Source organism: Malus domestica, chromosome 13 (genome assembly GCF_042453785.1).
Source record: "Malus domestica chromosome 13, GDT2T_hap1".
NCBI lineage: Eukaryota > Viridiplantae > Streptophyta > Magnoliopsida > Rosales > Rosaceae > Malus > Malus domestica.
The window spans coordinates 22,112,230-22,235,602 of NC_091673.1; the positions used below are offsets into that span (position 1 = coordinate 22,112,230).

General features: G+C 38.7%; 9 protein-coding genes, 2 long non-coding RNA genes and 1 pseudogene across 13 annotated transcripts; 3 read left to right on the forward strand and 9 right to left on the reverse strand.

The window, feature by feature from the left end:
* Positions 1–1,567: 1,567 nt before the first annotated feature.
* Positions 1,568–7,220, forward strand: LOC114820521 (protein PAM71-homolog, chloroplastic-like). The gene is made up of 10 exons (XM_070811048.1): positions 1,568–1,951; positions 2,659–2,812; positions 2,908–3,091; positions 3,424–3,471; positions 4,522–4,618; positions 5,750–5,913; positions 6,030–6,095; positions 6,414–6,464; positions 6,557–6,661; positions 6,758–7,220. The coding sequence occupies exons 1-10, from the start codon at positions 1,846–1,848 to the stop codon at positions 6,821–6,823; spliced, it is 1,041 nt and encodes a 346-aa protein (XP_070667149.1). The 5' UTR covers positions 1,568–1,845; the 3' UTR covers positions 6,824–7,220.
* A 225-nt stretch (positions 7,221–7,445) lies between these two features.
* Positions 7,446–11,436, reverse strand: LOC103416454 (beta-glucuronosyltransferase GlcAT14A-like). The gene is made up of 4 exons (XM_070811047.1): positions 10,501–11,436; positions 10,306–10,381; positions 10,079–10,194; positions 7,446–8,205 (listed from the first exon to the last, which is right to left on the reverse strand). Exons 1-4 carry the CDS (start codon positions 11,192–11,194, stop codon positions 7,691–7,693), a joined length of 1,401 nt encoding a protein of 466 aa, XP_070667148.1. The 5' UTR covers positions 11,195–11,436; the 3' UTR covers positions 7,446–7,690.
* Positions 11,437–39,111: 27,675 nt separating this feature from the next.
* Positions 39,112–46,264, reverse strand: LOC139190669 (uncharacterized). Its single transcript, XR_011575011.1, has 2 exons — positions 45,932–46,264; positions 39,112–40,137 (listed from the first exon to the last, which is right to left on the reverse strand). It is a non-coding gene; the product is annotated as an uncharacterized lncRNA (long non-coding RNA).
* Positions 46,265–54,443: 8,179 nt separating this feature from the next.
* On the forward strand, positions 54,444–56,291 carry LOC103443859 (hydroxyethylthiazole kinase). Of its 2 annotated transcripts, XM_029091680.2 has the most exons (3): positions 54,444–55,046; positions 55,625–56,039; positions 56,137–56,291. In XM_029091680.2, the coding sequence occupies exons 1-2, from the start codon at positions 54,582–54,584 to the stop codon at positions 56,015–56,017; spliced, it is 858 nt and encodes a 285-aa protein (XP_028947513.1). In that variant the 5' UTR covers positions 54,444–54,581; the 3' UTR covers positions 56,018–56,039; positions 56,137–56,291. The 2 variants fall into 2 exon arrangements, with proteins under 2 accessions (XP_028947513.1, XP_008380979.1); XM_008382757.4 differs by having other exon boundaries at positions 55,625–56,291.
* A 1,156-nt stretch (positions 56,292–57,447) lies between these two features.
* LOC103443858 (dirigent protein 18-like) lies at positions 57,448–58,460 on the reverse strand. Its single transcript, XM_008382756.4, has one exon. The coding sequence runs from the start codon at positions 58,382–58,384 to the stop codon at positions 57,626–57,628; it is 759 nt and encodes a 252-aa protein (XP_008380978.3). The 5' UTR covers positions 58,385–58,460; the 3' UTR covers positions 57,448–57,625.
* Positions 58,461–70,508: 12,048 nt separating this feature from the next.
* Positions 70,509–74,670, forward strand: LOC114820410 (uncharacterized). Its single transcript, XM_070811356.1, has 8 exons — positions 70,509–70,676; positions 71,226–71,251; positions 71,367–71,961; positions 72,008–72,132; positions 72,308–72,516; positions 72,619–73,311; positions 73,567–73,881; positions 74,408–74,670. The coding sequence occupies exons 1-8, from the start codon at positions 70,509–70,511 to the stop codon at positions 74,668–74,670; spliced, it is 2,394 nt and encodes a 797-aa protein (XP_070667457.1).
* Positions 74,671–84,285: 9,615 nt separating this feature from the next.
* On the reverse strand, positions 84,286–85,304 carry LOC114820626 (dirigent protein 18-like). Its single transcript, XM_029091642.2, has one exon. It carries the CDS (start codon positions 85,170–85,172, stop codon positions 84,435–84,437), a length of 738 nt encoding a protein of 245 aa, XP_028947475.2. The 5' UTR covers positions 85,173–85,304; the 3' UTR covers positions 84,286–84,434.
* A 1,033-nt stretch (positions 85,305–86,337) lies between these two features.
* Positions 86,338–87,232, reverse strand: LOC139190703 (uncharacterized). 2 transcript variants are annotated; one of them, XR_011575049.1, is made up of 3 exons: positions 86,951–87,232; positions 86,780–86,852; positions 86,338–86,675 (listed from the first exon to the last, which is right to left on the reverse strand). It is a non-coding gene; the product is annotated as an uncharacterized lncRNA (long non-coding RNA). The 2 variants fall into 2 exon arrangements; XR_011575048.1 differs by having other exon boundaries at positions 86,780–87,232.
* A 5,097-nt stretch (positions 87,233–92,329) lies between these two features.
* Positions 92,330–93,322, reverse strand: LOC103443862 (dirigent protein 18-like). Its single transcript, XM_029090917.2, has one exon. It carries the CDS (start codon positions 93,253–93,255, stop codon positions 92,497–92,499), a length of 759 nt encoding a protein of 252 aa, XP_028946750.2. The 5' UTR covers positions 93,256–93,322; the 3' UTR covers positions 92,330–92,496.
* Positions 93,323–102,361: 9,039 nt separating this feature from the next.
* On the reverse strand, positions 102,362–103,213 carry LOC103404884 (dirigent protein 18-like; annotated as a pseudogene).
* A 645-nt stretch (positions 103,214–103,858) lies between these two features.
* Positions 103,859–108,476, reverse strand: LOC103404885 (uncharacterized). Its single transcript, XM_029091539.2, has 13 exons — positions 108,368–108,476; positions 107,685–107,899; positions 107,326–107,402; positions 106,927–107,086; positions 106,514–106,538; positions 106,129–106,218; positions 105,594–105,765; positions 105,391–105,464; positions 105,057–105,126; positions 104,780–104,851; positions 104,442–104,575; positions 104,270–104,343; positions 103,859–104,155 (listed from the first exon to the last, which is right to left on the reverse strand). The coding sequence occupies exons 2-13, from the start codon at positions 107,896–107,898 to the stop codon at positions 104,064–104,066; spliced, it is 1,254 nt and encodes a 417-aa protein (XP_028947372.2). The 5' UTR covers position 107,899; positions 108,368–108,476; the 3' UTR covers positions 103,859–104,063.
* A 9,503-nt stretch (positions 108,477–117,979) lies between these two features.
* On the reverse strand, positions 117,980–118,354 carry LOC139190867 (uncharacterized protein At5g48480-like). The gene has a single exon (XM_070811357.1). The coding sequence runs from the start codon at positions 118,352–118,354 to the stop codon at positions 117,980–117,982; it is 375 nt and encodes a 124-aa protein (XP_070667458.1).
* Between the last annotated feature and the right edge of the window lie 5,019 nt (positions 118,355–123,373).

Sequence of the window (123,373 nt, forward strand, 5' to 3'; positions counted from 1 at the left end):
TGCTACAAGTGCTTTTAGCAAAAAAAAAAAAAAAAGATGGGGGGGGGGGGGGGCGGGGTGGGTATAAGATTGTCAATATGAATGTTTCGTTAATTGATATTGTTCACTGACCTCAAACTGCACATGAGGAGCCAAAATCTAGTTACGAGCAGAAAAATTTGATTTGATTTCCAAACATTTAGGAAGCCCCGTCAAGGATGACTTGATGAGTGAAAAATGGAAATAAATGTAAGGTTTGTTTCGCTAATTAAACTTGATAATAAAAAATTGTAATTTTCTAACCACCGAGGCGTGACAATTTCTTATACGATTCGTTAACCTGACACGAAATGACACAAAAATAATGAGTTTGTGTCAACCTGTTAATGAGTCGAATTGTTATCGAGTAACCTGTTAAGTACCTGTTAACGTGTTGGTGGTTATCGGATTATCCGTTAAAAACCCAATAAGACATAGTTGTCAGATATAAACTTTAGGCATGACAATTTCTTGTATGACCCTGAACTCGACACGACCCATTAACGAATCGAGTCGTTATTTAGAACTTGTTGTCTTAACAGGTTTGACACAACAAGACCTGTTAAAATAACGTGTATAATACGAAAACGACATGAACATGACAAACATGACCTATTTGTCAGACCTATACTCACCTATCGAGAGAGTTAGAAGTAGGTTTTGAACTCAAAAACCCTAGAACCTAAGAGTAAATAATTTTACAAAAATGCTACTCGTACCACCTATTTGTAACATTATTGTGACATCCCACATCGCCCAGGGGAGTGGATCTTGTAAGCCTTATATGTATATTCCCATCTCTACCTAGCACGAGGCATTTTGGGAGCTCACTGGCTTCGGGTTCCGTAGGAACTCCAAAGTTAAGCGAGTTCGGGAGAGAGCATTCCCAATAGTGGTGACCCACTGGGAAATTCTCGTGTGAGTTCCCAGAAACAAAACCGTGAGGGCTTATATGCATATTCCCATCCCTTCCTAGCACGAGGTCTTTTGGGAGCTCACTAGTTTTAGGTTCTGTAGGAACTCCGAATTTAAGCGAGTTCGAGTAAGAGCATTCTCAGGATGGGTTCTCGTGTGAGTTCCCAGAAACAAAACCGTGAGGGCGTGGTTGGGGCTCAAAGTGGACAATATCGTGCTACGGCGGAGTTGAGTCTGGGATGTCGTGGAGGCTCGGGCCGGGATGTGACAATTATTCTCTCTAAAAAGATGAGATCCAAATAATTTGATGGACCTTATTTCTATTAAAAATTTAATATATATAATTGTACAAATAAATTATAAGTATATCATTACTCATAATTTTAACTCCAAGTAAATTTTGCTCGGTCTACTATGACCTAGGGTTGGAGAAATTTTTAGTTATGACGGAAACACAAGTGATACATCAAGTGTTTGTATGTAAGTGATGAGATATTTTATTTTTTAAGTTATTAACATTTTAATACACATATCATACCATTTATATAATAACATATATGTGACGGTTACATTGAAAAATCTCTCCTGACTGCGGCTGGGGGCTACGAGTACCAACTATAGCCAATCTATGGTCGTGTGGAGTTCACGTTAGAAAGCTTCCATTTTATCCCTCTATAAGACACACGTGGCGGGCTATAAAAGCCCCACTCTCATAACTGAAATTGGTCGAGAACTTGCTTTCTCAGCTGAATCAATCCTACCTTGTACTTTGCCAAATCCCAAAACCCAACTCAGAAAATATTGCTCGTTCTTTTGGTTTGATCTGAGCACTTGCAGCCTTGCACAGAAAAAAGAAGATGGAAAAACTGTAGAAAAAACACTCCCAGAAGGAAAGAAAGAAAGAAAGAAAGAATGCAGGGATTGGGATTGGGGATTCTTCATACGCCATTGGCATTCCATCCAAGCAAGAAGCTGACAACTCTTCCAAGCTGTCACGCCCTTTCCACAAAACCCTCATGTAAGTTCTTATCGTTTTTTTATTTTTTATTTTTTGCTCCCTTGAAATCACTACTTCAATTTTCAAGTTTTAACCTTTACTCTCTAACTGTAATTCAAAGATGAACTTGTTGCATATTGCTTAATTGGCTTTGGGATTATATTTGTTTTTGTATACAATTTGGTTAATTGCTAGTTTTGTTGGTTGGATGTTGGGTTATCATGCTTCTGATAATTTAAAGTCAATTACAAGATTCATTGCCTATCTGGGTTGACCTTGTACTTGTAGATTGACCCTTGTGAAAGGTTTGCAATCCGGGTTGAGAAAATCATAGTAATTCTCACAGTTTTGTGTAGAATTAGAGCGTGCGTGGAAGTCGGTTCAGGGTGCCAGTTTCTTCAGTTAGTGGTGGTAGGACATGAATTGCTTCTGTTAAGATGAAATGAAATATGTAACTCTCCCATAGGTTATTTGCAAGTTGCTGCTTTTTCATTACTAAAGTGGATCGGGGTGCATACAGCATACCTAGTAACAAATTATGTGACTGGTTCGAAATGGTTGAAGTACTACATTGTTCTTTTGCTTCACTCTGTCTGGTTTCTGAGGTGGTGATTTTTGCAACAACTCTGGAGGCTACACTGTTTACCTTTCTTATGTGATCCATGAAGTTCAATCTTTTGTGTGCTTATAGCTTGCTCTGAGTAATACACTGGCTGACTTATTTATAGTAAGGTGTAGACAGATATCGAGGTCCGCCAGCAGAAAAGTACAAGTCCAAGCATCTAATGTTAGTATCGGATCTGGAGGCTATGAAGACAGTGAGGAAAACAAGAACAAGAAAATCTTTCCCAGTGATGCACCCAATAACGGTTCATCTGAAATGTGAGTTATAGTCCATGGAGTAGATTCCTTCGAATCATTGGATGTTAAACTGCTAACGTCACCTGAGCCATACTTTATATTTCATGATTTGGCAGTGAGAAGCCTCCAGTTCAAATCCCTTATCCTCTCTCCGTGGGTCTTGTGCTGCTTGGGTGTGCCTTAGTTTTTGCTCTCATTGCATTTGTGAAGGGAGGACCTTCAACACTTTTAGCGGCAATCGCAAAATCAGGCTTTACAGCTGCATTTTCTCTAATATTTGTTTCTGAAATTGGTGACAAGGTAACTAATTTTTCGCCTCGGCTTCTCTATTTTAGTTATTTTGAGGAAGTCTCTTTAAATTTAACTAGAACCTATTTTGATATATCAAATCCCTTGTCCTCTTTAGGTTCAATAGTTTCTATTTTGTTATTTTAAGGAAGTCTATTTTGATTATTGTGTTGGCTGAGATTGGATATACCATCATGACAGGTCAAACAAGTCAAACTATTGAACCTAAAACCTATGTCATAATTCTAGTTTCCAATACACGAACTCTCTGTAATTTTTTCTCATTGTGTGTGCTACAAGAATTGAAAGTGGACCTAAAGTTATACTTTCTGTCCATTGACCAGACATTCTTTATTGCTGCACTCCTGGCCATGCAATATGACAAGGCACTGGTATGATTCTTTCTAACTCATCTGAAGTTTCACTATGTATCCATTGAGATTGATTGCACTCTTTCTTCGGTTATTCTGCCAATCTTTACAGATGCGCATACGTACATGTAGTATTTGTTGAATGAGTTTGTATGCCTAGTGACATATGAATATATTCTAATATATGAACAAACCCTTGATTTCTACTATGGAAACAAAATGCGGTGGTTCTCCTCGCAACAGAAGATTTTTTATTTTCTGCTTTTCTTCCCCTAATATGTTACGGAGAAGGGCATTGTGCTTCGAAGTCATCTATGTACATCTAAGTTGTTTTCAACCTGGTGCTGCCTTTATTTTGGAATGAAACCAGAAACAATGTTTCGCTCATTAGTTTGCTCTAGTCGAGCTAATGGTATTTTGCACCATCTATCGAGCTTAAACACAGTTAGGATAAAATAAATCTTGGAATATTCTGAAGTAATTCAAGTATATTAACTCCGATACATAGACAAGTACTTAGAAGAAAGAAGAGTTTTTGAAATGAGTTGAAAAGCGGAGCAAACGGAGGAGGAGTTGGCTTGTTTGTAGCATAGAGCTTTGCTCTTCGTCTTCCGGGCCTTTAATAATGAATTCTGAAAAAATGCTTTGACGTCTACATCAAGCAATTGTGGAGTGCTACTGGTCGGTGCTTTCTTCTTGTATTATGGGAAAGGCGCACTTAATTCCAACAACCTATTAAGTTGATATCTAAATTGGTTCAAGCATTATGTTACCCTCCCTATTCACTCTAGATTGTTACATTGTTAGGAGATGAAAAATTCTTGAAAACTTATCACAATATCCTTTTGTTCATTTTGTGATCTGTAATCACCTGTTGATATCTTGAACATGAGTTTCGAGTTCCATTGTTGCATTGGATCTCTGTTTATGATCTTCACTGCCCTTAATACAAAACAATCGAAGTATCATTGTGGGAACAACTTAATTAAATGGTGTTGGTTAGATTGCAAATGCTAGTTTGCTCTTCAGTTTTAATTGAAGAATACTCGGTTTCTTGCTTAAATTGAACAGGTTCTGTTGGGTTCAACCGGTGCTCTTACACTTATGACAGTCCTGTCTGTCATTATTGGGCGAATATTTAACTCGGTCCCTGCTCAATTCCAGACAAGTAAGTTGTAATTCTTGGCATTTTTCATCCAGAACATATTTTCTTGACAAGTAAGTTTCCGAATGTTAGTTATGTAGGACATTTATCTTTGATATGTATCCAGTGAAAGGATGTTAATGTACTGCTATCAGCAGATCAGTTAGATATTCACTGCTAATCAGCTTCCCAATCAACATTTTTATAAAGATAAAGGTATAGTCTAAATGACTTCCCTCCCCCATCCTAAGGTCCCTAATCAACATTGTTAATGGCATTTACCAACTTTATCATTGTTTTCAAATACAATGCTAGCTGGTTTGTTGTCTATGTTGCATTGCGTGCAACGTATCTTGTTCTCTACTTGCTTGTCTTAGTTGAGAATGTCTACCAGATAGCCTAAAAAGATCTTAAACAAAGACACATTATTCTTGTGACTCAATTTTGATCTACTCAGAAATGATCTCGAGTTCAACCATGCCGACCTTTTGGGGACTCTCCTAGTGGTATTGGGGTTCTTTCTAGTATTTGTTGGTACTTGGTATACGTAAACAGGAGGATTACATGTGTTCAGGTGCTCATAGGAAATGTAATACTCTACACATATACTTATTTATGGCTTTCTCTTGGGTAAAATCACAAACTCAATATAAATGAAGTTTGAACAGAAAATGATGTCAGAGTGCTAAAATTTCAAGGAAAAAAAGGGTGTAATTTTGTAAATAGACTAAATGGACATCATCTTCATCGACTTTGATATCAATAAATCCTAGTTCTCGCCCATAATTCTAACTGAAACCCGCCACGTCAGAGAAACCAAATTCCAAATTACCCATAGATGCCGCTGCTGCATTAAAGCCAGTGTTAAATCATCAAAGGTGCCTATAGATTTTATGTACCGAACTTGAATTTTTAGATAAAGCTCTCTCCTCTTTTGATGAATGAATTATTATGAATTTGTATGCGCTTGGATGGTAAGAGATGGATGATTAGTCATACATTTCCATTCTGAACTCCTTCCGTAGTTGGGTATTTCCAGTGTGTGTCAACAAGTTAAACTATACTTGTGCTTGATGTTTTAATATTATACAAATCTAAACTCTATTTTACATTCAGTCTCCTCATTGTTTTATTATTTCGTGGTCATGCCAACAGCCTTGCCAATTGGAGAATATGCTGCCGTAACTCTTCTGCTATTCTTTGGTCTCAAATCAATAAAAGATGCATGGGACCTGCCATCCAGTGATGTTAAAAGTGGTGATAAAAGCAGCCCTGAGCTTGATGAATACACTGAAGCCGAGGAGCTTGTGAAAGAGAAGGTAGTCTAGTTATTCACAAGTTTACATGTATCAGGCTTTGTGCGGTCGTATATTTTTCCAAGTCCATTTTAGGCTGTTCTGTTCTTATTCATTCTTATTGTTTTGTACTTTCTCAGGTGTCAAAGCGGCTCACTAATCCATTTGAAATTGTCTGGAAATCATTCACCCTCGTATTTGTTGCCGTAAGCATATTTCCCTTATCTGCAGCAACATCAAATGTCTGCTTAGCTATCAAGTTTCCCAGACATGTCAGACATCATGGAAATCTTTGTTCTCCAACATTGTTGTGATCTTTAACTTTTAACCGCATATCAATGCGAATGGCAGTGCCTTCATATGCAATAAAATGGCAGAAGTTCCCTTGTACTAAAAGGAAACTTATGTCTACTGAACGAACAGTTGTGGCAGTCCCAATTTTTATACTAAAAGGAAACTGTAGTTATTTCCAGCTGTTTCATAACAAAAGATTTCAAACCTGACTATATTGGTTTTGCTTCTAGGAATGGGGAGATCGCTCAATGCTCGCCACAATCGCTCTTGGTGCTGCACAGGTTCAACCTTGTTTAGTTTCATAAAAGCATAAATCTTTCTTCCATGTTCAACTGGATCTTGATGATAGTTTCCTCTAACACTTCTTGAATAGTCTCCATGGGGTGTGGCAAGTGGAGCCACTGCTGGACACGTACTTGCGACATCTATCGCTGTTCTAGGAGGTGCATTTCTCGCCAATTACATTTCCGAAAAACTGGTAAGAACCACAACTTTCCCGTGATATTAATAAATTTGAAAGCTTGCGGTTTGATGCCGTGTCACAATACTGCAAACTAACCGTATTTTCAATCAGGTTGGATACGTGGGAGGTGGGTTGTTTCTAGTTTTTGCGGTAGCCACATTTTTCGGAGTTTTCTGAAAGTTCTTGCTAGCTCAGGAGAGGGAGAGAGAGAGAGAGAGAGAGAGATATATATATATATATATATATATATATCAGTGCATTGAGAAAACATCGCTGCACGTGTGGCGGCCGAGGAGTAGTAATCGGAGAGATATAGAAGAGCTGAGGATGTGCTAGTGGAGTACATGCATTGCTGGTAGCCTTGTAGGGAACTTTATTCGTATCTGAAAGGTTTGTAATGAAATGTTTAGAAGTTTGGCAGGGGACAGGGGGCAGTGGCAGATGTTCTTTCATCTGCTCAGTGGCTTCTCGGGATGCTTTGTACTACATAATATAACGGTCCTCCAATTCCAGTGAACGCCATTGTTAGAAATTGAACGACAAAATTAACGGTCTTAATCACTTTTTAATCGCAGCTGTTGTCCCAGTGCTAGCTATGTTACAGATGCTGTTAATGTTTCGTAGTAGTGTTTTACGGTGAGTTAAGTGTGCTTATGTTTAGTGACAGCAAGTTAAGGGTACTAAAAACACTTTTTAGTGGTTTCTCGAGAAAGTGCCTAACATATGCTTCTTCAAGAAGCACTTCCAAGTTCTTTTTCAGAAGCAATTGACTTCCAACAAAGAATGTAATCAAGAGAGGTAAAAAGAAACACAAACTACTTTCCTTGTAGAGGGTGGAGGCAAGACATCACTTGTACAACAGGACAACTTGGTCAACTCTTAGCACAATGACTTGTAATTCATTTTACAACACAGTATAAACGAGCCTAGTGTCGCTAAAAATAATCAGCCCGTAGCAGTACTCTTCCAAAATTTTCAAATGTTGAAGGGCTGGGTAGCTTACATTATCTGTTTCTCCGTCTCTCGTGGGATTGAGGATCCATGTCACTCGTCTATGCATTGATGAGACAGGAATGTGCCATTTGAGAGCAATCTGACTAAAAGTCTCTCAAGTATTCTTGCTCGTGGACTAGGCCTCAAAATATCAGCATCCCCCCACACTGAACATGTGTCATTTGCAAACCCACCTAAACACCAGCCTCCAGGAACAACTTTTCCTCGTCTGCGTTTTAAAATTTCTCTGTCCACTCGGTCAAGGATTGGATCGTCTAACTGAAGTCCAGTGGCAAAGGCAGCTCCATGCTGAATCATAGCATCATAACCAGTGGAACTGATTGGCTGGGGCTTCTCTCTAGGGGGTGTGTCGGAATTAGCATATACCAAGTTGTGGTTTATGATAGTCTTATTGAACTGCTGGGAGTTGCAAAGAATGGTGGGGAAGTAATTCGAAAGAGCAGAAGGTGTGTTTGAGAAGTACATCAACAAAGTCCTTGGCAGGTTTTCAATACCAACAACACAAAATTCAATGAAATTACGACTTAGAATCGTAAAAGAAGAACCTGCAGAAAAAATCATAGCAGTTAGTTTGACAAATTTTTTCATTTGTACTAGAATAAAGTGCTCCTACTTGGTTTCCAAACGATCCCTAGCGCATACAGAAAAGAGAGAAGGGTAGCTTTTACATAACAGCGGTAAGAAAACAGTTACGAGTGAATTATCATAACAGTTTATATCTCCAAAGTAATAGTGTTTTCAGGATAGCTTACAGGCATCGCGGGAGCAATAACTGGCACGTATCACTTTTTCCATGGTCTCAGTCCTCCAAAAGCCTTTAGAAGTTACAAGTTAATAAATGGAAAAGAGTAGTCATTGCCGTATAGGCAATTACTCTTGAATCTATCCACAAGTTCAGCCCAGGTATAAACATGATATTAACTTCTATACACTGTCTCTTTGTGACAACTCAACAGTTAACTTTAAGGATCTTGCATATTTACACCATCAAGATTTTTTAAGTAGCTCCTATGTTGCATACTAGAATGATACGGGTCAACTCTTTCTTGCACCAAAGATCTTGCCATTTCCAAAGAAACTGGAGTTACATCTCTTTTCCATTTCCATTCAAGAGTTCTTATGTGTTTCCACGCCCCTTCGAGACCCCGAAAAATGGACGACTTCCTTTTCTTAGGAACACATACAAGATTCGTCACTACAAAAAGGATAATGGTAAGGAGGGTACAAGGTTAGCCTATGAGCGGCGGGACAAGATGCGAAACTTTAGTGAGGAAGAGGCTCAAAGATCTTGAAAAAAGAACGAGTGAGGACGTGTCCAAACCCGGAAGGGCTGCTCTAACCAACTAAGCTAATAGGGGTGTGAAAGATACAGTTACTCATGATTTTTTTTTAATGTGAAAATAAATGTAGAGATGTTTGTGTTCATATGTGTATGTGAAAGAGAGAGACCTGGTGTCTAATTGGAGAGGAATAGTGTATAGCATTTGATGGGGATGAAAAAGAGAATCGCTAGCTCTATGTTTGTTGATAACAAGGGGGAAATCGAGTTCTTCCTTATATATTTTGGCAGTTGACGCTATGGATTGGAAACCAACTCTATGTTTGTTGGTAACCAGTAATCAAATTTTTGTTCTGAACTTAAAGATAAAGCACCAAGTTGTTTACTTAAGTTGGGAACTCAAACTCACTTTGTAGGAGTGGCAATTGCAGGGCTTAAACTAGGTCCTCTCCGTTCATCTCAAGGCTCTCCACCACCAAAGGAAAAACCACTAGATTGCTGTTCAAGAATTGGTTCTTTCATTGCCAACATTAGTTTTATCCTAAACCACCAAAACATAGGTCTACAACATATCCCCTCAACATTCTTTACACAAATGACAGTGGGTAAGCAAACTGGAAGGATGTTTCCTTTAGGATTTGTTCCTATCTCAAGTAATGCAAGTGGAACCGACAAACCATTTAGGCTCAAGGGAATGTTTGCCTTAATCCAATAAATGCTTGAAGAGCCCCATCCTCCAAAAAACGACATTGTGCTAAAACTATTAATTACTTAAGTCAACCAACATTAACTGACATGACCGGCCATGTTTAACTACCATTAGGATACCTGAGAATCCAGTAGTGGGACTGCTGATATAGCCTAATCATACAATTATACAAGCTCCCACCACTTTAAAATTATAACACTAACTGATGGGAGTACAGTAGATGGATAAATCTCAGTTAACTTTTGCAAGGCTAACCTAGATAGATTATTGATATTCATTCAGTTCCTAACCAACACATTGTATGCAATTGTAGCTCACACTAACTTACAGGCAATCGTTCTTTCCACATTACACTTTCCACTCTAATAAGTCAAATACAGGACTGAAATTAGGCAAAAATTAGTCAACAAAAAGAATAAAAGAAATGTACCTGTGAACAACCGGTAAGCATTAGGCAACACCCTTTTCTGTGTAGCATAAAACATGTCAGTTTTCTCCGAAAGATAAAGCCCCGGGTCAACAATTATCGGTCTCAATCTCCTAGACCTGTAGCACCAAATAAATACAAACCTCACACTCATTCACAGCATCCACCACAAAACTCGAGTAACGATAACATAAAACTCGAAATCAATAAACCAAGGAAAATGTTCGTACTCTCTCCAGCCGATATAACTTGAATGGTTCACAAAGTTTAGATCTTTCGGCAGGAATGACATAATGTGAAGAAGATCTGCAGAAGCCAGAAAAACCAATATAGAAAACCATACAAAAAAAATCAAAATTTACGAACAAAACACCAGAACTGTGAATTGAAATCCAATTAATGCCACGAATTGAAAGCATCCGAACCATCTTGTGTGATTAGTGGGTAATCACGAACACTGAGGCTGATAAACCAATCCCAATTGGGCGAAAGACGCAGCAGTATCGAGGCGCCATGGAGCGTAAAGGAGATAGCAGAAGAGCCAGTTGGGTACACAAAATCGGCATTACCAATGACATGGACATTCTGGGCAGCTCTGAAAATGGGCAGTGATTGGACTCTGAGAGCCAACTTTTCCCTCTCGGAATCGGAGGCAGAGCGGTCGAGGTGGAGGAGATACTGGTTTCTGGGGTGGTAGGCGGCGTGGAGAAGTCTCAGGATCCGACCCAAGTCCCCTTTTGACCCGGATAAGAGGTAGGCGATGGAGGGAGGCGTGGGATCTGAGGAGTTGTTGTCGTGGTAGATGATGCGGTGGGCTTGCTGGTTGGGAAAGAGAAATGGGTCGGGTCGATAATGGCGGGAGGCAGCGGAGGAGGAGAATGACGAGGAGGAGGAGGAGGAGGAGAGGAAGAGGAGGAGGGCGAAAATGGAAAAGACGATGATGATTGAGAGGAGGGCTTTGGGGTCTTTGATTGAGAGGATGGGAATGGCAGCGGAGGAGGTGGTGGTGGGTGTGGAGGAGAGAAATGGAGACGGTGTTTGTGGTGGTGGCGATGGGGTAGAGTTTTGCATTGCTAGGTACTCTGAGAGTGAGGTGGATGGAGGACGATCCGATGACATTGAGGACGATCCTTTGGTGTCACGTGGTTCTCAAGTTCACTTGATTTGATTCTCACTGCCCACCAACTCTGCTTTTCTTTTTCCTTCTGATTTTACCTTCTCGTCCCCTTCTTTGTCTCCTTTAATTTTTTTTTGGAAAACGATACAAAACATCCTAGAAAACTTTCATTAAATAATTTCAAAAATAGCAAGATTGCTCTTCAAAGCCTTCAAACAGAAAAGAATAAAGGTATTCCAACTTCTAACATTCAGCAGAGTTCGCATGCATTTATCAATGACGCACGGTTTTATATATTCCTAAAAATTCTATATCTTGTTTTTCTAATGCTATTTTATTTGGGAAGTGTTATTGGCACTCAAAAAATCTCATTATACACTCCTCACAAGTGTATTTTTCTTTATAAATATGAAAAGTTTGAAGTGTAGAATGAGAATTTTGGAGTGCGAATAATCATTCCCTTTTATTTTTGCTAATCACAATTCCATTATTAATAAATTCTTGTAAAGCTATCTCTAAGTGCTTTTCATGTTCATTTCTATTTTTACTATGTACTAAACTATCATCTATATAAACACTACAAAAATTATCATATTTTTTTTTAAATTTGATCCATCTTTCTTTGAAAGATCGATGGTGCATTTTTAAGTTCAAATGGCATAACAAGCCACTCAAAATGTCCTTCTGGACAAGTAAAAGTTGTCCACTCAATTAATTCTTCTGCTAATCGTATTTGCCAAAATTCTAATTTACAATCAAATTTACTAAAATATTTACTCTCTTGAATTTTATTTATAAGTTCATCCTTATTTGGCAACTTATAACTATCTTCATATGTATTATCGTTTAATCTCTTATAATTGTAAACTATTCTAGCCTTACCTATCTTTAGCTCTGAATGTTTTCTCACAACGAATGCTGATGATTTATGTCTAGACTTGGAGGGTCTAATTACTTTTAAATTTAACAACTCTTTTATTTACTGCTTAAACTCTTGTTTATCTAATAAACTACAAGGCATATCAACTGTCTTAATGGTTAAATCTGGATTAATTATATCTAATTTTGCTAATCTTTTATTTTTACTCCATTATAACTATGGGTCTTCTCCTATGATTCTAGTTTGTTCTGCTAATTGTAATAATTCTTCTAAACTCTTTGGTATATCTAACTGTAATATTTCTATACGGGTTCCTTCTTCTAAAATTGGATATTCATATTCAAATATTTCTTCATCAAACTCTTCTATATTATTATGCTCATCATTTTCTTTTGAGTTTTCTAAATAATGACTATCTTGGCCATTAGACTCTTCTATACTTATGCTTTTGTATGCTTCTACAATATTACTTTGATCAGTTATTGTAATGCCTCTCTTGAAAAATGTTATCTTAGGATTCATCAATAAAAAACCTTGCAAATTTTTCAAAAAATTTAAACCTAAAATGAATGAGTATGATCCTACTGGTGAAACAAATGTTAATGGTAAATTAAATTGTTGTTTTTCTACTTTGATAGACTCATTATTAATACAATGTGTTAAAGAAACTGGTATCTCATCAAACTGTGTTATTCTCATTGGTTTTGCTAATTTTTGTCTATATTTTTCTGACACTAACTCTTCTTTTATGACACTCTTTGTACTTCATGTATCTATCATAGATGTTGTTTGTATTTTGTGTTCCTTTGCTATTTTTATTTCACAATTTATGGTAATTAAAGAATTATTTTTTTGCTTTTTTATACTATAAACAATATTTCAGTACTTTCTTATAATTCTGCTGAATTAATTTCTAATAACCTATTACTATAACACTTTTCACACAATATTGAATATGTATTATAATATTTATTTGCAACTAACTTGCTACACTTATAACATTTTTCTGGCCAACCTAAATTTGTATATTTATACTCTTTTTCATGTTCTTCTATTAATGCACACATATATTCTTCTAAATCACTATTTGAACTACTTGAATCTTCTGAATCTGAATATATCATATTTATACTTTCTATACTATAAATACTCTCATTATCACTTAAATAATCTAGATTATATATTAACTATATATCCTCATCTTCTTCTAACTTAAACAACTTTATCAAATGTACTTTATCTCTCGATTGTTTTCCTAATTTTGGACGTTTAAGTCTAATATGTCCAACTTCTCCACACAAATAACATTTACAACTACTCTTATCTTTTGGTGCTTTATATTTTCTAATCCAAGGTCTGCCACTTCTTTTCCTAAATTATTTTGGAATATATTTTCTCTTCCCATATGTTTTTGAAGGTCATATGCTAAAATTCTTATGTTGTTTGTATAGTTTATATGACTTATATTTCTTTTTGTATATTTTTTTATGCTTATTTTTCTTATGACAACCATATTGTTGTGGTAAATCTATATTTTTACAGCTCATATAAAATTACTGCCTAATTTGTCTATTAGCTTTTATTTGACTACACTCTTGTCTAAGTATATCATATACATGTTGAATTCTAGGTCCTATTACAATATCATTTTTCTTTGATGCTTTTGCCATTCATTTCAAATCTTTTCTCCTATCACTAATTCTAACTGTTCTTCCTAAATATTTAAAGAAATATGTAGTATACTCAGCTATATAGTGTAAATCACAAATTTGTAATTGTTCTAAATTTCTAATTGCTCTTATTTGTTCTTGCTCGCTTCTGCCATCTAACCTATCATGATCTAAAAAAATTTGTTTAATCAAAGTAACAAAACCATCAATATTAAAATGTGTTTTAGCTACCTAATGTTGTTCTGGATTTTGAACTTTCCATAACTGGAAATAATTAAAAACTAAACCATCTAAAGTATGCTCAAAATAATCTAATATATTTTGTAAATGACTAAAATCTAACATTAATATTGCATGTACGCAACCTTTTTCCCATCTCTCAATTGTTCTTTCCCAATCTTGTGGATGTACATTATCTAAGTTTAATATATTACCTACTAAATTAATTTGTCTTAATCCTCTTAAACATGGAATCCTATTTTTTCAATATGGTTTCATCATACTTTCTTCTATGTAATCTACTCCTGCTTGTTCATTATATTGTTCATTCGTTCGTTTTAAAAATTGTTGATCAGTTCTACTTGTGTATACTGGATATTTTACTCCTGATGTACTACTTTCTTCTACTGGTTTATATTCTACTTTCAATTCTAATAAATTATTATATTCTTTTGATCATAAAATATGTTCTACTCATATTTCTAAAATTAATTTTTTCATCTCTTCATATGAAATTCTATATAGTCCTAAATCATATGTCTTATATTTTTCTAAATATTGTTCTTCATCTAAATTATCAATATCTTCTATAAGTTTATCTACAATATGATAAAAAAAATATTCAACTAAATTAATAACTATATTATCAAAAGCCATATGAATACTCTCATTTTCGATCTCACTCTCGTCCTCTTCTATATTTTCTAGTTACTTGTAATTACTAAACCTGTTTATACCATATTTAGGGTCTCGTATTTAGATCTCGTACAAATACTCAGGGGACTTAAATGTAATTATGTGATAAAGGAATGGGCAAATATGTAATAAGTGAGGAGTCTTTATTCTATAAAAGGACCCACACCCTCACAATTAGAGAATGCCATTTTCGGAGCCTTCTCATCCCTCTCACATCTCCTCTCATGACAGAGGTTCTCTCCCTCACCTCTCAGATAAATACATATTCAGTGTGGACGGAGCCTAAACCTTGGGGTGAACCACGATACATCTTGTATTATTTACATTTCATGCAGATTCACTGTTGGATTTACGTTGTACCAAGACCTCCGGTTTTGTGCTTACATTATGTACCATATATTGGGCCTCAACTAGGCCTCATGAAAAATACATAGGGGACTTAGCCCATTATTTATGTATTAAGGAGCGAGCCCTTATTCTATAAAAGGGACTTCCTCACTTTCATTAGAGAGCACCCATTATTCATGTACTGAGGAGCGAGCCCTTATTTTATAAAAGGGACTCCCTCACCTTCATTAGAAAGCAATGCCGCCAGCTTAGCAACCGCCTCGCCGCGAGCATCACTTATAGTCCATTACTTATGTATTAAGGAGCAAGCCCTTATTCTATAAAAGGGACTCCCTCACCTTCATTAGAGAGCAACGCCGCTAGCTGAGCAACCGCCTCGCCACGAGCATCACTCCTAACCCATCACTTATGTATTGAGGAGCGAGCCCTTATTCTATAAAAGGGACTCCCTCACCACCATTAGAGAGCATCACCGCCTATTGAGCAACCGGCTCGCCGCGAGCATCAACTCCAACCCATAATTTATGTATTGAGGAGGGAGCCCTTATTCTATAAAAGGGACCCCCTCACCTTCAACGACACAAGCCGAGCCAACCAATGCAACATAAGCTACAAGCCGAGCAGCCTCGTAGCATGTGTTACTTCTAGTTGAGCATCATTTCAGATTGAGCACCGCCTTATATCGAACATCAGTTTAAGACGACATCTAGTTACTTCGGCCCACACATAGACTAAATTTCAAGTCTCCAGCTAAAAGACTCTCGTGACTGAAGACTTGGAGGACTACTGTTTATACCATATTTAGGGCCTCGTATTTATATCTCGTACAAATACTCTGGGGACTTAAATGTAATTATGTGATAAAGGAAGGGACAAATATGTAATAAGTAAGGAATCCTTATTCTATAAAATGACCGCTCACCCTTACAATTAGAGAAGGCCATTTCCGGAGCCTTCTCACCCCTCTCACATCTCCTATCACGACAGAGGTTCTCTCCCTCACATCTCAGATAAATACATATTCAGTGTAGACGTAGCCCAAACCTTGGGGTGAACCACGATACATATTGTGTTATTTACATTTCATGCAGATTCACGGTCGGATTTACGTTGTACCAAGACCTCCGGTTTTGTGCATCAACATTTGGCGCCGTCTGTGGGAATCGACACAAAAAATCATGTCGGTTCTCTTTCATTTTTTTTCCAACCACCGTGGATCTGTAGAAACCCAAACCTAGAGCACAAACATCTTAACGCTTTTAACAAGATACCTCATCCCAGCAAATCAAATGACTCCCCTCTTTCCTCTATGTCACGGGAAACCTCACTAAATGCGTGACAAAAGAGAGAGAGAGAGGTCAGGCGAAAAAGAGTGGTGGGTTTTGGCCCAGATGCAGGTTCCGAATCTCTATACAAGCTCCCAAGTTTCGATTCAGTTGATGACTTTCTGCATAAGGTGGTTACAGTTAGAGGTAAGCTAAGTTGATGATTAGCGGCCTGTTGAGGCTGCTGTTGCTACCTTCGTTCCAGTCGTGCAACACGATTCTTGCGGCAGCACCAATATTACCCCAGCAACTAGCTCACAACAGCCGAAACCTGAATCCCACCTTAGGATCCGACCCGAAAATTGACGGAACCCCAACCTTCTTCGAATTCCCTTCGTTGATCGATCGAACCATGACTCGAGCTCACTGACTCGGTCGTTCAGGCTCTGCAGGAATAGCTTACCCCCGAGCCTCTTCTCATTCGCTGAATCATCCCATACGAAAGACGTTGGACTCAACAGCTCCAGCCGTCTCGGAGTGAGAACCCGACAGAGCAGAGATAGTAGAGATAGCAGAGCCATGGAAGCGTTGACGAAGAATGAGCTGACAGTGGCGGTGGGGTTTGTTATCTTCACAGTCGTGATTTCTGGCGTCGGAGCCTAGACCGGTGAAATCCACGGCAGAGTTGATGTCTGTGGAGACTCCGTCATCGAACCCGAAGATCATGTTCTAGAAGGTGCTGAGTGCCATCTTGGGGGTGGTAGCTCAGGCGTTAAGTTCACTTATAATCACCCCAATGGCTTTTCTATCATCGGCGGTGTCACTGCTGGAATTTCAGGGTTCACTGGCCTCACCGGATTTATTTTTTACTTTTTTTATCATGACCGTCATTTCAGTTGGACTCATTGCCAAGACGGGGTTTACAGTTTATTCATACTTTGATAGTTGGAGCCAGATTAGACTCAAATGCTTTCTGGGTAGGCTTTCGTCATTCGTGCTTTTCTGGACAGTCGCATATGACATTGTGCATATATTCTGAGGGATTATCTGCTACGTCTCGAATGTGGTGAGAACGTGCTCAAGCCAGGCCCCCATACTCAAGAAATCAGAGGCGCATTGGAAAAAGAAAAAAGCAAAAGTAAGAAAAAGAAAAAGGCGGAGGACCAGAGATAATTGCGGGGGACTCGTGGACCATGCAGAAAAGAAGAAAAGGAAAAGTAGAAAGGAAAAGAAAAAGTAAAAGCAAAAGCTTCTACAGCCATCTGCCATACCCACCTTATGTAGTAGTATTTTTTAATGATGTAATTTATTTTTCTTATCTTTCGGAGACATCTGTATAAACCCCATCAGAGGGTAATATGTATAAACCCTATCAGAGGGTAGTTAAAAAAAAAACTGCAAAGCCCAAAATAAATGGGCTGGAATTTTGTGTGGAGAGCGAAGGCCCATAAGCCTAAAAAAGCACCAACCAGGTCATCAAAAGTACGCCCAGTACTCCACAATTATTCAGCAACCCACCGCTATTACCACCAACCAGGTCATCAAAAGTACGCCCAGTACTCCAAAATTATTCGACAACCTGCCGCCAAGGTCTTAAATGCCGATAATATCGGTGATATTTCGCCGATATTATTCGTTTTTCGTGTTACCGATATTTTAGTTTTTATCCAATTAGTTTTCGTCAAAATATCGCGATATTATCGATAATATCACGAAATTTTGGATCTGTGCAAATCAGAGAAGAACGTCAGAGCTTCTACAGCTCCGGCCAACTGTAAAAGAGCACCCTAGACTCCGATCTAGGTATCAAAATGAAATAGAAGACGAGAGGAATGCTTTTATAACTTCCATTTTCCGTGAAACGGTCGGAGGTGTTCGAAAAGTTCGTCGACACCCACGGCCTCGCCGAAGATGGGTGTGCCTATTCCCGAGCCAATTTCATCCCAAAAACCTTGCAAAAACATGAGATAGAACTTCAATTTCACATCTAAGCTTCGATCTAGAACAGAAAGAGGTAAACCCGAAGCTTACCTAACCGGAGGAATTCAAGAAACTCGCCGGAAGGTTCCTGCGTTCGCTGAGTTACAGAGACGAGAAGGAGAGGGAGAAAGACGAGGTGGGTGTCTTCCTAAAGCAGGTGCGATGGTGTGCATGTGTGTATGTGGATCTCAATGCAGAGAGAAAGGAGAGAGATGAGAGTTTCAAGAGAGAGACGGCGCCGACAAGGCGGAAGACGCGGATAAGGAGGAAGGCGAGGGAGGAGCAGAAGGCCATGTGGGAGAAGGATCGAGAGACTGAGGTTTCTGTGCATGTGTGTGGGAGAAGGGAGAAGAGGGATCGAGAGATCTCTGTGTGTGTATGTGGGAGAATGGAGAAGGGAGAGAAGAGAGAAGGATCGAGAGAGAGAGAGAGACATTAAGGTCTCTGTGTGTCTGCGTGTGTGATGTTTGTGTGCGTGTGTTGTGTGCGTGTATGGTGGCGTGTCTCTATGTGTGTGTGTGTGTGTGGTTCCTATCAGGAGTCAGGAACTTGCTGACAACTTTTACAATTACTTTTGATAATTTCAGACCCTGGACAAAAATAGTGGTGATTTCATTGAAAATAATCTAAATAATTCAAAACCCAGACAACTTTTACAATTATAACTTGTACAATTTCAAACCATGAATGGTGGTTTCATTCAAAACCGTATGCCACTGTGATATTCTTTCACATTCTCAGAGGTGGAGTATCAGATCATCACACATTTTTTGACCCTTCGAAAATTAAAACCTCTATTACACCTTTTCGTTTCTTCTTCTTCCCTTACCCCTTTCAGAGCCATTCCAGAGTTTCAACACAAAGGGTTCCATATTTAAGGTAAGTTTACAAACTTATACTTATATTATTGTAATTTATACAACAACAAAAAAATTTGTGTGGAATCGTATGTTAATTTTTTTAAGTAATTTATACTTGCATGTTAATTTTTTTAAGTAATTAAGTAATGTTAACAATTACATGTTAATTTTTTTAAGTAATTGAGTAATGTTGTATAATTATTCCCTAGGATAATTTTAATATGTTTAATGTTATTTATTATTTTATTAATATTAGGTTTTATTATCAAATTGGATTATTATTCATTAATATTAGGTTTTTTTATTATCAAATTGGATTATTATTAAATTGGATTATTATCAAATTGGATTATTATTCATTAGAATCATTACTATGTTAAATATTAGGATTATTTTTTTATCAAATTGGATTATTATTCATTAATATTAGGTTTTATTATTCCATATTATTTTTATAATTACTTAAATTTTTACAAGCATTTTCTTTACTTCGTATTTAATTCTTTTGTATAATAACTTTATTACTTAGGTTCTCTTATATAACCATCATCACTACTATATTTTTTGGCCAAAAAAAAATTGTCTAATTTTCATGAAAAATAAATATAGGTACATTTAAGATGTCCAATGGAGTTACTAAACGTGATCCAACTTGGGAACATGGAGACCCAATAGACGAAAACAAACATGGCACAATTTGCAAATATTGTGATCGGGTAATGAAGAGTGGCAGAGTGACACTACTTAAATACCATCTTAGTGGATTAGATCCAGCAAAAAATGTCCAACGATGCGATAATGTCCCCCAGAAGTGAAGGCATTCATCACCACATTATTAAAAAATAAAAAACAGCATAAGGAAAAGATAACACATGGAATGGAAAATATTTGAGCTGGGCTACGAGGAGAAGTCATTGGCCAAGCGGTTGACAGTGATGATGATGACGATGAGGACGAATGTGATGATGACATGGGACCTGAAGAACGATGCAGTTTGAAACAAGCATTACGTGCCTCTAAATAGTCAGCATGGGAAAGAGAACACTTTCATAAAATTCCTAATAAAGCACAAGGTTCCGGGACAAGTGGTGGTGCACAAATGAGACGGGAAGACAATGTTAGAGAATCACAACCAACACCACCAATAGCCTCAAGCTTATATAAGTCATCCAAAGCACGTCAAAAGAGTGTTTGGAGTTATTTCACTGGAGGTAATGTGAAGGAGGGAATGGGGCGTCTAATTAGCAAGTTCTTTATCTATGAAAATGTCCCTGCTGAGAAGGCATCATCACATCATTTCAAAAATATGGTAATGGGATGTCAACAGGCCGGTGTTGGAGTACAACCTCCCACTCCCTATGAGGTAAGAAACAAATATTTGGATATGGAGTATAAAGACATTTGCGAGTATGTTAACAAGTTGAGGTCAAAGTGGGAAACTAATGGTTGCACAATCATGTGTGACGGATGGACTGGCCCAACCAGATTGTCTATCATAAACTTCATGGTATACTCCAAGGGAAAGACAATTTTTTTGAAGTCTGTTGATACTTCAGACCATATAAAGAACTACAAGTATATTTACAAATTATTAAGAGATGTAATCATGGAGGTGGGAGAGCATAATGTTGTCCAAGTCGTGACCGACAACGGTTCTGCATTTGTCAAAGCTGGAAAAAAGTTAATGAAGCATCATAGTGTGTTTTGGACATCATGTGCAGCACATTGTATTAATCTCATGTTTGAGGCAATGGGGAAAAGAGAGAATGTTGCTACTGTGGTAAAAAAAAGCTAGAACGATCACAAATTATATTTACAATCACGGTTGGTTGTTGGCAAAAATGCGTGAATTTTGCAAAGGAGAAATTATTCGTCCAGCTACCACTCGATTCGCCACAAACTATATTGCATTAGACAGCCTACTTAAGAAGAAAGCAGGGTTGAAGCAACTATTCACTAGTGACGATTGGGCCAACCACAATTTGAGCCGCTCAAATGCAGGTCGTATGGTGGAAAGTATAGTGCTTGATCATGCTTTTTGGACTCAATCAAAACATGTGTGCCAAGTGTTTGAACCTCTTTACAAAGTTTTATGGATCGTTGACACAGAAGTGTATCCTACTATGGGGGCAATATATGAGTTGATGTGTGTAATGAAGGATGAATTGGAAAGAAAACATGGTGCAAGGTGGGTCATAAAGATAATTGAAGACCGATGGTATAAAACATTATATCACTATTTGCATGCAGTAGGTATAAATTATGTCATAATTTGCAATTCATTTCTTTAGTTGCATAAGTATTATTTCTCTTATTAGAGTATGTGTTTCTTTGAACAACATATTATTTGAATCCTCGATACCAATACAGACCCGGTGTTGGAGATGATGGTACCCTTATACGTACTGTACATAATGTATACTCTAAATTAGACCCTGCATCACCAGCAGTTGGCCAATTTGGAAATGAGGTACATAATTACTTAAATTATAATAATTACTTTGTTGGATTAAACTATTGTTGGATTAAACTAACACGATTTATTGAATTCAGCTAACATGGTTTAAAGATGCAAGAAGAAAATTTGGAGAACCAACATCAGTTGTTGCTCGAACAAAAATGTCTCCTAGTGAGTGTAAACATATTTCACTATCAGTTTATAATAGAATTTGTTGGAGTTATTAGGCTTATCAACATTGTTTTTCATTGTAGCTGAATGGTGGATCATGTATTGGACTGATGCACCAACAGTGAGAAAGTTAGCAATCAAAGTATTATCATAAACAACTTCCTTATCTGCTTGTGAAAGAAATTGGAGCACATTTGCACTCATACACATAAAGCAAAGAAATAGGTTGGCTCATAGTAGGTTGAAAAAACTAGTTTATTGCTACTACAAAATGAAGCTTCAAATTTGAGATAAGGAAGCAGAAATAGATCATGTCGACTGTGGTGACCCACTAGATGTGTTTGATATTGTTGCTAAAGATGATGATACAGAGGGTAACCAACTTTATCAATGGATTAGACCTCTTCATTTAGATGATGATAAAGGCAACCCAGCTCCTAGAGTTGCTGAAGAAGCACGTAATGAAGGGATAAATGTAGAAAGAGTATTAGAGGAGAATGTGGGATCTAGCAGCGCTGACTCTTTGGAAGAACTATTGCGCCCAAGACTAAGAAACACTGAAATTCCACCTTCTTCCAATCCTACACAACCACAACATCGTGCTGATACTAATGATAGCTCTAGTACAAGATCAGGAGACTCAACTACCACCGGAGGTGGGAATGATGAAGATATGGAGGAGCAGAAGGTAGTGGTGGTGAATATAGAAACTATGTTGGACCACCTCCCGGATTTATGAGCCCCTTCACTGGTGAGGCAAACTTCACGCATGCAACACAGGATGAGGACCATGGCAGTAGGCAGGTAGGACCAGGAATTAGTGCCATAGGGAAGGACTATACTCATAGAGAAAGAGGCAAGGGGATTTTGTCAAGTCAAGAATATGACTCGTTATCTATAACTTCGGACTCTGTTGGAGTGGGAAGTAGTAACTATGGTTATACTCATAACCAATCATTTCCTTACCATTCATATCCCATTCATGTTGGGATGGAATCGAGCGACTCATGGAAACAATCCGAGACTCTTCAAATGATTTTGCTTATGGACAACGTCAACCAATCTCGGATCCATATGGGTGGCATGTTAACAATTACATGCAAAACTATTTTGGGGATTTATCATTTGATGACTACTCTTCATAATACACTCACTCTACACATAGAGATGATGAAGATAGTGAAAAATTTGAACCTCATAGGAACTCTATGTGGTACTAAGTCACTCATGTATCTTACCATGCAATGTATAAAGTGTAAAATATTGTACTAATTCATTATATATAAATGATTATGGTGTGTTTAAACTTCTTTCTTTAATTACTACCAAGGAAGAAAATATCGGTAATATCGGAAATATCGGTAGTCCGAAAACACGGAAATATCGATGGAAATATCGGTAAAATATCGATATCGATAAAAATTACATGGAAACCACGGAAATTATAAGAAAAACTTGGAAATTTTTATTGAAACTTTGTAGGATGTTTATTTAGTCAATTATCTATTAGTTTATCACAAAAAATTGGAAATAAATGCATTGCATGATGGATTTAACATTATCAAGTTGATTATATAACGAGCTGACAAACATTGTGAGTGTAGAAAATATGTAGTAATTAATGAAAGAAGTCTAAACACACCATAATCATTTATATATAATGAATTAGTACAATATTTGGAGGTTTTATTTAGGATATTAAAAAAAAAGGAAAGGGAAGTGAATAAAATGATGAAGAATAATGTACCGAATTTGACACTTTAAATTTCTTACAGATAAGCATGCATTTAGGCGTTGAAGTTCCAAATTATAGTATATCAATTAACGATTGAAAATCAATACATTGAATAAGACTAAACTTTAATTTGGATGCCGATTATGTTTTTTCAAGTTTATATAAAGTAAAAGAATTGAATTTTGGAAGTCAGGAGTGTGTCAATTGTTTTATAATTCGTCCGAATACATATATCAAGTTGCTACTCAATGTAATTTGAAAGTATATCTAGTGCAAGGACTTATCTTTTTTTGTTGATAAGCAAAGGGTTTGTAGCTTTTTTTGCTAAGCAGTAGAACATATTATGTTTGTTTAATCTTTAGCATTTGATGGTTGTCCACAAATATAGGATAGAAGGCCCCAAATTAGATCTGGCTCTTACCTAGTTGGAGTCACAAGTTCACATGTACCAGCCCTTGAGACAAAACGTTTTGGTTTTCCGGCCAAACCACGTCGAGTTGGCCGGCGTGTAAGGCATCAATCTCTTCGTCTCGTCGAGTAGTACAACTTTCCTTTTTGTTTCACTCAATTTCGTTGAGTATTGAAAAAGTTATACTCATTTGAATCTTACCCAGTTTCCGGCGACCTCAGTGGCTTTCGAGGCAATTTCCGGCCAACCCACAATGATTCAGACGTCGTGTGAGGTACCATTCTCTTCGTCTCTTCTAGGGCTACAACTTTCCTTTTTGTTTCACTCAATTTCGTTGCGTATTGAAAAAGTTATACTCATTTGAATCTTACCCAGTTTCCGGCGACCTCAGTGGCTTTCGAGGAAATTTTCGGCCAAACCATGGTGAGTTGGCCGGGATGCAAGGTATCAATCTTTTCGTCTTGTTGAGTAGTACAACTTTCCTTTTTGTTTCACTCAATTTCGTTGAGTATTGAAAAAGTTATACTCATTTGAATCTTACCCAGTTTCTGGCGACCTCAGTGACTTTCGAGGAATTTTCCGGCCAAACCACGACAATTCAGACATAGTGTGAGATACCATTCTCTTCGTATCTTCGAGGGCTACAACTTTCGTTTTTGTCTTGCTTGATTTTGTTGAGTTTTGACAAAGTTATGGTCGTTTAAAGTGGGTGTGGATTTTCAGCCGAAATTCCTATTTTCTTCCTTGGTTGAGTCCCACATCGCCCAGCGAGGGCAGTGAGCAAGCCAAGAACGCCTATAAAAGGCACATTCACATGCTGAGTAAAGCATGGTTTGGTTGGCCTTTGGGCTTTGATCAAGTTTAGTATGTGTTGAGATATCTCAACATTTTAAAGTATTTTTTAATATTATATTACGATATTATCGATAATTTTAAAAATATCGCGATATTATCGATAATATCGCGATATTTTGATGAAAATTATTTGGATAGTTAAAAAAATTTCGGAACTAAAAAAAAACGATAATATCGGCGAAATATCGCCGATATTATCGATTTTTTCTTCCTTGATTACTACATATATTCTACACTCACAATGTTTGCCAGCTCGCTATATAATCAACTTAAATCAATTAAATCCATCATGCAATGCATTTCCTTCCAATTTTTTGTGATAAACTAATAGATAATTGACTAAATAAACATCCTGCAAAGTTTCAATAAAAATTTCCAAGTTTTTCTTACAATTTCCGTGGTTTCCATATTATTTTTATCGATATCGATAATATCCCGATATTTCCATCGATATTTCCGTGTTTTTGGACTACCGATATTTCCGATATCATCGATATTTAATACCTTGCCTACCGCTATTGCCACCAACCAGGTGGTAAAATGTACAACCCGTACTCTAATATCATTTGGCAACTAGCCATTCATGCCACCAACCAGGTGATCAAAAGTATGCTCAGTACTCCAAATTATACATGAGCATTACTCATGTCATTCATACATAAACATTCATGAGCATCACTCATGACAATCATACATAAACATTCATGACCATCATTCATGTCAACATTCATGAGCATCACTCATGTTAACATTCATGAGCATCACTCATGACAACATCCATAATCATCACTCATGTCAATCAACATAAACACTCATGTCAATCAGCTTTAAAAACTTCATTTACAGAGCTCTAGCCTCAAAAGCGTCATTTACAGAGCTTTAGCTTCAAAGCTTCACTTGCAAAGCTTCACCTACAAAGCTTCAGTGCAGGGTATACAAATACCGCCTCCGAACAACTGCCACTTCGGCCCATACATGGATTCAATTTAAAGTCTCCAGCCAACAAACTCTATTGACCGAAGACTTGGGGGACTACATTATGTACCATATATTGGGCCTCAACTAGGCCTCATGAAAAATACTTGGGGGACTTAGCCCATTATTTATGTATTAAGGAGCGAGCTCTTATTCTATAAAAGGGACTCCCTCACTTTCATTACAGAGCACCCATTATTAATGTACTGAGGAGCGAGCCCTTATTTTATAAAAGAGACTCCCTCACCTTCATTAGAGAGCAACGCCGCCAGCTGAGCAATCGCATCGCCGCGAGCATCACTCCAAACCCATCACTTATGTATTGAGGAGCGAGCCCTTATTCTATAAAAGGGACTTCCTCACCACTATTAGAGAGCATCGCCACCTACTGAGCAACCGCCTCGCCGCGAGCATCAACTCCAGCCCATCATTTATGTATTGAGGAGCGAGCCCTTATTCTATAAAAAGGACCCCTTCACCTTCAACGCCACAAGCCGAGCCAACCAATGCAACATAAACCACGAGCTGAGTAGCCTCACAGCATGTGTTACTTTTAGTTGAGCATCATTTCAGATTGAGCACCGCCTCATATCGAACATCAGTTCAAGACGACATCTAGTTACTTCGACCCACACATGGACTGAATTTCAAGTCTCCAGCCAAAAGACTCTCTTGACTGAAGACTTGGGGGATTACTGTTTATACCATATTTAGGGCCTCGTATTTAGATCTCGTACAAATACTCGGGGGACTTAAATGTAATTATGTGATAAAGGAAGAGGCAAATATGTAATAAGTGAGGAGTCCTTATTCTATAAAAGGACCCCTCACCCTCACAATTAGAGAAGACCATTTCCAGAGCCTTCTCACCCCTCTCACATCTCATTTCATGATAGAGGTTCTCTCCCTCACCTCTTAGTTAAATACATATTCAGTGTGGACGTAGCCTAAACCTTGGGGTGAACCACGATACATCTTGTGTTATTTACATTTCATGCAAATTCACGGTTGGATTTACATTGTACCAAGACCTCTGGTTTTGTGCATCAACATTTACAGATCCACGGTTGTTGGAAAAAAATGAAAGAGAACCGACATGATTTTTTGTGTCGATTCCCACAGACGGCGCCAAATGTTGATGCACAAAACCGGAGGTCTTGGTACAACGTAAATCCGACCGTGAATCTGCATGAAATGTAAATAACACAAAATGTATCGTGATTCACCTCAAGGTTTGGGCTACGTCCACACTGAATATGTATTTATCTGAGAGGTGAGGGAGATAACCTCTGTCATGAGAGGAAATGTGAGAGGGGTGAGAAGGCTTCGGAAATGGCCTTTTCTAATTGTGAGGGTGAGAAGGCTCCGGAAAGGGCTCGTTCATACCCATCACTTATGTATTGAGGAGCGAACCCTTATTCTATAAAAAGGACTCCCTCACCACCATTAGAGAGCATCGCCGCCTACTGAGCAACCGACTCGCCGTGAGCATCAACTCTAGCCCATCATTTATGTATTGAGGAGCGAGCCCTTATTCTATAAAAGGGACCCCCTCATCTTCAAGCGCCACAAGCCGAGACAACCAAGGGAACATAAGCCACAAGCCGAACAGCCTTGCAACATGTGCTACTTATAGTTGAGCATCATTTCACTTTGAGCACCACCTCGCATCAAGTACCAGTTCAAGATGACATCTAGTTACTTCGACCCACACATGGACTGAATTTCAAGTCTCCAGCCAAAAGACTATCTTGACTGAAGACTTGGGGGACTACTGTTTATACCATATTTAGGGCCTCGTATTTAGATCTCGTACAAATACTCGGGGGACTTAAATATAATTATGTGATAAAGAAATTGTCAAATATGTAAAAAGTGAGGAGTCCTTATTCTATAAAAGGACCCATCACCCTCACAATTGGATGAGGCCAATTCCTAGGCCTTCTCACCCCTCTCAAAGCTCTAACTCTCAGAGCCCTCTCTCCCTCAGATAAATACATATCAGTGTGGACGTAGCCCAAACCTAGGGGTGAACCACGATACATCTTTTGTTATTTACATTTCTTGCAGATTCACGGTCGGATTTACGTTGTTCTAAGATCTCCGGTTTTGTGCATCAACATTTTGGCGCCGTTTGTGGGAAACGATATGAAAAGTTATGTCGGCTCTCTTTCATTTTTTTCACCTCCGCCGTGAATCTGTAGAAACTTGGGATCAAAATCTACGCTCATTCCGCATCACCATTGAAATTAACCCAGTTCATCAAGTTCCAATTCTCACCTGTTTCTGTGAGGTTCATAAAAAGAGAAGATGTGGAAGCAAATCTCTCAGAGCTTAAAAGAAAAGTGGACTCATCATTGCAAATCTCTACTCGTGAGATCATACAGGGCTCCCTGTCGCCGTGCCTTGACAGAGCCTACATTTTATTAATCCCCGAACCCGCAGCGCGTGGGCCCTACCACCTGATACTTCACTCTGTTAGGATCTCTGGAAGCCGGGTGATACTCTGCCGCAGATACGTCAACACCGGTGCTCTGTGCACCGTTAAGCGCGTTACAGAGCTCAATTCTTCCCAACGTCTTCTCCGGCTTCAACAGCCTCACTCGACCCGACGAGGTCAGATCTTCGAAGCCACTAACGCATTTTGGTGCCAGAGAAAATTGGTAAGGATGAGCTTGGGATGTAGGATTTAAAATACGTTCTCGACCCGATGAGACCGCCGCACAACCAAAACCCCAAGAACCCACATTAGCAGAGCCGTCGATTGCACCACCAAAGTTAGGCCTAATTCTGAAGCTCGTGCTCTTCTTCTCAGTCCCATACTTTTACCTCCTCTTCTATCATTACAAGAGATTTCCCTAAAGATTTTGTGTCAGAGCTTAAGAATTACTCACATTCATAAAGAAAGGATCAAAGTTGGAGTGGGAAGAATGCTGGAGGCAGAGCTCTGTGGTTCTCAAATTCTATCGCCTTTTCGCGAAGAAAGTGGGGATGAGGAACTTTCAGTTTTTCCCAGGCACACAAAGGTTATTGTCGCTGGAAACAATAGAACCCAAGTCTATTTTGGTGGGTCTTCAAGGCGTGGTCAAGAAAGCTGATGGACTTGGGGGTTGGCACTAGCTGAGTTTTGGGTAAGGAGCAAACTTGTAAAATTGAGAGAAAGCAGGTCACCACGTGGTGCAGCCGGAGCCGCTGATGGTTCCGAGATCTGGGAGCTTGAGGCTACCCAAGGCGCTATCGCCGCTGAAGAGGGGTTCAGAGATTCGAACTGGATTTCAACATTAAACCCTCCAGCTTTTCCAAACCTGCCCCATTTTGTTTTGTATTAAAAAATCCCTTGAAATATGTGAAGGCAGAAGATAAGTTTTTTTTTTCCTTTTTCTTTTTCTTTATTATTGATGATATGATGACTGTCTGCCATCTGCCAGCCAAAGAAAGAAAAACAAGGATGGAAGAAATAAACAACCAAGAAACTGGAGTCCAAATCCGAAAAGAAGGATTCCAACACTTCGTCCCTCCAGAAAAAGCTTCAAGATTCGGTCTTGTCCAACAAAAAGAAATGCCCTTGTACAACGCAAAAGAAAAGAAAAAAAAGAAAAGGGAGACCACCAGTAAAGCTACAGGAAAAGAAACAAAAGCAGAAAAGAAAAGAGAAAGCAAAAGCAATGAATAAACACCCCACCGGAATGATGTGATTTACTTTTCTGGTTTTTGTATGATGTAATTTATTTTTCTTATCTTTTAGAGACATATGTATAAACCCCATCAGAGGGTAAAAAAAAAAAAAAACGGCAAAGCCCAAAATAAATGAGCTAGAATGTTGTGTAGAGGGTGAAGGCCCATAAGCCCAAAATAGCTCCAACCAGGCGATCAAAAGTACGCCCAATACTCCACAATTATTCGATAACCTGCCGCTATTACCACCAACCAGGTGATCAAAAGTACGCTCAATACTCCAAAATTATTCGGCAACCTGCTGCTATTACCACCAACCAGGTGATGAAATGTACGACCCGTACTCTAATATCATTTGGCAATTAGCCATTCATGCCACCAACCAGGTGATGAAATGTACAACCCGTACTCTCCTTCATGCCACCAACCAGGTGATGAAAAGTACGTCCAGTACTCCAAATTATACATGAGCATTACTCATGTCATTCATACATAAACATTCATGAGCATCACTCATGATAATCATACATAAACATTCATGAGCATCATTCATGTCAACATTCATGAGCATCACTCATGTTAACATTCATGAGCATCACTCATGACAACATCCATGAGCATCACTCATGTCAGTCAACATAAACATTCATGAGCATCACTCATGTCAATCAGCTTCAAAAAGCTTCATTTACAGAGCTCTAGCTTCAAAAGCTTCATTTATAGAGCTCTAGCTTCAAAAGCTTCATTTACAAAAGCTCCAGCTTCGAAAGCTTCATTTACAGAGCTCTAGCTTTAAAGCTTCACTTGCAAAGCTTCACCTACCAAGCTTCAGTGCAGGGTATACAAATATCGCCTCCGAACAACCGCCACTTCGGCCCATACATGGATTCAATTTGAAGTCTCCAGCCAACAGACTCTATTGACCGAAAACTTAGGGGACTACATTATGTACCATATATTGGGCCTCAACTGGGCCGTATGAAAAATACTTGGGGGACTTAGCCCATTATTTATGTATTAAGGAGCGAGCCCTTATTCTATAAAAGTGACTCATTCACTTTCATTAGAGAGCACCCATTATTCATGTACTAAGGAGCGAGCCCTTATTTTATAAAAGGGACTCCCTCACCTTCATTGGAGAGCAACGCCGCCAGCTAAGTAACCGCCTCGCCGTGAACATCACTCCTAACCCATTACTTATGTATTGAGGAGCGAGCCCTTATTCTATAAAAGGGACTCCCTCACCTTCATTAGAGAGCAACCGCCTCGCCGCAAGTATCATTCCTAACCCATCACTTATGTATTGAGGAGCGAACCCTTATTCTATAAAAGGGACTCTCTCACCACCATTAGAGAGCATCGCCGCCTACTGAGCAACCGCCTCGCCGCGAGCATCAACTCTAGCCCATCATTTATGTATTAAGGAGCGAGCCCTTATTCTATAAAAGGGACCCCCTCATCTTCAAGCGCCACAAGACGAGCCAACCAAGGCAACATAAGCCACAAGCTGAGCAACCTCGCAACATGTGCTACTTATAGTTGAGCATCATTTCACTTTGAGTACCACCTCGTATCAAGTACCAGTTCAAGACGACATCTAGTTACTTCGGCCCACACATGGACTGAATTTCAAGTCTCAAGCCAAAAGACTCTTTTGACTGAAGACTTAGGGGACTACTGTTTATACCATATTTAGGGCCTCGTATTTAGATCTTGTACAAATACTAGGGGGACTTAAATGTAATTATGTGATAAAGGAATGGGCAAATATGTAATAAGTGAGGAGTCCTTATTCTATAAAAGGACCCCTCACCCTTACAATTAGAGGAGGCCAATTCCTAGGTCTTCTCACCCCTCTCAAAGCTCTCACTCTCAGAGCTCTCTCTCCCTTAGATAAATACATATCAGTGTGGACGTAGCCCAAACCTTGGGGTGAACCACGATACATCTTGTGATATTTACATTTCTTGCAGATTCACGGTCGGATTTACGTTGTTCCAAGACCTCCAGTTTTGTGCATCAACAAAACCTAATTGTTGCTTTACCTGTACTAGTTTCATACATTTGTACTCTATCTGGTTGTCTATTTTTTGCTACTTGTAAATTAGGTAATGTCCACTGAGTTCCTTCTAAAAAGCTATTATCTACGGGTTTTGCTTTTGTCATATTTACATGATTACTACCAAATGTTTGAACTAAATTTTGAAATTCTAAATTAAACTTATGATTATATTTATCAGACACTTTCCAATATACATTAAGCTAATACACAAATTTTTATACTCTCCTTTTGTTTATACCATATTTAGGGCCTCGTATAAATACTCGGGGGACCTAAATGTAATTATGCAATAAAGAAAGGGGCAAATATGTAATAAGTGATGAGTCCTTATTCTATAAAAGGACCCCTCATCCTCACAATTGGAAGAGGCTCATTCTCACCCTCAGAGGCCAACTCTCAGGCCATCACTCCCCTCTCAAATCCTTTCTCATATTCAGAGGTTCTCTTCCTCACCTCTCAGATAAATACATAATCAGTGTGGACGTGGCCCAAACCTTGGGATGAACCACGATACATCTTATGTTATTTACATTTCATGCAAATTCACGGTCGGATTTATGTTGTTCCGAGAACTCCGGTTTTGTGCATCAACACCTTTCATATTATAATTTTTTGTTCTTATGCTCACTTTAATATATTTACTAAATTCGTTTATTGTCATAACATAATTTGGAATACATCCTATAACTGCTAAGTTTGAACTTAAGTCTACTTCAGCTGTTGCTATTGCTGCTTGATGGTGATTATCTCATCTATCATCATATATGTATACTAAAGTTTTTGTGCATACTTGTGCTCTGGTTAATCCTGCTATTTCAATTAATATTGTTCCTATGTGAATCTGACTGAAATGTGATTTTATCAAATGGATAACTACTTCTTTACTAAGTAAATTAAGTGTACCTTCTTTATCAATGTAACTAACTTTGTGTTGACTGATGCTACTTACAATTCTACTTCTATTTTCAAATAAACCTAATTGGTACAAATTATATTTATTTTTCTGTGTTTTCTCAAATCATCTTCTAATAAATTCTTATGCTTCCTCTTCATTTGGGTAAATATCTTCGGCTCTAACTATTACTTTTCCTTTTCTCCTAAGGAGTTCCATTTTCTATATGATTATTAGTACTTAAAGTTAAATTTTCTAATTTTTCTAACAAAGATAGTGGAAGTAATGAAGATGCGTTATGTAAAACTTAGTTTATTTATGCTATTTGTTCTTCAACTTGATCTAATTTTTCAGCCAAACTTAAAACTAATTGAATAATTAAATTATTTTGCCTAATGGGAATATTACTACTAGCTACTTGTGTTGAAAAATCTATTAAACCTACTAATTCTTTATCTAACTTACTAATATCTTTCAAAGCTTGGATATATTTTCTGCTGGTTCTAGAATTGGTCATTAAACTAATAATCTATCTATTTTATTATGCAACTTATCTACTTGTATACTCAACTCTTTTTGAACTTCTAATTTTAACTACTCAACTATTTCTAATGATCTAAGTTCTACTTGCTTAGGCTTACTATCTATGAGGTCAATAAGCTCTTTTATCTCTCTTTTGCTAGGAAACATTTGAATATTTTTATTATTATCTTCTAACTGAGATGTAATATAATTTAAATTTTGTCTAATTGTTTTATGGAATTTTTCTGAAAATGCTCTAACAACTGATTCAACAAATGATTATACTTATTATTTTCTAATTTTATAGTTTCCGCTTGACTAATAATAAGATCTACAATAATATGGGCTTTTGGATTGTCTTAACTATGCAAAATATGATTATGTTTTCTCAATAGAAAATAACAAACTAAACTATTCTAATCTAAGGTTATTTTTCTTTTTTTGAGGTTCACTAATTTCTAAATTAAGGTAATCTATTATAAACTACAATCTACCTTTCTCTAAAGTTACTGCTAACTGGTTTCTTAGAAACTCTCTTTCTTCTCTCATGGTCTCTAAAACTTGATCTATTGCTCTTTTTGCTTCTAAAACTCTATGTTGCACTTCTATGTTATTATATTTATAAATAAATGAACGATGTTCAAGATAACTAAGATAAAACTTTTACCTCTTTAGAGTCTTGCTAATTCTTTTGGATATATACGCTAATCTTCTCTTTATGCTAGTTATAGTCGGGTGTCTAGAACAATAAATACCTGGTGGTTGTGGTTAACAAGGTCTACAAGGACACTAATATCTATTATTCATGCAAAATAAAAGGGTGTGATATCAGTTGTGTTAATGACTTCCGTCCGTAAGGTACTTTACTATTGTAATTATACTATTAAAATGCTAAACTTGGCTCTGATAACAAATTTGATAAGCAAGTCCGGTTAAATAGTCAGATGATAATTATAATAACTAGACTTAAAACCTTCCACATGGAACTCGACATATTTCAGTATGACGGTCACTCACAATGCAGGTATAAGGCCTTAACGGTTGAACTCAGAGGTACGAAGAACTCAAAGGTACCATGTTTAATGTTCAGTTATTTGTATGGCAAACATTCAACTATAACAGAGTGCTCGAACAAAGTATGATCATAAGTTTAGCAGGTTAATAATATAACTACAATAGTGTTTCTCTATTTTGAACTAGAAGTCTAATTTAACAAAACTAAAAAAAAAAAAAACTTACATAAAACCGTGCGTCATTTCTAAGCTTATCACGTTAGTGTCTAGTGAGAGTGCTTGGAATTCGTTTAGACACCAAAAAGTTAACCAAATCAGTATACCAAGGTTCACTTACCGTAATGAACATCAATTGTTCATCAGGAAACGTTTTAGCAATGGGTAGGGACTCCTCATTATGCATCATACGGCTTAGGTGGTCAGCCACCACGTTTTCACTTCCCTTTTTGTCTCGAATCTCAATGTCGAACTCTTGGAGAAGCAATATCCATCGAATTAGCCTTGGCTTGGCCTCATTTTTGCTGAGCAAATATTTTAAAGCTGCATGATCAATGAAAACAATTACTTTAGTACCAATTAAATATGATCGAAATTTATCTAAAGCAAAGACAACGGCGAGAAGTTCTTTTTCCGTTGTGGAATAGTTTAATTGGGCATCATTCAACGTCCGTGACGTATAGTAGATGACATGCGGCCTCTTATCCTTCCTTTGTCCTAAAACAGCCCCTAAAGCATAATCGGATGCGTCACACATGAGCTCAAAAGGAAGGCTCCAATCCGGTGGAACAATAATGGGAGCCATGGTCAGCAACTCCTTGAGTTGTTTGAAGGATGTCGTGCACTCCTTATTGAAGTCAAACGCCACATCTTTTTTAAGGAGACGGCAAAAAGGTTGGGAAACCTTTGAGAAATCTTTGATAAATCTCCGATAGAAACCTGCATGTCCAAGAAAAGAACGAACCTCTCTAACCAAAGTAGGAGAGGGTAAGTGACGTACAAGATCGATCTTTGATTTATCAACCTCCATTCATTTCTCAGAGATGATATATCCTAAAACTATGCCTTGTTTAACCATGAAATAACATTTTTCCCAATTGAGAACAAGGTTAGTTTCAACACATCGTTTTAAGATCAAACTGAGATTATGCAAACAACCATCAAATGAATCACCAAAAACGCTGAAATCATCCATAAAAACTTCAATAATTTTCTCAACATAATCAGAAAATATGCTCATCATGCATCTTTGAAATGTGGCAGGTGCATTACATAAACCAAATGGCATGCGATGATAAGCAAATGTACCAAAGGGGCATGTGAAAGTGGTTTTTTCTTGGTCCTCGGGTGTTATGACAATTTGATTATAACCAGAATAACCATCAATTCCTTTTATGTCGGCCAATGTCCACCCAATTGCTGTTTTGTACTCCCTTAGCACCCTTACCAACTTGTCCTCCTCTTGTATCGTGAGTGTGCTTGAGATAATGGCGGGCAATGTCTCATCATCGCCCAAGAAAATGTACTTTAAATGGCTTGGCAATGGCTTAAGTTCAAGTGTAGGTGGCTGCACAACTGAAGGAAGTAACTTATTAACCAAAACTGAAATGGAAATTGGGTCCACAAAATTCCCAGATTGTAGTGGCAATGATTCGAGGGCAGCCACCATCTCCATCTCGTCTTTATTAGGGGGTACGGCAAGGGAAAAATCATTCATGTCGTGGGGGTGCATGGTTATTGCTTCATTGTTTCGAATGTCCATTCCTCGTGCAATGACCAATTCAAGTGCATCGTCATTCAATTGTTCAAAATGGTCCTGCGCCAAAGAAGCAAATACATCAATAGAAAAACATGAGTGATCTTCACTAGGATACTTGATAGAATCAGAAAGATTGAAATTGATAACTTCCCCATCAAACTCCATCGTCAAAGTTCCATTAAACACATTAATCTTAGTACGGGCAGTTTTCATGAATGGCCGTCCAAGGAGGATGGGTAATGTAGGGGAGTGGTCCAACTCATCCATTTCAAGCACGTAGAAATCCGCCGAAAAGATTAAGTGATTGACCTACACTAAAACATCTTCCAAAACTCCCTTTGGATATGCATTAGATCTATCGGCCAATTGTATAATCACACCATCCTTTTTCAATTCGCCTAAGTGCATAGATGCATAGATTGAATAAGGCATGACATTTATAGATGCACCTAAGTCTAACATGGCAGATTCAAAACGAGTATTCCCAATTACACAAGGAATGGTAAAACTACCCGGATCCTTGCATTTAGTGGGCAGTTTACGCTATAAAACAGCTGAGACATTTTCACTTACCTTGACAACCTCCTTGCTTGAAATTCTCTTCCTAGTTGTGCAAAGTTCTTTCAAAAACTTGGCATACCTTGGAACTTGCTTAATTGCATCCAAAAGTGGTATATTGACTTGAACTTTTCTAAACGTTTCCAAAATATCCTTTTCAGCCTCCTCCTTCTTTGATTGCATAAACCTGCGAGGAAAGGGTACATTTGAAGGAACAACGTTAGAATTAATCAAAATTGGAACTTCCTTACCTTTGTTGGCCGAATTGGATGGTTTAGGAGCTTTTGGGGCTTGCGGCAAAAATGTTTCCACCCTTGCCATGGGGGTGCTTTGCTCATCCTCTTCAATTATCAACTCTTCAACCTCGTTGGAACGTGAATTGGACGGTTGGGGATCAGATCCAACTTGTTTTCCACTTCGCAAACTCATGGCTTTTACAGATTCGAATCCTCTATTCGGGTTGACAACGGTCGAACTAGGCAACTTACCTTACTCTCTGAATTGTCCTACAAACTCCTCAATCTGCCCAATTTGCGTTTCCATTTGGTCCACCCTTTTGTCTTGGTTTTGCATTGCTTTGGCTTGATTTTCTTGCCCTTGAGACAAATTGGTGAGTAACTTAAGAAGTGTGTCATTATCTAAAGATGTACCTGAGGTGTTTTGGGCAGGTTGTTGTGGGGCTTGTGTTGGGGCATATTGCTTGGTATAGAAGCTCGGAGGTTGCTGCCTAAAGCCTCTTTGTTGTTGGGGTTGTTGGGGCTCCCTCCACTTGAAATTTGGATGGTTTCTCCAACCTAGATTGTATGTATTAGAATATCGATCGTTCCTTGGCTGGTTGTGGCCTTGAAATTCAATTGCATTAGTGTTTTCCCATCCACCATTTTCAATCAATTGAGGGCACTTTTCAAAGGCATGTCCTTGGATAGAACGCACACCACATACACTTGGTTCTTTCATCCTCATTTCTTCGGCCATCTGAGACACAATGGAAGTAAGATTAGCTAACTGCGATTGAATGTCGGATGTGGAACTTACCTCATTCACTTGTTGCCATGAGGTGTCCCTTTGACCAACGCCTTCATATTGTTGAGCATTCAATGCTCGGTTAGCAATTAAGGTCTTGGCAGCCATTGGTGTTTTGTCCACCTAAGCTCATCCCGCTGAGGCGTCTAGCATTTTGTGTTCAATTGGTAGAAGCCCTTCGTAGAAATATTGAAGAAGAAGCTCCTCCTTCATCTGGTGCTGTGGACATGAAGCAACGAGGGTTTTAAAACGCTCATAGTAAATGGGAAATTATTCACCTTGGTTTTCCTGAATGCTACTAATCCTTTTGCGTAGTAGAATGACTCGAGAAGTTGGAAAACACTTCTCCAAAAATGCCCGTTTCATACACTCCCATGATGTGTCAGTTCCGGGGGCTAGCTCATACAACCAATCTTTAGCCTTTTCTAAGAGAGAAAAGGGAAAAGCCTTCATTTTCAGAATGCTCCCATCAACATTCACAAGGGTCATGCTCGAACAAACAACCTCGAACTCCTTCAAGTGTTTATTAGGATCTTCCATGGACATCCCGTGGAACTTAGGAATGTGATGCAACAAACTTGATTTCAATTCGAACTCGTCCGTCTTCCCTAGGGCAGCCAGGGGGTATTGGATGCATAGGGGAGCGGCATTGTCCAATCCCGAAGCGGAAAGCTCCTTGATTGTTTGATTGTCCGTTGCCATGTTGGAATCTTCCTTTTTTTCTTCAAGTGGATGTTCTTCAAACTCAGGTTCAGGAATAGGTGGGTTACGATCTTGCTGATTCCTATTCCTTACCAAAGTCCTTTCAAAATCGTCGTCAAAGTCCAAGAGATGCTCACGAATTGGATGAGAACTTCGAGTCATAAACTAGTACCTAAAACAAGAAAACAAACAAGGTTAGTAACTATCATAAAAACACACGAAAATAAACAAAAAAGAAATAACAAGGGATTAGCAATTGCTAATCCCCGGCAACGGCGCCAAAAATTTGATGCGAAAATTACTTAACACACAAATTAAACCCTCTTGTCGTCAATTGTAGTAAAGAATGTAAGTAGGGATCGTTCTAGGTCGGGGATTAAGAGGGATTGCTAAAACACCTGAAACTGACTTAAAAACGTAAAATTAAGTTTAAAACACCAAACTAGACTCAAAAGATGCAATACAAACTAAAAAGACTCAAAATAGCTTAAAACAATGAATTAGACTCTAAACTGACTCTAGGGATGGTTTTGGACGAAATTAGGTTCTAACTTGACTCAAGACACTTAAAAACAAAAATCAAACATATTTTGACTAATAAAACACTTTAAAGTAAAGGGGGATTTGATTTTGACGAATTTGAAAACAAAACAAACAGATTGTAAACTAAAACAGTTTTTTGGACGAATTTGGGTAAACTATGGATGATGGGCTAGCTAGAGGGTTCTTCTCCACACATGACACACTGCACATAAACCAATTTTCAGTTGTTCTTTTGATAAATCATGAAACTCAACACCCCAGGTTAATTAAGTCCGCTTAAATTAACCTTCAAGTTCTCCTTAAGTTATTGAATTAGATAGGAAAATGCATACAACAATTCAAGCATTCTTCAAAAGTCCTTTACGTGAACAGCACAATAAAGATACAATCAAAGATCATTAAGCATTATGAAAACTATAAGTATTGACGAGGCATTCGTTACTATGATGAGCATGAAACTCCTGCCAAAAATTCATTTAACGCAATTGTTTATAAGTGACCTCCACTACTTGTGAATATAAGTTTGTAACTATTAGGTGAAACTCCCTTATACTCTAGCATCATATTCATGCATGCAAACTAAGTGTGCAATCTTAATAAACATACATGAATAAGTTAACAATCAAGCAGCTAAACAAATTGAATTCACAACTTATGAAATCACAACTGAAGGTAATCAATTCATATTGCAAGTATGTTCATGGCTTTGAATTTCCCCCTATCTAAGGGGGGTTTAGTTACTCATAATTGCAACAAAAGCAGAAAATAACAAAGTAGATATTGAAAGCAAGAACGAAGTACACCTAAAATGCTCCAAAGTTTCAAGCTTGAAATGCCAAGGACCTTTGTTTTCACCACCTTGTTGCAGCACAAGTATCTAAGGATGTGTATGGATTTATGGAAAGGTTATGAATGTATTTAGGTTGGATGGATGCCACGGCAAGGGGAAGGGAATGTATGGATTTGTGTTTGATTTTTGGTTGGATGAATGCCACGGCAAGGGAATGGAATTGTATGTGTTTGTGGGATGTGAGAATATATGGATGAATGTAAAGTGCTCACGGCTAGGATGGATCTCCTAGTTATGGTGAAGGGTGGATGTATTTATAGGCTAGGGAGAGGACCACCATCTAATTAAGGTGGTAGTGGTGTATGTTGTGGTAATGAGTGGATGTAATGGGTGTAGTGGGTGAATGTTTGGTAATGAGTGGATGTAATGAGTGTAGTGGATGAGTGTTTGGTAATGAGTGGATGTAATGTGTGTAGTAGATGAGTGTTTGGTAATGAGTGGATGTAATGGGTGTAGTGGATGAGTGTTTGGTAATGAGTGGATGTAATAGGTGTAGTGGATGAATGTTTGGTAATGAGTGGATGTAATGGGTGCAGTGGATTTGGTAATGAGTGGATATAATAGGTGTAGTGGATGGATGTTTGGTAATGAGTGGATGTAATGGGTGCAGTGGATTGATGTTTGGTAATGAGTGGATGTAATAGGTGTAGTGGATGGATGTTTGTCGTTGTAGGTCAACACACTTGCACACACACATACTGATTTCTAGCCTTCAAATCTTCAAAAACATCCATCCTCATGTCTCCATGCTTGCACTATCCAATCTTGGCCCAGAAATGCTCCAAAATGCTCCAAATAGCACTTTGTTGCTAACTTTGTTATTTGAACCTACAAACACACGAAAATAGCTTAAAGTACTAAAATAACTAGAATTAAACTAATTAAATGCCAAGAAACAAGCTAACTAAGTTGCATAAATATGCTCCTATCACCTACTATTACCCTTTTATTAATATACTTTAAGTCGGATAGTATTGACCAAATTAATTGGGCATTTAGTGTTGTGTCATATTAATTTGTCCATCAAATAATATGTCGGACTATAATAATTTTTTTTTTCAAAAAATCATTGTTGTAGGCATAATTTACTGAACAATCATTGAGACCAGAAAGATAGAGAGGGTGCGGCATAGAGAAAGATGTGTAATTGTGAGGTGTATGTTATCTCACCCCATTATGCCTTTATTTATAGTAGTAGGATAGATTAAATCCTTATCCTAATAGTTTTACAACTCTAGAATCCCACAAGGATATCCCAGATATAATAGCATTTAAATAATCACATTCCTAATCTAATAAGATTGCAACACTCCCCATTGAGTGTGTAAATACTCAAACAAATAGTGCATCAGGTCTTCAGCGATGAAATAAGTACATTTGATGAAGTCGTCGGCACAATGAGCGAATGTAAGTCTCAAATCAACGGAATAATGCATAAAAGGTAAAACTCACAAAACCTCGTTATGGTAAAATTCAATGTGGGATAAAAACCCATAGACTCAGGAAAAAAGTGAGAAGTTGCATTAAGTTAAAACTATACGTCTTCTGGACGCAAGTTGAAGAGCTCACAAGGGTATGACCAGCTCAGGATGGGTGCCTCATCAAAACCTAGTCAGGTAGCAAAAACCCAGTGGAAAAAATGCTTCTAAGTGTAGGGAAAAAGAGTACATTAAGGTCAAGTGAGTATACTTCTAGATACTCTCTCTGAGTTTGACATAACTTCCAAATGAGAACTACAAACATTGCATATGAATAGTTAGGCATACCAATTCCTCGAACAAGCTTTTGGAAGGTTGACTTCAGTAGTGACGTCGTGTAGAGGTTGTCAAGGTTGTCTAGGATCGGCTTGCATGACTTCAATCTCCTGATGCTTTACTAATGTGATGTAAACACGATATGTGTTGGCGTTGACTTTGTTGGTGTATCATGTCCTGATCGGGTTGATACATGCGGCATAGTCTTCAAAGATTGTCGTTGGGACTCAACAATGGATGAAAACAACAAGTAATTTGAATATGTTCAACAAGAGATCTCAACCATGTTTCACGTGCAGCGTACTGAAGTGAGGTGAGTCTTGGAACGATTCGAAGATTTCGCAACTAAGGTCATATCGTGGACCTCCAAGATATTGCGATATCCCTAACGGTAAAGACATAACCATTTGGGAATGTCTCTTATGTGGGTTTGATAAGTAACCATCGTCAGTATAACAAACAAGGAAAACATCATTCCAAGGATTAAAGGGGATCATATCTGTTCGGGATGTGTTGGGATTAGCCCAAATCCGTAGTACCTTTCAGGGTAGCGGAAACACATCTTTAATATCCATTCAGTAGATGCATGTAGGCGCGATGCTTTATCTTTACCAATAAATCAACAGTGAATGAGATGTCTTATCTAATGCAATAAGCTAAGTACAACAAAGCCCAAAGTTGAACTTACATATGGAACTTCAGATTCCATAATCTCTTTAAGGGTCTCATTTGCATATAGCGTTGGAAGATCATAGGTATACTCAAAGGTAACACCTTTAAGGTGTAGTTCGACTGGTAGACCAAAGTACTGTCAGAACAATGCTTCAACTTCAGGTCAAGGCATAAATGAGTTTTCCCAAGATCTTATATCTCAAATTTCGTTGTTGGTGCGAGCCAGTTTTCTTAAGCTCTTTTAGAGTCTTAATTTTCATGTCATGAACATAAACTGTAACTCTAGCAATTTAGAATAAGACTTCATAATTTAACATGCAAGGGCATTCATTCATATCCCTGACTGATCAAATAATCTCTTAGACAGGTATACCATATTTGCTGGATTACTTCAATCCATAAATGAACGCCTCAAAATGAGTTAGGAGGGCGTTATGTGGTTTTGGAATTATTTGAACCAGTCCATGTAATTCTTCGGGAAGTTACATGTAAATCTCTGTATCAATATCCCCATGGAGAAGCACTAACCACATTTCATATTGCTGCAACTAATCACAGGGCGTTTGAGAGAAATCTTGCACCGTAAGACATGTATCATGTTGCACTATTTCATTAATCTCATTACGTTTCTTTTCCCACTTGTAACATAACAGGGTTACCTTGGACAATGTAGGAATGATAGGTCCAAACACACTTTGGTAAGGAATTAAAACCTGGATTGTAATTTCGATTGTCCAATCAGTTCTACATTATCACTAATCAACAAAACATAGTTTGATATTGTCACTTTTCATTTATGTTTGTAGTTACCATAAAAGTGAAAACATCATCGATGATAATTTCATTCCAATTTCATTATCTTATCCAAACTAGTATACTGGACCAAGGACTTCAAGTCTCAGGAGTAATCCGGATTAATCTCATGAGATGGAAATGATTTGAGACAACGATCGAGTATGGATTCATTGTGTGCCGTAACCTTTCTCTTATAGGGAAGTGAATTCTACGAACTGAGTGATTTGTCGTGCTTCAGACTGAGATAGATTGATTGGCTATCCACCTGTGTACCGGATTGTCTAACAGGGGTGACCAAACCATCCATTATGGGCGACACATCATTTACAGATGTTGACTCGACTTTCTCTACATACGTCTATCCATCCAGGCATGTTTGCAGCTGGTATATGATCTCGTCACTTTAGCTAGATCAGAGGAATGCATCTGGAGCAACATTCTGAAAGTTAGAATTTATCGCACTTGCTTATCACACTTGTGCAGTACGGGGATCGAGATGAGACATGATGAGTAACGTCCACGCAAATTCGCGATGTTCTACAAGAACGTTGACATTCTTATCTCCCCCTAATGGCGAGAAGATTGTCTCATTGAAGTGACAATCTGCAAATGAACGGTAAAAAGATCACTTGCAAAGGCTTTAAGAGAGCTAGTACGAAGAATAATCATAATCGACAAAGATTCACATCCTTTTTTTAGGACCATGTTGGTATGTTACGGCGATGCAACTTGGCACATAGAATGCACACTCAAATACGTAAGTACGAAACGTCAAGTTTGTACCCAGTAACCAACTGTAACGTCGAATTCGTTAGGTGGCAATAAGCCTCAAGGTGAACCAACATAGCTACATACAAGATTGCATAGGCCTAGGCAGAAACTGAAAGCTTGGTGCATTCACCAAGGTCTGGGCAATCATTTAAATTGCGGCTTATGATCACTTTACAAGACTGTTTTGGAGTGAACATGAGAATTCAATGTTCAATTATAAACCTAAAAAACGTGCAATACTTATTGAAAACCTTTTATATAAACTCTTCGGCATTATCCAGTCTTCCAAACTTTATGGGATAAGTAGGGTGGTGAACCCTTAAAATCGGCCAAGAGGTTTAGCAGCATTATGTGTGGACAAACATGTAACCAGTTTGTCGATTCATCAATCAAAGCCATAAGTATTTATATGGTCCATATTTTGGTTGGATTAGTCCATATAGATCCCCTGGATCCATTATGAAAAAAAATGTGGTTTCATGTCTTTACTAGGGATGATTTAAAAAATCAATTTCCCCAACAAGCAGGCTTGGCAAAGTGTGCTTATAAGCATAGAATTCTTACTTCAAGTAAGGAGATGCGGCATGACATCATTATTCGATCTAAGTGTCCCAAAATGTCGTGCCAAGGCAAGTAAATTGTTCAATCACCAGGTTCTAGGCCGGCCACATGTGGCGTGTTCCTAGTTGGAGATAACTTATTGCCTTAAAATAAAGCTTCAAGCTCATATTTGGAGATGATGCAAAGATATTTAACTTTTTTTTCTTCAATGGTTTCATTCATGATTATTGTCATCTTAAATATCCTTAAGACTCAACGATGTTCTTCTTGAACATGGAGAATATAAGGTCTCTTAAATGGTAATTTAGTACCATTCATACAACGAGGAGTGTGCCAATGCTCTTAATCAGGTTGGATAAAATAGTTGCTAGAGAGGTGATTTAGGTATAAAGTTAGTGTGCATAGTATGACATTCATCCAAACAACTGACTTTCCCACATTTGTACCTAATCACGTGTTTAATTGAATTCGGTCACATGTATACAAGAAACATGATTCAATTAGCTCATATTCGAAGACAATATCGATAAGATTATCCATGACTAAAACAAACACCAAACTTGAGTCCAAGAACACACAAAAAAATGTTCACAAAGCAAACCAAAGTTACTAAGGGGATTCGGCCAACATGGCCATCCACGTCAAAATTATGCTCTTCCAACAGTGTTTGATAGAGCAAAATTAGTTTTACATACTGACTACGAGAATGGTACTCCTCAACGACATTGGTAGGGGCACGAATAAGTGTATAACCAATGATCTATTCCATCGAGACGAAAGTAGATTTTACAAGGTTGAGGTTCGGGAATATTATCCCTTATTCTTGAAGTTTTAGGTCTTAGGTGCCAAGGATCACGCTTCGTGCATGATGCCACACCTTGGCAGGCCCTGATTCTACCATATGTTGTAAAAACAACCTCGATATTAGATTGTGAGAAAGACAGTGTCAAGCCCCGATCTTGAAGTACGTTCAGGATCAACACGTGATGTCACCAAATACCCATATCTCTAACATACCCCGCCTTCGTGATATGTACAAAGCGTAGGTTAAGAACCGACTGCGTAATAATTTTTTGTATAATTTATGGCTGCATCTAACATCCTCGTTAGGCTGCCTACGTACCCTAAACAGGGATCAAGCCATTCGTAGTTCACCAAGCCATCAAACACACCATCATCATGTGTTACATTTCCCTCTAAACTACAGCAAACCACCAAACAACCAACAACATAAATTCAAAAACTAAAATCAAATTAATCCATACTTAGTCATAATTTAGCATGAATCTATGAAGCACTCATCTTTCGTACACTTCACCGAATGTGCCACCACATAACTGCTTCTTAAACATCCATCTTGAAAACTAAATGACTAACCCAAGATGCTGGATAATTTAATAAATAATGGTACAAATATAATGGAAAAATGGACTATTAGAAACAGCACTGACTACCTTGTGTAATCTTATCTGAAGGTTTCATTTCATATGTTATATATATTTATATATAGAGAAAGAGAGAGACATATATACTTCTAATGGAATGCTTTTGGTTAATTATACTTGAGCACAGTGCCATACCCTAAAGCCGATCCTCTCAATCTCAGAGGAAACTACCTCTGCTACATCTTTCTCAAACCATTTAATCAAGTGTATGTCATGAACAGATTATCACTTTGATCCAAAAAGAACTATAAATGGGTATCAAATGAATTGAACCAATAGTTATATCAACTTTTATATCGAAGCAGTCCATTCAGCTTTTGTATAGATGACAAATAAAAACAAGCATATGCATAATACTAGTCTTGAAAAACAGGGCTAATATATGACAGGTAATTGACTCCACCTAATAATTGATGTCATACAAAATATCACCTTCAGGTATTATATCAACTAGGGTTTAGGTATTGGCACAAACATCAACTGCATATAAGACTAATTTCCCGTAGTAGCATCTAAATAAATGACCATATAAGGAATCAAGAGAATCAAAGAATAATTACCAAGGCTTTCCACCCATTGGAAAGCAACATACAAAACCATGTTTATTTCATGATTTAGACTCACCTTCTTCGACCCTCTTCTGCCTTTTCTCATCCTTGCCTTCTTTGTCACCCTCTCTCCCTCATTCAATTCTAGTTGTCTTGTGTCTCCACTTACACAACTGGATTTAAGCTGGGGTGTAGAGTCGATCTATACCATAGGGAGATGGGTTGGAAGATGGAGGAAAGCAAGATGTGATGGTGATCATAGCAAGATGAATTTGGGAGAGGTGGTGGGAAGTGATGACTTCTTTCCCTATGCAACCCCAACCAAAAATGAGAGAGAGGGAAGAAAGAGTTCTCTAGAGTTCTCTCACCCTCCTCGGAGAGAAAATGCAGGAAAAAGAAAGGGCGTAGGCCCATAGGCGTGGCCAACCATCCAAAATATCTTGGGCTAAACTAAATTTACAAAAATACTCGTAAACTTGTTTATTAATTTCTCCTTCGTTAAAATATCGTTTCACGGGCGGTTTTCACCCCACTTGCTCGTGAGATCGGACTTATCTAAAAATATTTAGTGTTGCCCTGTCTAGGGAATTTTAAATAACCAATTTCCAAACTTCACCCTTTGTAACTAGTTTAATTAAAATCTAAATTCAAATAAATTACTATAAATTCCCCAAAAATAATATAAAATCTCAATAATACCAATACGTAGATTATAACAGTGAAATCCATGAATGGGATTTCACAGACAGACCCAAACTTGGGTTTCATAAGCTCCAGCTAAAGTTGAATGAGTTTGTTCGGTAGGCCTCTGCTGAAGCAGAAGAAAATCGTTTGGTGCACCTCTGCCGAAACAGAGCATGACCTTTGATGCATCCCTACTGAAGCAGGGCACAACCATTCGGTAGACTCCAACCGAAGCTGAGTCTATATCGTTTTCTCACATTTATGGTAGTAATCAAATATGAGAATTTTGGTAAACTTCCGTTCTTTATACTGCTACTTTAGGAGCAAGTTAGAAACATGGAAGGACGAGAAAAATATTCTCTAGTCAAAATTCAATCAGATTTATAAACTTCAGAATTGTACTCATTCATGGACGTAATCATGGTGTGCTTCAGTCAATGTCTTTCATGATTAAACGGTCCGTAAAGCAAGCCAAAGAGCCATAGAATCCTTGTTCGGGAGGGTATTTCTGTTTGTAATGCTTCAGGCATAAATCTTCGAGTGAAGATCACGATGGAGGCTTATTCAGCTCTTCCATGCCATTTTTGGCTTCGAGGCTTACTCAGCTTCTTTATAGTCAAGTGGAGATTCACGTCTTATACCCACATAAAGTGGTTTCGGTCAAGAAACATCCAAATTAGTGAAATCGAACTTGTTATGGTTTGACAATCCACTGAATGGAGGGAACAAGATTGTGATTGGTGCCATGGAAATAAGATATCCTTAAGCATCAAAGTGAGAACATTCTGGTTCTAAGACATGGTTTACATGAAAAATGTCGGGTTTTCATGGGTGTATTGTTTTATGAAAACTTCGAGTTTCAAAGGCACTAAATTTGAAACTACAGGTTCAAGTTTAGTTATGAACTTCTGGTTCATAAAAAGGAGGTACCTGTAAGAACAGAAAATAAAATATACAACTAAGTGTAGTAGATTTGGGGGGGTTGCTTCAGGAACTCAAGTGTGAGTGCTTCGGGACTACGAAAGGGAGTCAGCGGTTCAAAGAAAAGAAGAACCATTAATGTCCAAAAGTGGGCTTTAGGCCAATAATTTTGGATGTCTTGTCAGATTAATGGACTGCTGGTCACTTTAATTAATTTAATAGATCGTAACCATCCAGGTTTGATTGTAGGAGCAAAAGAATGACATTCAGGTCATATTACCTTGAATTTAGCTTTGGGCTAAGTGACAATAATATTATAGCTTGATTAGCATTAACCAAATGTCCCAAAAATTAAATGGGTATGGTTAAGAAGCGGGGGATGTCAAAATATGGCATCGGATCGAAAAAAAAAATGCAGCCTAGCATATGTGGGCTGGTTGCATTACACAGCCCTGCAAAAAAAAAAGTTGCAAGCCTTTAGGCTTGAGGACACGTGACACACCCCGACCCAGAATGTCCACTAGGACTCCGAATCGAGCTATGCTGGCCAACACCTGAAAGGTGATGAAGCCATAAGGTGTAGTGATGTGGAAAATGTGAATAAATTTAAACCTAAAAGTGCCTAAGTATAAGAGTGCACTAGTGAGCGGGAATGAACCCATATCACATGTGATGTCAGAGCATAAGTAAAGTACAGTAAGATAGGATAAAGATTATACCTTCAAAGGTAGCCACCTATACCAAGATTTGCCAAGAATCCTCATTGTTACGAAAGCTCAGCTGCTAAACCTGGAAGGGAGAAAAACAAAGGTGAGTGGGCCTAAAATAAAGTTTTATAAAAACCTTTCTAAAAATATTGTAACCATTTACCGTAAAACAAGTATAGTTTCGAAAATATACATACTACGTATAGTATAAAATTGCTTACCATAACTAGTAATATTTCAAGGATGTCATACGTCACAACTTTCGTAAATAAGTACTTGACGTTCGTAATCACATATTCTCACCTAAATAAACATATCACATCGAATGCTCATCGACAAATGCTGACACACAAGTTCATGCAGAGATATTCTGACATGAACAAGACTGGGTGTAATAATGATATATGCTCTAGTACTATAATCATGTGAAGACTGGCACTAGGTGCATCACATACGAGTCGAAGTTGCCTATTGCAACTTGTACGACAGGACTGGCACCTACAATGGATCCAAGGTGAGCATACGGTACGATGTGCAACAATGATGAGCAATAACTTAAATATAATCATGCCACCACAATTCCACAATTCTAATCAATAACTTACTATTCATGACCATAATTATGATTAAGGCATCCCCTTATAGTAAGATTACCTTTGCATCCCATAGGATTATTTCATCATTTCCCAACAATAAAGCATTTCTTATAAACGTTAATTTAATAATGGCAATCACGTATAGAACTTATTAATAAATGTATATATGGAAACTAACTAATATATATATATATATATATATATAAAGTAAAGACCCACTCACGTTACTTGCGAAATCGCAGCCGTTCGAACTAGGATAGCCGGAGTATCTGATAGTAATCACACCTAAGCATAATATTGAGACCCATTACTAAAACTCAATTAAAATGTTTGAATTTGGAGAAACGGATGGGGGATTCGAAATCAGCGCGTTGAAATACTCTAAGGAGGGTCCTGGGCAATTTTTGTAAAAAATCAACGCAAAGTCAACGATTAACCCTAAAAGTCAACTAAGATGCCCCGGTGGTCAACTGTGTTAAAACTTTAGAATTTCACTAAATGGATGTCAAAAACGGACTCGAGGCGTCGAAATTAGCTAAGGAAGGTTCTCGAGAAAATTTCAGAAAGTTAACCTAAAGAATATTCCAGAGAATATTCTCAGAATATTCTGAGCCCATTCAGAAATGGGCCGGCCTAGGACAAAGGCCCAAAGGGTTGGGTTTATGGTTTGGACCGAGTTTAGGTTGAAGCCCCATTCTTTCATCTTTTTTTTTATTTTTTATTTTTTTAAGCAGGTTAGGTCCATTGGACTTGTGGGTTGCATCCGTCAAAACCAACAAGAAGAAAGCCGGAACTGGGCTTGCTTTCCAAAGCTCCATTCTCAATGAAATTTCACCATTTAAGTGCCAAAATAAAGCTAGAAGGAAAGAGATTCGATTTATACCATTTTAGCTCACATTCGTGGTTGGAAAGTGGCCGGGAAATAGCCTCCAAGGCTTCGAGTCACTGGAAAACTGGGGAGAGTTTCTCCCAAACTGATATGCACCAAAACTTCAACATTTCTCTCAAATAAAACAAGGATCATGTACAAAACAATGATCTAAGATGATTGCCGTCTATTTCAAAGCTTACCTTAGTCGGAATCGTCGAGAATCAGTCGTTGGTTCGTCGGAGGAACACATTATAGTGACCTTGGTCACTATCAGTGTTCTAGGGTTTTTGTCTAGGTTCGAGACAGGGAAGAAGGCCGCGATGGTGGCACTGGCTCATGGGAAAAGTGGGAACGAACGCTGGAGTTAAAGAGGCAAGGTGGTGCCTCGGTGTTGTTTGCAGAGGAAATGGGAAACAAGAGAGTTGACAGAGAGCTAGTCGAAAGAGAACTGAGAGAGATGAATGTGGGAGGATTCCAGAGAGAGTACTGAGAGTGCCATGTGGAAGAGGGGGAGATGAGACTTAGTGTGATTGTGGGTCCCACGACTAAATATAAACTAATATAATATAATAAAAAGATCCAATCCGAAAATAATAAAATAATAATTTAGAAATATAAAATAGTATAAGATAATTAAATAGTAATTTCTTCAAAAATAACTTTCGAATTTGTAGTTCCAAAAATTTTTAACTGTAACTCTGATTTCTATTCTGATTGCGCCTACTCGTTTGTACCGTCAAGTACTTCGAGAATACGCTAAAATAGCAACGTGTACACATCACGAAATGATGGTCAACAAAAGTCAACCACCTCACCTCTAGGGTATATTCATCAATTCACTCTTCTAAAACTAATAAAATCGTAAAATTTGGGACAAGTTGTCACAACACGGCTGCAAGACAGCCCAATCCACTCAGGGCAAGTTGCAGGCTTGATGCAGGTTTGGGCTGAAGGGAAGAGATGAGCCCAGGTGTGGAGGAAACCCATTGGTGCTAATTTTGAGGTTGGGCCAGGAAGCAGAAACCCAGCGTGCAAAGCAAGTTGAAGCCTTGCAGTTGGAACGTGGGTCAATTGTAGAGGTAAGCCCAGTCAGTGACTGGTTGATGGGTTGGTGTGCGAGATAAGCCCAACAAGTTATGCTTGCTGGCTGGTGGGCTGAAGGCGCAAGACAAGCCTAGCACGTGCTGGTATGTGGCTTAAAGGGCTGTGAGCCATTAAATTTCAAAGCCCAGGCTGAGGGCCTGGTTTACGTACACAGCAAAGCCCAAAGGGCTGCTACTTCACGGGACGTCAGTAAAACGTCGTTCCAGCACCCAAGCCTTAAGTTGCAGGCTCGGCTTGGCATCAGGTTGAAATAGTGGTACAGCTGCAGGCCGTAGATTTCCCAAATTGAAATTTCCCTTTTTTTTTCTTTGAAATTCCTAAGGTTTGAAAAACTCTAATTGCTTCTAATTTCTTTCAATTCTTTGACTCAAAAATTCCACATAGTAAATTCATAATTACGTAAGCATGAATGTGTGTGTGTGTGTGTGTGTGTATTGACAAGTATATGAACATATACAATATATATATATATATATATATATCGAAATGAAAATATAAATGTAGGGGGTTCATGCATCATGGAGAATGTTTTCATGCTTCATGGTCGTTTCAAATATCTTAATTTATTTTAGGGTAAATTACATTTTCATACCTCAGGTTTGGGGCTTATTTCAATTCCTTACAACATCTTCAAAACATTTCACTTTCATATTTTAAGTACTATTTTATTTCAAAATAATACATTTGTTACATTTTCTATCCATGAATCTGTTAAGTGCTGACATGGTTGCCAAATGTGAGCTACGTGGCAAAAAAAAAAAATTTAAAATTTTTTTTAAAACCTGAATTTTCAAAAAAAAAAAAAAAAAAAAAAATCCATGCCCGAGCCACCCCTATCTCCCATCCCTCATCACCCCTCCCAAAAATCCCCCATCACCCACCCTCAAAAAATCCCACCCAATTAGGTGGATCTATCACAAAACCAGTCCAAAAATCATCTCAAACTCAAAATCCCCATCTCAAACTCCCCAAGATGAATCTACCACAAACCACCCGAGATTAGGTGTGATTTAGGGTCTCTGTGCAAGGGAGGTGGGTTGCGGGGTTTGGAGGGGGGAGGTTGGTCGCTGGGTCGCGGGCGCCAGGGGAGGGGGGGTTTGGGGACGAACTGGGTTGCAATTTTTATTTTTTATTTTTCTTCCTGTTTCTCTTCTTCTTCTTCTTCTTGTTGCAGGTGGGGGAACTAGGGGGGCGGTGGGGACGAACTGGGTTGCAGTTTGTATTTTTTCTTCTCCCTCTTTCTATTCTTCTTCCTTCTTCTTCTTACAGGTGGGGAACTGGGGGGGGGTTGCAGTTTGTTTTTTTCCTCTTCTTCTTCTTGTAGGTGGGGAACTAGGGGGTGGGGGCGAAATGGGTTGCAGGTTTTTATTTTTTATTTTTTTCTCTTCTTCTCCTTCTTCTTGCAAGTGGGGAACTGGATTTGAGTTTTTTTTTTTCCTCCTTCCTCTTCTTCTTCTTCTTCTTGCAGATTTTTGGGTTCTTCGAGGATGTGGGTCGCTAGGGGGAAAGGATAATGGTTTTTTTTTTTTTTTTGAAATTTCAGGTTTTAAAAAAAAATTAAAAATTATTTTTTTGCCACATGGCACACATTTGGCAGCCACGTCAGCACTTAATGAATTCATGGATGGAAAATGTACCGGATGTATTATTTTGAAATAAAATAGTACTTAAGGTATGAAAGTGAAATTTTTTGAAGATGTTGTAAGGAATTGAAATAAGCCTCAAACCTAAGGTATGAAAATATAATTTACCCATTATTTTAAAAGAACCTGATTGGCAGAAAACAATTGAGCGTTTGAATTTGTAGAAGATCCTTCTCTGAAAGCCGGATTTGCATCTCCAATGCATTGTATCACGTTCAACAAAGAAAAATTAAATTGAATCAATATCATGTAGATCAATTCCATAAAAAAATAAATTAATCATAAAAGAATGAGTAAAAGGTAATACTCATTTAATTGAAGAATAAACTCTCTTAGCACAGCGTCAAGAGCATGCTGATAACGTGTTGTGGGCATAATTTATTGAACAATTATGGATGACAGAAAGAGAGAGGGGGTGTGACATAGAGAGAGAAAAGAGATGTGTAATTGTGAGATGTATGTTATCTCACTCTATTGTGTCTTTATTTATAGTACTATGATAAGTTAAATCCTTATTACAACTCTAATATGATAACATCTACTATAAGAGATATGGTAAAATTCCACAAAGATATTATAGAATTTGTACAATCACATTCATAATCGAATAGGACTGCAACAATCACATAATAAAATGAAAAAAAGGGAGAAAAACATAAGAAAGAAAAAAAAAAAGTAATTAAACATCATTAAGACAAAATTTAAAAAAAAAAATATAAAGAAAATGAAGGTGAAAAATCCAGGTGTCTTTCCCAACCTATCTTCCCTTCTTCACCATCTTGCCCACGCTTCAAATTCCACCCTCCCTTACGAACCCACTTCCTCATTTCTTCAATAACCCAAAATCCACATCGATTCACCAACTAAAACAACTACTAATTAAATTGAAGATCCAAATTGATGAAGAAAAGAAATCAATTTGTGACATGGTCCGAGTTAACCAGAGTCGTCGAAGCTGGATCCAACGCCGTTGGCGACAAAAGATGATTGAGCTGCTAAGTCTATTGATGTTGACGATCAATCGGGCTTCTTGATCTCAACTACCTCTTCATCCACGTCATCGTGATTCGACGTCAACGGCTGAAACTTGATAGAATAGGAAGCGGCGAACGAAATGGGAAATTGCTCGGTGACCGATTGTAGAGGAGTGGCAGTCGGGGTCAAGAACTTGTGAAGATGGAGCGAATTCACCAAGGAGCAGATCCGTGAAACCGAAGATGGGAAGCAAACGTGTTTTTGGTTAGCGTTGCAGACTACTAATACCAAGCTTTTGGGTTGTATTAGACCTAGTTTGGGAGTGAGGTGCTTAAAAAGCACCTATGAAAAAAAGCTGTGAGGGTTTTAGGTGTTTGGTAAACTGAAAAAAAGGGCTTATTTTGGAAGCTGCTGTGAAAATAAGCTGAAATCAAAGGAAAAAGCTGAAGCTGGTATTTGTAGCTTTGGAAAACTGGTTTTTTTTCAAAGCATACGGAGCTACAGTGCTTCTTTAATGAAAAGACCCACTATTAGACTGCTTTTTTTTTTCCAAAAGCACTTTTACAAAAAAGTTTGCCAAACACTCTGCTGATTTATTTCACAGCCGCTTATTCTCACAGCACAGCTGCTTATTTTCACAGCAGCTTTTTTTCAAAGCACAGCAATACCAAACCAGCCCTTAATTGTCCGGTGTCAGCAATACTAAATTTGATGGATGATATATTTAAGCTGGTGTTTTTTTTTAGTACGAGGGTGCATTAAACAATTGCTATCGTATTATTAATCATATTCGGTGTTTAATACAACGTGCGAAACGAGACTTAAGTAGTTAACATTAAAAGTGTAATCTTGTATAGTTGGACTAAATTGAATCAAACTGTAATTAGTGTGGTTCGGTTTTATTTGACCATAGACTCGCATAATTTTTTGGGATCTTTTGATATAGGTCTAATTGGACTAAAAATTGGACCTATTTCAAAAGATGGGTTATAAAATTGGATATTTTTCAAAATTTCCCTAATTTTTATTAGCTTTGGTACTTGGTATTTTCTTGTTTGATAAGATTTAAAAAACTAGGGTGAAATTTGAAACATATTGAAACTATTGGCATATTTTAAAATCACACCAAACAAGAGGGCCAAAAATGCAATTAGAAAAATTTACTTTCTCCTAGTAAAAACCCCCAAACATCCAGAACAGCTCGCGGCAAAGCAAAAGAGAAATCATGGAGAGCAAGTCCAACTTCAAGGCAGAAGAAGAAGATCCAGAGGCAATCGTGTGGGCCCAGAAAGCATGGGCCCTACTATCTTCAGTTCGAGCCAAATCACCGCTCATCCAGTGCATCACCAACTTCGTGTCAATGGATCTGATGGCCAACACTCTCTTGTCCGCGGGTGCATCACCCGCCATGCTCCACTCCATAGAAGAACTCCCCGACTTCACGCCTCAGGTCCACGCGCTCTGCGTCAACGTGGGCACGCTCTCCGCCGACTGGTTACCGGCCATGAAGGTCGCCGCTGAACTGGCGCACAACTCCGGCAAGCCTTGGGTTCTCGATCCAGTTGCCGCCGGTGCCTCAGGTTTCCGGTTGAAGGCTTGTTTGGAGCTTGTGGAGCTTAAGCCTACTGTTATTAGGGGAAATGCGTCCGAGATTATCGCCCTCGCCAATGCTTCTGTGGGACCTACCAAGGTAATTGTTCTCTGCTTGATCACAAAATGTTCGATTAATGTTATTTTATATCTTCTATTTTTAATTTCAAACGTTCATTTTCCATACCAAGTTTTACTGTTTGAGAATAATGAGTTGAGCTAATTAATAGTACGGATTAATGGTATTCATTTTCATTTATAAGAGAGATGTTTAGTTTTGATTCTCGCCAAAAATGAATTTGAATCACATTATTACTAGTTCATTATGAAATTAAGCCCATTTAGGTAATATTGTTTGTTAAAAAAAAAAAAAGTTAAAAAACTTATTTTCATTTTTGCTTGGGAATTAGGTTTTTTTTGTTTAGACCAACATTCTAATCTAATTTAAATTACGTCAAAAATATTCGAACTCGGGTCCATAATACTGTAGTGAACTTGGCTACGCTTATGTTAGCGAAAAATTAGGTATTTAATTTGAAGTCAAGCCAAAGTTTTGGCTTTTATGGGCTGCCAAAGATAAGGTTGTTGTGTTCCCTTTGCATACTAAAATAGTCATTGACATTTTGTATTGCACATTAAACCTTTGAAAATACCATATTTCAAATTTGTTGTTTTTAGGGGGCAGACAGTTCCCATGAATCAACAGATGCAGTTGAATCAGCAAAATCACTGGCTCAATCCAGTGGTGCCTTAGTTGCGGTTTCTGGAGCTGTCGACATTGTTACAGATGGGAAGAGAGTTGTTGGTGCTCGTAATGGGGTTGCCATGTTGACAAAGATCACGGCAACCGGATGTTCAGTCACTGCCCTGATTGCTGCCTTTGTTGCTGTTGATCAATCTCATGTTTTGGAAGCTACAGCTTCTGCATTATCGATATTTGGGATTGCGAGCGAGGTGGGAATGAAACTGGCAAAGGGTCCAGCTTCATTGCGGATGCACTTGATAGATTCACTCTACAGGCTCGATGAAGTATGTGTGCTTTCTCATGTTAAAATCGGCAGCTTGTCATGAAAGATGCGGAGCTGTATGTGTGGTATGTTGATTACCATTAGACCCATTTTTGTTTAGAGTTCACACATATTAAGCAATTACATGAATGACAAATAACAAATGATACTTTGTTTTTGTAGATAAAGTTCCTGAATCATTTACTGGAAAATACCATAGTAATTGGAAGCATTTCCTTGTAAAGTATTTGAAACCAAGCTTTGTTTTGCTTTTGAACATTTTTCGTTGTATTTTTAACCTTTCCTTGTGATATAAAGAAACAGCTTGAAATTTCAAACTTCAAAGACAGAAAAAGAAAATATTGGTGATCCATACAAGTTGTAAGCTGCTATGCCTTTCCCAACTCCCGTTATATTTTTCATAGAGGATTTGGTTCTACGGGGATATTCTCTTTGAGGATAAGACGACTAAGCCTGTTTGTGGCAGTGAGGCCTTCTTGAAAGGCCATAGTTTGTTTATTCACTAGTTAGTTACCGACCATCAGCACTAAAAGTTTCACTTTTTCTGTATTCTATCTCATATGTGAGCAGAGAATTTATTCTTTTTATATTTACTCTAGCATACCTGGTCCAGTCCGGTCCAGTAGGATGTACAGAACTGGCTAGTAGTTTTCTTGTTTTGTAAGATCAACTGGAGAGTAACTTTTTTCGGATGTTTATATCATAGAGTATCTTAATGCTTGTGTCATCATCTCTCCAGATTCACCATTGAGGACACTAACTATGTTTCCATGCCCAAATATTAGTTTAGAGTTAAGTTGTGACTGCAGGTTGTCCTTTAACCTAGGAATTAATCAACTCATGCGTGTGAAGACATGAACAATACCCGAATAGGAAAAGTAAATCAAGTTAATGATCAGGGAAAGAAATTACAGGTCTAAATTGATATGTTAGACTTCTCATGCATTTTATTAGTGAACGTGATCAATGGTAACACATCTTGCATGATAAGTAAGATGAATCTGAGGATCATGTGAATCTCCACCGTCCTTGATCCTTACATTACTGTTGGGAGCTATTTAAGGAAATCAATGCATGCTGGTTCATTCCAAAGGGATGTTTTGAGTTGTTGAGCATTCGGCTCGAGGCTTTGGGAATGTAGTAAGAGTTGTCTGGAGTTAGCAATCTTTTTGGTAATTTGGATGGAGCATAGTAAGAGAATTTTGAGGATTACAAAGGGGTTAGTGCGGAAGATCTTCGGGATTGAGTTTTGTTCTGGTCAGCATTTTGGGCATCTGTTTCTGTAAATTTTAGCGGGTTTCCTTATTCTTCTTTTCTGTTGGAGTTGCCAGCTATAGCGGCATCATATTTTCCCATAGACTGCAGTTTGTTTTTTGTGGTTCAGTTTTTTCTTTGATGATGTGTGTCCTGTTTCAGAATCACAGATTAGAGTTTTGAGGTCCTTCTCTATTTGATTTTGTTCCTTGCCTTCAGTGTTAGGAAGATCACTGGAAATAGGTCCCTTTCATTAGGCATTGCCGCATTGCCATACTTTACAACAACAGTTAAACACAAGATTACAATTTAGAGATACTCAACATACACTTGTAGCTAATACAATCACAGACACTGTATATATCACATTCAAATCCAGACAACAGACCAGACATCCTCAGTACTTCAAGTGAACGGTAATCCTCAGCAATGTTTCTGCACCATCTGTTGCTCGTTGACCTGGAGGAATCAGTGGTTTCAACTCTGCAATTCCATTGGCATTCTTGAATTTGCCTGTCCCTCCAGTCACTGACAGTTGCGACTTGCTACTCCCAATCTTGTACACTCCGAAGAAGTTGAGGTTATCATTGTACTCCCCTCCTTCCATCATAGCCGTAAATGCCATCAGCTGACTTGATCCATCCGCAGAGCTTGCCACATAGACTCCTTGAGCTTTCCCAATTGTCTGTGAACCCAATTCGGGACTAGAGGTCAGTATGTCATCAATAACGGTGACTGTCCCAAAGCCTAGTCCCAACCCGTCTGGTGCCAGTTGGGTAGCTGTATTGCCATTCTTTTCACCATTAGGATTTCCGGCGAAGGATGTACCAGATAAGCCGGTTCCTAGTGGGAGACCATTGGCGCCATTCACAGTTGGAATGGCACCGTTGGCATTAGGGATAGCCACACCACCGTCTGGAGGAAGGAACCCTATCGGCTTTGCAAAGGGCACTTCACTGCTGTATATATTGCCTAGCAAGCCAGTGATTGGCCTAGCCGTAGGGCTACTCCCTCCAAGAATGTCATGCATGTATATTTCCAGAACTGGTTCGCTGCCAACAGCTGCAGGTTCAACTGCAGCCACAAGTGGTATTGCTGTCTGCATGTTTGCAATCAGCAGTACGGTGAAAATAGACGAAAATGTCTGCTTTAACATCCTGAAACTTTGGTATCTGCTGGATTAAGGATCGAACGCTGAAGTTTTCGTGCGGAAGTACGATGGTTGGCAACATGTGTTGGTCTTGATATAGAGGAGGCTGTCACATGGAGTGGTTGAGACTGCTCCAAACTCAGGAGGTGAAGTTGTTGGATTATCTTATTGGTACGAATAATATGAATTTCGGTTACAGGTGAATTAGTTGTTGTCACAGATCACAAAGAGAAGTGGGTTTGTTGTATCATTGGTTCCTCATAACATTTCTCTGTCCTTAAGGTACCTTTTGGTACGTGGAACGGGACGGAACGGAGTGGGACGAGGTGTTCCGTCCCACATTTGTTGCTCCTAAATCGGGTGGAACGCGCTGTTCTACGGGACAAATTTTGAGTAAATTTTTGTTCCGCCTCACCCCCTAGAATGACTCGTTTTACATCCGTGGAACACAAAATTATAACCTCTCCGTCTCCTTCTTCTTCCTCCTTGTTTCCATCCGAGGGCATCTTTGCTCCCTCTCCATTCCGTCATGTCCCGTCTGCATACCAAACGATACAATGAACTGCTTTTTGTACTTTTAAGCTATAACAATGGATATTTTTCTCATTTTCGGCTTCAAGGAAAATATCTTGTTTCGGAATCTGGCTCACAACAATGTTTCTGACTATATTTGGCAAAGCATGTGTTGAAATTTTGAGTTTTTTTGGCTTGAAAGTAAAAGAAATATTGAGTTATTTTTTCTTTGTTACATTTGAGGAAATTGATTATTTTACCTATCTTAATTCTAATATTTTATCCACCATCTTTCGCTACTTAGGCTAATGCCACTAATCCAATGACTTTGATATCGAATGAATGACTTCATGGATGTATGTTGAAAACAAATAAAAATATCCAGTGATTTTTCTTTTTTCGGTTATATTCGAGTAAACCAAATAATTGACTTATCCTAATCCTAACCTATTTCCCCACCGTCCTTCACTACTTCGGCTTAACCCCAACACAACAATGTAATATTCTAAGCACTCATGGAATGACATGGAGTGTAATTTGAACCATAAAACCTATCAAAAATATGAGGAGTAGTCTAATTATATGAACTGATCATCTTTGCCGATGACACTAATCTCCAATCTTTTGTGCCATGATTTTTCTCGTTCGTTTGAACTGCTTTTTGTACTAGTAAGATGTAACAATGAATAATTTCTCGTTTTCGGTTTGGTTTCAAAGAAAATCTCGTTTCAGAATCTGGCTCACAACAACGTTTCTGACTATATTTTGCATAACCTATGTGCTGAAATTTTGGATTTTTTTTGCTTGAAAAAGAAAAGAAAGAAATATAGAGTTATTTTTTTCTCTGTTACATTCGGGAAAATCGATTATTTAGCCTATCTTAATTCTAATATGTTACCCACCATCTTTCACTACTTGGGCTAATCCAATGACTTTGCTATTGAACGAATATGACGTTATGGATGTATTTTGAAAACAAATAAAAAAATTCAATGACCTTTCTGTTTTTCGGTTACATTAGAGTAAACGAACAGTTGACCTATCCCAATCCTAACCTAATACCCACCGTTCTTCACCACTTGGGCTAAACCCCGACACAACAATGTAATATTCTAAGCATTCAGGGAATGACGGGGAGTGTAGTTTAAACCATAAAACCCATTAAGAATCCGAGTGGTCCAATTCTTTATAAGCACATGTGTTAATCACGCTTTACCAAACAACACACAAATCAAGTTGGACAACTACGTCCAGCTCCAGCTAATTCCAATGCTAAGCCTAAGTCAATGTAGGAAGGAAACAAGTTTTATCCATGCTCGATAAAAAGCAATCACTCTCCACCAAGGCACAAATATTCTTATCCTTACACACAACACAACACAACGCATGGAACAGAACTGCTTGTTTCAAATTTTGCTAGATATGGGTTTTACTCACTTTGGATAGGAATGTCAGCCAACGTGTTAAGTGATCCTATCAAGGGTTCTCTTCATTTTCTCAATTGTCCCGTTTGGTTCCCTTGGATTCGTTTCAACTGTCTTTCTATTTTCTTCCGTAGGTACTTATGATTGTTTATGTTCAATGCGGTCTTGTAATTTTAATCATTTATTCGTTTAGATTCATTTTTTTCAATCGTTTACATCCGTGAAAGGCATGGTGGAAGGTTCGGGTTTTTTTTTTTCTCAAAGGGCACGGAACTTTGATTCGAAAAGCCTCCCCGTTCCTTTGACAAATTCCCAGTACAACTGATAGACTACTATAGATACAATAGACGTGAAAGCACTTCAGCAGCCACAGAAAGTTGAAAAATAAGTTGTTGGAGCGTTTCTCGTTAGTTTGCACTCTCTGAGTGAGTGTCTCCATGAGGTTTTAGTATCTCTCCTTTCCGGTTATTGAAGATGGAGGATCAGTCATTACGAGTGTGTTCTGGTCCCCTCAGCTGGGCTCGTTAAAACACGGTTGTACGTGTCTTCCAAATCCACACTATATAATAGAAATCCAAAACATACGTCCCTGAGTTAACCAATGGTTCTCGTCACATTCAACAAACCATTGTCTTGCATACCTGCAAGTTTAGTTGCATAACTTGCATTCTGCAAAGAGCATATGATTGGACTAACAAAGAGTGTCCAAGACGATGGTTTGATGAATGCGACGTAAGCCATTAGGCTGCTATGAAGAAGCATTTCAACTGTACACGGTAGCAATTATGTGTTACATATGGTATGTCCGCCAAGGTCTCGGTCACTTGGTGGCTATTGTCCGACAATTGTCATAGGACTTGGGCAGGTACTGGGGGCTTTCTGTTACAACCACCCCCATATTTTCAGTTTATTTCTATTTTCCCATAGAACATATTTTAAATCTATCAATTTAATCCTTTATTCTCTTTTAATCCTAACCCTTGATCTAGATTCCCTATTGTTCCTAAACTGCCACATGGCAAATTCTTAACTCTCTCCTCTTTCCCCTCTACCCGAGTCCTCCCTCTCTCTCACGGGAATGGGAACTCTCCTCTCTCTCTCTCTTTCTCTCCCTGCACCGTGACTAACCCAGGAAATCTAAATGCAACTCTAGTGTAGACCATCATCATCATCATCTCCCTTGCACTATATATCTCTCTCTCCGTCGCAGTGAGGTCGAGGAACTCAGAGAAAGGACCTCCGACGGATCTCTCAATTCTTTCCGGCTAGGTAAGTTAGTTTTTCCTTTTTCTTTTCTTTTTTTTTAAATTACCATTGTTGTTGTGGGAAGTTGTGGGTTGACTGTTATGTGGTTTTTCCAAGGTTTGAGGACGGGAACGGCACGGGGGAAGCTCACCCGCATTTTTCGATGGAACCGTGACTTTCGAGGAATTCTTTTCGAGCTCTCACGGTCGTTCACGGTGAAGCTAAGGTATGAAATATACTCTACTCTCTTCCCTCTTCATTATTGTACTTAGGTTGGGTTTTGGTTTGCAGGCTGCTATCGACTGGAGCTATAACAGTCCGGTGTTCTTCCCCGATCACACCCAAAGCCTCCCCGAGTACACCCAAAGCCACTAGGCCATAAGGCCTTCTTAAACAACCACGGGCTTTACCCTTACTTGAACTAGCCCATTTCCCTTCTGATTATTTGGCATGTGGGATGTGCCCTGCATGGGCCGTGCATGTGTGTGTGTGTGTGTGAAAGTGGGCTTAGCATGTGGGGTGTGTGTGTGTGTTGGGCTTAATGACTAGGGTGTGTGTGTGTGTTGGGCTCTGTGTGTGTGAGTTTTGGGCCGTGCCTTGCGTTGGGCCAAGATTTGTGTTTGTGTGTGTTGGACTGATTGTATTTGTGGTGCATGTGATATGTTGTGCGTGTGTGTGTGTCCGTGCATGTGTGGTGTGTGTGTGTAAGCATGTGCACGTGTGTGTATGTATGTGTGTGCTGGCGTGTGTGTGTGAGTGTGAGTGTGGGTTTGGGTTTAAGCCCAAACCACCATTTTTCACCCTAAACCTTTTAACCCAAAAACCTTAGGATCCTAAAACCCATTCAACCCAAATCCTTTATTTTATTTAGTTCAAGCCCAAATCCTTTAGAAAATCCTTTTATTTATTTATTCCTTTTTTGTGCTTAGGTGAAGTTGTTAGTGAGGAAATTCTAAATCCTTATCCGCACAACTCTACTGCTACGGAGTATCCGTGAGTGGACCCTTTCTAAAATTTGCATAATTTCCTAGTTTAATTGTGTTGATGCACAAAATCAGTGAGGACTTTGGTACAACAGAAAGTGTTAAGTTTGTGACCTTCGCTAGATTGCTCCGGTCACTAGTGTGGATAAATATGTAAATGGATAGGGATAGGGAAGCAAACACAAGATGTACGTGGTTCACCCAGATTGGCTATGTCCACGGAGTAGAGGAGTTCTCATTAATTGTGAAGGGTTTACACAAGTACATAGGTTCAAACTCTTCTTTAGTGAGTACTAGTGAATGATTTAGTACAAATGACATTCGGAAATATTGTGAGAGAATGATCTCTATTTATAGAAGAGAGTTTCTAGTTTCATTATGACATTGAAAGTGTCGTGTTGTGATTGGCTTCTGATGTTGACATGTGTCACACTATGATTGGCTTCTGATGTCAACACGTGTCGCGCTGTGATTGGCCTCATGGTTAGAGGGAAACTCTTCTGTGTCCTTGAAGGTATAACGTTGACTGGTGCTCAGTAGTTTCAGGATTGGTCAAGTATGGTACAAATAGTGCTCCCTTAAGTTCCCGAGTGAGGGAAGTTCCTCGGTTGGGGACTTGCAAGATCTAAGCCATTGAGTAATCACGAAACTTTTAAGTACTGAAGTGTGCTATCATTTTCACTTGCCTTATCTGTCTCATATGTAGATGTGGCATCTTCTCTGGAAGTACTTTTCCTCCATCCAGGGGTGGTATCTTTAACCGATGAAGATGCACAAGGTAATGTATCAATTTCACTTGAAGCTTACTTGTAGTTTCGGGCTTGGTCAAGTGCGATACAAACCCTATAGTAGGAGTCCCCCAAGTCGCCGAACTAGGAGATTTGCCGAAGGAGGTAACAGACAAGGTAAGCAATCAGACTTCCAAGCAAACAACCTGGATCAGAGGTTTGACTTCGGCTTCTGGTTGATTGTTCTCCTTCTCCTTGTGTCGTAAATAGTAACAAGGATAATGAAAAGCAAATGGAGAATAGATGATAAGAGATACTTTTGCTTTTAAAGAAGTAACTTTCCACAAGTTTATTCTTGAACTGGGTTGGAGGGTTTTCTGGTTTCCTCTCGAGTATAAGGTCGACTCAAGAATTTGAGGATAAAAAAAAGTACATCAAATCTAGAGTACATTCGACCCTGATGATATGGGATACTTTTGCTGTTGACAAAGTAGTGGATGTATCGGCACGTGTTCTGTTATGCTTATCTCCATATGCTTCCTTGTATCCTTCTCACTTGTCCTATCTGTTCCTCAGGCAGATGTGGTATCTTCTCTGGAAGCATAAGATGTTGAAGATGAGTACTCGAGAGCAATGCCAGATAAGTAATCAGGTAAGGGGTTTCAGGCAGTCAGCTCTTGACTGGAAGCTTGATTCCAAGTGTTGACTGATTGCTCTCTTTCTCCTTGTCTTGTAGGTAAGAACAAGGCCAAAGGAAAAGACAAGGAAAAAGCATGATATGATATACTTTTGCTTTGGTGTGGCTTGTTTGCAGAGGTATTATCAGGAGGAAAAGAAACTGAGTATTTCGAGAGACTCTGCTGCGAATGCCCTCTCGGATGTGAAGAAAAGTTGAACATTTTTTTTGTTTGCAGGTCTGCCTGGCTGTGAAGGATGGAGGTCAACATATATAGGAGTCTCCCTAACAACAAGAAGTAGTGCTACTCCTTTACCCTTCTTGGTCATAGCAATGTAGTGGAAGCTGCAAGTTTCACGTGTTTTAACTTTGTTAGAGCAATTTGAAAAAGTGGTCTGTGATATCTGGAAAGCTGATGTTGTATGTGAAGATTGCAGACAAGCTTTATCCAAGGAAATCTGGCTCTCGAAGTTCCGAGAGCGGTGCCTCTTCGGTTTTCGAACAAGCAATCTTATCGGGGATCTGGCTCTCGAGATTCAGAGAATGGTGCCGCTTCTATTTTTGAGAAAGCAATCCTGTTGGGAGTCTAACTCTTGAGATTCGGAGAGCAATGTCTCTTCGATTTTTTAGAAAGTAATCTTGTTGGGAGTTTGGCTCTCAAGATTCGGAGGGCGGTGCCTCTTCGATTTTTGAGCACGTAATCCTGTTGGGAGTCTAGCTCTCGAGATTCGGATAGCAGTATCTCTTCGATTTTTGATAAAGTAATCCTGTTGGGAGTCTGGCTCTTGAGATTCGGAGGATGTGCCTCTTCGATTTTTGAGCACGTAATCCTATTGGGAGTCTAGCTATCGAGATTCGAATAGCGGTGACTCTTCGATTTTTAAGCAAGAAATCTTGTTGGGAGTGTTTTCTCGAATGTGAGTAAAGGTTGGGTATTTTTGCCAGTCTGCCTTGCCACAGAGCACAGAGGTTGACACACATTGGGACTTTCTAGTTATCAAGCAGTGGTGTTGTTCCTTTACCCTTGTGGGTAATAGTAGGGTAGCTGGACCTTCAAAATTTATGTGTCTAAAATTTTTCAGAGATCTTTGGCAAAGTTATCTGTGGTACCCGAGGAGCTGATGTTGGGTGTGGAAAGTGGTGGCTTTTCGAAATCCGGAGAGTGGTGCCTCTTCGATTTTTGAACCAAAGGCCCTGTTGCCTTTTCTTTTATAAGGGCACCAATTGTGTGCAAGAAGTACATTCAGAGAGTTATTGCTTGTAGGAATTTTCCCCTTACTTCAGAGATTTATTGCACCTCATTTCTCCTTCATCATTTTTGAGAATGTTTGGCCCATCTGACCGTCGTTTTGACTTGAACTTTGGTGAAGAGGTAGGCATGCCTTCTCAAGACAACATATGGCGCCTATCCTTCTTATCCCTTACTGGTCATCTTACCGTTGGGGACTCTGTGATGAAGAATGATATGACCGCTGCGGTGGTGGCCAGGAACTTTCTCACTCCCAAAGATAACAGACTACTTTCCAAACAGTCTGATGAGTTGGCTGTTAAAGATTCTCTAGCTCTCAGTGTTCAGTGTGCAGGTTCTGTGTCTAATATGGCCCAATGCCTATTTGCTCGAACCCGCCAAGTTGAATCATTGACGGTTGAAGTGATAAATCTTAAACAGGAGATCAGATGGCTCAAGCATGAGAATAAATAGTTGCACAGACTCGCACATGAAGATGCTACAAACATGAAGAGGAAGCTCGACCAGCTGCAGGAATCTGATGGTTAGATTTTACTTGATCATCAGAGGTTTGTGGGTATGTTCCTAAGGCATTTATTGCCTTCATCTTCTTGGGCTGTACCGCGTAATGAAGTTCTAAATGATCAACCTTCGGTGCCTCATCCTTCTAGGGTTCTGCCTAGTACTGAGGCTCCGAATAATTACCCTCTGGTGCCTCCTCTTTCTAGGGCTCTGCTGATTGCTGAGACTTCTCCTGAGCAACCTTTGTGAAGGCTCCCTCTTGTTTGTTTATTTTGATTCATGTATATGTACATATTTGTAACTTATCGGAGATATCAATAAACAAGCTTTGCTTCATTTCAACATATTGTGTTAAATACACTAAGGTTTTCTTCACTAAGTTCTTTGAATTTTTCCTTTTGTTGAAGCTTTGCGAGTGAAGCATGTAGGTTGAGGTACTGCTCCCTTAATTTCCCGAGTGAGGAAAACTTCTCGTTTGGAGACTTAAAAAATCCAAGTCACTGAGTGATCGTGAGACTTCCGAGTATCAAGGTGCAGTAGCATATGGTAGGAGTCCCCCAAATCTCCGGTCGAGGAAGTTGATGAATGAGGCATTTCCTTTCTAAGTGGTAACCCAAAACTCCTTCTTCATATATATTTGTTATGAAAGTTGTTAGACCCAAAGAAGAGGAAGCCTAGGCAGTTTTTTTTTTTATTTTTTTTTGAATTTTTGAATTTTTGAATTTTTGAATTTTTGAATTTTTGAATTTTTGAATTTTCAAATTTCTGAAAATATATATATATATATATATTAAAGCTTTGTAGGTGAAGCTTTGAGGTTGAAGCTTTGTTAGGTACCATGAATTGATTTTGCTTCACACTATCTTGATCAAGATAATGTGAAGCTTTTGTAGGTGAAGCTTTTGTGTTGAAGCTTTGTAGGTGAAGCTTTTGTGGGTGAAGCTTTTATGGGTGAAGCTTTTGTGATGGGGAAAGCTTTAATGGGTGAAGCTTTTGTGGGTGAAGCTTTTGTGGTGGGGAAAGCTTTAATGGGTGAAGCTTTTATGAGTGACGTTTTTGTGGTGGGTGAAGCTTTTGTGGTGGGGGAAGCTTTTGTGGGTGAAGCTTTTGTTGGTGAAGCTTTTATAGGTGAAGCTTTTGTAGGTGAAGCTTTTGTTGGTGAAGCTTTTATGGGTGAAGCTTTTGTTGGTGAAGCTTTTGTCGGTGAAGCTTTTATGGGTGAAGCTTTTATAGGTGAAACTATTGTGGGTGAAGCTTTTGTAGGTGAAGCTTTGGAGTTAAAGCTTTTGTTGGGTACCATGAATTGATTTTGTTTCACACTATCTTGATCAAGATAGGTGAAGCTTTTGAGAATTTGTAGTTGTCTTCCATTGATGAAGCTTTTGTTGGTGAAGCTTTTGTGGTGAAGCTTTGTTGGGTACCACGAATTGATTTTGCTTCACACTATCTTGATCAAGATAGTGTGAAGCTTTTAAGAATTTGTAATTGTCCTCCATTGATGAAGCTTTTGTTGGTGAAGATTTGGAGTTGAAGCTTTTGTTGGGTACCATGAATTTATTTTGCTTCACACTATCTTGATCAAGATAGTGTGAAGCTTTTAAGAATTTGTAGTCAAACTCATTTGATGAAGCTTTTGTTGGCACCATAAATTGGTTTTGCTTCACACTGTCTTGATTAAGAGTGTGTGAAGCTTTTGAGAATTGTGGTTGAACTCCTTTGATGAAGCTTTTGTTGGCACCATAAATTGGTTTTGCTTCATACTGTCTTGATCAAGAGTGTGTGAAGCTTTTGAGAATTGTGGTTGCCATTCATTGATGAAGTTCTTGTTGGCACCATAAATTGGTTTTGTTTCACACTATCTTGATCAAGAGTGTGTGAAGCTTTCTACAAGTTGTAGTGTTTGCATTGTTACAGAAGGGAAATGTATGAAGCAGATGCAAGAGGGCTGAATAGCTTAATCTTCGTATGCCATGCACTGAAGTTGTTGTTGGCTTGCAATGAGACTTTGTTAGTGACTATAACTCTTGTTGGGCATACGTGCTCCCCTAGTTAAGTTGTCAAGCTTAAAGGTTTTTGATTATTTGTGAATGCTAGGAGTTCACATGTACAAGTTGTACCACTCGTCTTCTCGTAGGTGGAATGAATGGTGAGTTGCTTTCATCACTTGGTTGGTGGTACGAATGTGGGTTCCTTCATCACCTTTCATCACATTTCATCACCTAGTTGGTAAGAATAAGGGCAAGGTGTCGAGGCACATTGTAGCAAGTGTCGAAGACACAAAGTATGTTGAACCCTTTCGAAGCATATTTGGCTTATGTATGGATGTGTTGGAATGTATGATGTTTATGTATGAATGTGTTGGAATGTATAATGTTTATGTTGATTGATATGAGTGATGTTTATGAATGTTTTGCTATGCATGAAGGAATCCATGCTTTTGATATGTGAACCATGTTGGTTGTAACACTTAGTATCACATACTTTGTGTTAAAGTACGCATGTTGAAGCTCTGAGTTAGAGTATAAGGGTAGGTCAGTGTAGACCAAGTGTTCCAGTGCTAGGAACGCAAAAGACTCAGAAGAAGTTGTCTGAATTCCCTCTTCTTTAAATATTTGTCGAATGTCTTGTGTGACAAAAGATCTCAAGCGGTTGAGAGTTAAAACATTTGTAATGTGTATGCCTTCTTATAATAGCATTTCCTACAGTACCTAGTCCTCCACTTTGAAAGAGTGAGGCTTGGCCCTATAGTCATAATAGTCGACGGTACGTTCACCCCTAGTTGTCTTGATACGAACTTTTATCCCTCTTGTTGTAATGGGCTTGCTGAGAGTAAAAATCCTTTCTCTTACCAAGAGATAGATACGTGTGGTGACTTAGCGAGTAGCTAAATGAGGCAGAAGATGATGCAATGGGTGTTTGAATGGCCAATATTTCCTCACTTGGTAGAACTTGACTTCCATTTCCCATTTGTTGATAGGGGTTAACCATATGGGGGTTCCCTTGGTATGTCCTTGCTTCGGCGGATGCGTGGTTGTAAGCATGTGCTATCACTTCAGAGTATGTCTTCCAAGTGTTGACATTGATCATGTACTTGAAGAAATAATCACGTAGGCCTGCCGTGAAGGCCTTGAGGACGGTCTTGTCATCTGCCTCAGCGCAGCAAGAATACTCATGGCTGAGGCGACCCGTATACTCTCGTAATGACTCATCTGGCTTCTTGCGAATAATGTACAAGTCATCTGCAGAATGCAAGTGATCGGTCTAGAAGATATGTTGAGAGAGAAACAGTTTCCTCAATTCCTCAAATGAGTCTACTGTCTCAGGTGGAAGACAGCAATACCAGTTTAGAGCTCCGCCAGAAAGGGTGGAGAGGAAGAGAAGACATCGATCTTCGTCGGTGTGCATCCGATATGCCATGGTGGACTCAAAGAGGTTAAGATGTTCAATTGGATCCTCCCTTCCAGTATAGAGTTGTAAACCAAGCTTTTGTTTTGTCTTCGCTTGAATAGGGTGTCGATGATCCTTCTTTTGAGAGGGCCAGGCCTGGGTTGGTTCTAGTCAGGTATCTCGGCCCGATGTTTGGTAGGATAAAGGGGTACTAAGTGGAGTCATGTACCACTGGAATTTTCTTTCGTAAGTCTCCATCGCCTCTTGGAAGTAGGAAAGTTTGAGCAAGGGCCTGTGGTTTTTTCTTGGACTCGTCGTACTGACTTCTAGGGCCTGTGGTTTTTTCTTGGACTCGCTGTACTGACTTCTTGGACTCATTCTTTCCCTAAATTGGTTGCTGGCCTGGGTCGTGAGAGGGGACCAAGTCTTTCAGAAACCCTTAGGTCATTGATCTTCGAGCATATGTGGAGGGGATTCTCTCAACGTTGCTTTAGGAAGTCTTGGCAGTTACGATAAACGACTTTCGATCCTTCCAACCTTTCTGCAAGAAGGTGTTTTCCTCCACTTCTTCTACTTCGGGTCGAAGCATCTGGGTTGAGAGACGTCTCATGTTGATCAATGTTTTGATGATTAGCTCGCTCCTCATCAGGGATACCCATGTCGAAAGAAGGTGACCCTTCGTGTTGGGGGGCACCCAGATAATGGTTGATGTCCACAGGGGCAACGAGCTCGCGTGTTTGAGTACGCCTAGTTTCGTGGAGTGTCTCAAAGAGCTTCTCATACTGCTCCTGGAGGACCTCATTCTTCATTGCTATCTTGTTGTTCTAAGCTTCTAGCACATCGACTTTAGCTTGAAGACCAACCCTATTTCCTTCTTTCTTTCGTTGTTTTGCACTAGGTGCAAGAAGGGTATCATTCTGTGTGTTGTGGCTTCATTCGCTCCCCATGTTGGAGAGGGATGCCTGGTCAAAAAAGAGTGTACGAATGGTGGAAACCAGCTTGGCAAAGCTAAAGATAGTAGGAATAAGTGTCGTTCCCACAGACGGCGCCAAATGTTGATGCACAAAATCAGTGAGGACTTTGGTACAACAGAAAGTGTTAAGTTTGTGACCTTCGCTAGGTTGCTCCAATCACTAGTGTGGGTACGAGGTCTAAATACGAGGCCCTAAATATGGTATAAACAAATTGCATAAATAAAATGCATGCCTTATGAGTTTAGAAATTGATTTTTATGTTAAGCATGTTTATGAAATATGTTGTTTATCGTCTCGTTTTTTGTGAGAAATTAATTGTTAGCCTATATTGAGCTATATTTTAATATATCGTATTTTCTATAAAAACCATGAACTGGTAGACTATCTAATGGATGACGATAGGATGCTAGAACATGTTTTAGAAACCCCTTTTTATAGTATTAACGATGGATGACTCTATACTATGAAGTGGTTATTTATGAAAGGCGCAATTATTTGTGCATACCTAGTGGACACTATGCCGCCTGGGGCGAGGATCTGATGTTGGCAGATAGGCCGGGAGAAATAATCCCTAGCTACGGGCTGAGGGACATGGAGCAGGCATTAGGCCGGGAGTTGGTAATCTTTGGCTACGGGCGTAGAGACCACGGTGCTGGCTTAGGGCCGGGAGATATATTTATTTCAGTGATCTTGCTAGTAGTACATCGCACTACGAGACGATTTATGAGGCGTTTGATATTTTGTGTTTCATGATATATCTTTTGAGATATTTTTGGCATGCTAGGATTTTCATTAAACCTATCACTTTTTATGCTAGTAGTTTTCTTTATATAAACTGTGGGGGTTAGTATCTTGATAACTGTTTTATTATTATTGTATATATGAACTTGGTCCACTCACCTTTGTTTTGCTCCCCCATTCAGGTCTTAAAAACGAGGACTACGACATGACGTACGAGGCATTCCCCTACCAGTAGCAATCTATCACTCACTTGTGTGACATCCTGTAATGATCTTTCCTTTTGTGATCTTATTTTAGATTGTGTTCTGTGCACTCTAGACACTTCCTTAAACTTTATTTATTACTTCTAGATTCTAATGTTTATTCATGAATATTTCCTCCTAATCATTACTCTTGTAATCAATAAATGGTTTTCGTCACCCTCAGGTGTCGGCTAGCACGTGCCTATCCGGGTATTTAGAGAATATCGGGGTCAGGACGTGTCAGATTGGTATCAAAGCACGGTTAGGGTTTCTTTCCACCAATTTGGTAAATTTCAGCCTTTCTAAATCTTGTTGTCTTTATCAGAATCATGGCTAATCCTGGTGGGAATGTGCCTCGACGACCTCGTTCTTCTATAATGGGGGGAAGCCCGCAGTTTACCACTGCATTAATGAATGCTCTTCCGAGTCATAGGCCGAATCAGACGTATTTAGAGATCGCTAGAAGTCATGGAGTTACTGAGTTGAAATCTGTAAGGAATTGTGAGGATGCTGAGCAATGGTTAGAGAAAATGGAGGATACTTTAGAGGCTATAAAGTGTCCGTTAAATGAGTGGGCAAACACTGCAGGTTTCTTCATTCAGGGTAATGCTAGGAGTTGGTGGAAATCAATGAAGGAATCTCGTCCACCTGGTTTTTGGATGACATGGGTTGCCTTCAAGAAACGTTTTATTACTTACTTTTTAAGCCCCAGCTACAGATTGAGGAAGAGGCAGGAGTATTTAGAGTTTCGACAGGGTGACCTCAGCATCACAGAATTTGACAGTACCTTCAGGCGCTTAGCTAGGCATGATGATGAGACTTATGATAATCCACAAGCACAGATGGATCAGACGATAATTGCCCTGAACCAGGTGTACCGTACATTGGTAGCTGCTCAGAGACCTAGAACTTATGAAAAAGTAATCGAGATAAGTCTGAGTATAGAACAGTCTAAGTGGGATACAGAAATACAGGATCAACCTCAGACTTGAATCCAGCCCCTTTGACAGAATAAATAGCGGAATCAGAATAAGAGGAGTCAGAATTTCCGGTCGCGGAGTACCAGAGAATCAGTGGGCCCCTCCAGTTCTGTTGGTCCCAAACATTCTTTTTCCTTTAAATGACCAGGTCGGGGCTTAGGGTCGTCCAGTGAAGGCTCAAGCAAAGATAATCATTCGGTTAGTTCACTCCGAGTTATCCGGTCTGTAATCACTGTGCGTTACGTCATTAAGGGAGTTGTGGGATAACTGCTATGGTTTGTCACAGGTGCGGTGGCACCAGGCATTTTGTTCGTGATTGTCCCTCAGCACCATCTGGTGATTTTACCTCTGGCTCAGGCTACAGTGGATATCAGCCAGTTCAGAATTTTGGCACTCGACAGAGCTATGATGGCGGTGGCAGTAGTAGTCGGAGTTATGGTAGCAGTACTAATCAGAACTACGAGGGTAACAGAGGTTTGCAGTTGGGTGGCAGAGGTAACTAGAGTTTTAGAGGGAGTGACAGCTGGAGTGCTCAGTTTTCGACCCAGCAGCAGGCTGGAACATCTTCTGGTAATAGTAATCAGGGCAACAGAGCAGGACATGGTTCCAGAAATTATGGCAGTCGGAACAATAATGTGGGGTATCAGGTTCATGGACGTTTGAATGCCATGACTCTGCAGGAGGCTAATCAGGATCCTCGAGTTATCACCAGTACGTTACCTGTCTGTAATACTTGGGCTAGAGTTTTAATTGATCCGGGTGCCACACAGTCTTTCATTTCTTCATCTTTTGCTCGGGTTATATCTTCTCAACCTCAGCCACTAGGTTTTGATATGCTGATTCAAATGCCAAGTGGTGAATTGTTTTGTGTTCAATGGCAATATCAGAATTGTCCAGTTATTGTTGAAGGGGAAAACTTAGAGATTGATTTAATTCTTTTCAAACTGGCGGAGTTTAATGTCATTCTAGGAATGGATTGGCTATCTAAGCACCGAGCGAACGTCGCATGTTGGGAGAAAATTGTGATGTTCAACTCGCCAGGACTTCCAACAGCTACATTTATGGGTGAGCGACGTGTCCTCCCCAATAGTATTATGTCTGCCATTCGAGCAACTAGGATGTTAAATAAGGGTTATGTGGGGTTTTTAGCCCACGTAGTTGTGAATGACGAACCTTCTTTACGTCCAGAAGAGGTGCCAGTTGTAAGGAACTTCATCGATGTGTTTCCTGACGATTTACCTGGGTTGCCATCCACGAGGGAAATTGAGTTTACTATCGATTTACTCCCAGGTACAAATCATATTTCCTTGGTACCTTATCAAATGGCACCAGCTGAGTTGAGAGAATTGAAGATCTAACTCCAGGAATTGGTAGACAAAGGTTACATTCAGCCGAGTACATCCCCGTGATGAGCTCTTGTTCTTTTTGTTAGAAAAAATGATGGATCAATGAGACTTTGTATCGATTATAGGCAACTGAATCAAGTGACAGTGAAGAATCGTTACCATCTGTCTCAAATTGATGATTTGTTTGATCAATTGAAAGGTGCTCAGGTATTTTCCGAAATTGATCTTCAATCGGGTTACCATCAATTGAGGATTCGCGAGGATGATGTCCCGAAAACTGCTTTCCATACGAGGTATGGGCATTATGAATTTCGTGTCATGCCTTTCGGATGGACAAATGCACTTGCAGCATTCATGGATTTGATGAACAGAGTCTTTAGACCGTATTTGGATCAATTTGTGATTGTGTTCATTGATGACATTCTAATTTATTCTAGAAGTGTTAATGAGCATAAGAAGCATTTGAGACTAGTGTTGGAATGTCTGAGGGACAACCAGCTTTATGCCAAGTTCAGTAAGTGCTAGTTTTGGTAAACTCAGGTTGGTTTTCTTGGGCACATAGTTTCTGCTGAAGGAACAATATGGATCCCCAAAAGGCGTCAGCAGTGTCTAACTGGGAACAACCGAAGAGTGTCACCGAAGTGAGAAGTTTCTTGGGTTTGGTAGGGTATTATCGAAGATTTATTCATAATTTTTCTGCAATTGCTCTACTTCTTACTAAATTGACTCGTAAAGGTGTCCAGTTTGTGTGGGATGAAAATTGTGAACAAAGTTTTTAGGAGCTTAAGCAACGTTTCACTCAGGCTCATATTCTCGCTCTTCCAAATGACAGTGGTGAATTTGAGGTGTATATTGATGGTTCTCTATCTGGTTTTGGGTGTGTACTGATGCAGCATGGAAAAGTGATCGCCTACGCTTCCAAACAACTCAAAACCCATGAAAGAAATTATCCCACTCATGATTTGGAGTTAGGAGTAGTGATTTAGCTTTGAAGATTTGTAGGCACTACTTATATGGAGAGAAATTTCGTATTTTTACAGATCATAAGAGTCTTAAGTATGTGTTCACCAAGAATGAGATGAATTTGAGACAGAGAAGGTGGATGAAGCTTATCAGTGATTATGACTGTTCGATCGAGTACCATCTTGGGCATGTTAATGCCGTGGTTGATGCTTTTAGTCGGAAACATCACGAGCAACTTGCATCTCTTCAAGTTGTACACGTTCCATTACTATTTTCTCTTCGGGAAATTGGTATTAATTTGGAACTAGGTGAGCACGGAGCTTGGCTAGCACATTTTTAGGTTAGACCTATCTTTGTAGACATGGTCATAGAAGCTCAGGAACTTGATCCAGAATGCGCCGAATTAAAGGAACAAATGTTGAAGGGAGATAATGAGAAATTCTTCATCCGTAAGGATGGAGCGTTATTGAAAGGGAACCGTTTGTTCATGCCTAAAGATAACGAAGTGGTTAAGAAGGAAATTCTGGATGAGGCTCATACTTTAGCTTATGCTATGCATCCAGGAAGTACTAAATTGTATCGCACCATTTATTCTTTCTATTACTGGGAAGGGATGAAACGGGACGTAGCAGAGTATGTGAGTAGATGTCTAGTCTGCCAATAGGTTAAAGCAGACAAACAAAGACCTGGGGCACTGATGCAGAATCTTTCGATACCAGTTTCGAAGTATGAGGATATCATTATGGACTTTGTGTATGGGCTACCTAGAACACCGTCAAGGTATGATGGTATATGGGTAATTGTCGATCGGCTTACTAAGACTGCTCACTTCTTACCAGTTCGACAGACCTACTCGTTGGAGAAATTGGCAAAATTATTCGTCGATAATATTGTTCATCTTCATGGTGTACCCATCTCCATTGTGTCAAACAGAGATCCCAGATTTACTTCCAGGTTTTGGAAAGCCTTTAATGCCGTTATGGGTACTTAGTTACTGTTCAGCACTGCTTATCATCCACAAACTGATGGTTAGTCCGAGCAAACGATTCAAACTTTAGAGGACATGTTGTGAGTGTCGGTGTTACAGTGGAAATGCAGCTGGAATAACTATTTACCGTTTGCGGAGTTTGCTTACAATAATAGCTATCACTTGAGTATTGGTATGGCGCATTTTGAATCACTTTATGAGAAGGCATGTAGGACGCCATTATGTTGGACAGAGGCAGAAGAAAGGTCGTTGGTGGGACCAAAGATTGTGAATACCACCAACGCTAATATCCAACTAATTAAGGCGAATTTGAAAGCGACACAAGACCGACAGAAAAACATTGCAGACAAACACTCAAAGGATCGTGAGTTTACAGTGGGCGACTTTGTATTCCTAAAATTGTCTCCCTGGAAGGGTGTTGTTCATTTTGGTAAGCGAGGAAAACTGAGTCCTTGATACGTCGGTCCCTATCAGATTATTAAGAGAATTGATGCAGTTGTTTATAGGTTGGAGCTACCACCGGAGTTGTCACCGATCCATAACGTTTTCCATGTTTCCATGCTTCAGAAATATGTACTGGATCCCTCTCATATCATCCAGATAGAGCCATTAGAAGTAAATATGAATGCTAGCTATGTAGAAGAACCAGTGGCTATCCTTGACAGACAGGATAAGGTGTTATAGAACAAAGTTATTCCTTTGGTAAAGGTACTATAGAGAGACCATGCGGTCAAAGAAGCTACTTGGGAAACGGAGGAATCAATGCGGAACCAATATCCCTTTCTTTTCGGGTAACTTCTCAATTTCAAGGACAACATTTCTGTAAGGGGGTAGATTGTTACAACCACCCCCATATTTTCAGTTTATTTCTATTTTCCCTTAGAACATATTTTAAATCTATCAATTTAATCCCTTATTCTCTTTTAATCCTAACCCTTGATCTAGATTCCCTATTATTCCTAAACTGCCATATGGCAGATTCTTAACTCTCTCCTCTTTCCCCTCTGCCCGAGTCCTCCCTCTCAGATATCTACCTCTCTCTTTCTCTCACGGGAACGGGAACTCTCCTTTCTCACCCTTTCTCTCCCTGCACCGTGACTAACCCAGGAAATCTGCATGCAACTCTAGTGTAAACCATCATCATCATCTCCCTTGCACTATATCTCTCTCTTCATCGCAGTGAGGTTGAGGAACTCAGAGAAAGGACCTCCGACAGATCTCTCAATTCTTTCCAGCTAGGTAAGTGAATTTTTCCTTTTTTTTTTAAATTACCATTGTTGTTGTGGGAAGTTGTGGGTTGAAAGTTATGTGGTTTTTCCAAGGTTTGAGGACAGGAACGGCATGGGGGAAGCTCAGTCGCATTTTCCGACGGAACCTTGACTTTCGAGGAATTTTTTCCGAGCTCTCACAGCCATTCATGACGAAGCTAGGGTATGAAATATACTCTACTCTCTTCCCTCTTCATTATTGTACTTAGGTTAGGTTTTGGTTTGCACATTGCCATCGACCGGAGCTATAACAGCTCCGGTGTTCTTCCCCGAGCACACCCAAAGCCACCAGGCCATCAGGCTTTCTTAAACAACCACGGGCCTTAGCCCTTACTTGAACCAGCCCATTTCCCTTCTGATTATTTGGCCTGTGGGCTGTGCCTTGCATGGGCCATGAGTGTGTGTGGGTTGTGTGTGTGTGTGTGAAAGTGGGCTCAACGTGTAGGGTGTGTGTTTGTGTGTTAGGCTTAGTGAGTAGGGTGTGTGTGTGTGTGCTGTGTGTGAGTTTTGGGTCGTGCCTTGCATTGTGCCGAGATTTTTGTTTGTGTGTGTTGGACTGATTGTATTTGTGGTGTGTGTGATATGTTATGCGTGTGTGTGTGTCCGTGCATGTGTGTAAGCATGTGCACGTGTGTGAGGTGCGCGTGTGTGTATGTATGTGTGTGCTGACGTGTGTGGGTTTAGGTTTAAGCCCAAACCACCCTTTCTCACCCTAAACCCTTTTAACCCAAAAACCTTAGGATCCTAAAACTCATTAGACCTTAACCCATTCAACCCAAATCCTTTATTTTATATAGTTCAAGCCCAAATCCTTTAGAAAATCTTTTTATTTATTTACTCCCTTTTTGTGCTTAGGTGAAGTTGCTAGTGAGGAAATTCTAAATCCTTATCCGCACAACTCTACTGCTAAGGAGTATATGTGAGTGGACCCTTTCTAAAATTTGCATAATTTCCTAGTTTAATTGCATATATAAAATGCATGCCTTATGAGTTTATGAATTGATTTTTATGTTAAGCATGTTTATGAAAAATGTTGTTTATCGTCTCGTTTTTTGTGAGAAATTAATTGTCAGTCTATATTGAGCTATATTTTAATATATTGTATTTTCTATAAAAATCATGAACTGGTAGACTATCTGATGGATGATGATAGGATGCTAGAACATGTTTTAGAAACCCCTCTTTATAGATGACTCTATACTCTGAAGTGGTTATTTATGAGAGGCGTAATTATTTGTGTGTACCTAGTGGACACTATGCCGCCTGGGGCGAGGATCTGATGTTGGCAGATAGGTCGGAAGAAATAATCCCTAGCTACGGGTTAAGGGACACGGAGCAGGCATTGGGCCCGAAGTTAGTAATCTCTGGCTACGGGCGCAGAGACCATGGTGCTGGCATAGGGCCAGGAGATATATTTATTTAAGTGATCTTGCTAGTAGTACATCGCACTACGAGACAATTTATGAGACGTTTGATATTTTGTGTTTCATGATATGTCTTTTGAGATATTTTTTGCATGCTAGGATTTTCATTAAACCTATCACCTTTTATGCTAGTAGTTTTCTTTATATAAATTGTGGGGTTTAGTATCTTGATAACTGTTTTATTATTATTGTATATATGAACTTGGTCCACTCACCTTTGTTTTGCGCCCCCATTCAAGTCTTAGAAACGAGGACTACGACACGATGTACGAGGCATTCCCTTACCAGTAGCAATCTATATCTCACTTGTGTGATATCCTGTAATGATCTTTCCTTTTGTGATCTTGTTTTAGATTGTGTTCTGTGCACTCTAGACACTTCCTTAAATTTTGTTTATTACTTCTAGATTCTAATGTTTATTCATGAATATTTCCTCCTAATCACTACTCTTGTAATCAATAAATGGCTTTCATCACCCTCAGGTGTCGGCCAACACGTGCTTATCCGGATATTCAGAGGATATCGGGGTCGGGATGTGTCACTTTCAACCTAAAATTCAATACCTATGGCTAATAAATGACCACATCCTGAAAGAAAATTGAAATCTACCATGTTTCCCTTGTTCGTTCTTCTCTCTTTTTTGCATGTAATTTCCTTGCCGCTTCTAACCTACCATTTTAGTATGTGCAGCTGCAGAACAGTTCCAAATAAAATATTCCATATTGTTAGGAATGTCGGTACTACAAGATGGAGAATGCACAAGGTAAAGTAGAAAATGGACACCAAGAATTTATGTGGTTCGGCAATTTATGCCTACGTCCACCAAACAAGGATCAATCTTCACTATATGAAAAAGATGAATACAACAAGAGTAGTCTTACCAAGCCAAAGACAAGGCTTGATGGATACAAGAAAGTATAACACACACTTTCTATCACTCTAAACTTCACTCACACAATGTGTAGTGGAACACTCTCACTCTCACTCTTGGAGTGGAACTCTAGCTTTGGACTTGATCCTTTGCTACTCACTCTTGGTTCTCAATTGGTTACATCACACCCATATTTATAGGTGGGGGCTTGGCATTCTACTAGTTTCTAGTTCCTTCTTCAAACCTCTAGTATTGAAAAATCTAGACTAGCCACATACTTGTAGCTTCTAGATCTTTCCATTTGCAACCAAGGAAGCTAGTACTCTCTAGCTTCTTCAATCAACTTAATAACATGCTAGAATTGTCTAGCAAGCTCCAGCCTCATCTCTTGTTTACTAGAATAATCTAGAACATTGATCATGGGCTGGACCATATACCAACAATCTCCCCCTCCAGTCCATGAGGGAGGAATTCCGATCATGACTCCAAGTTACCTGGAGTTCATCCCAGCAGCCTTAATGCAGAATTCCAACTTTGATTTTGTGACTACCTTTGTCAACATGTCTGAAGAATTATTATCGGTATGAATCTTCTTCAGCTGTAGCAACTTGTTCTCGATAGCGTCTCTAATCCAGTGATAACGAATATCAATGTGCTTAGTGCGTGAATGATATGTAGTGTTCTTGCTCAAATCCAGAGCACTCTGACTATCACAATAAACGCCATAATCACTTTGCTTCAAACCCAACTCTTGGAGAAACCGCTTCAGCCACAACAACTCCTTGCATGCTTCTGTAGCGGCTATGTATTCAGCCTCGGTTGTGGACAAAGCAATGCACTTTTGTAACTTGGATTGCCAAGACACGGCTCCCCCTGCAAAAGTAAACAAGTACCCAGACGTAGATTTTCTACCATCCAGGTCACCTCCCATGTCAGCATCTGTAAATCCTTCCAAGATTGGTTTGGAACCGCCAAAGCACAAGCACATCTTAGAAGTCCCCTTCAAATATCTGAGAATCCACTTAACAGCTTCCCAGTGGTCCTTCCCTGGATTAGAGAGAAACCTGCTCACCACACCTACTGCATGAGCAATATCTGGCCGTGTGCACACCATTGCATACATGATACTTCCTACTGCTGAAGAGTAGGGAACAACTGCCATTTTCTCCTTTTCTTCATATGTTTTTGGACACGACTCTTTGCTCAACTTGATATGATTGGCTAAAGGTGAGCTTACCGATTTGGCTGCTTTCATGTTGAACCTTTCAAGCACCCGTTCAACATACTTTTCTTGTAACAGCCACAACTTTTTGGATTTTCTGTCACGAATTATATCCATGCCCAAAATCTGCTTGGCTGGCCCTAAGTCCTTCATGTCAAAGGACTTAGATAACTCTTCTTTGAGCTTTTTAATCATAGAGGTATCTTGTCCGACAATCAACATGTCATCAACATAAAGCAATAAGATGATGAATTTACCTCCAGAAAATTGTTTGATATAGACACAAGAGTCAGCATGAGTTCTCTTGTACCCATTACTCACCATGAATGAGTTGAACTTCTTATTCCACTGTCTCGGAGCCTGCTTAAGACCATATAAGCTTTTCTTGAGCTTGCACACCAAATTTTCTTTACCTTTGACTTCAAAGCCTTTGGGTTGCTCCATGTATATCTCCTCTTCTAAATTGCCGTGGAGAAATGCAGTTTTAACATCTAACTGCTCGAGCTCAAGATCCATACTTGCTGCCATACCAAGGATAACTCGAATGGAAGTCATCTTTACCACCGGTGAGAAAATCTCATCGAAGTCAACTCCTTTCTTTTGACCAAAACCTTTGACAACCAAACGAGCCTTGTACCTTGTCATGTTGTCGTCTCTTTTCAATTTGAACACCCACTTGTTTTTCAATGCTTTCCTGCCCTTTGGAAGCTCCACCAGCTCATAGGTATCATTCTTTGATAAGGAATCCATCTCCGACTCCATTGCCTTCATCCATTTGTCACTGTCGTTGTGAGCTCTGGCCTCCTCATATGTTTCAGGCTCTCCATAATTAGTCAACATGATATACTCTGATGAAGAATACTTGGTAGACGGTCTTCGACTTCTGATGGATCTTCTGACCTGATCTTCATTCTCTTGTAGGGCTGGAGGCTTCCCCTGATTGGGTTCTCCTTGAATCTGCTCTTCTTGACTAGGCTCCACCTGATCAGCAATCTCATGGTCTGGCACATCTTGATCAAGCTCCCCCTGATCAGCATTATCTGGTTCTGCAGGCACTTCATTGGCAGCTGCTTCAGGGATGTCATTGTGACTTTCTTCATCTGAAGCTAATGGATCAACTCCTCTGTCTGCGCCATCTGGTTGTGCTTCTTTATCCGAATCCCCAATTGTTTGATCTTCATAAAAGACCACGTCTCTACTTCGAATAAACTTCTTCTGGTATGGGTCCCATAATCTGTAACCAAAATCTTCATCGCCATAACCAAGAAAGATGCACGGTGTAGCTTTGTAGTCTAACTTCGATCTCTGCTCTTTGGGCACATGCACAAAAGCTTTACAGCCAAACACTTTCAGATGAGAGTAAGACACATCATTACCAGCCCATACTCTCTCTGGAACATCAAGACCTAATGGTACTGATGGAGATCGGTTGATCAAATAGCAGGCTGTCCTTACAGCTTCACCCCAGAACTGCTTAGATAACTTTGCAGTCCTCAGCATACACCTGACTTTCTCCATGATGGTTCGGTTCATTCTTTCAGCAACACCATTATGTTGTGGAGTTCCAGGAACTGTCTTCTCATGACGTATGCCATGTTTCACACAATACTCTCTAAACTGGTGAGATGTGTACTCGCCGCCGTTGTCGCTACGAAGGCACTTAAGAGGTTTCCCAATTTCCCTCTCCACGATGGCATGGAACTCCTGGAATGTCTGAAACACCTGGTCTTTGGATTTCAACAAATACACCCAAACCTTTCGTGAAGCATCATCAATATAAGTAACAAAATATTTATTTCTTCCGAGTGACTCGACTTCCATGGGACCACACACATCTGAATAAACAAGATCTAACAAATTTCCTTTCCTTGTAGATGGAATCGAAAAACTAATTCTTCTTTGTTTTCCTAATAAACAGTGCTCACAAGAGTTTAACGACGTACCTTTGGCAAAGGGAATGTGAGACTTCTTTGCCAAAACCTGTAGGCCTTTCTCGCTCATGTGACCTAGCCTCTTATGCCACAAGTCTAGAGATGAGTCCTCCACAGCATTCAACTCACCTTTCAAAACCTTGGCATTTGACCGGTACAACGTACAACAAAGTCGTGCTCTTGCTACCACCATTAAGCCTTTAGTAAGCTTCAATTTTCCTTCGCCAATATGGTGATAATATCCTTGTCGATCAAGGGTACCGATGGATATCAGATTGAGACGTATATCAGGAATATGTCTCACATCTTTCAACATCAATTGGCAGCCGAGATTAGTTCTTAGACATATATCACCAATTCCAAGAATTTTGGAATAGCTTTCATTCCCCATCTTCACTATGCCAAAGTCACCTTCTTTGTATGTACTGAAGAACTCCCGTTTGGACGTAGCATGGAAGGAAGCTCCATTGTCAAAGATCCATTCAATGTCTCTGTCAGAGTTGCCCATATGCAGACATTCACCAACAGACAATATTTCTGGTACATCACCACATATGACAGCAGTGGTATTGCCAGTATCATCTTTCTTCTGATTGTTTCCTTCCCTTTGCTCTCTCTTCCAAACTCGACAATTTTTCTTCATATGGCCTTCTTTGCCACAATGGTGGCATGCACCCCTGAACCTTGACTTGGATCGGCTAGGACTCCTGCCATGACCTCTAGGCCCTCTACTCTTGCTTCTTCCGCGGTTCTCTGTGACAAATACTTGGCTGCTATCTGTGCCAGAAGTCTTTCTCCTTGTTTCTTCATTGAGCATGCTATTTTTAACATTATCAAGGGTAAGAACACCATTAGAAGCAGAGTTACTTATACTCACCACAAAGGTCTCCCAACTATCTGGCAAGGATCCAAGTAACAAGAGCGCTTGTAGCTCGTCCTCGATCGTCATTTTCATAGTAGCCAACTGGTTGATGATATTCTAGAAATTGTTCAAGTGTTCTGCTACACTTAAACCATCCTTGTACTTCACATTGATGAGCTCTTTGATCAAGAAGGCTTTCTTAGCTGGAGTCTTCTTCTCGAACAAGGACTCAAGCTTTGTCCAAAACTCGCGAGCATTGGTTTCATTAGACACATGGTGAAAAACACTATTGTCCACCCATTGTCTAATTGTGCCAATAGCCTTGCGATTCATCTTCTTCCACTCGGCATCGGACATGCTCTCTGGCTTAGCGGCATCTCCTTCAATTGGCTCATGCAGATCCTTGCAATAGAGAATGTCCTCCATCCTTGGCTTCCATGTTACCCAATTGGAGTTAGTGAGTTTGATCATAGTGCTACTTCCTTCCATCTAGCAGTACGAGCCAACCGGGCTCTGATACCACTTGTTAGGAATGTCGGTACTACAAGATAGAGAATGCACAAGGTAAAGTAGAAAATGGACACCAAGAATTTATGTGGTTCGGCAATTTATGCCTACGTCCACCAAACAAGGATCAATCTTCACTATATGAAAAAGATGAATACAACAAGAGTAGTCTTACCAAGCCAAAGACAAGGCTTGATGGATACAAGAAAGTATAACACACACTTTCTATCACTCTAAACTTCACTCACACAATGTGTAGTGGAACACTCTCACTCTCACTCTTGGAGTGGAACTCTAGCTTTGGACTTGATCCTTTGCTACTCACTCTTGGTTCTCAATTGGTTACATCACACCCATATTTATAGGTGAGGGCTTGGCATTCTACTAGTTTCTAGTTCCTTCTTCAAACCTCTAGTATTGAAAAATCTAGACTAGCCACATACTTGTAGCTTCTAGATCTTTCCATTTGCAACCAAGGAAGCTAGTACTCTCTAGCTTCTTCAATCAACTTAATAACATGCTAGAATTGTCTAGCAAGCTCCAGCCTCATCTCTTGTTTACTAGAATAATCTAGAACATTGATCATGGGCTGGACCATATACCAACACATATTCCATCTGTTTCCTCAAACAAAGGACTAACACTGCATATTTTCCCTTCATAGGAATTTCTTGGATTGCTAGAAAATGGAGCAATTCGTTCAAGCTCGATTTGTAAGAAGGCACGGTTTACTGTAAATCCAATTATCGAAAAAACCTCGCCTTTCTGGTAATCTTTAGTTTGTTCACTTCTGTATACTTACACGGCCTTTGTCATTGTTCTTGTTCCACTGATGAGCTTGGACTCAAAGATCCAAAACACAACAGCAATAATTTTCGATAATTCGAAGAAACTGACTAATTTGTGCTTGTATATATGAATAACAAAACTAGAATTGAAATACAAATTCAAATTTGAAAAACTTGAGCATTAACCAACAGTAAAATCAAATCAAATCAAACTTTGAAGTAAATCTCCACAACATCGAATTCTCAGTAACTCAGATGGACGACGATCCTGAGCAAAGTCTCAACCCCATCAGTGACGTGTTGGCCAGGAGGTATGAGGGACCTGACCTCAGCAAACCCACTTGCACTCCTGAACTTGCCAGTCCCTCCAGTCACAGACAAGTGTGACATGGAGCTCCCAATTTTGAATATCCCATAGAAGTTCAAGGTGTCCCCATACTCACCTCCTTCAATCATAGCTGTGAACACCATCATTTGCGTCGACCCGTCAGCCGAGCTGGCCACGTAGACTCCCTGAGCCTTTCCAATTGTCTGCGAGCCCAGCTCAGGTGATGTCGTCAGAATATCATCGATGACAGTGATGGTTCCAAATCCCAGGCTCAAACCGTCTGCACTTAATGGAGTATGAGGAACCTGACCACTTTGTTTTCCAGAGAATGTTATACCAGCTAAGCCGGTGCCAAGTGGAATCCCATTAATGCCGTTGACGGTTGGAATGGCTCCATTAGCATTGGGAATGGCTACCCCGCCTTGTGGTGGCAGGAAGCCTATGGGCCTGGCAAAGGGCACTTGGCCGCCGTAGATGTTGCCAAGTAGACCGGTGATGGGCCTAGTTGTGGGGCTGCTGCCTCCCAAGATGTCATGCATGTACATCTCAAGGATTGGCTCATGGCCACTGGCTTGGACTAGGTTAACTGTTGCCTTGACCACTGAGGCAATTAGCAATGTGACCAAAATCGAAAGAAGTGACTGGTTGAACATGTTGAAGAGTTGGAAGTGTTTTTTTCTTGTATTTTGATGGGGTTTGGAGGATTTTGAAGGAGAAGGGAAATTGCTTTTGTGAGTGTTAAGTCTGGGAAATGGCTTCTGCTTTTATATAGAATGGAGAAATGGGATTAGTGAGATGGAGTCGTTTAAATATGCACCTTGTTGTAGGACTTTTAGACAGAAATTAGGTCTTTTATTTAAGCTAAAAAGTATACGCAAATTATGCAATTAGTGGTTGATAGGATAGCAGTGGGAGATGTTTCCACTGTGCATTGGGTACAACCAAACAAATTGTCATAGACTATTGAAATAAAATTTGACTTGTTATAACAAATTTCTTTTGACTTGGATATGTTATATTAATTTTATGGCCATTTGACGTACCCTTTTAAGGCACCATAAAAAATCTATGTGCATGTTGACAAAAAAAAACTTCTCCGTTTAAGGCACCACAGGATGGATTTTGGAACAATAATATTAATGTTGATATTGATTGTGTTGATAATATATGGGTAACATGATGAAACATTTTGATATTGAAATGTTAGCTATACTAATGTCATAAAAACTTATCGAGGATGACATGAAGAGTCGGGCTCTTGATACGGCTATTATCTTTTAGTTGTTTGTTGTTCTTTTAGGCTCAGGCCGTCCTTTGTACCAGTAAATAACAAAAATATTTATGGACACCATATGAACAGTATATCCTTGAATAAATGGACGGCATGCTCATAGAAAAATTGCAAATACGTGACATGCAATTGTTTTCATGTTAGTACGAATTTGGCATAACTGATTAACTGTATAATCTCATAAGAAATGTATAATTTTGTAACTTGCTTTTCACAATATGCCAAACACATTATAGTCTAAATACAACAAAGATGAATAATGAATTTCCACTTTCTTCTGGGCGGACATTAATCCTTCCTCAGCTCCATACACTCATACCGGGTGCCATCCGCATTCAGGATAACCGTCTCCAACCTATCACTTCTCTATTTATAAAGAGCTCAGTTGGTAGAGCTCCGCTTTTGCAATTGGGTCGTTGCGATTACGGGTTGGATGTCTAATTGTTCATGCGGTAATGATAGTATCCTGTACATGAGCCTATTTTTTGGTTGAATCTATTTATAATGTCTATTGATGCAAATAAATATTGATTCATATAGGACTTCGGTTATACAACAGTAGTTTCAAGGAGTACAATTGTTTTTCTATCGGAATTGACAGCCGTTATAGTACTGCTGGAGTGTTACTGACTCTGGGGTTTTCCCGAAAAATAAAGGAAACTAATGGCTTATTCGTCTCTGTATATTTGGTGACTTGTTTGAAGAATAATTGATACAGAAAGAACAATGGCCATGTAACAAATGGAGATTACAGAATCAATCAATCATGGCACATCTGAGTTATCAATCTCCTGCACAGCCTCTTCACGATCCATCACTTTCGACTGCCTCACCGCCGGCGAAATCAACGTCCATACTGCATAAACTTTTAAAGAAAAACCAAGAAAGATTATGGTATGCACAAAAATAAACCGATTTACGTGTGCAGAAGCAATCTAACTAAGAAATCATATATGCGGAGTTACTTACAGAATACTGAAGCTGCAAACCATTCGTTGATGATTTTTACTATATCCTAGTCCATCTGACATCGATGCTCCACCTGAATGTTTTTCCAGAGTGTTAATTAAACATATCGAAATCATACAAAACTGAGATTTCCCAAATAAAATCATCTGTGAATGATAGATGATTCCTTACTTCTTAGCTGAGTTATTGAGGTTCCAACTGCTGAACAACATTGTAAAATACATGCACCCCAAGGAATATGTTAGGTGGAAAAATCCGTACTTTTAAGGGATGTCGTCATCCCCTCAAACTTGATCTTTGCAAAACTAGATAGCATGAGAAGTAGGTTTTAGTTTTCTGCTAAATAACAGGATTGAAAATCTTGGTCATTTTTAAGTTTTAGCTAAGAAACAATGTCGAATATTTCAAACTTTGCTCTCTTTAATACTTTCTCTGCCATTTTCTTCGCAACCACATAAGGTTAGTATACTTTATGCTTGCAACACGCAGAGAGAAAGTATTAACCCGACATGATTCTGAATCTATTCCAGTTGAAAAAGTCGCCATGACGATAGAACATATCACAATCAGGAAGCTCTGCACGAAGGACAGCGTAACACAACATGTTTGTACCATACTTGACCAATCCCGAAACTACTGAGCACCAGTCAACGTTATACCATCAAGGACCCAGAAGAATTTCCCTCTAACCAGGAGGCCAATCATAGCGCGACACATGTCGACATCAGAAGCCAATCATAGCGCGACACGTGTCAACATCAGAAGTCAATCACAACACGATACGTGTCAATGTCAGAATGAAACTAGAAACTCTCTTCTATAAATAGAGATCATTCTCTCACAATATTTCCTAATGTCATTTGTACTAAATCATTCACTAGTACTCACTAAAGGAGAACTTGAACCTATGTAATTGTGTAAACCCTTCACAATTAATGAGAACTCCTTTACTCTGTGGACGTAGCCAATCTGGGTGAATCACGTACATCTTGTGTTTGCTTTGTAAGACTAAACTTATCGAAAATATAAGTTAAGAGATTAAGCTCAAGAACCACAAATTTATACAAGTATTAAAATCACAATTCGATAAACACAATGACAAACTAACCTGTAAAAATAGTAGTAGAAGAAGTCAAAGCCGACTTCTAAACAGTGTGCCTTCTCCTCTCTTGCAAAACCAAAAGTACTCAAACTAACAATAGGTCTTAGTTTAATATTGAGCGTATGTTTTGTGAGAGCAGTGGCTTATGTTTTTATACTAAACATAGATTGCCCTATTACAATCCTACAAGGAATACAAGACTAAATCCTTGTATAAGTATGAGTTCTATTTTCGAGCCAACGGTAGAGTTTCAATCCAAACCAAAGTTGAATTAACTCTTATAAACTCATTAAGACCTCTTTATACCAATCTGAAATAACAATGATTATTACTAAACTGTGAGAATCACACTCATACTCTAACATTCTCCCACTTGAGTATGATTCACAACAGTAAATAATCATCTCAAATTCAATATAAAGGTGATCGCATAAGTCATTCATCAACACACTAGTACATAGATACAACCAGCTTACATAAACCAAAACAATGAATTTATAATTACCTCTGCAACACAAAATACAGATTTAACTTATAAATCACAATGTCCAATTCATGTTCATAGCAATGTATCTAAGCTCAAAAGTAAACCAAGACGTCTACTCCCACTCATATAGCCACCAAATCTTTTGGATAACAAAAGTTTAACCTCACATACAACTTACCTATGCATTTTAAAGTATTGAACTTAAGAATCTTTTCTGTTACATCGCAGAATTAACTCAAAAGTCACAACATACTTAATTTGCACTTTGTAATTATGTGAACCAATATAACAAAACCAAACCAATTTGCTCCCACTTATCTAGGCCATACTCAACACAACCAAGTTAAGTACAAGTTAATAGCAACTATATTAACTAAAATCATTCCAATACAACGAATGACTAATCAGAATCCATATGGAAACCAAATTCGTTTCTTTTTTAATGCTAACATAATATGATCCTTCTCATTACTTAAACAAATTAAGTAACACAAATAATTCAACCAATTGCTTCAATAAAACCATAAACTGGTTTTTAAGCATCCATATGAATTATAATGGCCGGCCTAAATACTCTTAGCCTTATGCTTACATTCGAACATATGATTCTCCCACTTAAAGCATAAGCAGAATATACTGCACAGTCGATAAAGAAATCGGAGATATGAACCAATTGGTTCCCGATTCCTTACCTATTGCATAATCTCAGTTTAGTCATATAAACCTAAACCATTATGCAAAACAGTCTATGTATCAAAAGATAGTCACAATCCAGAAAAACTTATCTCACATAAACCCAAAATCACCAGTTTCAACAATGATCAAAATTAGAATAGCAAACACAATATTTTTGCATTCAATTTGATCTTAACTAGTTCAATATCCATCGAGCAAGATCAACCAAAATTTGATAATGTTTGGATATATATCACAACAATATATCTTAATTAAAACGAGATAATCAAGACCAGTATTTCTTCTGGAGAACTCGAAGTTCGTCTTCCTCCCTATTTGTGATTTCAACCAAAATATAATAGCGGAAGCATGCATCATGAAATCACAAATATACATATACAATAAGCATGCATCGATATATACATGATAAGATTAGTCGACAATAATCCAAATTAAAAATCTTCATGCCTTTAATTCATTGTCAACACCATCATCAATTATATACAGATTCGTACGCAAGTCCTTGGAGAAAATAATGATAGCTACATATCATTAATCTTATGAATTTCCAATAAGATGACAAAATAATTATTTGCTTTCCGATTCATAATAGAATATATATTTTGTAAATGGCTAAAAGTTTATTGTCACGAGACTCATTATGGCCGGTCAATAAAACATCTACCTTATATATTCATCTGTTCATATATTTTCTTGTATGCATGTATGCATCAATATTCAGAGAAACTTATGCAAGTTCTATTTGATATAGATAAAACCGCATGCCCATAATTACAAAGTCTATGCACGAATGCTATCTCCATATATATACAGATTTCATTCAAATATGCTATTATGTATAAATCACAAAGCAATTGACATCCACTATATATATGCATTTATTTTATTGCTTCTCAATTAATCATCATCACGACATGGCTAGGAAAACTTATCTTCATGTTTTCCCATGAAAGCAAAACAAAACCATTTTTTATGATTACATGAGAATCATGAAGCCAGAAAAATAATTACACGTCTTGCTACCGCAAAATGGATGCCAACACAGAATTTCAGCAACAAAACCAAGCATTATTAGGAGGTCAAGTTAGAGAGCAGTGCACCTTAGCGGCCACTTCGAAAGATTTGGGATACATATACTTTCCCGGCTCCTCATTTAGTGCCTTCTGGAAGCACTGAGACGTCGTTTTGAAATAAACCCTTGCTTCATTATCTCGTCAAGTTCTTTAATCCAAACCCCCAAGCTTTGCAAATTCCCTAGCAGATTTGTATCTGAGTGCATCATTGGACCCGTATTCGACAACCCGATTGCAATTCCTCAGCTCCAAATCAACGAAACAAATTATCCATCAATGCTCAAGACCCATCCATACGGATTGCCATCATTCCCAATTCCCATGGACCTCGTACCATTGCAACAATAGATTGATGAACAAGTTAACGTCAACATGAAGAACCATAATAATCATATAATCTCAATATGCAGATAACATGATCTTTGTTCAATGGTTCTTAATAACACAATTAGCATATCAAAATACAAGTTTATTCATTATGCTAATAATACAAGGAGGATTAATAAACCAAAATTATCTCAATCTACAAACATCATAACCAACTGCACGGAAGCAATGTATTCAAAATCAAAATTATGATGTTTAAATAGAGATATAATTTACTAATTTGATACATACACCTTCAATTATGCAGGGGTGGGAAGAAAATCTCCAACCCAGATTGAGAATCGCAAGTTCTCCCCTTGTTCAGATTGCTAACGGTCAAAAATTTGAAAAACAAAACCCTATTCTTTGTCTTTTAAGTAGCCAACGGGCATAAAATTATACTTAAAAGGGTATGCTACAAACGATGTCGTATTAGTTGTTCTTCGAAAACCAAATAGACAGACTTGATATAAAAGACTTAGTTTGCTGAAACATTGCAGATTTTTAAGGGTACATGTAGCATGATTTGTTTTGCAGGGAAGGGTACACAAGTGCAAACGAGGATTCCATGGACATGGAAACATGCTGCTTCGACAGCTGCACAAACGATGTACTGCCGCAACGTTTTGATCCCAAGGACATGTATCAGCAATACAAGATTAATCTTCACAAAAACATTATAAATGTGTCGGGTGATTTTGTGACCAGATCAATGTCCAAAGATGGGTACCATCCGGAGATTTTTAAAAGAGACAATATTAACCGACTAAATAATTCGGCCCTTACAGCAACCCTATACGTATATCCTGGTATATAACCAATTTTAATACTGAATAACAAAAGGACCCTGTGACAATTGACTCTTGACTTATATTTTCACAAACTTTTATATGAGTTTGACTTATAATATAAAATTCCTACAAGTAAAAACATCGTCACTTTTATTCCCTTAAAACCCTAGAAATTTCTTTGCAAACCAAGGTCAATTCCGGCTAAACCATCACGCCTATTATTGCTTTGATTTTAATACTGTCAATTTGAATTCAAGAGCAAAAACCTTAGGCTCTGATACCACATATAAGACTAAACTTATCAAAAATATAAGTTAAGAGATTAAGCTCAAGAACCACAAATTTATACAAGTATTAAAATCACAATTCGATAAACACAATGACAAACTAACCTGTAAAAATAGTAGTAGAAGAAGTCAAAGCCGACTTCTAAACAGTGCGCCTTCTCCTCTCTTGCAAAACCAAAAGTACTCAAACTAACAATAGGTCTTAGTTTAATATTGAGCGTATGTTTTGTGAGAGCAGTGACTTATGTTTTTATACTAAACATAGATTGTCCTATTACAATCCTACAAGGAATACAAGACCAAATCCTTGTATAAGTATGAGTTCTATTTTCGAGCCAACGGTAGAGTTTCAATCCAAACCAAAGTTGAATTAACTCTTATAAACTCATTAAGACCTCTTTATACCAATCTGAAATAACAATGATTATTACTAAACTGTGAGAATCACACTCATACTCTAACATGCTTCCTTGTCCCTATCCATTTACATACTTATCCACACTAGTGACCGGAGCAATCTAGCTCCGGTCACAAACTTAACACTTTCTGTTGTACCAAAGTCCACACTGATTTTGTGCATCAACACAACATATTACTGCTGTTGAGATTGATACTGAGTAAATTTGGTTCCTGTCATTGTTAAACTCATCGGTAGAATACTAGAATATCCAAGCCCTACTTAATGATCTACAAAGTGTCGAGGTCCTTCTCTATTTGATTTTGTTCCTTGCCTTCAGTGGTAGGAAGATCACTGGAAATAGGTCCCTTTCATTAGGCATTGCCGCATTGCCATACTTTACAACAACAGTTAAACACAAGATTACAATTTAGAGATACTCAACATACACCTGTAGCTAATACAATCACAGACACTGTATATATCACATTCAAATCCAGACAACAGACCAGACATCCTCAGTACTTCAAGTGAACGGTAATCCTCAGCAATGTTTCTGCACCATCTGTTGCTCGTTGACCTGGAGGAATCAGTGGTTTCAACTCTGCAATTCCATTGGCATTCTTGAATTTGCCTGTCCCTCCAGTCACTGACAGTTGCGACTTGCTACTCCCAATCTTGTACACTCCGAAGAAGTTGAGGTTATCATTGTACTCCCCTCCTTCCATCATAGCCGTAAATGCCATCAGCTGACTTGATCCATCCGCAGAGCTTGCCACATAGACTCCTTGAGCTTTCCCAATTATCTGTGAACCCAATTGGGGACTAGAGGTCAGTATGTCATCAATAACGGTGACTGTCCCAAAGCCTAGTCCCAACCCGTCTGGTGCCAGTTGGGTAGCTGTATTGCCATTCTTTTCACCATTAGGATTTCCGGCGAAGGATGTACCAGATAAGCCGGTTCCTAGTGGGAGACCATTGGCGCCATTCACAGTTGGAATGGCACCGTTGGCATTAGGGATAGCCACACCACCGTCTGGAGGAAGGAACCCTATCGGCTTTGCAAAGGGCACTTCACTGCTGTATATATTGCCTAGCAAGCCAGTGATTGGCCTAGCCGTAGGGCTACTCCCTCCAAGAATGTCATGCATGTATATTTCCAGAACTGGTTCGCTGCCAACAGCTGCAGGTTCAACTGCAGCCAAAAGTGGTATTGCTGTCTGCATGTTTGCAATCAGCAGTACGGTGAAAATAGACGAAAATGTCTGCTTTAACATCCTGAAACTTTGGTATCTGCTGGATTAAGGATCGAACGCTGAAGTTTTCGTGCGGAAGTACGATGGTTGGCAACATGTGTTGGTCTTGATATAGAGGAGGCTGTCACATGGAGTAGTTGAGACTGCTCCAAACTCAGGAGGTGAAGTTGTTGGATTATTTTGTTGGTACGAATAATATGAATTTCGGTTACAGGTGAATTAGTTGTTGTCACTGATCACAAAGAGAAGTGGGTTTGTTGTATCATTGGTTCCTCATAACATTTCTATGTACTTAAGGTACCTTTTGGTACGTGGAACGGGACGGAACGGAGTGGGACGAGGTGTTCCGTCCCACATTTGTTGCTCTTAAATCGGGTGGAACGCGCTGTTCTATGGGACAAATCATTTGAATAATTTGAATTATTTTATTTGTACGAATAATTTGAATTTTTCTTAAAGGTGAATTAGTTGTGGTCACCGACCACAAAGAGAAGTGGGTTTGTTGTATCATTGGTTCCTCATAACATGTATCTGTACTCAAATGAACTGATCATCATTGCAGATGACTGTAATCTCCAATCTTTTGTGCCATGAATTTTCTTGTTCGTTAGAACTGCTTTTTAGACTTGTAAGCTGTAACAATGGATATTTTTCTCGTTTTGGTTTCAAAGAAAATCTATTGTTTCGAACTCTGGCTCACAACAACCTTTTTTGCTATATTTGGCAAAACCTGTGTGCTGAAATTTTGGGTTTTTTTGGCTTGCAGAAAAAGAAATATTGAGTTTTTTTTTTTCTTTGTTACATTCGAGGAATCGATTATTTGACCTATCTTTAATTCTAATATATTACTCACCATCTTTCACTATTTGGGCTAATCCAATGACTTACTTAGATATTGAATGAATATGACGTCATAGATGTATCTTGAAAACAAATAAAAATATTCAGTGATTTTTTTTCCGGTTACATTAGAGTAAGCAATTGACCAATCCTATTCCTAACCTAGTACCCACCATCCTTCTTCGCCACTTGGGCTAAACCCTGACACAACAATGTAATATTCTAAGCACACACGGAATGATAGGGAGTGTAGTTTGAACCGTAAAACCATTAAGAATACGAGGAATAGTCCAATTCTTTATAAGCACGTGTGTTAATCATGCTTACCAAGCAAAACACAATCAAGTTGGACAACTACGTCCAGGCCCAGTTAATTCCAATGCTAAGACTAAGCCAATGTAGTGTTGGATAATATCAACAATCAATGACAAATATATGTATATGTATGTAGAAATAAAATTGAATAAGCTTATAAACAAATAAATGGCATCTAAGTATATTGACAAAGTATAAATAAATGAAACTAATATTAAAAAGATAAAGTAAAGATCAAGGCTTGCGTACCGCAATGTCTTTGAAATAGAATTTTGTCCTTACTTTGTGTTTCACTAGGATTCAACGATCTAAGTCAAGATCCTAGTATCGGAAAACTTGACTTCTGACGAATGTCATTCTAGTTCTCTTAGGAAGATAGGATTTGGCATAATTCGTAGGAAGAATGATTTATGTGTGTTTGATTGATATGCAAATGCATGTATATATTGTAATAATATACCTGTTTGCAACATGTATGAATTTGGGGGACGACTGTTCAATAAAAGGAGTGTGTGGCTTCATCTTTTCCTCATACCTTTTTAGACATTCTCGGACTTCATCCGGAAGAATGAGTATGTTGAAAATAAAAAAGATTAAACTAAATCCAAAATTAGTTTAATAAATTAATTATTGAATTTAATATTTAATTAAGGTCTGAGGCCCATCTTATCACACCCGAACAAAGTCCAAGGTCAAGCCTAATTTTGTTCTCCATGGTCATCTTTCAAATCGGTTTGTAAAATAAACTTGATGTTATTAGACGTATGAAACTTTCCAACTTGATCAATGTGGGACAAATAAGATTGATGAAAGGAAATTTCCACTAAAAAACTCAAACATATAGGAACGAAGCACTGCTTGCTTCGATTTTTGCTAGATATATGGGTTTTACTCACTTTGGATTGGATTGTCAGCCAACGTGTTAAGTCAGCTTTCGCCCTTCCGCGAGTTAAAAGCGATGAAAGTTGTCTGTCATTTTCAGGCAAAAACTTTCAAGTGCTATGTGTTTCTTAATACCCCTGGCTGTTGGGGGCTCCTTAAATCTTGTTCCTCGTACATTTGGTCCCTACCTAAGTTCAACAACCTCTCTTCTCTTTGAAATCTCAGTGCCTGCTTTCGCTTCCAAGGCTCTCTTCCCATCGATCCTATCAGGGTTCTCTTCATTTTCTCAATTGTCCCGTTTGGTTCGTGCACTTGGATTCGTTTCAATTGTCTTTCTATTTTCTTCATAGGAGTTTCTTGGATTGCAAGATGATAGGTGCATTATTTATCATATTTTCATATAAATTATCCTAAGTTTTGTTAAGGAATTGATTATAAAAGAGCCTTATTACTTTCCTTTTCTCAGTTTCAGCCAATCTATGCACTTAGTATGTGTTTGGTGATAATTCGACTTTCCAGAGGAGTTTTGATGCAAGGCCAATTGGAGAAGGAAGCTAAGAGGTTGAAGATCGTTGTATCCGAATTTCATAATTTTCCATGAAGCCATTCATTCCAGTTTCACAAATCAATCCCGCAGAAGTCGTTTTCCCGTCAGAACTGCGCAGCTGTGGGAGAATGAAGATTTGGAGGCTTTCCCGATTTTTCCTAGTGGAGTGCGATATATGCCTGGAAAGATAAGAGATAAAGCTACGTTTCCCATACTTTTACAGATTTTTCCAGAAGATAAATCAACCCCAAAACTGGAGTGCAAGACAGATTCCGTGTTTCCCAAGTCAAGAAGGATTCTTTCCTAGTTTGTGTCATTAATTGTTTAGGAGTTTGTTTTATTTTAGGAGACTTTCTCCCATACCTTTTAAGGTTATTCTAGTATAAATAAGGTCCCCAATCTCTCTCTAAGGATCCATCACCCCCCCCGCATCCCCTATATCACCCACACTATACACCATTCACCATCTCCGCAATTTGTGAAGAAGAGCTTAGGGAAGTGCTTTGCCATGGATTCCGGGTTCTATGTCTCTTTTATTTTTATTTCTATGTGTAACTAAGTTATTTTCTAAGCTTTATGATGAAGCCATGACATTGCGAAGTACTTTGTTAATTATTATCTGATTATATGCCATGTTATATTCTAAATCTTTGTGGGTATTTTATTCTAGGTTCGAGTTTCTAATGACTGGTCACCTTTAGGAATTTTGCATCTAGATAGTTAGATAAATCTATAAGGATGACCAATATCAATTAGGTTTATTGGAACTAAGATTAAGAAGAGTAGACAAACTAGTGAGGATGACCAATATCAAGCTAATCCTACTTGGTTGACATGATTCTTCTATGCTTAATGGGTTTTTAAGTGTTTAATTGTATGCCTATCCAATAGGATATAATTATCTTGTAGAGATACAAGAGTTTATGCCTGACCACAGATTAATTCATACCTTAGAAAGAACAACCTGTAATATTGGCATGGTAATTGGATAATAGTTGGCTTTAGGAAAAGTAAATAGGATTGTTGTTGGTGGATTCATAACCTTAGGTTTACTTGTGTTTTAGTTAATTGTCTTTTATTTTTCTAGTTAATTTTAGTTTTAATCAATTACTCAATTATTCAACTCAATCTATCCTTTGTTTGTTTAATTAAGTCTAGCGTGATTAATCGGTTAAATTGGTGTTAAAGCAATCATGTGGGATCGACCTCATATTTGCATATATTACTATAAGTCTACAATTGATTCGTGCGATTGCGAGTTTAATTTGGTTTAAATGAATCTATTATTTAGGTTAGTTTAAATATACATCACAAGACAATAGAGCAATTCGTTCAAGGTCGATTTGTAAGAAGGCACAGTTTGTTGTAAATCCAATATCGAAAAAACCTCGACTTTCCAGCAATTTTAGTTTGTTCATTTCTGTATGCACTTATATAACACGGCCTTTGTCATAGTTCTTGTTCCACATATGAGCTTGGACTTAAGGATCCAAAACACAGAAACACAGCTGCAATAGTTTTCGATAATTCGAAGAAACTGACCAAATGAAAGACAGAGATTTTGTTCTTGTATATATGAATAACAAAACTAAAATTGAAATACAAATTCAATTTTGAAAAACTTGAGCATTAACCAACTATAAAATCAAATAAAATAAAATCAAACTTTGCAATTAAAATCTCCACACCATCAAATTCTCAGTAACTCAGATGAACGATGATCCCGAGCAAAGTCTCAACCCCATCTGTGAAGAATTCGATAATTGTATATATGAATTCATTCACTTTACAATAGATCAATATGAGGGTATTTATACAATACAATGATCAATTAAGATCCTACAATCATGCCTACATAAGTTGTTCCTTATTCTACACATCCATATAGAGGGAAAGTAATCAATCTAGGTGATTGATATCATATTACATCAAATTAGCCCTAACAGGCTTTACTTTCCACAACACTCCCCCTTAAGTTGGAATGTATGTTGATGATTCCCAACTTGCCAAGTAAAGCAGTGAACTGGGGAAGACTCAATGGCTTAGTGAATATATATGATGGCTGCTATGAGGTCCGTATGTGAGCTGTCTTGATTATTTCACCTTGAATCTTCTCTCGAATCAAGTGGCAGTCAATCTCTATGTGTTTAGTTCTCTCGTGGTACACTGGGTTTGAAGCAATGTGAAGTGCCGCTTGGTTGTCACAGAATAACCTAACAGGGTTTGAATGCGAAATGCCCAAGTATCTCAAAATGTATTTTAGCCAAGTGATCTCGCAACATGTTGTATCCATAGATCGGTATTCAACTTCAGCGCTTGATCGCGACCTAGTGGTTTGCTTCTTGGTTTTCCAAGACACAAGTGACTCTCCAAGGAAGATACAATATCCGGTGGTGGAGCGACGAGTATCACGACATCGAGCCCAATCCACATCACAAAATGCCTTTAATTGAATGGAGCCGGATGCAGGGAGAAAAATGCCTTGTCCCGGTGTGTGTTTGACATATCGTAATACTCCATAAGCTGCTTCTAAATGCGGAGTTCGTGGTTTATCCAAAAACTGACTTAAAATGTGGACAACATAAACCAAGTCTGGTCGTGTGACGGTCAAGTAGATTAACCTACCAACGAGCCTTCGATAAGAAGAAGGATCATTGATGTAGTCACCATCATCTTTGCTTAAGGATAAATTCTGCTCCATGGGGGAAGACGCTGGTTTCACTCCAAGATAACCAGCATCCTCAAGTATCTCAAGAGCATACTTTCGTGGTGAAAGTGTGATGCCCTTGGTGGAACGAGCAATCTCGATGCCAAGGAAGTACTTCAATTGACCAAGATCTTTCAATTTGCATTTTTGCATAAGAAAGAACTTTATATCTTCAATGTCTTGTAGATTATTCCCTGCCAAAATGATATCATCTACATAAACAAGAAGAGCAGTAAATTTTCTGGCTTGGTTTTGGACGAACAATGAATAATCTGCCTTGGATTGACTGTACCCAGCTTGCTTAAGAGCTAATGAGAGTTTAAGAAACCACTGACAGGAAGCTTGTTTGAGGCCGTACAACGATTTATAGAGCTTACAGACTCGTGTCTCCTCTTTTCGACCGAAACCAAGAGGTAAAGACATGTAAACATCTTCATGAAGATCTCCATGAAGGAAGGCATTGTTAACATCAAGTTGATAGAGATGCCAATGGTGGAGAGAAGCAACAGCAAAAAAGAGACGGACAGTAGCATGTTTGGTGACCGGGGTGAAAGTTTCGCGGTAGTCTAAGCCTTCAATCTGACTGTAGCCTTTAGCAAGCAACCGTGCTTTATACCGTTCAATGGATCCATCAAAGTTGAACTTGATTTTGTATACCCACTTGAAACCGACTAGTTTCTTGCCAGGAGGTAAAGGTTGAAGGGACCAAGTGTCGTTGGCTTCAAGGGTAGCCAATTCATGTTCCATGGCAAGGCGCCACTTGGGGTCAGAAGAAGCTTGGGCAAAGGAGCGAGGCTCGGTCGCAACTGAAATAGAAGTGGTGAAAGCATAATGCGTGGGTGACAAGCGATCATATGAGAGAACAGTGAATAAGGGATGAGAGGTACCTCCAGTGTTAGGCAACGCCGAGTTAGATGATGGGAGAGATCGAGAAGGGAGTGTGGCATCGATGTGATACTGCTGAAGATAGCGAGATGGATGGGTGGTGCGTGTGAGCCGTGGAAGAGGAACCGAAGCAAGAGAATGGTCAGGGGTCGTACGCATGGCATGGGGCGCAGGCATGAGATCTAGTGCATGGGTCTTATGCATGGAAGAAGAATAGAAGGGTCAGTGGAAGAGGTAGGCATGAGATCATTAAAAACAGGCTCTTGAGCGTGGGGCAGCACAAGGGAAGAATCTACAGCAGAAGAGGGGAAGGGGAATGTTGTCTCATGAAACAAGACATCACGAGAGATGAAGATTTTCACCGTAGTGAGATCATATAACCGATAACCTTTGGTGCCGTATGGATAACCGAGGAAAATACAGCGCGTAGCCCGTGCATCAAATTTGGTGGGACGGTGATGATGGGAAGAGGCAAAACATAAGCACCTAAAGACCCTGAGATGATCATAGATGGGTGGTTTGTGAAAGAGCAGTTCATAGGGCGTTTTCCCCTTAAGGACTGAGGCGGGAGTACGATTAATAAGATATATGGCGGTTAAAATGGCATCACCCCAAAACTTCTTAGGAAGATTGGCTTGAAACAATAGGGTTCGGGCTACATTAAGGAGATGACGATGTTTTTGCTCGGCTACGCCATTTTGCTGTGGGGTAGAAACACAACTAGTCTGATGGAAGATCCCTTTATCTGAGAAAATTTGTGTCATCATAAATTCTGGTCCATTGTCACTGCGAATGGTTTTAATCTTGGAAGAAAATTGGTTTTCAACAAGGTTGATGTAGGTAGTAAGGTATTGACAAGCATCGGACTTATGGTGCATAAGGTAGACCCAAGTGCATCATGAATAGTCATCAATTATGGTTAAAAAATATTGTGCCCTAGTAATGGTAGGAACATGATAACCTCCCCAAATATCAACATGAATTAATTCAAAAGGGGCATGTGTATTAATTGAACTCAATGGAAATGAAACACGGGTCTGTTTAGCTAATGGACAGATTACACAATCACCAATATCAGAAAATGGCATGGTTCTAACAGAATGAGATAGGGCAGGGAGGCTTTTATTGGAAAGATAGCCAAGATGTTGATGCCAAAGCTGAGGGGAAGTTGTGGTGATGGCTGAAACAGAATGGCTACCAAGTATCTTCGCAGTATTAAGATAATAAAGTCCTTCTCGCTCAGTTCCCGTCCCAATCATCATCCCCAATCGTTGGTCCTGAAGCATAATATGGCAAAGCACGAAGAGGTTTTAGTAAGTTTGCTAACAGATATCAAATTCAATCTGAATGATGGAACACAAAGCACATTATGTAAAACAAGATCATTCGAGAAACGAATGGTGCCAATGTGAGGCACATCGGTAAGAGCATGGTTGGGAAGATGCACTTGTCGACTCGTAATGGGTTTACTGCTAGTCATCAAGTGGGGCAGGCAAACAATGTGGTATGTGGCTCCAGTGTCAAAGATCCAACTTGTGTCTTCACTGAAAAAAGAAGCACAAAAATTTTGACCTGATAGATCATTCATGCTAGACACAGAAGTGACATGATTGGCCAGGTGGTTGGACTTGTTCTTGTCGAGAAGAGCAAGGAGATGATGATATTGTTCCACAGTAAGGCTATACGAAGGAAAAGGCGCTGCTGAACTTGCCGGATTAGAATCAACATGGTTCTTCTTCGAAACAAATCCACTTCAATCTTGATGATCAGCCTTGTCATTGGAGGAATTCATCCTCTTTAGCTTGCGACAGTAGTCAATAGTGTGGCCTTTCAACCCACAATAGTCACACTTAAGATGTGCCCGACATGTCTCTGAGGTGTGCCCTACGATGTTGCAGCGATCATAATGAAAATGGGGATTCTTGGGTGTGAAGTTCCTATTAGAATTCTTTGAATTACCTCATACTGCAAAAGCTGCTGCATCGATGATGAAGGCTTTGCTAGATGTGTGATTTAAAACTGCTCTTTGTTTCTCATCTTGTATGATAAGTGAGTAGGCTTTGTTAACGGCAAGAAGAGGATCCATAAGTAAGATTTGTCCTCTAACTGCTGCGTAAGCATCATTAAGCCTCATTAGAAACTTTATGGTCTTTTGATTTTGCTAAAACTGCAACACTTCTTTTACAGTGCCACATGTACAATTTGGAATAGAGCACAATGCATCACGCTCATCCCAGAGACCTTTCAATTTGGTATAGTAAGCACCAATATTCATATTACCTTGAACGCAGCCATGTATCTCTTGTTCAATATGAAAGAGATGTACGTTGTTCACATGTGAAAAACGTTCCTTCAAATCATCCCAGATATCATGAGCAATGTCATTGTAAATCACACTTGCCCTAATATCTTGGGAGACCGAGTTGAGAAGCCATGACTTGACAAGATTATTGCAGCGTGTCCACCGTTGAAGTTCTGCGTTCCTCTTGGCCTTTTGATGGTCCCATCAATAAAACCTTCCTTATTTTTAGCAATGAGAGCCATAATCATGGCACGGCTCCAGGTTGGATAGGTTTCTTCATTTAGTTGTTGAGTAACTAAGATAGCTCTAGGCTGATCAGAGTGATGGAGATAAAGCGGATCATTGGGATCATCATACTTGCTCATCTCAGGCTTAGTTGAGGATTTGGTTATGGTGGTATCTTCGAGCACCATGGATGTCGGCGAGAAGAAATATGGTTGTTAGGGTTTCTTGCTGTGTTGTAAACGGCAAAGAAATTGGTTATCAGAGGCTCAGAAGCTCTAGTACCATGTAAAGAATTCGATAATTGTATATATGAATTCATTCACTTTACAATAGATCAATACGAAGGTATTTATACAATACAATGATCAATTAAGATCCTACAATCATGCCTACATAAGTTGTTCCTTATTCTACATAATTAGCCCTAACAGCTTTTACTTTCCTCAACACCATCATTGACATGTTGGCCAGGAGGTATGAGGGACTTGACTTCAGCAAACCTACTTGCACTCTTGAACTTGCCAGTCCCTCCAATCACAGTCAAGTGTGACATGGGGCTCCCAATTTTGAATATCCCATAGAAGTTCAAGGCATCTCCATACTCACCTCCTTCAATTATGGCTGTGAACACCATCATCTGTGTTGACCCGTCAGCCGAGCTAGCAACGTAGACGCCTGGGCCTTTTTGATCATCTGCGAGCCCAGATCAGGTGATGTTGTCAGAATATCATCGATGACAATGATGGTTCCAAATCCAGGCTCAAACCGTCTGGACTTAATGGAGTCTGAGGAGCCTGACCATTTTATTTTCCAGAGAATGTTGTACCAACTAAGCCGGTGCCAAGTGGAATCCCATTAACGCCGTTGACGGTTGGAATGGCTCCATTAGCATTAGGAATGGCTACCCTGTCTTATGGCGGCAGGAAGCCTATGGGCCTGGCAAATGGCACTTAGCCGCCGTAGATGTTGCCAAGTAGACCAGTGATGGGCCTAGCTGTGGGGCTGCTGCCTCCCAAGATGTCATGCATGTACATCTTAAGGATTGGCCCATGGCCACTGGCTTGGACTGGGTCAACCACTGCCTTGACCACTGAGGCAATTAGCAATGTGACCAAAATGGAAAAAAGAGACTGGTTGAACATGTTCAAGAGTTGAAGTGTTTTTTTTTTCTTGTATTTTGATGGGGTTTTGAGGATTTTGAAGGAGAAGGGAAAGTGCTTTTGTGAGTGTTGAGTTTGGGAAATGGCTTCTGCTTTTATATAGAATGAAGAAACGGGATTTGTGAGATGGCGTTGTTTAAACGTGCATCATTTTGTTTTGGGACTTTTTGACAGCAATTATTTAAGCTAAAAATTATATGCAAATTATGCAATTAGTGGCTGATAGGATAGCAGTGGGCGATGTGTCCAGAGTGCATTGGGTACAACCAAACAAATTATCATAAAATAATGAAAGAAAATTTGACATTTATATAAAATAAAATAAATGACTTGGTTATGTTGTTTTAATTTTATAGGCATTTGACAATATCCTTTTAAGGCACCATAAATTTCTTTGTGCATGTTGTTCGTACAAAAAAACTTATCCTTTTAAGGCACCAAGGGATCGATTTTTGTAACAATATTATTGATGATGTTTATATTGATTGCAGTGATAATATGAGTAACACGATAAAACACTCTGTTATTGAAATGTTAGCTACTAATGTCATAAAAAATTTATCGAGGATGACATCGAGGTCGGGCTCTTGATAGGGCTATTATCTTTTAGTTGTTTGACGTTTTTTAGACTCAGCCTCAGGCCTTCCTTAGTTTATTCAATCAAATGATTATAGATAAATAGGAGGGTGTTCTAAGTTAAAAAGAGTGTGAAAATCAACTTAAATACTAATTCATATAGGACTTGTGTTATACAACAGTAGTTTCAAGAAATACAATTCTCTTTTTATTGGAATTGACTGCCGTTATAGCAATACTGGAGTGAGATTGACTTTGAAGTTTTCCCCAAAAAAAAAAAGGAATATTGATGGCTTATTCGTCCCCGTGTCTTTGGTGACTTGTTTGAAGAATAACAGATACAGAAAGAATAATGGCAATGTAACAAATGGAGATTACATAATCAATCAATCATGGCACGTCTGAGTTATCAATCTCCTGCACAGCCTCTTCACGATCCATCACTTTCGACTGCCTCACCGCCGGCGAAATCAACGTCCATACTGCATTAAAATTTAATTTAAAAATCAAGAAAGATGATGGTATGCACAAAAATAAACCGATTTACGTGTACAGAAGCAATCCAACTAAGAAATCATATATACGGGATTACTTACACAATACTGAAGCTGCAAACCATTCGTTGACGATTTTTACCCATGTACTAGTCCATCCGACATCGATGCTCCACCTGAATGTTTTTCCAGAGTGTTAGTTAACCATATCAATTTCATACGAAATGGAGATCTCCCAAATAAAGTCATCTGTGAATGATAGATGATTCCTTACTTCTTAGCGGAGTTACTGAGGTTCCAACTGATGAACAACATCGCAAAATACATGCACCCCAAGGAAAATGTTAGGTGGAAAAATCCGTACTTGTAAGGGATGTCGTCATCCTCTCGAACTTGATCTTTGTAAAACTGGATAGCACGAGAAGTAGGTTTTAGTTTTCTGCTAAATAACAGGATTGAACATCTTGGTAACTTTTTAAGTTTTAGCAGTCAGTAAGAAACAATGTTGAATATTTCAAACTTTGCTCTTTAATACTTTCTCTGCCATTGTCTGAGCAACCAAATAAGGTTAGTATAACTTATGCTTGCAACACACAAAGAGAAAATATTCACCGGAAATGACTGTGAATCTATGCCAGTTGAAAAAGTCGCCATGACAATAGAACATATCGCGATCAGGAAGCCCTGCTAGAAGGACAGTGTAACACAACATATTACTGCTGTTGAGATTGATACTTGGTAAATTTGGTGTGTGTGATTGTTAAACTCATCGGTAGAATACTAGAATATCCAAGCCCGATTTAATGATCTACAAAGTGAGAACTCGGAACCAGTTGAAAGAGGCAACCAAAAAACAAAAAGAAAAAAAAAAGAACTAATCAACTCTTACTAGTACTGTAGTCCAATCGTGACCTTCATTCCCTTGTTTTTGTCTGTTGCATTCCTCATTTGCAGGTTCACTGAAAATCCATGTATTAAGATCAGCACAATAACTAATTTTTTAAGTTGAATGAAACATATTAGGAGATTTCAATTAATCATAAGTTGAATGAAACATGAAATTATCTTGATTTAGACGAAAGTTAAATAATTCATGGCATAAATTTACAACCGGAGAATATAATCGATACACAATAAGCACGAGGAGTTAAGAACGGTGAGAAAACATCTCATAGAAAGTTTAGCTGAATCTGAATACTTGATACATGGATTGAAGTCCTAACCTTCTGATGGCAGACCAACATAGGAAAACAAGATATGAAGCCATAATTCCGGAAGATAAAAGACCTCTGTTTACCTGTTTTTAAGCAAACACAGAGAATCTCTTCTTAACTCGAGTAAGGATGCGATCTTTGAACAAAAAAAAAAAAAAATACTAAAATGAAGATATACATCAGATAGACGTGTTGCGAAGAGAAATGTATACCTTCGAATGTAGTGATATCACCATCATCACGACAAGTAGAATCACAGTCCATGTGATGAAAAAGATGTTGAGAGCACACAATAATTTCATCCCGTATGATGAGTACATGAATGCGATTCCACCCATAGAAGCAATGTAAAACAGTGTAGACATGAATAACCCAAGGGAGCAGCTGTAGAGTATAAGAGAAGATCTATCAAGTGAATTTATGACCAACAGAAGAAATAAAAAGATAAAGCAATAGTCATAATTCCGTAAGTTATGCTTATATAATAGAATACTGTGTGATTCCGAATACAACTATCCTTTCCTTCCCCCGATAAACCAGAATATGTGGATACTTTGTGCTGCACGAAAAGATGTCATGGATATTGAAGGGTATGTAACAGAAAATTGTGCAGGGACGTGAGCTTGGACCAAAGGAGCTAGAGATACACTGTGACCAAGTTCATCCGAGAAGTACAGTACCAATAGTGAATATGTATATCACACGGAATGGAAGCATCATGGAGTCCTTGTTAATAAGAAGCCATACCTGTGCTTCTTTTGCTCATCAGGCATCCAGTACTTATTCCACCATGTAATAAACTGGATCACACTTATAAGTTGAAGAACGAGAAATATCCTGTCATGAAGAGTATAAACCATATGTTAGCCACAAAATTTTCTGCAATCCAAGCTGCAGCTTCATCTTAACAAGGGGTTGAAACAATGTCTTTCTAAGATCTAACAGGAACTATTTCTATTGTAACACTGCATAAGATTTGTTCATCGGTTTTAGATTTTCGGTCTTCTACACATTTAGTTACACGGCACTACAGATTTCTAAAACCACTCGCCGATATGGATTTGAAAAGTTTTAAATATGGCTTAACAGCAAGCAGTTCAAGCATGTGTAGAATCAAAATCAGAAATGTTACCCTGCACCGACACGAGCAAATTCACCTGTAAGAAAATAGGAAAAGTTTGTTAATTTTTGGAAATTATTTTTTAAGATGTTTCAAGAATGGAGGATGAGATAGGTCATAGGTGTTTAATTTGAAGGAAAGTATAAGTATTTTTTGGTAACAGAACCCATATAAAGTATATTCTGTTTTTCGGCACAGATTATGTTATTAACTTTTCTTTTTTAAGCATAGTATCTACTTGCATAAATCTGGCGTGATTGCAAAAAATAACCATTGAAACAGATTCTTCTCCTATATTCTAAAACCAGATGGGTCAAGTAAGTCATGTTGTTTCTCAGCTGTTGCATAAAATACCGAAGATCAAGAAAGGCGAAAAAAATATATATGCCATGAAGTGTTTCTGATTGAGCCCAAAATAAATGTACCGTATAATTGAATGAAGTGTGGAGGGATGAAGAGTGGAACCACCATTGACACAAACAATATGCAAAACTTGAATCCCCACAATCCAGAATGCCATACATTGCGAGCTTCACTTAGTTTTCTTGTTTTAGATGCAGTGAGGAACATTAGAAAGAAAAATATCTGAATTCGATGTTAAGGATGCTTGATCTTTAAGGGCAGAGAATTATAGATAGGAAAATTCGTAGCCGAAAACAATGATGAAATATACAGTAACAATTTATTGGTATAAGCTATTTCCTTATCCATTATATGATAACAGATATCAATCCTGCCATCAGAATCTTATGACTCAACAATCAACATATGTAATAAGGTTCTTCTGTAACAGAAAAGCACTCATAGGACAAGAAGAAAGATACAAAGCTTCCTAAACTCACGCGAAGAACTCCCAGCGTACGGAAACAATCGCTTCCGTGAATTCCACAAGATTTAAAATCTGCAATAGAAATTTAAGAAGTAAACACACAGAAAGCATCACCACATATACCTTTTCTATTCCCAATTATGTGTAAACCGCCTCCATTAATGTGTGGCAGGATTAGAAATTTCTGTTTTTAAATGTTGGTTATGTGAGAAAGAACATGTTTTTGGGATATTGTATCAGATAAAGATCGCAATGAATATAGCTTTTGATCTGCATAACGTTTTATAATGGTAGGGACCAAAATTAAGTTAGAAGTAAAATCAAATATTTTGAGAAGGGAGAACTGTTACATACAATGGAGCTGAGGCAGAACCCCTTGCCCATAGTCGCGAATAAACCAAGCACAAAGATTTGTAAATAAGAAGATTACGCCATATATATAACGGGCTCGCAGCGATTTTTTCTTTGCTGCTAAATAATCAATCCTCTTTTGCTCCAATGACTCAGATACTTCTTCCCAAGGAACAACCTCTGCCACAGCTTCAACTCCTTCAGCAGATACATTCATTCTGCAGTTAAGGGCACAAAAATGTCACTTCATATTCAATTGCTTTTCACATTGTTCTTGGACTAGAGATGCAGCTTACAGAGGGTAATGTAGCTGAAAATAAAACGATAAGAAACCGATCAATGTGCAACAATAGAACGAAAATGCGGGTTTTAGATAAATGCAGACTGGTTTTGGTTTGGGAAAAGTTCATCCATCAAATTGTATTTACAGTAAATCAAAGATCAACAGATCAAACTAAAATCATCGGATATACATTGCATCACGTCTAATTTTTTCCGTTTCATGCACACGACAATCAGATGAAACTGAAGACGAAAAACTCAAACCACTCCCAATTAAACATTTATAACAGATGAGCGCAAAATAATTCAAAATATCCAGCAAACTGAAAACAGAACTCCCACATTGATAATAATATCCGCAAACAATGACTGAAACATTGAACTGAAATCAAAATATGTGATACCTTTTCAGGTGATATCCTTATCAGGAAATCGAATAATGTACCCAAGAATGGACTGAAAAGTGGAAGTGAGAAGGAAACTAAGCAACGGGGTTCCGATTAGCAAAGGATAATGTGAAAACATTAACAGTTAACTTGTGGAGAGCACAAAACTGTGAAAACATAAACAGCTAACTTGTAGAGAGCACAAAACTGTGAAAACATAAGCAGTTAACTTGTAGAGAGCACAAAACTGACCTTTACCATATATTTGGAGTGCAGTGTGAGGTTTTGAGTGTTAACTCATCAAGAATGGCGTGTCAAGCTCGCTCACAACTCCCATATAGAGAAGAAAAAAAAGACTAATAAGTACTATTCACATAAGTAATTTGAATATTTTTCTCTTTTTATTCGAGCGATATTCTAAAGTTAAATCTAAACTCGGAGTAGGAGGGTAACACACTGCTGTAGCAGATTGACTATTTTATATTCGAGCTCACTTATTTAGTTTGAACAAGAATGAAGATTAATAAGTATTATGCAAATGAAGTGTCAAGCTCACTTATCACTTCTAGGAAAGAAGACTAAGAATTAAGTAGGTTGCCAACTATGCACAGCAACTTTGTAACCTAGATTACGGGGAAAGGAAGTATACTGCTCTAGTCAATTTAGATTATGGGGAAAGGAAGTATATGCGACTGTCTAAGTTTGCATATAGAAATTCTATCATGTAAACGGTTGTATAAGTGCTTTCTATCTCCATCATTTGATAAGTAGACAAAGAATGTACAACCAGTTAGACCCAAGATTTTTTCGGAGTAGGGTTTATCAAAATTCAAAATGGGTCACTAGAAGTAGACAGTTGTATCATATTAATTTGTTAATGCCATAAACCCTTTGTCAATGTCCTTTTATGTGATGTCAAGATGCCTTCTCCAAACATTATAGAAAAACACCCTTGAACGAATGAATCTGCAAAGAATTCAACATATAATATAATTTTGGCATTTCAGGACACATTTGGTATTTTTGTTTTTGTTTTTTTTAAATTTTGTTGTGCCTTTTTGTCTGCTCACTTTTTGACAATTGATACGAAGCATGCATTCAAAATTAGTTAACAACAGGGATGAACCCTATACAGCTACATCATTTGCAACATCATCTCCTACACCTTTCAAGCAACAATATTTAACTAGGAAAAAGAAAACCCAATTCGAAATTTTGATAAACAATCCTCCCAACCCTCAAAAACTTCTCAATGATGAGAGATTCTCTAATCTCATGCAACCAAGAATTAGTTTCAGTAGCGTGATTGTTCATTAACCGCTTGCTACGTATTTAAAAGTGTACTACTACAATAAATGAATATCACATAATGAATTAGTGACATAAGAGGATATCTGGTCAATGAGGTAAAACAAGAAAGCTATCATAACCTATAATACTTAATTAGTTTAGACCCTCTAAAAACTGATAATGTTCGACGCTTAATAAATTAAATTAGTGTAATAACACTTTAGTTGAAAGACATTTTTCTTTAAACCGGTGCTTTTAAGTGTTTTAACTATAGCAAATTTAAACTTAGCCAAGTTAATTCGAGCAATGTGCTCCTCTTTTTGCATCCAAATTCGAATCTTCCTCTGTACATATATGCAAAATAAGTAATTAAGAAATGTTTTGTATGTGTGTGAATGTGGTGAGTTGAGTATTGAGATGAAAGTATCATGAAAAATGGAAGAAAGATTGTGGAGCAAGATGGGTGGCCTTTGAATTTAGATGGAAAAAAAGATTGAAGGTGTTTGGAAAAGACAAAGGACGTCAGGACACAAGGTTGGTTGAGCCATTTGATTGCCCAACTTTCTACTCTTTATGTTGGTTTCTAGAGCGTGTGGGTACAAACCTACCACGCGCCTTTAGTAACAGTTGACTGAAGCGGCCGAGCAACTTTGCTTTTTTTTTTTTTTTTTCTTTCTATTTTTTATCCGTAAAAATACAAAGTAAATTATGTGCTTTGTTTTTTTTTTTATTTCATTCTATTTTACTACTTGAAGTCTTAAAGTGATCTTTGTGTTACAGGACTTCAGTACACCGGCGCTAAGAATCTGTTCGAAAATTGAGTCAGTATTCAGTCATTGGAGTCAACATCAATCTTTTCGAATGCCCAATTAATATATAATCATTGGAACCAATCTTTTCAAGTGCCCAATCAGTATTTAATCATTGAATTCAACGTCAATCTTTTTGAAGGCCCAATCATTCAATACCTTAAGTTGGAGCTAGTGCACATTATTGAAACCCAAACTTAAGGAAGTAGATTTGAGCCTTGTGGCGCAAGTCAAGACATGTCGAGAGAATAACTTGCTCTAGTACCATAAAAAAATTTCATGCCCATCATGGGCTAAACTACATCATCGGTTTCATTCTAACTTAACCACTTATTAATAGGTGTTGGGTTTTTATCACAAAATGTCTAGAAGAATTTAAGGGTGGAATCTACCATATATTAATTGTGTATCTTTTTGTCATATGCCTAATGTGGGATTCAATTCTCCAACAGGGATGGTATCACCCTCTAGAGTGTATCACGTGCAAGTCACTTTACTTAATTTGACAAAAAGTTGAATAGAATAACTTTGAATCTAATAGTAAGATGAATTTTTCAATTGTAAATGAATTAAAGGACTTATTTTTTTTCGAAAAAATAAACTTAATTTTTACCAAAACAGAAATTAAGGCTAATGATGAGTTGATTTTATATTATATATTTTACCCCATTCTTAATATATTTTGGTATTTGTTTTTGTAGGATTTTGATACTATGATTTATATTTCTAATGTAGGACATGGGACTTCCTCCTAAGCAAAAAGTGATCAAACGAACTAATTTTTGAGTGATTCTAATTGACGAGCGTTTGAAAGTTTTTCAATTTTTTCATATAATGGACCATTGATTTATGGTGAATAAATAAAGGATCAACGCGCAAAGCTGCCAAAGTGATGTTTCAGACTTAGTTGGACCTTTTGGTGTCCAAGATGACATGTTTTGACGATAGGCCTTTCTACAAAGATGTTCAACAAGACTTAAGTTTTAAAAATCAAGACCTCTTGAGCTAGTTTTGGAGTTGGTTTGAACGTTGCAGATTCTACACATTAGTATAGGAGATTGTTTCCTAGTCTATCTTAATTTATTATGTTTCGTAGTTTTTAGAATATATTTTCTAGGAAGGATTTGTGGTAATATAAATAGCTTTGGCCAGCCATTAGGGATTCTCTACACACCACAGATTTTGAAGAGAGAACTCGGCTAGGTTTCTAAAGATTGATATTTTGTTATGAGGTGTTGTCCTTCTTTTTCTTCTTAATGACGTTTTCTTTGTTTATGAATATGCATAACCTTCTTTTGCTATGGTGAGTGATGAGTCGATATTATACTACATATTTTACCCCATTCTTAGTTATAATTTATTGGTTATTTTGGTAAAATTTTGATACTTTGAATTATATTTTCAATGTAGAACATTAAACTTCCTCTTGAGCAAAAAGTGATCAAACGGATTAATTTTGGAGTGATTCCAATTGGAGGATGCTTGTGATATAAAAAAATACAGATTTGGGTCGTCATGAATCATTTTGAGATAGTATTTAGTACTATCCGTATGTATATAGGTTTATCCTTCATCCTTTCTGAAGTTTCGATGGAAGGATTCCTTTACTAACACGATGCAGCCAACTCCATTTGTTAGAACAACTTCCATTGAATCTCTGCACCTATCCTTTTTTATTTTCGGTTTATGACTCACTGAGCCGAGATCACTAATTACTACTAATCTAATACTAATGAAAATGCTAATATAATATAAAAGAACTGTCTTTTCAGTATACTTTCCCCGGTTCCGTTGCTACCATGTGCTTTACGCAATCGCTTGGAAGGGACAAAAGAAACATCTTGTTCTTTCTTCAACAATTTATGATCTCTAGTGGGCCTCTCAGTAGGATTCAAACCTAGATGAAGTTCTGACCATCTGTCAAAGAAAAAAGAACGAATGGATCTTGTAGGATTCCCAAGTCTCTCAACTTGTTCATGTCAAAATATTAGATTTTTCTACTGAGCGATTAATTTTATGGCCAAGAAATAAAGGAGCAGCGCGTAGTGTTGTCAAAGTGACATTTTGGGCTTATTTGGGCTTTTTAGCATCCAAGATGATGTTTTTTGGGTTCAAAGCCTTTTGCAATTATGTTTAGAACATCTCAATCTTTAATTCAAATCATTTGGGCCTGTTTTGGAGCTTTAAATATCCAGAAACATGAGATTCTTTATGGCTGAGCAAATATCCAGAAACATGAGATTCTTTATGGCTGGGCAAATTTCCCAAAGTTAGAATAGAAATATAATTCCTAGTTATCTTATTCTATTATATTTCCTAGTTTTTAGAAGACATTTTCTAGGAAGAATTTTATTTTCTAGTAGTATAAATAAGGCTACGAAGCTATTAGGGTTTTGGATGCATTGTAACATCCCACATCGTCCAGGGAAGAGGATCATGTAAGCCTTATATGTATATTCTCATCTTTACCTAGCACGAGGCTTTTTGAGAGCTCACTGGCTTCAGGTTCCATCGGAACTCCGAAGTTAAGCAAGTTCGCGCGTGAGTAATCCCAAGATGGGTGACCCACTGGGAAGTTCTCATGTGAGTTCCTAAAAACAAAATAGTGGGGCGTGGTTGGGGCCTAAAGTGGACAATATCGTGCTACGGCAGAGTCGAGCCCACGATATGGTGGGGGCCCTGGCTGAGATGTGACAATTTGGTATCAGAGCCAATCCTTGGTCGGAAGTGTGCCGATGAGGATGTTGGGCCCCTAAGGGGGGTGGATTGTAACATCCCACATCGCCTAGGGAAGAGGATCCTGTAAGCCTTATATGAATATTCTCATCTCTACCTAGCACGAGGCCTTTTGGAAGCTCACTGGCTTCGGGTTCTATCGGAACTTTGAAGTTAAGCGAGTTCGCGCGAGAGCAATCCCATGATGGGTGACCCACTGGGAAGTTCTCATGTGAGTTCCCAGAAACAAAACCATGAGGGCGTGGTCGGGGCGTGGTCGGGGCATAAAGCGGACAATATCATACTACAGTGGAGTCCAACCTGGGATGTGGTGGGGGCCCAGGCCTGGATGTGACATGCACTATTTTGGAGAACTCGATTTAGAGAGCTTTTGACAATTCAAGTTTATTTTCAAGGTGTTTTCTATCTTTTTTCTAATTTCAATAAAATTCCTTTTATTTTCTAGTCGTTCGTAACTAATTTTCTTTTGCTAGGGCGAAACCATGAGCCTTAACATGAATATGTAGTATTTATGCAATTGCTTATGATATTATGCATGCATACTTTGAATTATTAATCACTGTGTTTAAAATTGTCTCTATGTCTTAATGCTTAGCTACCATTAGGATATTTAGGCAATTCGGTCGGAATATCACTGGAGGATTGAGTATTGCTTCTTATGGTTAATAATTGTAATTTCACCTAAGGCGAATATCACACTCTTAGGGGTTGCATGGTTGGATTTTCACAAAACTTAATGAGCCTTGCATGTTTACATTTGATCTAAATATCTTGCTTGAATATCACGGGGAGAATATGCATTAGGAAAACTTAACATTCAAAGTTGCATGTGTACTTCATATGTAATTGTTAAAATTACATAAGATTGTTAAGGTGACGGCAGAACCTTAGTGCTTAAATTGATTTTCAAAACCGTTTTCCTTTGTTTTCTTTACTTTGACAATTATTTAATTGTTTTTATTAAATTTGTTTTATTATTTGAGGTCATAAAATCAACCTTTTTCTAAAATCTTGTTTTAAATAGTTAATTAAGAATTAGTTTAAATACAAATTATTCATTTAATCCCTGGGGAACGACCTTGCATGAGCAACCTAACTTCAACTACCTTGTTCTCTTGCAAGTATTTTAAAGTGTTTTTTTATCCATACTTTTGCAAGTGGTAAAAATCTTATCAGTGAGGCCACGAGATTTAGCATGAATATGTAAAAGGGTGGGCACAGGCCGGGTCGGGCCTAAATTTGAAAGAACCAAACTGGAGCCATTTAAAAATGTAACGGGGTGGCCTGAGCCGAGTAATGCCATTTATAAATTTGGAACCGGACCTCACCTGGGCCCGTTTTGTCAACGCATCGTTCATCATTTTCCTTCGACAACCCTGATACTCAAATCAGAAGCAGTAGCATTAGGATAAACTGAAATAAGATTTGAACGACACATGGTTCTCGAAGCAGTAACATTATGATTGTTTAGCTTTGAAAAATGTTTTGGGATTTCCAGTATCTCCCTGCCTAAAAAATGTTGACATGTGTTAATGCACAAAACCGGAGGTCTTGGTACAACGTAAATCCGACTGTGAATCTGCAAGAAAGTAAATAACACAAGATGTATCGTGGCTCACCCCAAGGTTTGAGCTACGTCCACACTGATTATGTATTTATCTGAGAGGCGAGGGGAGTGAGGGAACTCTGTAATGTGAGAGCTTTGAAAGGATAAAGGAGCCATAATAAATGGCTTCCTCTAATTGTGAGGGTGATGGGTCATTTTATAGAATAATGACTTCTCACTTATTACATATTTGCCCTTTCCTTTATCACATAATTACATTTAAGTCCCCTGAGTATTTGTATGAGATCTAAATACGAGGCCCTAAATATGCTATAAACAGTAGTCCCCCAAGTCTTCAGTTAAGAGAGTCTTTTGACTGGAGACTTGAAATTCAGTCCATGTGTGGGCCGAAGTAACTAGATGTCGTCTTGAACTGGTACTTGGTATGAGGCGATGCTCAAAGTGAAATGATGCTCAACTATAAGTAGCACATGTTGCAAGGCTGCTCGGCTTGTGGCTTATGTTGCCTTGGTTGGCTCGGCTTGTGGCGCTTGAAGGTGAGGGAGTCCCTTTTATAGTATAAGGGCTTGCTCCTCAATACATAAATGATGGGTTAGGAGTGATGCTCGCTGCGAAGCGGTTGCTCAGCTGGCGGTGTTGCTCTCTAATGAAGGTAAGGAAGTCCCTTTTATAGAATAAAGGCTTGCTCCTCAATACATAAGTGATGGGCTAGGAGTGATGCTCGCGGCGAGGTGGTTGCTCAGCTGGCGGTGTTGCTTTCTAATGAAGGTGAGGGAGTCCCTTTTATAAAATAAGGGCTCGCTCCTCCGTACATGAATAATGGGTGCTCTCTAATGAAAGTAAGGGAGTCCCTTTTATAGAATAAGGGCTCGCTCATTAATACATAAATAATGGGCTAAGTTCCCCAAGTATTTTTCATGAGGTCTAATATATGGTACATAATGTAGTCCCCCAAGTCTTCGGTTAATAGAGTCTGTTGGCTGGAGACTTCAAATTGAATCCATGTATGGGCCGAAGTGACGGTTGTTTGGAGGAGATATTTGTATACCCTGCACTGAAGCTTTGTAAGTGAAGCTTTGAAGCTGGAGCTCTGTAAATGAAGCTTTTGAAGCTAGAGCTTTTTGTAAATGAAGATTTTGAAGCTATAGCTCTGTAAATGAACCTTTCGAAGCTAGAGCTTTTGTAAATGAAGCTTTTGAAGCTGATTGACATAAGTGATGCTCATGAATGTTTGATTGACATGACTGATGCTCATGGATGTTGACATGAGTGATGCTCATGAATGTTTATGTATGATTGATATGAGTGATGCTCATGAATATTTATGTATGATTGACATGAGTAATGCTCATGTATAATATGAAGTACTAGGCGTACTTTTGATCACCTGGTTGGTGGCATGAATGGCTAGTTGCCAAATGATATTAGAGTACGGGTTGTACACTTCATCACCTAGTTGGTGGTAATAGCGGCAGGTTGTCGAATAATTTTGGAGTATTGGACGTACTTTTGGTCACATGGCTGGTGATAATAGAGGCAGGTTGCCAAATAATTTTTTGTAGTGCTGGATGTACTTTTGATCACCTGGTTGGTGATAATAGAGGGTCTGGCTCTTTTGGGCATACGGGTCTTCGCTCATCACATAGTATTCCAACCCATTTATTTTGGGCTTTGCCAGTTTTTTTTTTTTTTTTTTTTTTTACCCTCTGATGGGGTTTATACAGATATCTCCGAAAGATACGAAAAATAAATTACATCATTCAAAAAATAAGGAAAGTAAACCACATCATTCTGGTGGGGTGTTTATTCCTTACTTTTGCTTGTGTTTTTCTGCTGCACTCTCTCTAGTGGGAAGTAACGTCTGCTGTCAGATCTGAATTCGAATGAGCTGGCTTGTTGGCCCATTATCATCATGGTTGTGGATTGCACCACCCCACTATGCACCCCATTAATATTATCTGCTTTTGCTTTTGTTTACTTTCTGCTTTGCTTTTTTCTTTTTCTGCTTTGCTTGATGCTTTCTTCTTTTCTCTTTCCCATGCGTATCTCCAAAAACTGAAACAAGGATGCTTTGCGAGGCTAAGGGACAGCAGAAGCAGATTTGCTTTTGCTTTTTCTTTTCCTCTCTTTCTATCTGTTATGCATGTTGCTTTCCTGTGATGCTCATCTTCTCTGTCCACCCATGCTGCTAAGGGCAAGAACAAAGTTGAACATGCATTGCTTTCTGTCTGCAACCACTGTATCTTCACCTATGCTTTCGAGTTGAAACAAATTGAGCATATTTTTCTGGGTATTTGAGCCCTTTTTTAAAGCTTTTTTTTTGGGATAAGTGCGGAATCTAACCCACACCTCACCTCCCCTATCTCTCTCTCTCTCTTTCTCCTCCTTCTGTTTCTCTCTTCAACTTCCATCTCAGTATATCGATGAAGTCAAGCCTGTCGTCACTGCACAATCACCACCATTTCTCTCCAAGCCTGTCGTCCTGCAAGATCAAGACCTTTCAATCCATTAACGGCTGCTGCGATAGCAGTTGCACTAAATGGACTAGTTGGGGTTCTCGGGGATGGTGGTTCTGACTGATGCAGGATCCACACGACAATTCTGGCAAGCTCAACAATACCGATGTATCTGTCGATCCAGCTAGCGTCATCGGGTGCATCGACATCCACCACCGGTGTACTAAGAATTTTGTGTTGGGACAGGATTTTAACAGCTTCTGCAAAACTGGTGTCTGACTTTCTCAAATATCATGGCATAAGATGACGGAGCCTGTCTTCCTCAAATATCTGACTTTCTCAAATAGTGTCCTCACATTGCTCTTGGCATGTTGGTGAATAGATCTCAGGGTGTAACTCCATCTGCCGAAACCTTGATCTTTCAAAGCCTCAACAGCTCCAACGTTAACTGCTACTATCTCGCGCTTCTCTTGTTGCCCACATCTTGAAATACTGCTTCTGATTCTTTAGAAAGAAAACCACAACTCGTTCTCGGAGATGACATACCGCCACGCTCTGCACACGATGCTTAATTTCACGGTTTCCTTGGGCTCCACCAGTCTCGCGATTTGCATTTGATGGTTGCATTTGATTAAAATCTAAAGCGAAAAAGATCATGTGGTGGTAGGGCGACATGGAATTAAACAGTAATCGGGGCTTTAGGGACAACGGCCTCATTCTCAATAGGAGTGACAAAGAACCAGCAAATGCCGAATGGAATCTTAATCTGAGCCTAACGCTGCTCGTCGCCAAAGAGAACACCACCGATTTTAATCTCTCCAACCGTTGCAGCTCCCGCTTGGACGACCTTGGACACCGCCGCATCGACGTCCACAACAGTAAGTAGCAGATTAACGCCTTGCTTAAAACCACCATCAGCTAGAACTTTGCCGTCGCCGGAGTCGACCACCGAGGCAGACTCAGTCACAATGAAGGTGAAGAACCCAAGCTTGAGCTTCGCATTGTAGATGTACGGAGGCTCCTGGTCAGCCTCGCGCTTGAGATCAGTCTCACGCTCAAGCTTCACAACGCCTAGGACGACCACGTAGAACTTGATGGCATATTCACCATTGGGTGCCTTGATCGAAAGACGAGAATGGCACTCCATCACAGTGATAAGGGACAAGGGTGAGACCTTCTCCGCAACCTCACCATTTTGAACTTCATGGCGGAGGTCTTCGTTTCTGGTATTCGGATCGAGTAGGGTCTTGAGGGACAGAGACACCACTTCTACATTCGGATCCGGTATGCCTACAGGTCTTCTTTTTCGTTTATGGGTGGCTCCGCCATTTTCATGGGAGAAAGAAGACGGAGGAGCGGAAGGAGAGGCCGCGGTGTTGTTGTTATTGTTTTATTAGGGTTGTTGTCGTTCTTCTCCTCTTTACCGTTGTTGTTAGGTTGCTTGTTCCAAAGCAACAAAGGTGGCGTTCAAGGCACGACCATTGCACTAGTAGTAGAACTAGTCTTGTCGTGCTCGCTATTATCAAAAGCTTGCGCAAAGCTGCGTTTCTTGTAGTTGTCATTAATACTACTACAAACCTTAGCTTCGTAAACAAAGTTGTTCAAGTCGAAGCCTTTGATTGGCGGAGAGGGAGGATGATGAGTGCTTGGTCTCAGGCCTATGGGCTTTTGAGGTGAGGAGGATGACGCTGCGTTCATACATTTATGTATGCTGCAGTAGCAACTCAGCTTCTGATGTGCTGGGTTTTTTTACGAGAGGCGAATGATCGGTCTGATCACGGGAGGAAGATGACGCCGCGTTCATTCCCACCCACTTTTTTTTCTACCACCACCCTCGAACTCGGACTCGACAAAGTCCTCATGACTCGGTTACTGACTCACCCGAGTTGCACTCGCACTCAAAATTTGTTGCTTTTTGGATTTCTAGAGAGATAGTATTTGGCTTCCTGGGTTCTTGCAGATTCACGGTGGAGATGAAAAAATGAAAGAGAACCGACACAACTTTTCGTATCATTCCTTACAGACGGCGCTAAATGTGGATGCACAAAACCAGAGGTCTTGGTACAACGTAAATCCGACCGTGAATCTACAAGAAAGTAAATAACACAAGATGTATCGTGGTTCACCCCAAGGTTTGGGCTACGTCTACACTGATTATGTATTTATCTGAGAGGTGAGGGGAGTGGGGGAGCTCTGTAATGTGAGAGCTTTGAGAGGATGAAAGAGCCTTAAGAAATGGCTTCCTCTAATTGTGATGGTGAGGGGTCCTTTTATAGAATAAGGACTCCTCACTTATTACATATTTGCCCCTTCCTTTATCGCATAATTACATTTAAGTCCCCTGAGTATTTGTATGAGATCTAAATACGAGGCCCTAAATATGGTATAAACAACATGCATACAAATTAACCGAATCATATAAATGGCTTTCAAATCCCAAAACCTCCAGTATCTTCTACTAAATCCCAAAACCTTTTTTTTTTTTAAAGAAAAACAATCATATAAATCGTTGAACCCATTGTCTAATCTGATATGGAGCCTTGCGCCTACCATCTTCTCTGATCAGCAACAAGGCATCTTCGTTTGAGAGTCAGGAGACAAAGGTGATGACATGTGGTGGCTGCTATGATGTCAACACGGTCAATTCGAGAGGTAAGAAGGAGAAGAGAACCAAAAAGTTGAGAAACGGAGAAAGAAAATGGGGGAGTTTGGGAGTATGAGGAGAAGACTGAACGAGTCTTTAGCAGCCCATGCTAATGACCTACCAAGTTGCATTGTTTATCCAGAAGATGAGGAAGGTAATTCGTTTGAGATAAGGCATCACACGTTGGAAATTTTGCCTACTTTTCAGGGGTTATCTCATGAGGATCTTAACATGCATATCACTGAATTTTTTATGGGATGCAGGAACGTTTTGGTTAATGGATTTTCAGCCGAATCAATCAACATCGTCTTTTTCCTTAAACTCTAGAGGAAAAGGTTAAGACATGATTTTTTACACTTCCATATGGCATCATTACTTCTTGGGAGCAGTTGAATGAAAAATTCCTAAGGAAGCTCTATCCGGCTTCCAAGACTTTTGCTATGAAGAGAGAAATTTTGTCGTTTGCTCAAAAACCACATGAAGAGTTTCACAAGGCATGTGAGCGGTACAAGGAGTTATTCATAAAGTGTTCCCACACTGATACTGATGGAGACACATGAATGAATCTATTCTTTAATAGATTGAATTCAACTACCAGTGATGTTAATGCATCATTCGGAGTGGCGTTTATGTCCAAAAAAGGTAGGGAACAATTTGACTTATTTGAGAACATAGTAGCTAAATCTCAATAATGGACAGTTGAATTGACACCAAAGGGGTATTTTTGAGATGTTCATGGGATCTCTAAAGTGTTTGCACAGGTGGAGAAATTGGAAAAGAAATTTGACGAAAAAATTGAACTTAATTTTCCAGCAAATTACTACACTTATACAGCAGCCACCACATGTGACAATAACTTGTATAATCTGCATCATGCCTACACATGATTTTTTGGGTTGCATGCATAAGGATGTTTATCCGAGTTAGTGAATGAACATGTCAACATGATGAATAATTATCAACGACCGAAGAATGACCCATACTCAAATTTCTATAACCAAGGATGGAGAGATTGCCCAAATTTCAAGTGGGTTGGGAATAAGCAGGCCAAGCCATACTCTCAACAGCCAGTACAATAACCTACTACACTAGCCAAAGCTGCATGGGAGATTAGACTTAAAAAATTGGTTGAATCTATGAGGTCGTAAATTGATCACAATAAATAAGAAATGTAGAATATACACGCGTCCATAAAGAATTTAAAGAAATAGGTTGGGTAGTTGGTTAACTAGATGACTGAGAGGAAAAAGGAAAATTTCATAGTTAAACTGTCCTTAATTCTAGAGGGTATGATGAATGTAGTGTAGTCAGGGCATTAGGTGATGAGAAAAGTATTGATGAGAGGAAAAAAAATGAAGAAAAAACAGTAGATAGCTTAAAGCCAACAACTAAACAGGCCCCAGCTGAACTTACTGTTGCTCCTGAACGTGTTTACGTGTCCTTGATGTCGTATCCCGAGCGTTTGAAGCATAAAGCTAAAGATTAGGAATTGAGGGATTTCATGCAGACAGACATTGGCTAGAGTTCAGATTAATCTTCCATTGTTCAATGCAATGAAATAACATGCCATCTTATGCAAATTTTTTAAAGGATATGTGCACTAACAAGAAAAAGCTTGTGGATTTTAAGAAAGTGGTTCTCACTGAGCAATGCAGTGCAATTTTATTGTATAAACATCCACTATAGTAAAAGGATCTAGAGAGTTTTACTATTTCTTGCACTTTTGGAATTTCTGATTTTAAACATGCTTTAATTGATCTAGGTGCTAGCTTTAATTTATGCCGTATTCTACTTTTCAAAGACTAGGACAAGGAGAGCTTAAACCTACATCGATTATTCTTTGATTAGCATATCGTTTGGTCATCTATCCTAGATGCATCATTGAAGATCTCATTATCAAAGTTGATAATATCTATCTTCCAACGAATTTTATGGTGTTAGACATTGATGAGAACATGGAGACTCCTATCATTTTGGGACGACCTTTCATGGCGATTGCTTTCTCTAATTGATGTGGAAGCTAGGACCTTGACTTTTAGAGTTCAGAACTAGTTTGTGGTTTTCAGTTTATTTGAAGCAACCAAAAGGCTTGTCAATCAGCAAGACTATATGAGAGTTGATGTTTTAGATGAGATCATTCATACTGATGTTGTGTTTCGTTTATCCCTTGATCCACTGCTGAACATGTTACAAGGGTTCAAGACTAAAGAAATCGGAGATGAAGAAGCCTTGGAGTATGTAATTGCCTTGGATAGCTTGCCAGTTTAATTACCTATATGGAGACATGTTTATGAGAGTTTGGTGGAGTCTAAAGATCCATTGCAACCATCAAAATCGTAGCCACCAAAATTAGAGCTGAAGCCACTACTTGAGCACTTGAAATATGCCTATTCAGGAACTGAAATAACGCTGCCAGTTATCATAGCTTCAAAATTGTTGCGAATCTTGAGAAAGCACCAAGATGTAATAAGATGGACCATTGCCAACATTAAAGGAATCAACCCAGCTATTTGCATGCACCAAATCTTGTTAGAGGAGGGCGTCAATCTCACTATTGATACTCAACATCGATTAAAGCTGATAATGAAGGAGGTGGCGCAGAATGAAGTTATGAAACTTTTGGATGGTGGTATTATCTATCCTGTATTTGATAGCAATTGGGTTAGTCATACTTAGGTGGTGCCTAAGGGTACTGGTATATAATTGTGAAAAGTGACAACAACAAACTTTGTGGTTACACGTTTGGCAATTGGGTGGCGTATGTGTGTTGATTACAGAAAGCCTAACGCATGTACCAAAAAAGATCACTTTCCGTTGATTTGGCTGGTCGTGCTTTCTTCTCTTTCTTAGATGGTTGTTTAGGGTATAATCAAATTCCAATTGCACCTGAGGATTAAGAGAAGACAACATTGACATGCCCCTTTGGTAAGCTTACATATAAGAGGATGCCATTTGGGTTATGTAATGCACTAACAACTTTCCAATTTGCATGATGAACATATTTTTAGGCCTGGTCAAGCGAATTGTTGAGGTATTTATGGATGATTTTTATGTGTTTGGCGAGGTATTTATGGATAATTTTAGACTGTTTTTTAGAAGAACATGGATAACGATGATGAATCTTGTGACAATGTTTGTAGTAAAATATCTTTTAGTTTCTTAGTGTTGTGTCAGAAGCACGGTGATAACGTGTTGTGGCCTATTTTAGTGAAGGAAAAGAGAAAGTGTGGCAAGAGAGAAATTTTGTGTGTTTTATGCCTAGCGCCTTTAGTTATAATAATAAATTGGACATGATTTCTTGCCTTGTAGATAATACAATCATAAAGAATAAAATATTCTAGTATGTAATTATAATATTATTATGTGAAAAAGAAAGGTTTAAATGTTAAAATGGTCTATGTGTTTTAGTCATTAGGTCAATCTAGTCCCTGTGTTTTCAATTTGGCCAAGTTGGTTTTTGTGTTTATTTTCGTTAGCCAATTAATAACATTTCCATCTAATTTCGGTAATTTTTTTTATAAA

Bases quoted from the DNA above. Each gene is read 5' to 3' on its own strand.
- LOC114820521 (XM_070811048.1), top strand. From the start codon at position 1,846: ATGCAGGGATTGGGATTGGGGATTCTTCATACGCCATTGGCATTCCAT. The intron at 1,952-2,658 runs GTAAGTTCTTAT...ACTTATTTATAG, and splicing joins CCTTTCCACAAAACCCTCAT to TAAGGTGTAGACAGATATCG. The intron at 4,619-5,749 runs GTAAGTTGTAAT...TCATGCCAACAG, and splicing joins CCCTGCTCAATTCCAGACAA to CCTTGCCAATTGGAGAATAT.
- LOC103416454 (XM_070811047.1), bottom strand. From the start codon at position 11,194: ATGTCATCGGATCGTCCTCCATCCACCTCACTCTCAGAGTACCTAGCA. The intron at 10,382-10,500 runs GTTCGGATGCTT...TGGCTTCTGCAG, and splicing joins CCCACTAATCACACAAGATG to ATCTTCTTCACATTATGTCA. The intron at 10,195-10,305 runs GTACGAACATTT...TTGGTGCTACAG, and splicing joins AGTTATATCGGCTGGAGAGA to GTCTAGGAGATTGAGACCGA.
- LOC103443859 (XM_008382757.4), top strand. From the start codon at position 54,582: ATGGAGAGCAAGTCCAACTTCAAGGCAGAAGAAGAAGATCCAGAGGCA. The intron at 55,047-55,624 runs GTAATTGTTCTC...TGTTGTTTTTAG, and splicing joins CTTCTGTGGGACCTACCAAG to GGGGCAGACAGTTCCCATGA.
- LOC103443858 (XM_008382756.4), bottom strand. From the start codon at position 58,384: ATGTTAAAGCAGACATTTTCGTCTATTTTCACCGTACTGCTGATTGCA.
- LOC114820410 (XM_070811356.1), top strand. From the start codon at position 70,509: ATGACTCTATACTATGAAGTGGTTATTTATGAAAGGCGCAATTATTTG. The intron at 71,962-72,007 runs GTAATCGAGATA...AGTGGGATACAG, and splicing joins GACCTAGAACTTATGAAAAA to AAATACAGGATCAACCTCAG. The intron at 73,882-74,407 runs GTAAGTGCTAGT...GTATTTTTACAG, and splicing joins CCAGCTTTATGCCAAGTTCA to ATCATAAGAGTCTTAAGTAT.
- LOC114820626 (XM_029091642.2), bottom strand. From the start codon at position 85,172: ATGTTCAACCAGTCACTTCTTTCGATTTTGGTCACATTGCTAATTGCC.
- LOC103443862 (XM_029090917.2), bottom strand. From the start codon at position 93,255: ATGTTAAAGCAGACATTTTCGTCTATTTTCACCGTACTGCTGATTGCA.
- LOC103404885 (XM_029091539.2), bottom strand. From the start codon at position 107,898: ATGAATGTATCTGCTGAAGGAGTTGAAGCTGTGGCAGAGGTTGTTCCT. The intron at 105,465-105,593 runs GTATACATTTCT...GCTTAAAAACAG, and splicing joins TGATATCACTACATTCGAAG to GTAAACAGAGGTCTTTTATC. The intron at 104,344-104,441 runs GTAAGGAATCAT...AAAAACATTCAG, and splicing joins CTCAGTAACTCCGCTAAGAA to GTGGAGCATCGATGTCGGAT.
- LOC139190867 (XM_070811357.1), bottom strand. From the start codon at position 118,354: ATGGAGTGCCATTCTCGTCTTTCGATCAAGGCACCCAATGGTGAATAT.